Genomic DNA, 121,896 nt, shown 5'->3' with positions numbered 1-121,896 from the left:
TTTTTAATATGACTATTTGTGATATCTCACAAATATTTCCTGTATTTGAAATTCTATTTTCTCACAATTGTACATTTCACGAGTTCGCCCTTGCGTATAATGAACAGAGTCAAGGTTTATGCGTATTTGGCGTGCTGTCCGGGGAGAGGGCTCCGAGCTCTGTAAATTACTCCCGAACCCGGGGCACTGCCCCTGTCCGGGGAGAGGGGTCCGAGCTCAGCATTTAGCCCGGACCCAGAGCGCTCCCCCCGAGCTCCTCCCCACGCTGGGGTAGGAGCGGGCTGATGGTGAGGAGTTGGGGTGGAGGTGGGATGCTAGAAACTGTAGAGAGAATGAAGGTAAGATGGCTTGGTCTATATATAGAAGTTCTCTCTCGGCTGATAGGATAGACTGAGTGATTGCTGATGGTGAATTGGCCGTGTTAATTATCTGCGCGTGCTCCTCCCGAAATTTGTTAATAAAACATCACTTGTATCTTGCAATGTGACTTTACATATCACAATTGTATTTTTGACTTTGTCTCATTCTTAAACTTTATTTTCTCATAATTGTCACTGTATATCTCACAATTGCTGCCTTGTTTCTAGTTTTCTAGACAATATCTGATTATGTGACTTTATGGTATTTTGCAATGCTACTTTATTTTGTATTTTAAACTTGATCTCAGAATTACCTTTTTTATTTTTCACTCAGAGCTGGAAACAAACCTCCATAATAATATGGTTACTTTTGTCAGTTGAAGCATGTAAAGAATGAGTAAAAACTTCTCCATTCTGGTTCATTTATCACAATGTAAATGGAGGGTCAAGTTGGGTGCATTGCATTGTGGGATACAATATCCCCTTCAGTCTCTTATTTTGACAAATGAGCCATGCTGTCCAAGTACTGAAATTTTGCAAACTGCATGAGTAGTATGTTATTCTGAACATTGGTTTGGATCACAGCATCAGTGAAATTACAAATTACTGACAAGATCAGTGATTGATTGAGGCTAACCTAATCATATTCTGTTAAAGTTCAAGGTTTTGCAGGTATAAATGCTCCAATAAGTCATTATTTCATTCATTTTACTTTCTTCTATTTCTTTTTATTAGCTTCTATTCTATCAAAGGTAAAAGAGCCCTAATGTTAACCATGTTTCCCCCATCTGATTGGAGATCTTTCAAAGAATCTGACCCTTGATTTTCAGACTTTCATCAGACGTCCTTTTTCATCTCTTTCATGATGAGGTTTTCTTCCTCAAAGCTTTGAGGAGATATTAGACGTCACACTGCTGACTGTTAACATCCCATGCCAGCTTTCATAAAACATCATAAGCTCAGCATCAGATTTTATGACTAAGCTCAGTACAGTCAGCAGAGGAGTTAGATTAATTCCTCTGACTGATCTTGGCCTCTGTCCCATTTCTTCCAGCTCTCAGACAGGAAGTATGAACCCCCCACCAAGACTGACATGAGAACAGTCACAACATCTGAACAAATACTGACAGGGTCACGAGGGCCTGATCTGGGGTGAACGGACAGCTTGTCAAGAGGTGTGGGTTTCTTTGGTATGTCTCACTCAAAACTTGCAGTTGTGACGCAGAGTCACCCTTAACATTTTGTCTGTGTGTGTCCAAGTGAGTGTGTGTTTTACTCACTCAAAAGCAGGAATGCCCTAGGCTTCCCATGCAAGTGTCTAATGCCACAAACCAACAGACAAAGTTCATGGAGTCAATATATTTTCATTTTGGCCTTTGCATGTTAGTAAGCTAATGTGTTATAGTGTAATGGGTACACAAATATTACTCCGTTAAGTGCTCAAGAGAAATAGTATATTCCAATAGAGTGTGCTATTAGCATGTTGATAAGCTAAAGTGTAATGCATATGATATTCCAACAGTTTTGAGTTACCATGTTGCTAAGTTAATGTCTTAGTGCTAATATGTAAAGTGTATAAATAACGTGCTTTATATTAAGTGCACAGGAGAATCAACAATAGAGTTTGATGTTAGCATATTGCTAAGCTAATGTGTTATTGCAAAAGTACAGTGCAAACACAATAGCACTTTCAATGAGAATGGGAGAATCTATTCCAATAGTGTTTTGTATGTTATCTTATAGCTAAAGTTAATATGTTAATTTTAATATGCAAATATGTAATACTGTATGTACAAATAGTGTTCTTAATGATAAATGCACAGGAGAATCAACAATATATTCTAATAGAGTTTGGTGTGATAGCATGTAGCTAATGTTAATGTGTTAATGTTAATATGTTATTGTGTGATGCATACAAATATCACTCTTCATGGAAAGTCTAAAGTAATATCAACAATACATTGCAATGGTGTTAGCATGTTGCTAAAGTTTAATGCGTACACAAACAGCACACTAGACGATTGTGGAAAGGGAGAATCAACAAAATATTTCAATATAGTTTGGTGTTTGCATGTAGCTAAGTTAATGTGTTAACACATACAAATAGCACTCTTAATAATAAGTGCAGATAGCACTAATATGCTAATGTGTAATGCATGTAAATAATGCTCTTCATGGTAAACCTACTGGAGAATTAACCAAATATTCCCATAGAGTTTGGTGCTGGCATTTTGCTAAATTAAGGTCTTAGCTCTAATATGTGATGCAAATGAAAATTCATTTGGCTTGTTCGTCATCTTAAAAAATTATGCTTTTATGCCAGATGATGCCTTAGAGTCTAATTTGCAACAGAGAAGCCAAAGAGCTACTTCAGAAATGCATGTATCCTCAGGTAATGACATAACTGATTTGTCCCGACTGGTGGAGTTGAACATGACACATGGTCAGTAATGAAGACGAGCACATACCCAGAGGTTTTATAGTTCAGTGAAATGGAAACTATTTAGGAAGCCGTAAACTCAACAGCGGAGCTCATCATGTCAGCACTCAGCACCCAGTTCCATATATGGGAAGATCTGCTACTGCTTCCTTGGAAAGGTTTCACCTGCTGACATCCAGGAATGGAAAAGATGGGTAAATAGTGATGGAATTCTGTCAATGTCACTGCTACGCATACTAACAGACACATGCTAAATTGCCTCAATGTCAATTTCGTAACCAAGCTGTCCAAAGCATCTGACTTCAGACCTGAATGTTCTGCTGTTGAGACTAGATAGATAGTCCTTCTACATACCTTAGTTTAGTAGAGTTTGTCACCAGAACAGCCTGAAAACATTGTACCAGAGAACCTCCTAAATGAGGCTCATCAGTGCAGAGAATTCCTGATCTCCATCTGGCCCTGATGCCGTTGTGGAATCTCTTATCTTGAGGATGCAAAGTAAAGCAAACTGCCAGTAAGTGCTTTGTTGACTCCTTCCCAAAAGTGTCCAAGTGTTCAACACTGGAGTACTGGATTTCTATGCTGATTTCATAGCTAGAAGGTTTGCTGACTGACAAGCAGTATATTTGAATTTTAGTCTTTTTAACTTGTTTTTCCATTCATTTTCAAGTGAAAATAGATCTACTGAACATCTGGAGGAGAATAATTGCTGTCATCTCTTGTCTCGTATGAGTTCACCTTTCTGGTCATATGATGGTGGTCTGTCTAGCATGAGATATGGCTCTGATTTTTTTCCAGACAAACACAAACAAACTTCTTAGGGAGGAACCCTCACTAGCCCGCAACTATTCAACCATTATGGCTGCCACCCGCATCAAACAGACTTGTAAACAAGAAAAAAGAAAGCCCTCAAATGAATCACATTCCACTGCCAAAGCTGCTTGTTTTTCACATTATCATGAATGACGTGAAATGCAGAGGAGTTTGTCTGCTTATTTTCATCTCCATTTTTATGACCAAGGAGTTAGTTTACTGACAGATAATAATTTGGCCAACAACTTAAAATGAGTGGAGGAGACAGAGTGACTGGCTGCTTGGTAATTTGAAGGCTGTTCATGTGAAAACACTGTCTTGCCACATCCCAATGAAGGGCAGAATGAAAACCATGATAATTCCATTGTGGTTATAGGAAGAGAAGGGCATTTTTGGTGTCATGTTTTTTCAAACTAACTTCTCTTGGCAGAACATCCTGATGGCAGTTTCTCCCATAATAGTTAAGGCATACGACACAAAGGCTGTTCCAAAGTAGTCAGGAAAATTATGCTACTCTATACAAGACCTCTTTTTTATCCCTTCACCCCAACCCTGACAGTTATATCCCATTTACTGCTTTCATATGTGAAGCCAAACACTCCAGATGTGTCTGAACCACGTTATCCAACTGAACTGCACTGCACATATCAAATCTCTGCTGATTAAATGCCATTATAATGCAGTGTTGGACAACTATCCAACTAATCACTACTGTTTCACTACAGATTAGTAATAACCTCTACTAATAAATCAATTTGAGATCTCTGAGATGCTTCTGTAACGAACATGGCACCTGAGGACTACTTCACTATTTTTGTTCTCTGTCCTTTTGTTTTATTTGATGTTTGACACATCATACTTTGGGGTTCCCTTATGCATTTATGCATATGCAGACTCTTCAAAAATGGTATTTATTGAGGACAAGCTAAAATATATATTGAATGTATATATATTTAAAATGAATGAAAGATACAGTATATAGTGTACTGCATATTAGCTTGCTTATTGTGCACAAAAGCATGAACTATGTAAGTCCAAATATCATATTAATAATTAACTATGCTTCTAACCATAGCTGCAGTTCCAACTATGTAAGTTTGCAATGCTGATTGCAAATGTTAATTTGAACTATAGTTCTGGGAAACACCAAATCGTTGAACTGTGTTGGTAATGACCGAACTTGTGACCCCAGTTGGCTAACATGCTTTTAGGAAACGCACCCTTGGATGGCATGCCAACTTGAATACCACCTCGCAAACCACAAAACCTACATTTAATTCAAATTCGGCACAATTCTCTATTTTAGATTGCAATGGGGAAATACATAGAATAGCTAGGAGCTTGGATTGTAATAAACGTACTTTCTTCTAGAATTCTGCCTACTGTAGTATATGGACTGCAGACAGCGAGACTCCTCACAGAGTTCAGGAGCAGTTTCAAATCAGTGGCAAATAATAAAAGAATCCGCCCCTATCGTCCTCATCTCTGCCTTGGGCTGTAGTCACGTAGGCCTTACAGTAGACATGCACGGGTGCTCAGGGCGAAAATCTGCCCGAGCCCGCCAGGCATTTCTCCCGTCCCTCCTGAGAGACCAGCTCAGCTCCGATCTCTCTCAAACAGCTTGCGGCAGCGGAATGCTGCACATCTCTTTAATGGGTACCAACAATCCAAACTTGAGACCCCTTATGCCAGGGTTTATTAAGTACACAGCCCATAAAGCGATCTAGTTCGCCTCTCTTCTCATGTCCATCTGTGTGAGTCTTACAGCCTCATGTGGTTTGATATTTTGTTGAAATAAAATGCATTTGTGCATTTATGGATATTAAAGTTTCATCATGAACATTAATGCCAATAAAGAGTACACTTTGTTTACAAAAAAAAAAGAGAGAAATGGATATGAGAAAGACAACACAAAGTAATGCAAGAAACTAGTACTGTTATGTATTGTGGAATTTGGTTACCTGAGACAATGGTCATTATATATACTGTAATATTTCAACCGACCAATCAGAATCAAGTATTTCAGACAGAAAGATGCAACCGGCCAATCAGAATCAATATTTCAGACAGCTCTGAAATTAAAAGTATGCCCTGCACATGACATAGTGGGAAAAATAGACAATGCAGATATTACTTAAGAATTTGTTTCCATGACTTATTCATTTGTGGTCATGTTTCATTAGTTAACTTGTTTTAGTTTGTGGCCACACTGAACTAATTATTTCTCATTTCATTTATTTTAATTGTGGCCGAAGTAATTGGAAAAAAAATATTTGCGGCTGTGATATCTTGATTTTTCTTTAATAATTTTCTCAGTATTAAGGGATATTCCCACAAAAATGAAAATTATCTTCTGTGTTCCATCTCATAAGTTTCGATATGTTATGATAATTATTGTTTGCTAAACTAGCTGTTTATGTCATATACTGTATGTTGTATTCTAATTCAAATAGAGTTGGGGAAACCTTAGTGTAAGCGATACATGAGCTTGTTATTAAATACACATGTGTCTGGTTATTCCTTCAGTGATAACTATCGCAGGGTTTGATTTCACTGGCATGACCGAGTGGAAGCAAGTGTACGCGTGTATGTCATCACCCCCTTGATATGTGTGTGTTGGCCACTCAAGTTGCGGTGGGGCCGAGCTGCACTTCTGCCACTCACCACCCCACCCCCCCCAGCCCCCACCCCACCCCTCTCCATTTTCTGTCCGGAATGAATTTACCCCAGCATGGTACTGGTTAATCCTCTCTATATATACACTGCAGTTTCCCAGAGCTCCTCAGATGGTATCAGAGAGGCAAGAGACTCCTGAGAGACTCAGAAAGTCCAGTTTGTCATTGAGAATGAATTCTCTGGGGAGCTTTGGCTGCTTCCTGCCACAGGGGAGAAACAGAGATAAAGTGAAGGTCATGTGACTGTGTATGGCTTAAGTTTAGTGAGACTTCTGGGAGTTTTGGATACCTTTTATTCATATGAGCTAATTTATTGGTGTAAACAGCTACATTTTAGCATTCTCAGAAGAATATGTGAGTGGTACTTGCTCATGCAAAAATCACCGGCAGAATGTCTGGCTGATGCGAGTTGTTCCAAGAGTCCTATAATGATGTTCTGGGTGGTTACTAGGTGCTTGCTAAGATTTTCTGGGTGCTTTATAGGTCACTGCTAGGTGGTTTCTTGGGTGTACTGAGTAGTTGCTAGACAGCTATTAGCATATTCTTGGTGATTGATACACAGTGTTCCTTATAGTTGTCATTGATTGGTGGTTGCTTAGCTTAGTTAATAGGCGGATACTAGGTTTTATGGGGACCTTTTCAGGTGATTGCTACGGCATTACTAGACAGTTACTAGTGATGTGTCTGAAATCGCATACTGTATTAATAGTTAGTACATTTGAATTTGAGCTTACTTTGCGACCGTTAAAAGTTCTATATAGTATGAATATGGGTAGTATGAATGAAATCTGTACATTAGGGATGTGCATCTCCATAACTGTTACCGATGCAATACATATCTTGATATGTAGCCAATGATACAGTACATTAAAGATACATATTACGCATGAATTCTATAAATACTTTGAATTCGGGCATAGCCCCACTACTCTTTTGCTGTACTGTTTTGCACATATAGTATGGAAGTATTCAATTTTAGTGTAGGTGGTTGATAAAGTGTTCTTGGTAGTTGCCAAGGCATTATTTGCCAACTGTTTAGAGGTCACAAGGGTGTTCTGGGTGGTTGTTAGGTCATTGCTGGGCAGTTCCTTGGTGTGCACTACCTTATTAGCCGCCTTTGTCTCAAGAACTTTTTTCCCCCAGACCTGTTGCTGTCTGCGTTTCCTTCGTGGTCATGGAACCGTGAAGATAGGCAAATAGTCTGTTGACGTAGGACTGTGCGCGACTGCTCCTCCCAGTCCAAGGCCGTTTCTCAATACCAAGTACGCAAATTTCCTAGATAACTTCAGTCAGCTTGCCTTGGCTACTACAATTTTTCTCACTGTATTTACAATAAGACGACATATGATATCAAATACCACCGCCTCTTTTTGTTTTCATTTAAACATATTAATAGCCACAGAAATGTAGTTCAGGGAATGTACATACATTACAATAAAAATAATTATTATATCAAACAGCACTGCCTCTTTTAATTTTCATTTTAACATATTAATAGATTAAAAGAATAACAGAATAAAGACCAAAGATTAGCTGTTAGATTTATCCAAAATGAATTATATCTCATGTTTAACCACTACAGAGACATCAGAGCCAGTGGAAGATGTCAAAAGGACTAGCCGAGTTGAGGCTGCTCTCAGTGGGATACATGGTGATCTCCTGGAGCTCACATCTCTGAAATCGGCAAAGCACATTTTCAAATAGGCTCTGTCTTTATAAATAAACCGCAGATTTGAGTTTTAAACAACTACATTATCACCTTAAATACTTTTAAAACTACATTTCATGATACAATAACTGTAATATAAAAAAAATACAAATAAATGGTGGTTGAATTACAGCGCTGCACGAACTCAACCAATCAGCACGTTCAGCGCCCAAGTCCCACCCCCGAAAGTTCCAGACTTTTGAAAAAGTACTACCTCGCGAGCACCTGGAACTATATTTACTATATTTACACACTGAGTGTGCCCAAAGTCCCTAGTTCCTGCAGTGGAAACAGGCTTTTTGTGAGTGATTACTAGTCCATTATAATTTAGCTTAATCCCTCGTTCCCCCCTTAATACCCACCAGGCATAAGTTACATAGAAAAGTGATATTGCATCTTTATATTTAGCCACATAACACAATATCCATAACACAAATGCTTCAAATCATAAGCCCTGCATATGAGAAATAGTAATAGTCATATTTGCTCATTTGGTCAGTGGCTTAAAATACACCTTAACATTTAATGTTGAGTTCTATAAGTAAGTATGTGCAGAAGGACTCTTGTTCTTGTCAGCTTCTCTGGTTTCCTTTGCCTTTCATTCCATAATCCTCAGTAGACATTGGAAGTGTGACCTCCCCTCAGAAGCTTCCGGACAGTAATGAGTAGAGCCTTAAGGAGGACTAAGATACTGTGGTCTTTGAAGCATGAATTTGATAAATTTAGACATCGTGAATGACAATTGTTAATGCATGAAGGGCACCTATTATACAAAATTCACTTTTACGTGTTGTTTGAACATAAATGTGGGTTGGCGGTGTGTGTATAATGATAAAAATCCACCCGCTCCTTTTTTTTTAATCCCCTTAAACCATACGCAGTGTTTCACGACAAGCCATTCGCAGAATCTGTAAAATGTGATGTCAAATTTTACAGGCCCCGCCCACGACTGTTGACAGACACTGCTGTATTAGCAGAGAGCCCACCCTGAGTGAAACACACACAATCCGCCATGTTTATCTTCACGCTAGTGCATTTAAATGCAACATTCAATAAGAAATGCCTGCTTATTAAAGCTATAGAAGTTATTCAGTCAAGAGCAGTGAGTGATTTTCTGTATTTATTTTATTGTTTGGGTCAAATTAACAGCATGGACAGTAGTAGCTACTGTATATTGCACGGCTGTCACTTAATACACCGATCTAATGTAAACTTGCGATTTCTTGCCCAGCTGTTTAACTTCACAGACATAAATGACTGTGTTTTTGTAACTTGTGTGTGTTTTTAACATAAACTTGTGTGTATTTGACATGAAAGAGAACTTAGTTTAGTACTCACATGCCATGTGACAGCCGCTGTGTGTTTCGGATGTGTGCGCTCAGAAAACTGCATATCAGAAGTTTAAACTGATATGGCTTTAAAAGCATGATTTCGGCGTGATAGAAGATAATTAAAAGCAAGCAGATGTTTTTGGCAGAGTATGCCAGATAGGAGCACAGCCCTGTTCTGGAAAAGGCTGCGGGGAACAGCAGTTAATTTGCATTTAAAGAGACATGCACTAAAACAGGTGTTTCTGCTTCCACTCAAAATAGGCATTTTCAAAATTACATAATAAATGATCTGTGGAGTACTTTGAGCTGAAACTTCCCAGACACATTCTGGGGACACATGAGTCTTATATTACATCTCGTAAAAAGGGGCATATTTGATGTCCTTTATTGCATTTTTTCTATAAAATAAATTTTGTTATAATGCTTTCTATAATGTTCTATTTACAATTCATTTTTAACACAATTATAACACAACTGTCCGTTTTTCTCCATTGTGTATTTTAAAGTACTTGCTTTCTGTTTGGGAAAGGACAGTGTTCCACAGCTGAGGTCACATCCCAAGGGTCCGCAGATTTAGATAAACATGCATCTGATGCCAGTGCAGATCCCTAGCATGGAGGGACCTCATAAAACCAATGGTTTGTTACAGTACAAGATCACCAGAGATGATAAACCGACAGAAACCCAGAGGAGAAAGAATAACAAGACATAAACAATATCCTTTCCACAGCAACCTTAGCTTTCCTTATCATCCCTGGTTCTTGTTAGTCTTTATATGCCGGAACAGATGGGAGAAACAATAAGATAATCATGTCCATCAGTCTTTTCCATTCAAGTGTATTTCTTAAAATATAAAAGGTTTGATTTTTATTAGCTGGACCGGAAAAAGCTGAATATTAAAAGGTCTCAGATAACACTTACTCTCTCATGTCTACCCAGCCTGTCACTATAAATTTGTACTGTGAGGGATTGTGGACTAATCCAAAATGATCCTCATATAAACAGTGTTTAATAAAGAGTTGAACAAAGTTCACACTGTCAGAAACATTTTTTTTCTTGTGGGAAAAGTATGAGGAAACCATTTTAGTCTGTCTCAATGTTTTACTTACCAAACGACTAACCAGATGGTGGGCAATATTTTTAAATAATATGTCTTTAGAGGACTGCATTTCATTTTAAACTTCTCAGATATTGTTTTCCAAAATATAAACTATTGTCTAACACTCATTTTAATGATACCCAGAGAAATTCCCAAATTGGCTTGAATGCTATGACTGTTGCAGGCCTCAGAGGTATTTATGTTATTATGTGTTTAATAAAAATATTTACCCATAGTTCTTTGGGGCTTGTTTATTTCAGCTGCATTGAATCCAACTTTTCACCACAAGCCTTGGAAAAAACTGGACATTTGTTAAAGCTCTTGCATTGCAATAACAAGAAATGGCATGCATAATAGGGCTCTGTCTGTCATAAACATAAGATAACAGTCATCTGTGAATTGCATTCTCATATAATTTGTCATTGTCATTATAACTGTGTGATGAAATGAGAAGAAAAAATTGTATTACAAATGAATTAAGGACTATTATGATTTTTGCATTATTTTAAAGACAATAACCCACGGTTTCACAAACAAGGCTTAAGACTAGTCCCAGACTAAAATGTAAGTCTGAGCTGTTTCAACTGAAAGAAACTTGCATTGAGTAATCTTTAAATATATCAGTGCCTTTGTTGTGTCTCAAGATGCACACCAGTAATGGTTTATAATAAGGCATGTTTATAAAAATTACTTAAATGCCCTAATTGAACTATGGTCTAATCCTAGCTTAGTCTAAGCCCTGTCTGTGAAACCAGGCCTTAAACTCATTACTCATTTCATTACTGTAGTGCAATGCTCGTTACACTGTAAAAAAAAAAAATTTCAAAATTGTAAATAAAGCTTATTGAGTTTTTTTTTTTTAGAAAAATACTATTTCATTCTTTCTGCTTCAAATTTTTTTAATCGGCTACTTGTTTCTTTGTAATTATTATTTTTATTTATTTATTTTCAATATACAATAATGACATTTGGGGGCTGAATGCATGCAAGCAAGAAACCTCAAAAACAACCAAACTGCTTTGAGCTATTTAATACAATTACAAGAGAACTGAAATATTGCAAGACAGCTGGGTATTATATTTAAGACTGGGGTTATTTTAGGGAATTATCACATTATTATTGACCACTTGTCTAAGTGTTTTGAAATTTGTCATTTACAGACTGGGCCAGGTGCTCAGGCATTAAGACAACCCTAAAAATACTCTGAGAAGCTTGTATAAGGAGGAGAAGGGCAGACTGAGGGATAACAAAGTATTCAGTGTGCTCAATATCCCAAAGAAACAAACTGAAGCTCCTCTTGCATCTATCATGGGATGCATAAAGGCACATTGCTGAGGTTGTTGATGACATTATAAGCCCATGCAATGTTTTTGTTCATTCGTATCACGTAGAAGTGTTGAAACAAAGGCACGTTTGAGGTCTGATAAGGCTCAGACCAGACTGATAATGAGTTATAATGAGTCTAAAAGTGTCCAGAAATATAAGAGTTTGAGTTATTCTGTCATCAAGGACTCTTGATTCAGCACTTTTCTGTGAGGTTGATGGATCTTTTATCCCAAATAACTTATTTAGGACAATACCGATGGACAAAATGCCAGGGAAATTAAAAATGTTATTGTAAATTATTTTTTATTACAATAAATTCCAAAATATATTCTTTTTGATTGCAAAAAATACTATAATTAATTATTTATTTTCTAAACATTTTTGAGGAGACATTCAGGCCTAGTTATTTTTTTAATTAATTAATTAATTGATTTTAATGATTTTTTATTTTTTTTTAATAAATGGATGTGTATGTTTTTAATCTATCTATCTATCTATCTATATATATATATTCAAGTTTATTTGTATAGCGCTTTTCAAGATAAAAATCATTGCAAAGCAGCTTTACAGAAAATTAAAGTTTCTACATTATATTTAGTAGTATCTTATCAGTGGTGACTATCTCAAGTTGATGTCCATGTGGCAGAAATGTACGGTAAAAATCAAGCAGTTAATGTAATTTAAACAAACAGATGCTGAACACTGTTAACAGCAATGATTATATGTTACGATCAAACTTATAGCAAAATTTGGTGGTGTTGTATGTTGTCTGAGGGTTGGCATCATCTGAAGTCTTCTGGGGGTTGGCATCATCTCTTCTCAGGTGTTCGATCATCTCTGGTCTTTGTAAAGGCTGGATCCAGGCTGAAGCTTGTGTAATTCGTAGTTACAGAAACAGAGAAGGTAATGGAGAGAAATTAGAGTAGCTGCTGCTCCAACTAAGCAAAAAATGATGTGTTCAACCCAAGCAAAGGAATGAAAATTGGATCAGATGTAACTGAAGCACAAGTTTATGAGATACATTATGTGAATGCTTGGCTAAAGAGATGTGTCATATATATATATATATATATATATAGAGAGAGAGAGAGAGAGAGAGAGAGAGAGAGAGAGAGAGAGAGAGAGACATGGGTAGATTACTCACAAATTGTAGTCCATATTTATTTCAGATTACATGATCAAAATTACATTAAATTACAGATAATGTAATCAGGTAATGCAATCAGACTACTTTCTGATTACTTTTCGATTACTTTTGACCTAACTTGTTTATCACATCAATGTGAAATGATATCACCTCAGGATCCCACAGATAAAAACTTCCCTGGATTAAATCAAAGGAGAATATAATATAATATTTTTTTTTTACTTAAAGAAGAAGCTGATTTTTTATATTTTGTAACATTTTCTTTGAACCCCATAATAAAATGAATTCAGAAGATTGTGTCTTCTTCAATAAGCGTTGCGTTTTGATGACACTGAGTCAAGTCGAAAACTCGTCTCGAGACCCTCGTCTGCGTCCTGCTCCAATCCGTCGCGCTCAGTATGTGTGAAGACGTCTTGAGGAGCTCGCCTTGCCCATCACACCCCTTATATAGGCATATAAACGGTCAAATGTCGAGCAGCAGCGAATCGCCTCTCAGATCCATAAAAAAAGACGCGGGGCATGGAGAAGCAGCCCTATGCGGCTGTTTCCAAAAAAGTATTGAATGTCCAAAGGAATTCAGTCACCCCTCCCGTGAAAGTGCGTATTTGAGAGCGCGCACAGGAGCGGGAGCTCGCACTCCAGCTCTGCGTACAGTCCCAAGCGCTTCTGACCCTCGCTCCTCTCTGGACATTTCTCTATTGCAGCCGAGCAACCCATAAGCAGCCATGGATGCCATTAAGAAGAAGATGCAGATGCTCAAGCTCGACAAGGAGAACGCCTTGGACAGAGCTGAGCAGGCTGAGGGAGACAAAAAGGCAGCGGAGGACAGGAGCAAACAGGTCTGCGGTTTTTATGAGGACTTTTAAAAGTTATCCATAACGCGCACGCGCACGCGCCGTTCCCGCGAGCTACTTGATAAATGGATTATTACTGCGCCTGAGTGGATTTATAGTGACAGAAGAAGGGTAAAAGTAACGAGTACGAGAATTAAACTTTTCAGTGTCGATTAATACCCTTTTTTTTCAATGAACTTTTATTGTCACTCATATAATGCAGAAACATCTAGCCTTTAATTCATTAACCCTTAATGTTCCATTGATACAGGATTAACTTGCCTATACTGTCTTTATTTACTGTCGAATAATGGCCTATTTCTGTAACTTCTACTCGCTTTTATTAGTTTTCAGTGTTTCAACTATATTTTCATCATTAGCAGGCTAATTATATTCAAAATGGTTGAATAAGATAATGACAGTAGGCTGTAGCCTAACTCTTGGATTGGGCTACTTAAACTGAAGCATTCAGTCAACTGTTTTAGTGTGCTGTTTTTTAACACTGTGACTGTAGTAGCCTAATTTCAAAATTAAAACCTAGTGTTTTCCCTTCAAATATTCTTCTGACCAAATTAAAACTCGTTTGGTAGATAGTAGCCTACTATTGATGCTTTAACCCTTTGTGGTATCATGAAGTACGCAAACTTTTAAGGACTAGCTATGATCCATAGCACACTGTAAAAAAATAAAACAAATGCAAATAAAATGCATGTTAAGTATATTTTTGAGCTATTAAAAAGGACTTTGGGTCTCCGAGATCACAAACAGAAGAAAGGGTTAAACAGCATGTTTAGTATTTAAAGTAGACATGTTTAGTGACATTTCTAATAAAAGTTTTCTTCATTTGTTATGAAAACTGTCATTTATGCATGTGTAGTTAGAAGACGAACTAATTCAGTTGGAAAAGAGGTTGCGCGTAACGGAGGACGAGCGTGATAAAGTGCTTGAGGAGTACCAGAGCGTCGAGGAGAAGCTCCTGTCCGCTGACGAGGTCGCCACCAAGGTATTTTGTGTTCCTGTCCGAATCTCCCTAACTTTTCTTTCTTCCCATCTCTTTCTCTGTCGATGTTTTTGCCTGCCACACCACGCGCGCACTCTGCTTCCTGCTCCTCACTGCTGTCAATCAATCACTCAAACACGCGCAGCTTGAGGATGACCTCGTAGCACTGCAGAAGAAACTGAAGGGCACTGAGGATGAGCTCGACAAATATTCCGAGGCTCTTAAAGATGCACAGGAGAAACTGGAGGTGGCTGAGAAGAAAGCTGCAGATGTGAGTAGCCATGGAGCATCACCGCCTTCACGCAGCTTTTTCCTGACACTTTTGGCATGCCACATCTTTATTATTTACAGATAAGAGTCTGTTTTCATATTTGAGGATGGTTGTGAATATTGCTTTCGGACCCAGGTTGCTCTTTTTTTCCTCAGACGTCAAAATAAATGAACTATATGGCCAAAAAGTCACCTATGGCATAGTATTATAAACACAATCCGCATATCTCTGACCAAACATGGTGTATTAGTATAGGTATGCAACCATAAATACACAATTCGCGATTTTAAATTACAAGACGTGCATTCCAAGACAGAAGAGAGTGAGCAGGCAGGCTGTTATATTTAGCCTAGTGCTTTATATGGTCAAGACTCAGACCCACTCCTTGGGCTCTAGCCTTGAGAAAGACTCATCGACTGAAAGTCTTTCTTTCACAACTGCCGTTGATTCTTTTAAGACTAAACTGTATTCTGAGAACTGCATGAGTAGACGATCCAAAGTCTTGACAAGTATTAGTATAGCTTTGCATGATACAAGATATAGTCCTCTGACCATAGCTTCAGCCTCATTTGAATTTAAGTCATTTTTGCGTTTTATTGATTCGTCATGAGTTATTCAATAATTAAGAGATATCTCAAATAAAATAAAAAAGTGAATTAAAAGATCATATGTGAGTAGAAACTGATTCTCACTCACTTTTGTTGTGTTAAAATAATAGATCTTTGTATTATGGTCTTGAAAAGTGTACACTTGGACTCCCCCTCGTGTGCATCAACAGAACTACACTAAATAGGTTGTATTTAAATTTAAAATAAAAATATGTTTTAACATTAATATAATAGTAATATAATATTATTGTTTAATGTTGATAAATTATATAAATATAATAGTAATCAAATATTAATTATTAAATATTATAAATGAATGTTAAATATATTAAACAATTATATTATAATATAAATGCATTTAATTTAATAGCAATAAATTAATATAATCACAATAATTTAATATTATTCTAAGTATAAAATTACTGTTGTCATAATTTTCCATAATATTTTTTGTCATAATGTCTGTGCATTACAATATCAAAATGTTTAGAAATAATATATAAATATATATAATTATATATAAATATAATAGTAATATAATATTTTTAATAATTTAATAGTAATAAATTTATATAATCATAATAATGTAATATATATATATATATATATATATATATTAAAATATAATTGTCCAGAAAAAAAATACAATATCAGAGTCAGCTCTGATCAATACTGTAATAATCCCTATAGAGGGCGCAACAGGACTAATGAACAACGCGCCCCCTCCCACTGAAGTTATTCCATATTTAGCTGCTCAGTTTCAGCACCAGCACTCTATAGTTAATTACCCATCAGGCTATTGATTAACGAATTCAGGTGTGCAGCAGGTGCAGGATGTAAACGTGTATCTTACACATTCTCCAAATGACTTTAAAATAAACTACTATTTAAATGAATTGATCAAATTAGTCTTTCATGCAACATATTAAACATGCATTGCATTCACCTCTTAAATGTTTTGCATGGAAATACTGATCGCTGAAAAGCGGTAGATAAGCCCTAGTTCATGGTAATGACGTCGTTTGGGGCTCGCCTATGAAAACATGGTTACTTCCGGTGTGATCTGAAACGTTGCTTCGCGTCACCACAGATCAGAGGCAGCAGCGTCTCTGAGCTGTGTTCATCTGAAGGAAGCGCGTTCATAGACGACGCTTTTAGTGCTTATTTAGAATAAGAATGGCGGCTACATCGCTGGAAGCAGTCAAACGGAAAATAAAACTGTTGCAAGAGCAAGCGGACGGTGCTGAAGAGAGAGCGGAGAAACTGCAGAGGGAACTGGCGCTCGAGAGGAAAGCCAGAGAAGCAGTAAGAACGCAGAATGATACAAAGTATAAAGTGCATGTAGAAATGCGACGCGCTGCAGTGTAACGTCGCGCGCATTCCATGCGTTCCGATGCGAGTGAGTTCATTTAAACAGTCGCGTTCGGAACGGATACAATAGCGCGCACGGTGATGTGCGGAATTTATCAGACGCCCTCTACGCGCTGTTTACCAGCCCGTTAAACTGCGACATTCGTATCACGCCCGTTTTTTAATAACTTCTCTTTTCTTACTTGCAACAAACAGGAGACACGAATTAAATATTTGCCAGTGTGATTATAACCTGACGCGTGTAGATGTGGTTTAAAGGTGCTGAATAATGATATCCGATTTGTATGCGAACGAGTCGTTCATTCGGGGTCGAATCTTGAAAATGAATCAGTTGAACCGGTTCACCTAATCGGTCTGATTGATTAGTTTACGAATTTGACTGAAACGCTGTGAACGGTCTAAACAATTAATTGACTCTCTTTTAAACCTGTCCGACTCTTAATAAAGCGAATTGACAGGCGGGAATCGTTTCGTTCGAACGAAATCGATTCCCAAAGAGCCAACAACCAACTGATAATGTAAACTGAAATGATAGCCTATCAATCATAAAATCGGTCTGAATGAATGACACTTGTTTTTTTTTTTTTGTTTTTTTTCAGATGGGAGATTAAAAATACATTTTAGACTAAATTTGATTACTTAATGCAAATTCATGCTATAGTTTGAACTGAATTGTTATTTTATGAGCTAAACTGCATACTGAATTAAGAAGACTCATGAAATTATATTTAAAAACACCCATTTAACAATGTAATCTGGATATTAGCGACTATGTGATGACAAATAGCCTGCGTCTGAATGTCAATTAGTGAGTCGTTTTTTAGCCGGTTCTTTGAACTGAATCGTTCGAACGAATCGATTCGCTGAAATGAGTCGGACGTTTTGAAACGGGACGTTTAAACAACAGAGACCATGTTGTTTTCATCCCAAACTTTGAGATTGCTGATTGCTCTCTGTGTAAAACACATCCCTGTGTTTTCAGTCCGTTCTATTGTTGACAGTCGTAATTGGAGATTCTGGTTATAATCCAGTTAGTTAAGTAAGTTGTGGCGCTGTGAATAGGTCCTTGTTTGACAATTTACGTTGGACCAGAGGCTCTGAGCCTCTGAGTGTAATCATTTTAGGCTAATAGCCTACAGCAGTTAAGTAGTGATCCTGGACAGAACTGTTTATGCAGGCTCAGCTGTAGTGGTTTTATTGTAATGAATAGGAGGTGCTGCTGCTTCTGGCTGTATGTTGACATCTCATGAAGCATTTTAGCACTTTCCCTTATATGGCCAGTCTGCATCTTCATATACAATAGGAATCTCCTTAGTCATGCTGAAATAAACAGTGATTGCTCTAGTTTGCTATAGAAGCATGGCATTAATAATTAGTCTCAGTCTTTTCAAAACGAGCATGCTTGGGACTCCGGGCCCTTTAAGGAAATGTAGCAGTTCAATGCTGGCTGTCAAGGTTATCTGTGTTGCTTTCTAGTTTTTCATATCTCAGCTGACAATATAACATGCACTTTGACCCAGGTAGTTCCTTTAGTGGAAGGCCTTTGCTTATCACTGGACTGGCACTTAAGCAGAAGTTATTATGCATGCTATTAAAACATAAATATGCACTTATGTTTAGATGGTGTAACAATATTATATATGTAAAATACTTAGGAATATACAAGTCAATTAATTTAGCTTATGTTAAAAGCCAGTCTTATAGGCCAGATTTTACATTGGATGTAAAGTGGTGACTTAACATTGTCTAAAATGTCAAAAGTTGAACAAAATGAATGTGGCAGATAAGCTTGATTAGGGCTGGCTTTCACTACAGATGCTCAGATTAATTTGAATTCAGTTCAGATTCTGTATGATTCTGACTAATTTAGGTATATTTCAGTTACTGTATTTTTAATCATTGGAGCAACTTTCAATGCAACTAACGGCAAGCATGCAAAAAAATTCACAAGTGCACTTCTGAATTTGTGGCAAACGAGAGTTATGTGAGCCCTAGGTTTATTTGTATAGTGTATTTCCTACACACTACACATTAGTTTTGGCTTGGTGTATACAGTAGATGTTTATTTTTAATTGATTTCCACACAAAAAATTCTACTTTTCATTCCTCTTCTAAATATCATTAAATATAAATGACTTATTGTAGAGTGAAGAACTAAAATACTTTATAATGTTTGTAAACGTTTCGTTTTATTGATTGGTATTTTGCACTGAATGTAATAATAAAATGTGACGCACCGATTTGGGTTTTCGCAACAATGCCATTTTTATTTTCTGAAAAATATGGTATATTGTTCATATTATGTGTATTAAAATAATTATCACTCATTTAATGCTGTAAATTATACTTTTTGAAAAACATATTTTTGTAAATTTAAAAAGTAACACGTTACTTTACTAGTTATTTGAAAAAAGTAATTTGATTACCTAACTCGCATTACTTGTATTGTATTATATTGTGTTGTCAGTTGCATTGTATTAATTGCATTTAGCATTGTGAGAATGGAACTGTGATTCAATTCTGCTTCACAGTCCACCAGGAACCCACAGCTACTGCTGTATGAGGCTTTACTACAGCAAAAGTTTGCTACATCAAAGCACAAGCTTCATAAAGCAGCATTGAGTTTCCCTGCAGTCAGCAAAAGTATGTTTGAAATGATCCAGCTTGTGTGTTTGTCAGGTATCAGGAGCACCCTGTAGATCTCCACTGGTCATGTGTGTTTGCCCTTTGACAGTGTAATACCTGTAGGTCCGCTGGGACTCCCTCCCAACGCCTGTTAACGTTGTCCCAGAGGCTCGGTAATGATCCAATGGCCTAGTCCTGTCTCATCCATTAGTGTTTCTGTCATTATGTGCTATATGATGTGTGCAACCACAGCAGAAGAAATCGCTCGGTCTCATTAGATCTTAATTGAAGCTAAGCTAGTTAGTACTGCCGTTTAGGACCAAATTACACCGTCGCCAAAACTTGGTTACAAATGCAAGCCTGACAAGTTCCGTCAGCATTTTTGGGGTTTAGGTGACACTGTGTGTGAATTGTGTGTGAACATCTGATCTTGCGCTTTTATACCAGTCCCTCTGTGCTCTTCAAGGCTGAGGGTGATGTAGCTTCCCTGAACAGACGTATCCAGCTGGTTGAGGAGGAGCTGGATCGCGCACAGGAGCGTTTGGCCACTGCCCTGCAGAAGCTGGAGGAGGCCGAGAAGGCTGCCGATGAGAGCGAGAGGTTAGTACAGTACACTGACACTCACTTTACAATCTATACCATTGTGTAGTGAAATGAAATGCGGTAGAAAGTCTACTGACAACCTGCTTTACAATTGTGAGGATATCAGCAAGGTTTTTACTGTGCAGGACTATTAGTGGAATTTTGTGAGCGAATCATTCATGTTCGCTTTTGGCATTTTCACTTTCGTGAATCAAATGAACGTGTTCTCAACAGAACAACCCCCCCCCCCCCCCCACCCACACATACACGCACGCACACACACACAATCTGCCGCATCCCAATACAGTGTTTGGAAAGAAAATTGTGTACTACGGAACCCCTAAAGGGAATAAATACGAGAAAATGCGCATTTCAATACTTCCTCTCACAGTTATATCATTGGGTAATTATACTGTATTGTATATAATCGCAGACATCAGGGAGCCGCTATTATGCCTGGCACTGAAACTGTTTTTGAACGCACGATCGTGTTTTAGTTTCACTTTCGAGATTCGCGATCGCACGAGTTACTGTTTATACTATGGAGCGGCAGTACTTGCCACACATTTTACAAGATTAGATGTTTGTCAGTGGTGCTCAGGATCTGCAAACCATTAACCATGGTCCTCAGTCATCTCTCCTTACTCTGTTTATGTGGTAAGTGAAAGTTTATGTACTGTAATGTAACAGGCAACCGTTAGCTATCGTTATGCGTTTCCTGTGTCTTTCTGAATATGGATTCACGCTTCCGGCACACCCCCTAACTCCCCCCTCCCTCCCGCCCCTCAATGTCATCGTCCATCGTGATGTTTCACTGTAGACATCGTCCGATGCCAATTTTGTAGACATCGCCCAACCCTAATACGTAGTGAAATAATCATAACTCAAAACATCTTGCTTGTGAGCGAACTGAATAAACACAGTATTTTGTTTGAGAACCAACCAAATGAATGCAGTATCTCGTTTGTGAATGAACCAAATGAAAATAATGCTGAATCTTCTTTATCAGCGGACTGACTAAAATCATTTTGTCTCGTTTGTGAATGATCCGAATCGAATGAACTTGCTAACTTTGTTTGTGAGTGACCCGAATAAAGACAGTATCGTGCTTATGAACAAATTGAATTAACACTGTATTTATGAACAAACCAAATCTTGAGAATCTTGTTTGTGAATGAACCAAATGGTATTTCTCTTGTGCGAACTGATTAAACGCAGTATCTTGCTTGTAAATTAATTGAATGAACAGTATTTTGTTTGAAGAAACCAAATGAATGCAATAGACACTGCATTTCGCTTATGAGTGAACTGAATAAATGTGAATATCTTGTTTGTAAATGAACTTAAACAAATGAGTGAATGATTCATTGACTCATTCATTGAATAAACCTTTTTTGAACTTTAATTCACCTCAAGACACTTTTTTTTTTTTTTTTTTTTTTTTTTTTTTAATTAAAGATTTATTTTTGGTGTTTTTGCCTTTTAAGATAGGAAGGACCTTTCAGTATTTAATTCTCTGGAATGTCCAAATGCATTCATTATCTCATGCTTATTTAAAAAAAAAAAATTAAATCGATCGATAAAATAAATGACCAAACATTTTATAACTGCATTTCTTGTATGAGTTTGTTCATGCTGCCAAGCCCTAGTATATACAGTATATGTACAGTGCTATAGCATACCGTGGTATTGTGAAGTACAATGCCGTCAACTGTGGCATTCTGTAGGACCATCATCCTGATTCACTGAAGCAGAACGAGTCAGTTGAGCAGTCCACACCCCGTTCCTCCCCCTCTCGCAGTGACTGTGGTTACTGTGTGTGGCTCCACCGATGTGTTGCTATTGAAATGACAACATGCTGCCACATCCTAGCCTGCACCACACATCTGGTGCCCTGCATAAAGACTGTTTGTGTGCGCTGAGGGAAGTCCATGTAATTTTCTAATCACCAGCACAGCGACCCTACATGAGTAGTTTGTAATCGTAGTTGTGTTTAGGCAAGCATCGCTATTATTATTATTATTATTGCTTTTCAATTGTGTTTTTGTTTATTTTATTTTTATTTTAACAAGTTTTATTTTTTTAACAATAAAATAAGTTATTGAACAATTTATAATGCTATAAAAATGAAAGTGTTATTTTAATACAAAGACTTGTAGTATAAAACATTCAATATGTGTAGTGTCTTTTCTTTTTAATTGCACCAACAATACATTTTTTGTAAAGTTTTAACAAGCCCTTGAAATGCCTCTGCACATAGCAGAAAAATCAAGGACATTGCAGTTGGTTGTATTTGTGATGCTGTTTTTGGCCTAAACAACTGACGTGAGCTGTTTGCGTAGAGCCATTGGGTTCCTGAATAAACGACAATTTGTAGAGGCACTAGGCTGCGTTTCCCTTCCTTTGTTTGCACACACAGAGTCCCTCTGTCTCCAGCCCAGCATGCCTGTATAGAACCACTCTGTACCGAGACCTGGTGTAGCTCTTAAGTGCTTTTTTCCTCCCATTCATCTATTCTGACTGACAATACAAGAAAACATGGGTTTAGAAGTTAAAACTGTCTTTGATCCCAGAGCTTAACTGCAGGCAAGTTGGCGGCTTTGAATGTAATTTGTAGCGAGTTATTGATCCAAATTGAGTCCTAGTGATGCTATAGAGATTTGTTCTCTCTTTCACTCCATTTCTTGCTTCCTCCTTCCAGAGGCATGAAGGTCATTGAGAACAGAGCTCTGAAGGATGAGGAGAAGATGGAGATCCAGGAGATCCAGCTCAAGGAGGCTAAACACATTGCTGAGGAGGCCGACCGCAAATATGAGGAGGCAGGTTTTCTCAGCCACCAAAGCATACATGCGCGCACAGAAAAAAAAAAAAAGAAACCAATTACTTCCTGCCTATTCACATGACCTTTCACAATTAAAATGTGAGCAAGCAGATGCTTGCAGTTCAGCATAAGCTTAAAAAGTTTTGTAATCTGATCAAATATAGCTTTGTGGTTTTTGGTTTTGATTGTCTTGCCTTAGTTTTTTTTTTTTTTTTTTTTTTTTTTTTTTCTAGTTTTGCCTTTTTGTTCCTTTTTTTTCTGGTGATTTATTACTTTAGTTTTTGTCTTGTATGTTTATTTTTTTTGTCATGTTTTGTCTTTTTTCCCTTCATGTTTTCATTTTGTCTCATTTAATGTATAGAAAGTGTCCCCTCTTTATATTAGCTATAAGTACAAGTATGTAACTGTCCCATGATCTGGCCTGTGTGTGCGCAGGTGGCCCGTAAGCTGGTGATCGTTGAGGCTGAGCTGGAGCGCACAGAGGAGCGTGCTGAGCTGAATGAGAGGTATGAGACTTTCCTGTTGCCTCTGCATGTCTGCACAAACCTACACACATACACATTCATATTAATGCATGTGCCTGACTCTCTTCACACACTCACACGCCCTTACAGATTCTGTCAGGAGACATACACACAGAATACATGAGACGCTAACTACCCCCTTACTTTCTGAGGCCAATAAATGCAAAATGTATTAATGACTACAGCTTCACAGTAACTGATTATTACTTTTTATGACATTGGTTTCTGTCATACAGTCCAACCAGTATAAGAACCTCTTCTGACATATAAATGTTACTTTAGTCAGCACTCTGTGTGCTCTGCTTGTCCTGCCTCCAGCTTTTCCTGATTGGTCCATTGTTTTAAAATTGACGTGTCATACGTAACACTATTTTTAACTTGAAATGAATTTTCTCTAAAAGGGCATCCTCAGATGTTGTGATCTATGCCTGTGTACAAATATGCTCACGTCCCTACTATCTAGTATCTGTAAAAAAACAGTAGGTCAATAAGTTGTATGTCTGCGTACAAATTATTCATTAAACGATAGAAGAAAATACTTCAGTGACCTTCTACTTCCGATCCTGACTCTTAAGTTTGCATACCATACCAACATACCAACAGTAGCTTAGATGTAACACAACAATGCATCCCGTGTGTACATCACCTAAGAATTTTACTACCATATTGCTAATGGCTAATACTTGCGTCATATTCCTGTTTCTTGTTTTCGTTGTCTTGTTTGATTTTTGCATGCACTGTTAACTTGCATGTGGCCCGTGTTTGGAATGGCCTTCCCTCTGCACACACTAACAGATGCCTTCGAAGATCACAGGATGAGCTTCGAGTGTTGGACCAAACCTATAAGTCATTAAAGGCATCAGAAGAACAGGTACTGCATGCCAGTCATTAGGTCACATACATCTAACCGTGTGTACTCTGTAAGACGCACAGTTTCCCTTGCTTGCTACCCGTGCAGCTTTATTTGGTCCATCGCTTTGTTTTTGTTTCACGCCCTTCTAACTTGGCAGGAATGCTGCAATTTGATTTCTTCTCATACGGTGTCACTCCTAACAACTTGCATGCAGCAGCTATGTAGACTTCAATTCGTCATCATGGCACATTCCTGCTGTGTTAAGGGGACGTTGGGTTCCCCTTGTCCTCCATCCCTGTTTTGATTGATTTTGGGTTTTTGTTTCTTTTCTTCCTCTTTCCTTTCTTCCGGTTCCCTGATGTCCCTCTGTTCCAACCTGCTTCTGGTTCTCCTCCTTTCAATGTACCTTTCCTCCTCTCCTCTGTGTTCTGTGTAAAACACCAGCAAATGCGCTGAGCTTGAGGAAGAGTTGAAAACTGTGACCAACAACCTGAAGTCCCTGGAAGCCCAGGCTGAGAAGGTAGGTGTGCTCCTGCTGCTCTCCCAGACGCACCGTCCACCCTTCCTCCTCAACAAACCGGGATAACCAGTGTTTCTATGTTTTACAAACCATCTTTGTCTGTATGTCAATGAGGGGTTAAATTGTGTGCTTTCTTGCTTTTTTAACAATTTTTCTGATTTGTGCTGTTGCGGTGCTGGTCTAACTGGTGCATCAGATTCAGCGTAGCGTTGTTGTTGTTTTTTTACTTGGTCATTCTGGTGAAGCTTTCTGTATAACCATTAAAATCTTGTTAAAGTGAAATCTGGTTAAGAGTCAAGGTCCTTGCACATGGAGTCTGAAGTTTTCGCAAATAAATATGACCTCACGTTGACGGCCTCCGAAACTTTCGCCCGTCAAAAAAAAAAAAATATCTAACCAGGTTTGATTTTCTGCGTTTTCGCATCCATAGCAAGCATTTTGATAGGCAAGGATGACGAATGCGAAAAATATGAAAAACGCGTACAAAAATTTCGGACTCTGTGTGCAAGGACCTTCAGAGCAAGCTAACTTTGTTTCTGCACCTGTAGTTATACGCATGTATGAATATCTGCATCTGCCGTAGACTTTAGCAGATGAAGTCTATTCTTAATATATATACGTGTGTGTGTGTGTGAATATAAATGTACACAGTATATACTCAAATTACATTTTGGGTGCTTTTTTTTTTTTTTTTTTTTTTTTATTTAATCAATTTGACAGCCCTAGTACATATTAAAGACACGAATTAACACACATTCGTCTGTGAAAATAGTCCCATATCTTTGGTAATTTACCTGTCGGCAGTTTTTAACTATGGGTTGCACAGTGTGTGTGTGTACTTATATTATGTTATGTATTTGTTATGGTTTAACATCATTTTGTGTGTATGTATAAATATTTATTTATATTTCTACAGTGAGAGCTACTCTTAAACTTATTGATGCTTAAGCCACTGTTATGTATCCAACCTAGATATTATTGAATATTGACTACACTGTCCATGATGTCGTCATTTTGTAAATGGAAGTGGTCAGTCCTAGATATGAGAATTGGAGGGGGAAAAAAATCTGGTATATGTGCATTTACAAAGCTTACGTGTGTTATTGAGCGGAGTGCTAATGTAGTGTTAAATGCTCATGTGCTGGTTTGTGTTTTGACGTCTGTCCCTCTTATGATGTCTGCAGTACTCACAGAAAGAAGACAAATACGAGGAGGAGATCAAGGTCCTCACTGACAAACTAAAGGAGGTATGAACATCTTTCATGATATTTAGTCATCCTTCTGTCCAGGGGAGCCTAGCATATCAAGTCTTATATCACTATATGAATAGTTTCAGCTCACTGTTACTATGTATATGTCACACACAGTAATAACTTATCTGATTTGGGTTTTTTCTTACCAGTTCTGGGCATTTAAATGGTTTATTAGCTACAAATGACTGTCCCAGCAGTCTCAATAATTTATTTCTGCTGCAGGCCGAGACCCGTGCCGAGTTCTCTGAGAGGTCAGTCGCCAAGCTTGAGAAGACCATTGATGACCTTGAAGGTACGACTTTTACTCATTCGAGTCATTTCAGCCCCTGTCAAATTTTCATTCTTATGTGTGATTGTGAAGTATTCAGAGCGACTACTCCTTTCGCTTCAGGTCATAAAGCTTTCAGACTTTTATTTCTCTATCATCATTCTGTTCCTAAAACCTTCTGCCCTACTGGCCGCCTTTCAGCTTCCGTTATCGGTTCAGTCGCACAATTAAGCATTACCTCTTTCGGAGAGACCAGTCATCGTGCTGATCCACACACACAGACTTCACATTGTTTTGTAAGATGACACTCGTGTTACTGAGGTCCAATTACACGCAGCATTTAAACTTGATTAGGCTTTTATGAGCTGCTGTTAAATAGTCTTCTCCTGTTCTTCTCGTATTTGGATTTACACAAGCCCAAGTTCATTTTCATAACTGTACCGCCGTGTTTGCACTTTGTTAATGTATCTGTGATAATTCAACATCCCAGTCAGAGAGGCATCAGTAAGAACCTTAACAGGGATAGTTCATCCAAAAATGAGAACTGTTTATTCGCATTCACGTCGAACCTGTTTGATTTCATTTATTTCTGTGGAACATGAACAAAGAGTTCACATATGAATTCCCAGAGTGCTCCTTTCCCATACTGAGAACTGAAAATGAGTCCCAAAATGACAATAAAAGCACAGTGAAGGAATATTTAACTGTAATATAACTGTTCTGGGTTTTTTTCACGTAAGAAATAGTTTTATTCAGAGAGGACGCATTAAATTGATCAGAAGTTACAGTACAGACATTTGTTCCAAAAGATTTCTGTTTTACATAAATGCTGTTTCGATTCATTAAAGAATCCAAAAAAAAAAAACGCATTACGAGTTCCAGAAAAATAAGCTGCATAACTGTTTCTAAGTTGACTGTTTTATTTTGCACAGCAAATCAGAATAGGGTGATTTCTATAGCATCATGTGACACTGAAGACTGGAGAAATGATGCTGCAAGTTTGGCTTTGCATTACAGGAATAAATTACATTTTTAAAATGTATTAAACTAGAAAACAGTTGTTTTAAATAGTGATTTCTGTATTTTTGATCAAATAAATGCAGCTTTGGTGAACATAAGAGACTTCTTTCAAAAATATTTTAAATTTAAAATGCATTTATTTCATATTATTGGCATGTTAAAACACAACCTTACAGAAAGAACTGTAAAAGTAGTCAATAGCTTTGTTTCCAAAGTTACGAATTAAACTTGTGCGCAAAATTGGAATATTGTAGAAAACATTTGCGAATAAAGCACCATTTCCAATTAGTTGAAGAGAACAAAATAGTCACTTCCTGATTAACTTGCACTAAATATCACGAAGAAAAATTTTATTTGAGGCAGTAGAAGGCATTGTATAATTATTTATACAATAAATTACGACTTAATGACTTATCCACTGAACAATTAAAGTCCTACAGGTTTTGAACGACTTGAGTGAATAAATAATGACAATTAATTTAACATCTTGTTCAGTAAGTGATCTGTGAGCGACCCTGTTTGGTGTTTTACGGTGACTCTGATGGATCTGTCATGGTCTTTGCCTTGTTTCAGTTTCTTTCCATTCCTCCTTAACTTTATTTTCTGTTTTCCCTCCACTCTCTCTCTCTCTCTGTGTCTTCACGTCACTCTCTCGCTGTCTGTCACTCGGTTCACCGGGGCTCGTCTTGCCGCTGGATTGGATGCTTCACTCCTGCACCTGTTTTTATCCCTTCCCTCCACCTCTTCCTCTCCACCCTCCTCTGTCTCCCCTCCATCAAATACACCGTCCCGAATCCCAATAGATGAGTTATATTCCCAGAAACTCAAGTACAAAGCCATCAGCGAGGAGCTGGACCACGCTCTCAACGACATGACTTCAATGTAATTCATCTACGGTCTCTGCCTGTGCCTGTGCCCCTCCCCCATTACCCATAATCCCCCTCTCACCCGATCTAAAAAAGGTCTTATATCTTCAGTTCACACACTATGCCTCTTTCCTCTGTTTAAAAACTCTATCTCTGTAACTCTACAAGGCTTATGGTTCCTGTACTGTTATTTGAGGTATTTGAAGTATTTGCTTATTGCAAATTTGTCCATGGGTCTTAATGTTAAGGCCATGACTTGTAGAGTCAGTGTATAGGTGTTTTGTGATTTGAATTCATAACTATTGTATTACTTCATTTGAAATAATATTGTGAGAGAACAACTCCTAACTCAAAGTTTGGTAAAAACATTTCTGGTTAGTACTAGGGCTGGGTGAGATTGCTTTAAAAGTTAGTTTATTTATATTTTGTTATGTATGTGTGGTGTGTGTATGTATATTATATTATGCGTATGTGTATATATATATATTAGTGTATATGTGTGTGTATATGATATGAGCATATACACATTTATACATATGTGTGTATATATATATATATATAAAAAATTTTTTTTTTTTTTTTTTTTGAATGGATGTGCACACATCCATTCAAAAGTTATAACGTAAATTAATAAACATAAAATGAATGCATTAAATTATTAAACATTACTAATATTTTTCGTCAGCAAGGATGCATTTAATTGTTTAGAATTGACTAACTTTATAAATTACAAAATATTACTGTTCTGTTTAAAGCTATATATATTATGATTTATTTTACAAAAATAAGAAAAATTAATTAAACTCAGCAACATAAGAAATGTTTCTTAATCAGCATATTAGAATGGTTTCTGAAGGATCATGTGACTCTGAAGACCGGCGTAATGATGCTGAAAATTCAGCTTTACATCACAGTAATAAATTTCATTTTAAAATAATTAATTCAAATAAAGTTATTTTAAATTAACTTATTTAATTTCATGATTTTTCTCTATTTTTGATCAAATAAATGCAGCGTCAGTGAACATGGGAATTTCAAAAACACAAATCTTACCAACCCCAAACTTAAAAGGTGTATATTAACAAACAGGGATTTAGTCAGTTAACTATATTTAGGAATGCTAATAATATTCAGGATATTGGTTCATTTTAAAGCACACAATAATATAGAAAGATGGACTTTCACCCAGCCCTACTGGCAGTTCTGTGGAGTCTTAACCCCAAAGCATGTGAAATGCAGTTTTACAGTGGGAAGCGTTTCATTCTCAGTGACTTCCTGTGTGTGGTGTTTCCTCTCCTCTGGTGTAAATTCATCTACTAACAAGGTCGTCTTCTGTTCAGAAGACGGGCCCAAAGCCTGCCATGTAGAGATGCTCTCTGATCGTAGGATGTTGTCTCCTATGTAGTAGTTGTTTAGGAGCGTGAGCTGCTTGGTAAGTCAGCCGTAGGGTTGTTTGGCTCCCCTCTATGACCATTCAGCATTAGCGTTAGCCGGAGACGTTTCTGAAATCAGATCAATGGAGACTCTTTCTAACGAATAAGCAGCATCGTGGCTCCTCTGTGTGGTGGTTTCTTCCCTCTTCTTGTGTTTGATGGCTTTCTCTGTCCCTTCCATCACCTTTTTTCTTACTTTTTTTCCCCCCACGCAGATAAATTGTTCATCAAAGACGCGTCCCGCCGGCTGAACGACGTCACTCTGCTCTTTCCAGCCTTTCTTTTCCTCTCATCCCTCTACATTTGTGTTTTGTTATCCATCTCTTCTTGTACAGAACCTTTAATTCTTTCGGCTTTATGTAAAACTATGTAAACGTCTCACTTTTGTTCTTTATTTCCTTTTCATTTCTATGTGCTTTTATTGCTGTGGCTCTAATAAAGTCAGAAGCACTGGTAGAAGTCACGGGTTTCTTCTATGGTTATTGTATGAGATGTTATATCAAGCAAGCTCTTGTTTGTTAAGGGTTTAATAAAGGCCATCTCTTCATGTGGGGAACGTTCCTAAAGCGCTGCATGTCGGTTTCCCCATATTTACATGTTAGGCAAATTCATTCTCTCCTACTATTCAAATTTCTGTGGCTGTTTAATCAGGTTTTCTCAGGGTAAAAGATGACGGTCAATTGTTTTAACGTCACTTCATTAAACCGCATGATTACCTGTCATTTATAAGCTGTGGTAATAGTAAATGTGGTGTTAAACCTATTCTCTCGGTTTGAGAATAGCTAGCATCACTAATAGTTAGGGTTGTGGTTTTAAACAAACCACTAAAATATGAAATAAGTATTTAACTCTGAAAATGAATCATGTATCACACTGTACTGTGTGTTGAGGAAAGATCTCAGACTTGTGAGAATATAATAGACGGAGCACCCTAGCAACCATTTCTTCAGAAAATGTAAAGGTTACATTTTTATATTATGTACTCTGTAAACAAATTCCCCACTTTTTACTGTAGGAGAACAGTGTTGCAATAGATATCTAAAAATAGTTCAACATTTTTTTTTTTTTTTTAAAGCCGTAAAATGTGTATATAAATTTGATATTAAAGCTTTTTTATTTTAAGTGCTTTGAGTATTTAAACTTCAAATGCATGTGTTGTCACTAGTGAGAACAGATGACTATTTTTGTTTTCTCAGTCAGCTCTAGCTCCTAATCTTCTGTTTACATATTCTACGAAGGCTTGAGAATTCAAATCCAAGTTCGGTGAATGTCATTCCAATGCTAGTAAGGGATATACAATGAGGGTTTTTTCTTCTGCTTGCTTTGTGGCATAAAAAATAGCTTTCCATTGATATATGGTTTATGATAAGGACAATATTTGGCCGAGATACAAATATTTGAAAATCTGGAATCTGAGGGTGCAAAAAACATCTAAATATTGAGAAAATTGCCTTTTTAAAGTTGTCTTTACAAATCAAAAATCAAGTTTTGATATATTTACAGTAGGAAATTTACAAAATATCTTCATGGAACATTCTTTACTTAATGTCCTAATGATTTTTGGCATAAAAGAAAAATCTATAAATTTTGATCCATACAATGTATTAAATATTGCTACAAATGTCCGTGCTACTTATGACTGGTTTTGTCGGCCAGGGTTATAGTAATTTACATTATAAATTATACAAATTATAATGTGTATATTATAAAGCAATTTACTTTAATTTACATAAATTCATTTTTAATTTACATAAATTAAGCTCTCTTTTCTAATAGCTGAAGTTCTGTAATATAGGTATAATGATTGCATACAGTGATTTGCATACTTCCTTAGACTAATGATTTGTTCAACATTTCCAAGATTTAAGTAATTTTCACAATTTTGCGACAACTTCGTCTATGCTGTCCATCAACCGCACACACCTCACTGTATGACTGTTACACTGGGCCGCTCTTATTGTCGAGCTCTGCTAGTGAGTAAATGAGCTCGGTGTCCTTCTGTCTGATCCGTCTGAATCATCAGCTCCTCCAGGTCGGTTTGAGTCTGAGTGGAATGCTACTAACCTGCAGCTGTTCTCATTTCTTCTTCACTCTGTTCTTTCTGTGTTTCTCTCTTTCTCTCGTCTTAATCTGCTGCCGCTCCTGTAGACCATCTCTACCAGCAACTCGAGAAAAACCGCCTTCTCTCTAACGAGCTAAGAATGGCCTTGAATGAGGACTAAAACCAGTGTGGACTGAATTTTTTGGTTCTTATCAAAAAGTGGTGTCTAAAATGAATGCTGTTGTGAATGAAAGTTCAAGGAACATGTTTTTGTAAGTTACACTCTTGCTGCCTTCAAGTCATGTTGGAAAGATAATTACAACGCTGTTAAACAAAACAAAAGTTGAGCAAACAAACGTTTAAGGCAATCAGCTTCAGCAGATTGAGTTTTCTCAACTTTTTGTTGTATAAACTTAAAACAAGAAGTTGAGAACTCAAATCTGCTGAAGCTGGTTGCCTTTTTTTTTTTTTTTGGGGGGGGTTCCACAAAATAACATTGGTGTTGCATTTTGTGTACTATTGAATTTCATTATTTAATTTAAACTATTTAGTTTAAATACTTTGTCTACTAAATAGTTTTTCTAATTGCTGTTCAAAAAAAAATTGCCAACCTTTTATTTTAAATATTTATATAGTATTTAAATATTCTATAGTATTGTGTAACTTAATATACTGCTATTTAAATATTTAATCTATATATTACAAATTTAATATAAATTTAAATGTATATGAAATTATAGGTAAAAAATATTTTGTGCGCATATATAAATAAAAAAAAATACACCTTTTTATTTTTTTTCCCATAAATCACTTTTCCTGAGCTTAATTCTCAAGGAAAGAAACGTCCTGACTTTTGTTTACACTTTTTATATTTAATAGTATTTAATTTTAAATTCTAGTTTATCATTTGCGCTGAATTATGTCGGGAAAAGACAAGAGAAAAAACACCCTGTTCAGTGAAAAATAAATTGACCAATGCATCCATTTTATTGCAACCCAAAATCAATAAATTGCAGTTTCCGAACTCGTCCCAGATCTTGAAGGCAGCATGTGGCTAATGGATGGCTAGCACTTTAATCAGGATGTCATCTAATGCCTTTTGCTTTATGCAAGAGTCAGCACTCTTTAACTGTGTCCGTCTTTCATTTATATATTAACACATGTATATCACTGTGTGTATATAGTGTATCCCAGTTATGGATACTTGTATGAAAGCATGAACTGAGCGTGTGAACTATGTATGTTCAATGCTCAAGGCATCCACTGCATGTTATTCCCTACATGCTTTGCACTGAAATTATTAACGTGTCTTTCACTTGATGTTCTAACAGAGAAACTCTCACATGCTAAAGAAGAGAACCTCGATATGAACCAGATGTTGGAACAGACTCTATTGGAGCTGAATAACATGTGAATCCTGCTCACGTAATCATGACGATGTCTGCATTTTGTACTACTTTTCTTTTTTTTTCTTTGTCCTGACAGTTATCAGATTGAATATGTGCCATTTGTTACAAAGGCTTTAGTTCCTTGTATTTTATTTTATTTTTATGTAATATTATGGTACATGTTTGTTTTTATTCTGGTTGTGCACAAAGTTAGCAACAATTGCACTTAATTCAATATGCACATAACTGTTCTAGTGGACATGTCGAGTCTGAAGCCAAGTTTAAATGAAATTGAGCGCTTTTTTTCTTTTATCGTGTACGTGGGATTAGGTTGTCCTATGTATACTGGTGCTACTGTGAAGGCGGATGTCTAGCAGTGTGTAGCTTATAGAGTTTATGATTGAACATATACACTTTTTCCAATTTGGATATCATTCTCTGTGCCAATATTTAGCCCTAAAGGGACTTATTTACACACCAACTTTTATTTATTTTTGATTTCCCTCCCGTTTTGCTGCAAGATGTCAGGCAACGTTTATTTGCTGAGTTCGCTTCTGCCGAAACCCATATTTGAAGAATATGATGAAATCATATTTGGTTGTGCCTCGTTCATTTTAGTCATTTTAAATGTACTGTAGGTGTATTAAATGTCATATAAAAATGTACAAAGCTAAAATAAATATAAATAAAACCACTCTGTTTGACATTTCCTTAAGTCTGGGGTTTGTTTTTGAGGTGTTTTTAGCATTTCAAGTGCACTGAATTGTTCACTATATTCACTACAGAGCTTTTCATCTCCTCCCACTCATTGCTGAGAGGATGTTGCCTAACAACGCATGCTAATCAGACTATCTGCTTCCGGTTACATTTCATATTTGCTTATTCTGTTGCATAAATGTCTCGCTGGAGGAGCTTAGATGTAGTGTCTGAGCAGTTGGAAGGTGTAGCGTGTGACAATGCAGGACATGGACTAACCGAATGTGTTAAAACCACTTGATTTCAAAAGCAGACCATTTCAGCCAAAGTCTTTCTTGAGGCTGTGCTGTTAAAACTGATGCAACATTTGTGTTGACAGTAGCGCTGCTGCATGATCATGTCAAGGTGATGTTTTGATGGGTGCTCTGATGGTGATTTCGAAATGTAAACAAACTATTGTAGAGCTTTAAATTGGACAAATTCAGGGGCGTTGTTGACCGTTTCAGCATGTCTTGATAAAAGGAATGTTGAAAGAATCCACTCAGTGTGAATAAAAGAGCTAATATTATGTATAAATGTTATATAATTTCCCTTTGTGATGCAAGCTTCTTTTTTTTTTTTTTTTTTTTTTTGAGGGGGGGGGGGTCTTCTGATCTACACATTATTAATAATAACATTATTATTAATAATAAAGACATTATTAATAATAACAGTATATTATTATTTCATAATAGCATTTTATTTATATATATATTGTATTTATCTTTTTAGATCCTTTTTTTCTGATCTAAACAATGTATATATTTTCACATCTTCTGATCTAAACATTTCTATAATATATTTGAAATTTTTTCTTCATCTAAAATAGAAAAACCTTTTTCCTTCTGATCTAAATGTTATCCTACAATATATTTAATTATTTTTGTCTTTTGTTCAAAGCATTTATATGATTTTATATATATTTTTTTTTTTCTGTTGCTTCTGATAATATATCATTTTTATCTTTGTTTTTAGATAATTTTTCTTCTGATCTAAACATTTATATAATATTTTAAATATCCTTATCTTTTCATCTAAACTAAAATCTTTTCTGGTCTAAAAATGATCCTGTAATAATTCTGATCAAAGCATTTATATCATATAAAAATATAATTTTATTTTTTTAGACTTTTTTTCTTCTGATCTAAACATTACAATTGTGTATATATAAGCATTTATATTATTGCTGTCAAACGATTAATCATGATAAATCGCATCCAAAAAAAGTTTGCATAATATATGTGTGCGGCCTATTTATTATGTATACATAAATACACACAGAATATATTTAGAAAATATTTACATGTTTATAGTTATATTCATATCATTTATATTATAAATATTTAATATATAAACATTTTTCTGAAATATATACATGCAAGTGTGTGTATTTCTATATACATAATAAATATACTCAGTACACACATTATGTAAACAAAAACTTATTTTGGATGCGATTAATTGTTTGACAGCGCTATGTATATTTTCTTCTGATCTAAACATTATAAAATAATTACAATGTTTTCTTGTGATCTAAGCATTTATAATGTTTATATATTTTTCTTTTCAATTTTTTAAATATAAATATTTTTCTTATCTAAGCATTTATATCATATATTACAAATATAATATTTTATATTTTTCTAGATAGTGATAGACACTTTTTTTCTTCTGATCTAAACATTAGGCCTATTATAATTATTATAATAACTACATTTTAATAACAGTTTCTTCTGGTCTAAGCATGTCTGTATTTTTTTTATTATTATTATTTTATGATATATTAAATAAAATACTGTGACTTTTCCACGTACTGTATTCTACCGTGAACACTGTCTTGCAGATGCACATGCAGAATGAAGAGCCTCTGGCAAGGTGAGGTTTAAACGCAGTTATCGAGAAAGGTCAGGTAAGTAATGATTGATCTGAGTGAACCGAAACCACGAGCATGTGGGCCTTAATAATACAAAGCGATATGTTAAGTGATCGTTCCTGTTTAATAAACACAATGAACTATACATCACTAGGCTGCCTGCTGGCTGTGTTATATGACATGTATGTTAATGTTTGGCCTGAAACTGTCCAAATAGCAGCTGCTATCGCCTAAATAGTACATTAAGAGAAGTTTGTCGTTGACAGCAGAGTGTTGATGAGCGTGAAGGCGGGGGGCGGGGCTTGCTGGCCAGAACAGAATACGCACGTCTGATTGGCTGACGTTATAGTCACAGCTGACATACGAGCCAATCAGCCGTTGGGTTTTTTTAAAGTGTCTACAGTTTTCAAATTAAAAGACCTTTTACGTCCCATCAAAGAAGATATACAGTTATATACATTATACATTAGTTTGGTGGTTGTCTCCAGTTTCTTTCACTATCCGGTAAAAAAAATAAAAAAAATATGAAGAAATTCTCTAGCAGGCAGTCATGTTAAATTTCTATTTGGCCAAGGGGAAAAAATTCAAACGGTTAAACAATTGTTTAGATTGTTGCTTTTGTAAATATGAAAAATATTATAATATTTAAATAAACATTGTACATAACATTAAAAACCTACAAAGATGATATTTTAATTGTTCAACGTTGAGGACTTTTATTCTGTAAAATCGCCCGGTTGTTGTCAGCTGGCTGCTTCTGTGGAGTTCAAACAACGAGGACTCTTTGCTGTACTCTTCCCAACAACTATTTTATCCTTTTTTCCCCCCATATATTATTATTGTTAGTGGTAAAACAGTCATGTCTCGGTTACTGTGTTTATCACGGGGTCTCATATGCACACAATGTAAATACAGTGTTCAGAAATCCGAGCCCTTTGTGTCTTTGTTGACATCCAGAGGGAAGTTGAGAGATCAGCTGAAGAGACTGATTTCTACAGGCAGAAGACCTTTCATCACACCCTACAACAGCAGACACCCGCTCTTGTGGCTGTTCGGTATCGGGACGGGTTTTGTTCTGGCTCTGGGGCTGAAATATCGTGATTCTGCGTCTGAACGCTGTGAATGTAACGTGCAGAAGATACAGGTCTCCAAATACACCGTCGCTATAGAAACCAGCAGAGACCTGCTGCAGCGGATAAAGGTACAGGTATCAGGACGACTCTTCATTTGCTACTTATACCTTATTATTCAGCAGCCATTTCACCCTGCAGCCCCACTGAAGCTAAGCAGGGTTGAGCCTGGTCAGTACCCGGGTGGGAGACCTCCTGGGAACACTAGGTTGCTGTTGGAAGAGGTGTTAGTGAGGCCAGCAGGGGGTGCTCACCAGTGGCCCCAGTTTAGTGATGGGGGACACTATACTGTAAAAAGCACCGTCCTTTGGATGAGACGTTAAACCGAGGTCCTGATTTTTAATGTGGTCATTAAAAATCCCAAAAAGTCCTTCGAAAAAGAGTAGGGGTGTAACCCCGGCAAATTTCCCCTTTGGCCTCCTAATTATCCCCATACACTGATTGTCTCCTCTCCACCAATAAGCTGGAGTGTGGTGGGCGTTCTGGTGCAATATGGCTGCTGCACATTGGTGGTTGTTGAGGAGATTCCCCCCTTCTATGTAAAGCGCTTTGAGTACCCAGAAAAGCTATATAAATGTAACGAATTATTATTAAATTATTGCTTTTTTGTCATTTTATTTATTTTTTTAGCATCGTTTGTTGAGCTTACCAAATAACATAAAAGAAAGGTGAGAGTACGCACATCCAAAAATGTCTTAGCCCGGTGCAAGATCAAAAGACATCATCAAAAAAGAGGTCTGCACAATGTTAATTCCCTTTATTCAAAAATTTAAAAGAACAACGTTTCGGTCCAAAGACCTTCGTCAGGCAAACACATACAAGCAAAAGCAACAGCTCAATAAGTACTACGATTCAAGCAGAGTTCCAATCGATTGCACCTGTTGGTAATCAAGGTCAATCATGTGAGCAACTATATCACAATTAAAACAAGACAACCACACTGAGGCAAAAAATTCTTTGAATACACAACACAACATCAGGAAATACCCAAAACATCACAAAACAACACAATCCCCCATCCTTTTTGTAATTTGCAATTGCTTGTCCTAAAAATAGAAAATACATAGCCATACAACACACATATATTAGGGTACAAATGAAGCTGTATCAACATCAATAAAAAAGATATCAATTAGAAACATGAGTTAAAATCAAGTTCTAAATTCAAACCCTTAGGAGAAAGAGTATTCAGTGTGTAAATATAATGAGCTTCTCTTTTTAGTAAAATCTTGTTGACATCACCACCTCTCCTGGGTACTTTAATATGTTCAACTCCAGTATACCTCAGTGTGGAAAGATTGTGTCTTTTTAAATTACCAAATAACATCTCATTGTCGACATGTTCTGCTCTCGGTGTATATATTTGGCAAACAAGTCTATTAATATTTATTTAATTTCTACATTTAATATTAATAATTAAATATTCGTATTTAATAATATATAAAACAAAGTATAAAATAATTTAATATTTTAATTATTAAAAATGTGAAAAATAAGATTATATTTTTATTAATGTTTAAATCTTATTAAATGTTTTCTAAGAAAATTGTATATATATATATAAAAGTATGATTATATATTACATTTATTGCATTTATATATGTGACACATTCGTTCGTTAATTATTTTTGTTTATTTTTTTTATCAAAACTGTCATAACTTATGGAAGTCTGTTTCCACCACAGGAAAATAAAAAAGGCATGACTTTTTATTTGACAATTGACTTTTTGCCTTGCAATTCTGAGTTCATAACTCATATTTCAGACTTTTATCTTACAATTCTGAGAATTGAGAAGGAAAGGGAAGTGTGGCGACCCATACTCGGAATTTGTGCTCTGTATTAAACCCATCCAAGTGTACACAGAGTCGTGAACGTGTCGTGGTATTGAGGGTGGAGAGAGTGTTGGTTATTCACTCCCCCACTTACAATCCCTGCTGGACCCGAGACTCAAACCCACGACCTTCGGGCTACAAGTCCAACTATCTATCCATTAGGCCGCGACTGTCCCTGACTGCCCCTGATTGCCCCTAATTGAGGGTTATAAAGCCAAAATTGTGAGATATAGTGCTGTCCTATGATTAATCGCGTTGGGTTTAACGTTTTGTCTTCTGTGTATATATATTATGTATATATAAATACACACACATGCATGTATGTATTACGGAAATTTTTTTATATATTAAATATATTTATAAATTATATACATGTAAATACAAGTAAATATTTTCAAAATATGTACTGTATGTGCATGTATTTATATATACATATTGATGCTGAAAATTCAGCGCTGCATCACAGAAATAAATTATATTTTAAAGTATATAAAAATAGGAAACCAATATTAGAAATTGCAATAAGATTTCACAATATTATTTTTGATCGAATAAATAAATACAGCCTTGATGAGCAGAAGAGACTCTCTTAAAAAACATTAAAAATCTTACTGATCCCAAACTTTTGAGTGGCAGTGCATGTATGTATGTATGAATGTGTGTGTGTGTTATTTCATTTTAAATAGAGTGCAGAATGGCCTACAGATAAGTCACATTATTTTGCAGGATGAAGTTGGAGCTCCTGGGATGGTTATCGGAGTCTCAGTGGATGGCAGTCATGTTTGGTGTGAAGGTAGGAAGTCTCCCACCGCACACTGATGCTTGGTCCCATAAAAGCTCTTGGGTAGTCTGCACTACTGTGGGATTTACAAAATCCGTCCGTGCTTAAAATGACACATTTATGTTAAGGCCACAAGTCCACATCCAAGGGGACCAGTTCTTTACTTACTTCGAGGCCTGTGTTCGTACAGTAGCTCAGAAAGCGACCACTGGCTGTATTTGGTGTCTCTCAGGGGTTGGCTATGCAGATCTGGAGAACAGAGTGCCTTGTGGACCGGACACAGTGATGAGAATCGCCAGCATCAGTAAACCTCTGACTGCAGCCGCTGTCGCCAGACTCTGGGAGTACGGCAAGATGGATCTAGATGCTCCAGTCCAAAAATACGTGCCAGAGTTCCCACAGAAGCAATTTGAAGGAGAGGATGTGAGTACATCCATTTAAAAAGATGTTTTTAATTTAATCAAATTATAACTCATCTGATTAATGTCAATTATGCTTAACTTAACAATTTATTAACTAGATGAGTAAAGTTTGAAGCCTTGTCTGAAAGTTCTGAACTTTGAAAAAATTGAAGCTTGAAGATTTTACTCTGCATTATTTAGCATTTTGCCAGCATGTTTTAACATGTTTTGCTAACATGATTTAACACATTGCTAACATGTTGTAGCACGTTGCCAGCGTGATTTAACACATTTTTTAGCATGCTGCCAGCATATTCTCCATGTTGCTAGCATGATTTAACACGTTGGTAGCATTTAACATGCTGTTGCATGATTTAGCACATTGCTAACATAATGTAACATGTTGCTAGCATGATTTAGCACATTGATAGCATGATTTAACAAATTTCTATCATGTTTAACATGCTGTTTGCTTGATTTAGCAAGTTGTTAGCATGCTGATAGCATGATTTAAGATATTGCTAGCATTTAATATGTTGCTAGCATGATTTACCATGTTTTAGCATGATTTAGCACATTGATAACATGTTGCTAGCATGAATTAACCTAGTGGGCAGTGCGTCCCGAGTTTGAATCCCCGCTCAATGACCTTTGCTGATCTCTCCCATGTTGTTAGCATATCATTATTTAACACATTGCTAACATGATTTAACACGTTGCTAGCATGTTTTAGCACATTGATAGCATGATTTAAGACATGGCTAGCATTTAACGTTGTTAGAATGTTTTCGCTTGTTGCGTGATTTAGCACATTGCTGACATAATTGAACATGCTGCTAGCACGATTTAACATGTGTTAGCATGTTGCTTACCTGAATTAACACATTGGTAGCATGTTTAACATGCTGTTTGCATGATTTAGCATGTTAGTAGCATATTGTTAACATTAACACATTGCAAGCATGTTTTAAAATGCTGCTAGAATGTTTTTCCATGTTCTTAGCATGTTGCTACCATGAACTAGCATGTTGATAGAATGTTTCTAGCACGATTCAGCACATTGATGACATTTTGCTACCATGATTAGCGTATTGCTTGTTGTCCTAGCATAACTGTTAAGCTTTGCTATCGATAAACAGCTTAAATACTCTTTATGTGTTATTGTACAAAAGTTTTGGCACCCTCAATGAAAGTCTATGGGAATTTTCAAATTATTTCCAACCCAACATAATTCATTAAGTTTGGCTTTTAGCATTCTTCCCTCTGTCCTTAAACCAGGTCACAATAACGCCCCGGATGCTCCTGTCCCACTTGAGTGGCATCCGTCACTATGAGAAAGATGCCAAGAAAGTGCGAGAGGACAAAGAGAAGGCCAAGGGCCTTCTGAAGCCCCCGGAGAAGAAAGAGGAGAAGAGATTAGACGGAAACAAAGAGAAGCCGAAAGCGGAGGAGAGCAGCGCTAAAAGCAAAGAGGCTAAAGGAGGCCAAAGGAGGAAAAAAGAGTTCGAGCAGGAGGAGTATTACCTCAAAGACAACTTTGAGAACGTCATCCAGGCTCTGGACTTATTCAAAGACGATCCTCTGATTTTTAAACCCGGTATGCTTTCTCTGCGCACAACAAAGTGCTGTTATAATGTGTTTTGAGGTTGGGTTTATTTTTCGAGCATGTTGTCTTGATATCTTGATCTTTAGCTTACCATCGTTTACTTACTCGCACATCGGTCCAATCCTGACTTGTCGTGGAACTCAAAGTGAGGAGTTTAGCAGAATGTCTCTATTGTACAGTGATGTTTCTCTGCAGTAATTTGTCCTTAACTCTGCGTTATACGACCGCCGTAGGTTCTACGTTCCTGTATTCGACGCATGCGTACACCCTGCTGAGCGCCGTGGTGGAGAGAGCAGCAGGTCAGCGCTTCCTCGACCACATGATGAAGATGTTTCGAGAGCTGGGCATGTTAAACACTGTACCAGACGAAAACGACCCCATCATATACAACCGCTCAAGGTAAAGGAGACATTAATCATGCAACTGGAACATTCCCCTCTTCTGTTTGCGCCGATAGGCAGCAGTGCTCCTACATATAATGCAATTGCAATATGGGTGTCCCGAGTTCGAATCCCGGCTCGAGGACCTTTCCCGATCCTGTCCCCCTTTCTCTCCCCCACTTCACTTCCTGTCTGCTCGACACAGTCCTGTTGTAATAAAGGCAAAATCTCAAATATAAATCTTTTAAAAAAAAAAGGAAACATACACCTTCTGTATTGAACACGTTTAAAATTCTGAATTCTGATTTTAGCGGTTCAAAAGTTGAAAATGTCTATACTTCTGCTGATTGTGTTAAAAATTTTTATAAAATATGATATAAAAAATGCAATCAATTAAGTCATGAGGACCATTGCTGTTATTGTTAACTACAACTATTTAAAAAAAATGTTTTTGGTTTTTAAAATAAAACTGAAATAAAATATACATATTAGATGAATAATGTAGGTTAAAAATTGAATTATAAAATTAGAAATGTTGCTGCATTAAAATAAGTTGAAGCTGATGAATTAAATTACTAAAACGAAAACTGAAATAAAGCTAGAAATATTAGAAATATTTTTTAAAAATGTGTAAAAAATTACAAAAACAATTTTTTTTACTAAAATAAAAACTGAAAATAAAAACATAATTAAAAATATTAATAGATAATATATAAATAATTTGAAAATGTGGTCTGATGCGGAGCAACCAACAGGCAAGAAAAGAAAAACATAAAACAGGAAATGATATCAAAGATAATCCCTAAAGACTGTGTGTCAAGGTCGGTAAGACAATTATAATATCAGATATTTTGACCTTTTATAGCAAGACATCATTTGTTCAGGCTGTAAAATGTCATCTGGTGTGACGTCCCAAAAATGTAACGATTTTTTTTTTCTTTTACTTTTTTGAAAAATAATGACTAAGATTCACATATTTAAGGTGTAAAGAAAATATGGTATTACTTTTTATTTGGTTACACCACATGACATTTTTACAGTTATTATTTGAATCTTTTATTTTCTTTTTTTGTTGTTTTTTATTTTTTTTTTCAAAATCATATTAAAGCCAACATTTTGGTTTCATATGATTACACCATGCAATTGAAACTTTTTTTTTTTCTTAAACACTCTTATTTATCATTGACCTGTTTAACAACATCTCTGTTTCCTGCAGGTTCTACCACTTCAATAAAAAGGCTCGTGTAGTGAACTGCCCCTATGTGGACAATTCGTACAAATGGGCTGGAGGTGGATTTCTGTCCACTGTGGGTGACCTTCTGCTGTTTGGTAACGCTCTGCTCTACAGCTATCAGATGGCCGAACTGAAGAACACAGACGGGCTGCTTCCTGGCTTCCTCAAACCCCACACGGCCAAAGCCATATGGGCACCGGTGGACAAAACGGAGGCGTCGTGGGACAAAGACGGACTGTACGCCCAGGGCTGGCTGGTGGTGGAGAAACAGCAAAAATACGGCCAGTGCCGCAGCCGCAGACATTATGTCTCGCACACAGGGGGCGCTGTGGGGGCCAGTAGTGTCCTGCTGGTTTTACCCAGTGAGAGTGCACACACTCCTCCACAGGGGGTGGTGGTGACCATCATCACAAACATGCAGTCAGTGGGGCTCAATACCACCGCACTGAAGATCGCACAGGAATTCGACAAGGCCAGGGATGAAGAATGTGCATCCTCTTGATTCATAAACACACTGCTGTGATCCTTTTGTAGCCATTTTAAGAGATTTGTGGTAAACATCAAGACGTTTCTTTGTTTATAGTGCTGAGGTGTGTTCATGACCACACTTTTAATTCAACATTTGTGCCAAGTGGTCGATTTGATAGCTTTATACATAATAAGGAACTCTCTAATATGTTGAATAAATAAAAATGTATTATGGAAACCTCTGTGAAGGCCTCTTAATCTGATCTTTTTTAATTTTTCTCCTACATTCGCCATATCATGCTCACAATAAGTTGAACTCAGTCTGGTGATATATCACATTTATTAAAGTGTAGTTGAGAAGCAGTGACAGCAGATCCCTAAATCTATTTTAAACAATATACTTTAATTCTTTCATAACCTCATATATGTGTTTTACACCACTGGAATACTTAAGTGAATTGAATAAAGTCAAAACATGATTACAAATGGTGAAAACATACTGTAACAAATAATAATACACATTAATTCAAATTTGAACAAATAAAAATGGTATTTGTCATCCTAAAGGAATTATAAAATAGAAATTATTTCACACGCACACACACATACAGCACACAACTGTCATGCATAGTAATCACCACACGATGGCAGTCATAATACTTTATTTAATAACTTTATTAGTACATAGAAAAAAGCAGAGCATTTCAATTAAATTCATTCAGTATCAGATTTTTTATTACCTGTATTACCAATTTATCAGTAGTCAAATTTATACTCAAAATTATTTTCATGAGATAAACAGATAAAATAAGCAATGGATTATTTGTTTTAAATATGACTTTTATTAAATTAAAATTGACTTCTAATTTTTATTTTATCATTTCACATATTTTATATTATAATATAAATATATTTTTTATATTTCATCATTATGAGTTAGGCCTAGTAGGCTTATCTTGGATTATATAGTTTACTGTATGTATAATTTATCATATAAAAGCGTATGATCAACTGATATAGCAGATACATAATTTAAAGTAATTTAAAGCTTTTGCTGTTGTTATTACTGCTGCTATTTTGTTGTTGTGTTTTTGTTGTTATTTTTGTTTTTTATATAAATACTTCTATTTTTGATGTAAAATAAAATAATAAAATTATTTTTGTTGCTATTATTATTTTTATTTCTGTAGAATTTCTATTTTTGTTGTTATATTTTTATTATTTTTTAATTTTTTATTGCATTTTTTGTATTTTTTCTTAGTTATTTTGTTTTTTGTTAATTTTCTTGTTATTTTTGCTATTGTTTTTTTTGTATTTTTGTTGTTGTTATTTTTGTAGTTCTTATTTTTGTTATTATCATGTTCGATGTTACTATTTTTGATGTTATTGTTGGTATTATTTCATATTATTGCTCCCTATTTTTGCAATGATTGTTTTTTATTATTATTTTATCATTGTTATTATTTTTGTAGTTGTTGTTTTTATGGTTATTATCATGTTTGTTATTTTTGGTATCATTTCATTGCTCCCTATTTTTTGTTATTCTATTTTTGTTATTAATATGTTATTAATATTTTTGTAGTTAGTTTTTGTAGTTTTGTAGTTATTTTTTGTTATTCTATTTTTGTTATTAATATGTTATTAATATTTTTGTAGTTAGTTTTTGTAGTTTTGTAGTTATTTTTTGTTATTCTATTTTTGTTATTATTATCATGTTTGGTGTTGTTATTTTTGTTTGTTATTTCATATGATTGCTCCATTTTTTAATGAAGCATAAGAGATAGAAACTCAATAAAACATTCCACTTAATTCCTTTTTTTTTAAGTTTATTTAAATATTTAAAACTTTTGACAGTCAGAATTAATAGTGAGAAGAAACACTGGTAAAAATGTAGTTAATATTTATACATCTGCTTCATTCATCTCACTGGAATCACATTGCATTGTGGGATACATTATGCAGGAAGTGTGCTCTCTTGTATAATGCACATATAGACACATACAGTAGCTCATCTAGGTATTAGACATACAGAAAACATGCATTACAGTATACACATACTGCAGAAACAGTAACACGCTTACATGACATGAACATGTTTGGTTTTGAAAAGTTTCGAAATATTTTCTTTGAATATGGTCCCATTATATATCCAGTCCGGTGGTGTGTATTAATGATTGAGCATGTTGTTGTTACTTACATTTAATGGTAAAACATGTCAACCATGTGAAGCGATTCCAGTATAATCCAGTAGAAATAAAAAGGAATAAGAGTATAATCAAAGTTTCAGCCAAAACAAAAACAGCACTCTGTAAAAATGTATGTACATGGCACATGTGACCAATATATTATTAACTCTTCTATATCTAATTAAAATTAAAATCTATGCCAAGGATGCTCATTTTGAAATGTATTGCTTTCCATTGAACATCTGATATGGTAACAGTTTGCTTGTAAAGAATCTGCATCCTTTTTAATATTTAAATTAAGGTGTTTTAACTCACAGAACTGTTTACAAAATCTTTGAACATAAAGAAAGATATTTTGAGAGTAGCAGGCACTTTGAGCGACTGTGCAATTGACACATTTTCACCTCGAGTCCAAGACCTCCAGAAGGGGGTGATGTTACAAGGTAAAGTTGTCATCAATCATAATGGAGTTGTCCACAACATCAAAAAGCCTCTTTCAAACACCAATGTGGAGTTCACATGCACCTGTTTCAGAAGTCGAGTCACACCGGCTGACTGCTTGATTTGACCCTCCAGTACTCCTCAGGCTTTGGTTGACTCCGGCCGTTTCTCTTTATTCTGGGAATAAATAGTAAAAATAGAAAAGAGAATTTTGAATCCACCAGAACTGTTACTTTCTTGCAGGTTTTGGGGGTTCAAAAGATAACATAAAAGATCATGTTAATGGACAATTTGATATTAAAAACAATCTTTAAAAGAATATTATGGGTTCAAGTTAAGGACATTCGACGACATTTAAAAAAGTCAATTGGACCAATCTTAAAATTACAAATGTTACCACTAATATAATTTTATAAAACCACTTATATTTTCTGAATTATAATCTGTGTGTATAAACTGTTTCAATAATTTTTTACTCATTTTAGGATCATAGCAATGGAGCTGTAAACTTTGATAAAACTTTACAAAACGTGTATCTGTTTTTCCCACACACTTGCATGCATGTTATTTACTTCCTGTGGCTATACATGTGAAACATTAATTATTTTTAACTTCCCAGATGTCCATATTGTAAGTGTCACTCTGAATCATTCACTCAACCGATTCGTTCAAAAAATGATTCATTCTGCTGTTGCTTTATTTGGAACTCGCTGAAATTCGTTAGCGGAGGAAAAACAGATCAAGCTATAAGTTATGAACTGTTTACAGAAATGTTGTATTCAGCTAACTTTGCTTCTCTTTTTTTATCTAACCTTGTGAGACTTCTGTTTCATTAGTCGCTCTAAGGTAAACAGAAGAATTACAAAGTGTAGTAATAGTAAAACTGTTCGCGCTACAAAAGCAGTAACGTTACATTTAAAATAATGATTATATATTCACATTATATAATAACAAATACAAGTTTGCAACATAAAGCAGCATTATGCACTGTTTTTGTACAGCTAAAATAGTCTTGCACATTCAAGTTACAAAGGGCCGCGTTTTTACGTTAAAATAAGGTGGGAAAAGAGCGAGTATTTATAGTTATTTTTCAAAATATCAGCACAGCTGTGATTACCTCACAGCCTCATGCCTGCTTTGCGGGAACTAGTAATCTTGCTGACCCGAGTTTGAATCCCGATTTGTGGTCCTTTGCTAATCCCGCTCCCCTCTCAGCTTTCCTATCTACTCTACACTGTCCTGTCCAATTAAGACATAAAAAGCCCATAAATAAATAATTTTAAAAAAAACTAGTAATCTTGCGCTTGTGATAATACTTAATTATATCGACTTCCGCTGTAAAGTAGACAGTTCTTTTTCATTATCTGAGAGACTAGTTCAATTGTTTTCTGTGGTAATCCACCGCATGTCTCTTTGTAATGTCAAAAAAACTTGTATTGAATGCGAATCTTCAGCGTCAAAAGCCTACGTGACTCACTTGCAGATGTAGTAGATGACCGCAGCGAGCACCACTATAATGAGGAGGGCGATGATGACCACAGCAGCGATCATGCCCTTCTCCTCACTGTCCCGAGAGAAACTGAACAGCTGGAACTGCTCACATCTGCTGCCCTCATAGTTTGCACTGCAGCTACAGGACAGGACAGGACAGGGATTTCAAGCAAAGCATGTCATAGGTATGTTAGAATGTAAATGACAAAACAATAGATATTCTGTTCGTGAAGATACTTACACACATGTGGGAGTAGTAGACACCGAGGGTATTTTAAAGCATGTTCCTCCATTCATGCAAAAGTTGGCTTCTGACCCAGTGCAAGGGTCACCATGTTCTATAATCAGAGGAAACCCAAACAAATTTGCATTTCAAGAATTTCACATCAAGGAAACAACAGCAAGTGTGATTTGCACATGATACAGTATTTGATATCAAATTCATTTTCTTGTTACATTTTATTATCTTTAATGTTTTTCCCTGTTTTTTTTTTTTTTTTGTAGATGTTTGTATTACCTGCCATCATGGGAAATACTAAATAGATCTTCTCGTAATGAAAATTTCAACTGACAGCAGACACTTGATGATCACCTGAGAATAAAGTAAATGTGGTCAGGTTAGCTTACATTTGTCCAGAAAAATTACAATATTACAATTGATCAGTTGATTATTGGTTGCTTTCAACATTCATACAGAATAAGATTTCAACATTCATACAGAATAAATATACAATATGTAAAAATCATTAACAAAATCATTATTAATGTCAACACACACACACACACATATATATATATTATGTGTGTGTACATGCATACAAGTGTTTTTAGATTAACTGTTACATTGTACTGTTATATATTCAAATATACTGTAATTATATTATCACATTAAAAATAATATGATCTATATTTCAAACACTGAGTTGCTATATAAAGACATTTTATTTAAAAATGTGAGAATTATTTAATATCTCAGTTGTGACGTGACAGCAATGATCTTAAATGGAAAGCAATTTTAGGCTTTTGATTAAGTGTTCTGCTTCCCAGATTTTTTTTTTTCTTGAGAAAAAGATCCTATTCTCACATGACTCTTTAGAATTTCATACAAGATCTCAACAGGATCTCAAGCTGTGCTCAGATTTGCCAAGACACCAAAATCTAGAGTCAAATCTTAAAGGTTTTCAATATGAAATCAAATATTTTATATCAAAATCCACATAGGTTTTTTCAACTGCATGTCTCACTTGTGTCTATTTGGATCTCTGCTAAGAAATTTTAGGAGAAACATCTGAGACAAAGTTGATATTTAAATGAAAAATTACTAAGAATTTGATTCAGTCTTTTCTCTTTTTTCTTCCAAAAATCATAATTCAGAAATTGTCTGTCTCAGGACTCACCTGTTTACTGTTTTTGCGCTTGACTTCATGCACTTGTAGGAAATTCTAATGGCACGCTGTGTTTCAGGGAAATGACAGTGAAGACTTACCGTCCAGGTAAAATCCAGTGCAGGTGAGTCACCTCGTCTTCCTCAAATAACTTCTGAGCTAAACATCACCGTGCAGTTCAGAGTCACATAAGCGCGGTGGGCGGATCCCTTTGAGCTCAGAAATGTTGTGATTGCTGTTTGTCCACATTTGTGAATGGAACGATTCTCATCATGCGTCGACAGAACATCATTTGTAGGGAATTACCTGCCGTTGCATCACAAACTTCCAACAAAAAATAGACATTGTAACATTCTGTGACGTAGAATGCTGCTCAAAAATGTGAATTACCATATTTTTGGATTTTCTTGTTTAATTTGAGCAGATTCAAACATGTAAGGTTGGGTCATGAAGTGTTTTTGCATTGTAAATTTTAGGTTTCCTCAGATTTGTATTAATAGAAACTGTGAGGGGTGGTAGTATTGTTTTAAGTGCATTAAGAGCAGGTGTGGTTCTCAGTGAGACTGCTTTGCTCTCTCTTGTGTGTAGGCCGGCTGGGTTTGGTGTCAGACTCAGGTATGTCAGATATGCTAATGGAGAAGTTCTGTGCGCGTAGCAGGTATGCATGGAATCGTGGGAACTTTGCAGACTTTAATCACTTGTTTACATTCCTTGTTTAAAGGGCACATGAAGGACAAAAGACAACATCATGTTGAGTCACCGAAAACCGTTAGAATGGGATAGTTTTGAGGTTTGGACACAAGACCAAATAACCACAACTTTAAATAATGGAAAACATCAGAAATGTGTTTACATTGAAAAAGACACATTTTATGATCTTTTTATTTGTCATAATTCCACAAATTCCTTAAAAAAAACTGGCTTTCAAAATTTTAGAATCAGTAAGAATATTTTTATTTAGTCAAGACACATTAAATTGATTATACTGTAAATGATAATAAAGACATTTACAGTAAGATTTCTATTTCAAATAAATTCTGTTCTTTTTCTATTCATCAAAGAATCCTGAAAATAAAATGTATCATGGTTTCCTCAAAAATGATAAGTAGCACAACTGTTTTCAACTTTGATAATAAGAAATAGCATATGTAGAATGATTTCTGAAGGATCATGTGACAAATTATATTTTAAGATATATGAAAATAAAAAACTTTTAAATTGAAATTATATTTCACAATAATAATATTTAATCAATTGAGCATAAGGCTTTTTAAAAAAATAAAAAAATAAACATGTTACCACTCCAAACTTTTGAACAGTATGTTCATGTAATAAATCGGTCAATTTAATATGTAAAGCAAATTATTAAGTAAAAAAGGTACCCCCCACACACACACACAATTTTTTTTCCAGATTTACATAATCTAAAAATTTATCAAAATATTTATCAGAATTATATAATTTAAAAATATATATATATATATAATGTGAAGTAACAGTTTACTGCTATGATGACACTAGAGCTGTACATATCAATGTCATACTATATCTTGTGATACTGTAATGATATAATATATCACTGCAGTTTATCAAAATAACAATACAATGCAATAGTATGACAGCACTATGACATTTGTAGTATGTACAATGGTATGATATTAGTATGATGATTCACACCTGAAAAATGATAACCTAAATATTGTAATACCTAAGTAAACTCAGTCAACCTAAATTCATTCATTTATAACAACAAACCCACATTTTATGGGTTAATTCAAGTAGCTCTTTACAGGAACGATTGCAAGTCACCACTTTAATGATGGAAACTTTACAGTGTTTGTAAGGTAAGTATTATAGTTGACTATGATTGCATTATGCACAGTACTGTGATAGTATTTAATTGTTTGATGATATTACTATTGTAAGATAGTATTATAATGGGATGTACAGTCGTAATATGACTGTAAAGCAGTTTTGTTTCTCTCGTCCTCATCTCTGTCCCTGTCTCACACACACCTCCCCGATCAATAGTCATGTTTGAAACGCATTCCTCACATCTCAATGTCACCTCTGCCATCTTCATATGCTCAGTCATGACTCATGACAGCTCCTGATGTTGTGTACATGACTGATGCGTGTTTGCAGCACGCAGTAGTAATTGTGAGGGAATGAGACGCGCGTTACGCGTGAGAATATTCGCACCTCAGCGGGTAGTAAGGTGCTTTGATGGATGCGAGGTTATCCCGAAGAACATTTGCCATCTCTCGGACATAAAACCAATAGAAAAGCGTTTTCTCTACGTAATGAATCCCCTCCTCCTCCTCCTCCTCCTCCGACATAACGGAGCGATGCTGGCGTTCATGCTTCAATCGAAACGCGTCTGATCGTTACGCGGCTTCGGCACGATGGAGAAGGAGTCCCTGGCGTGATTTGAAGGGGGAAGCCCTCAGCACAAGACGATAGATACACAATGCACTCCTCCTGTCGCGAATACGACGCCTTTCTCTGGACGTTTGGACTCCTAATATCATCTCGCTGAGCGATGATGCTCGCTCTACGGCTCGCATTTGCTCATCGTCCGCTTTATTCGCGAAAGAAGCAGCAGAACGGATGCTTGACCACTGCGAAACTGCCTTCACGCTTCAAGCCTCTTCTGATTATCGGCAAGGGACACATTATCATAACCACGAGGGCCAGGGAGACACGATTAAAGTTTCAACGATGTAAATCGAGGTAGGTTAGCCCTTGGAGACGTGCATCACTGCTTCTTCTCGCTTTCATTCCACCAATTATAGGCTTAATAGGTGTTTGCTGATATTTTGGTAATGCATCACTAAATCACGAGCTGCCTTGGTGATGCTTTAATCAGAAGACACCACTTCATCCAATAGCTCTTCTAGGCCTGGGAAATACAAGACATGTCTTCCATTTTCATATGTAGTAGCCTATATTACAGTGCGCATCTGATGTTGTGTTGATGGGGAATTTTTGGTAATTCCTGACGAGTGGTTGTAAGTGGGTTGGAGCTTGGAGAAGAGCGTCAAAAATGAAATCTTGCATGCATTTTGGCTTTCGTGTTGCATGAATGTGTTCCGTTTGATTAAGTTCCCCGCTGAACTTCTGATGGTGGCATCGATGCGCTTTGATTCTGTAGGTCTTTGGGCACGTGGTCAACACAACAAATCCAAATGAGCGTTGATGTGAGACGTGCCTGATTCAAATCAGCTCAAAGAACCAATAATTGTTCATTAGATTTATCGTTTTCAATCTGGAAGACGTGGACACCACGCACTGCAGGTTAGCCTACATGACCTGAATTCCCCTTCAGCTAGCAAGAGTAACCTATTACTACATGATGATATGAAGACAGTAGAAGAGGAGCTGAGATGAGCTTGGGAGTAAAATATGTTGTTTTGCATATAGGCATAGATAGTATGATTCAATTGTGTTTTCAAAAACGTAACACAAAGTTGGATCAGTCAGAGTGCGCTAAATGTTTAAAAAGCATTTCACTGTGAACTTAAGCAGTGTTAACAAAAAGTCTTCACATTTTTGCTTTTTGTTAACATTGCTTAAGTACATTAGTTAACATGAACTAAACATAATGAAATCTGAAGCATTAAATTAATGATAATTTTAACATTTAGCTATTATATTGCTAAATGTTAATGTATATTTTAATATTAGGTAATATTATATTATGCTGACTGTATTTTTTAAGGCTACCTAAAATATGCATTATGTCATAACATGTGTGACCCTGGACCACAAAACCAGTCATGAGGGTCAAACTTTTCAAATTGAGATTTATACATAATCTAAAAACTGAATACATAAGCTTTCCATTGATGTATGGTTTGTTAGGATTGGACAAAACAACTATTATACAACTATTTGAAAATCTGGAATCTGAGGGTGCAAAAAAAAAATCTAAATTGTCTTTAAAGTTGTCAAAATTAAGTCCTTACCAATGCATATTAGGCTACGAATCAAAGCTGAAGGTTTGATATATTTACAGTAGGAAATTTACTAAATATCTTCATGGAACATGACCTTTACTTAATATCCTATAATGATTTTTTGCATAAAAGAAAAATCGATCATTTTGACCCATACAATGTATTTGTCACAGTGCACACAGAAAGGATGATACAGGAACACGGACACGAGGATGTAAACTCCAATAACAGTCTTTAATGACTCCAAACAAGACAGGGCAAGACAAGGCAAGGTAGACACAGACAAGAACATCGAGGAGTAACGAGTAGACCAGACCACACAAAACTGAACAGGCAGGAACTTAAATACACAGGTTAATAACTACAACACAGCTGGACAGAATAAACTAATGATCACACTAAACAAGGACAGGAAACAAACCAAATATGGACACAAGAGGCGGGAACACATGACACACGACAGAGGACTGACAGTGTTGTTGACTATTGCTACAAATATACCTGTGCTATTATGACTGGTTTTGTGGTCCAGGGTCACATATACATACAATTTTATTTAGGTCAAAAGTATTATTTAATATGACTCTACGTGATTAGAGTACATTAGGATAAATAAACCAACTTAATTTTTAGATGACAGATCAGGTAGTAGCGTAACTCCTTCAAATAAGAAATGCAAGTTTTTAATTTCTTAATTCACATTTCAGTTATATTCATTTCACATTTATTTGTATAGGGCTTTTCACAATAAGTATTGTTTCAAAGCAGCTTTGCAGAAAGTACGTTTTAAAATCAAGAGTAGAAAAATGTTATCAGATGTGACTGTCAAGGTAATGTCTATACGACAGACTGTACAGTTATCTTCCATTTAATACAATCATGCAGTCAGTGAATATATTATCATGTATATATTATAGCACTTTTTAGAGTGTAAAGATTTCCAGTGAGTTTTGCTTATTATTTTTAGATTAATGTCTATTAATAAATATTATATAATGTTTAACAGATCTGTAGCTCAAGTCTTGGCTATAAAAATTATTTACACTCATGTAATTAAAAAATTTAATTACATGAGTGGCAAACAGCACCTTTCACCTAAACAATTTTTTTTTAAACGAACCCTCACGTCTTCCTTTTTCCTCTACCTTGTCCCACTTCCATCTATTCAGACTTCTTGTCTCACTGACCTGTGCACGCTGTGCCTTATTTGGCTTAATATGATTTGTCTTGTGTACTAGATTCACCTCGTCCCCCAGCCTGAGGTAATTCCTCTTGTAAAACCGCTAGAGTTTGAGACACCAGCGTTTGTCAGGCGGTCTCAGTGAATGAAGTTTTCATCACAGCGCTTCAGTGATTGAAGCCGGTGGTAAACAAGCGCTACGGCCCATTCTATTTATTGATGCCTGTCCATACCGAGGTTGACAGCTTCATCACACCTTGACACAAAAAAGGGCAACCGTAGGCAGTCTGAGCTTTGTGTAATGCTTACCCTGCTGAAAATCAAGCTGTTTGTACAATAATAACCTTTTTTTTTTTTTTTACTTGAGTCGAGGTTGTTATTAAATGTGAATGAAGCACTATGCACTCAGCTCACACATGCATACCATATGTAGGACAGTATGCATTCTGGGAATTCAAAGGGCCTTCGCAACAAGAATATGTCTTGTCCTGTTTGAGGGACCCCTTTTAAAGGGGTCAAAGAAAGTATCAACGAATCGTCTTTAGCTCTCTGTAGCCTCTTTTGTTTGTATGATCCCATACAAAATATACAAAAAAATGCCAAAAAATATTTTCTATCAATATATTGGTTGTTTGTGTGTATTTTAAAAATATATTTAAAAAATATAAATATATATATTTAAAATAATTAAAATATATATTTTGCCCTTTTGAAGAGAATCCTCATTTGTTCTCTATAACGAGAACATATAACACATCTGAAAAAAAATCAGCAAAAAGTGACTTTATAATGTTCCCAAAAAAATACAATATATGAAAAAATAATATTATTAAATCATTATAAATCTAGTTTTGATCTCTAATAAGTTATTTTGTCCTCATTTGTATTTAGCCTAAACATGGAAATATATTTTCTTGCCTTACATTTTGAAATATGTTTTGGTATATGAAGGTTGAAAATAATATTTTCTTTCAAAAATATTTTTCATTGAGCTTCACTGTTTACAACATATATTTAGCATGCATTTAAAATATTTTTAGATTTTTTTTCCCACCATATATGATTATCAATTTAAAGGCATAGTTTAATTTGTGAAATGGTTCATTAAAACTGGTCCGACTGGTTCATTAAAAAGAATCGACTAAAAAGAATGAATTGTTCAGTGATTTGTTTGACTCAGTGATCCATGAACTGAATTAGTGAACAAATTATTTGAGTATGTAGCTTTGCTGAATTGTAGCTTTAACAGTTTCTTCGCTTGATGCAAGTCACAGGTCACTAGTAAAACTGTGAAGTTAAGTGAGTATTTGATTTCCTAACAGATCCAATATCTCCCTTCATTGATTTTATTGCATAAGCGACAATTTCATCGCTCCACAAGGATAACTGTGTCACGACTGAACTAGATGTTCATGCGTTCATAAACACATGGTGGTGAATTTCAGTTTTAACACACTCACACAGTAGTTGCTAGTAAGTCTTTATATTATTTAGTACTTTATATTAAAATGTGTATAACAAGAGCATTTTTATCTGGTTTTCTTCTCAGGTTTGGTGTGAGTGAAGTCGCCTCCGTCTAGCACAAACTAGAGCTCACGTTTGAGAGAGTCGAAAGAGGACGTCCGTTCAGTGTTTGCTGCGCACCACACCATGAGCCAGCCACAGTGAGTGTGCAAGCTACATCCTACCTGCTTTATACTGATGTGGAGTGTAGTGTGAGAACACTGCTGTGTGTATCGTGCACAGGAGAGTGTGTTAAATTGTCTTTGTGTGTGTGTGTTTATTCTACACTAAGTATGCGTTAAGCAATGTATTGTTTAGACATTTCTGTCCACCTTTATTTCTTTCGAATACTTTTTGGAGTGAAGGTTTGTTTGTGTTACATGTGTCGGAGAGGTTGATTTGTCATCAAGCCTGGTCCTACTAAAAATAGGGCACAAATTCAGTATTAATAAATCGGTACTATATATTGTGGTTACTGCTGTATATAATCACAAATCATCATAATATGGCAATTTAATATGTATCGTAATCATAAATATACTAATCAAAAATAGATACACTGCTGTTCAGAAGTTTGTGGTCATTGAGATTTTTTAAATGTTTTTTTTTTAATTCTCTTATGCTTCCCAAGGCATTTATTTGATTAAAAAGACAGTAAAACATGTTAAATAGTATTCCAATTTAAATGAACTGTTTTCTATTATAATTTATTTTAAAGTGGAATTTATTCCTGTGATGCAAAGCTGAATTTTCAGCATCATTGCTCCAGTTTTCAGTGTTACATGATCCTTCAGAAATCACTTTAATATGCTGATAGGCTGCTCGAGAAGCATTACTAACAGTGTTGAAAACAGTTGTGCCGCTTAATATTTTTGTGGAAGCTATGATTTTTTCAGGATTCTTTGATGAATCGAAAAAAGCAGCAAAATAATTATTAAAGAAGAATTGCTGAAGTATTAATTTCTTTAAAAAAAAAAAGTATTGACGACCACAAACATTTTAATGTTTAATTTTAATAAAATAAAGGTACAATGATTGCTGGACAATTTTCAAGCCACTAATAGTATGGTTTCCCAAACAGACTCCTATCTGCCATTGGTCAGATAAACTGATAGACCCGCCCCCCAGATTAACACAAATGATTAGTTACCATTGCAGGGTGTTGGGCTGGTCAGGATGCAAGATGTGACTAAATTAGGACTGGGAAGTATTTAACAATAATTTTTAAAAAATGACATCACCTACAGACAGACATTAAGACATACTCAAGGTCAGTCGAGCATATGAATGTTCTTAATTGACTCGTCATCTTCAGCAGCAGGAGCCACAGCACATCTCACTCGAGATCCATGTGTTTGCTCTGCAGCAGGAGCAGTGTGATATCGTAATTTATAGCCACACACTGTTCTGCAGTCAGGCGCTCAGCGTGTCCTCAGACTTGTGTGGCAAATGCAAGATCCTATCTGCCCTTTCCACATCCTTCCAGCCCACAACTGTTCCTGGATCAGCAGCACAGATGCTGACTTGGCCTTCTTAGGTGAAGTCTTCATGATGCAACTTTTGCATTACATACTCTCTAGCTCAGCATCAGGCCACCTTACCCAATTTAATTTGATGCAAACAAAAATAAGTCTGTTAGGTATATATCAATTCTGTATATCTATTGCATTGTCATATGGCTGGTGTTGATCACTAAGTCTCTGAAATGCTAAGTTCATTGTGGACTTCAAACATGGACTTGTGAAAATTATGCAGTACAATATAGTGAACAAGGGAAATGTCATTCATATGGTATTTGTACGTAAAATGCATTCATGCATTTTTGTATATTCGAATAGGCAATGTACATTAGTATCATATCAATGTCTAAAATGTAAACTCTTTTACTTTACAATCATGTAATAGTTGTACAACAGTATCATTTCGACACGTCTAAAACGTAAACCCTTTTATGTACAGCTTTTCAAACAAACAAATGTTTGCAAATCCATTGACGAGGATGTTTCTGATAAAGCATTGTGTCAACAGTGATTAAAACAGAAAACCTTTTATTTACAACTTTACAAAAATAATTTACAAATCCTTTTATGTTTATTGTGTGTTATGTTTGACAGTTTTGCTAAAAGCATTTACATGCATAAATTTAAATGTTTAAAAATCCTTTATACAATGGCATTGCATTGACAGCACGTAAGCTTAAACTCTTTTATGTCTGTACAACTTTACAGAAAGACACGTGTTTACAAATCTTTCGATGTTGATATAGTTGATTAGCATATCAACAGTGTCTAAAATGTAAACACTTTTGTATAACTTTAAAAATCTACAAATATTTACAAATATTTCATGTTGATGTTGTTGACAAACAGCATCGTATTTACAGAGCCTAAAACTCAAGCATGTACAATTTTAAAAATGCACAAATGTTTACAAATAATGTGATGTTGTTGATAATCGTACATTAGTATCATATATCAACATTTAAAACAGAATCTCTTTTATGTACATACAACTTTACCGTCATACAAATGTTTACAAATCGTTTGTTGTAGATGGACATGAAACGGCATTGCATTGACAGCGCCTTAACGTAAACCCTTTTATGTCTGTAAAACATGTTTACAAATACTTTGATGTTGACATAGTTGATCAATGTTCACAGCGCCTAAAATGTAAACACATTTGTGCATGTATAACTTCAGAGATGTACAAATGTTTACAAATCATTTGATGTTGTTGACAAACATATTTATAGAGCCTAAAATGTAAACCCTTTGAGTTGTAAAACCAACTTTAAAGATACACAAATATTTACAAATAATTTAATGCTGATAAATCTAACACATCTAAAACATAAACCCTTTTGTTTATTTACAACTTTACAAACATACAAATGTTTACAAATCCTTTGATGTGGATGTTGTTGATAAAGATGCAATAGCATTGTGTCAGCAGTGCTTAAAACAGAAACCCTTTTCATGTACAACGTTACAAAAATAATTTACAAATCCTTTTATGTTTATTGTGTATTATGTTCATGATATTGTTACCAAACGAACTGTATCAACCTGTTGACAAGCCTTTGCATATGCACAAATTTAAATGTTTAAAAAAATACATTCATGTGCAAAAGCATTGTATCAACAATATTGCATAAAATGTAAACCCTTTCATGTACAACTTTACAGAAACATTTGCAAAGGTTTATGTTGATCTTCTTCAAGCAACAACTGAAAACTCATCTCTTTCGGCAGTACTTGACTTCATCCTAAGCTCAAAAAAAAAAAAAGAAAAAACTTTCCCTCTATCTTTCTCTCCACTTACTAGCTTGTACTTATTTGAACAATGACTGAGACTTGGTGTTACGAGCACTTCCTCTGTCTGATTGCCTCTTCAAGATTAATTGCTTTTTGTATTCCCCAATTGTAAGTCGCTTTGGATAAAAGCGTCTGCCAAATGACTAAATGTAAATGTAAATATACAATAGCATTGTATCACAGCATTTAAAACATAAGCCCGCTGTACAAATGCTTCCAAATCCTTTAATGTTCATGAATCTGTGCAAATTATTCAAAATGTATGTGTGCTTGAAACACACTTTACATACAAATACGTTTGAATACCGATGAGATAACGTTGATTGAATGGACTGTACTTCTATTCTTCACAGCCTTGTTTCTGTTCGTGTCAAATTAAATACGGTGAAGGAATATTAAACAAGAATCAGCTCTGAAGTACAACCAATACTAGCACCGGTGTCAGTTTGTATATTGTATTATGAAGAAGTGCTCGGTGTGTGGCCCTCACAGGAAGCTCCTGTATTCTGATGGCAGTGGTTTGGGTGTCCAGGGAGAGAAGGAGAGGGAGGTTTGGGAGGTTGGTAGTGAATGCAGAGTGGATTACTTCAGCTGCTGTCTTTGTTCATCAGAGCTGCACTTGTGTACTGTGCATTCAGAGTGAGTCTGAGACACGGGAGTAAGCAGCAGAGAACAACATGATACATTTGATTAAATTACAGACCACAGGATAGATTGCAAGTATACCGCAACACTCCTTATATTCAATCAAACTAAAACCGCCATGTGGATATTATTTACACATGCAGCATGTATTGCTGATCTTGTGTTGTGAGAAATAAATATACAAGTGCTTAAAGCAAGGAAAGTCAACAACACCAGGATTTAAGGATGGTTATTTCACAGCTGATTGTTCAGGAGCATCAATACAGAAAAACTTTTTAGAATCTGAATAACGAAAGTCTTTTTCTTCACAGTTTTGACATATTTTCTAAGATAAAGCTTGGATAAGAGAATATTCAAAGCAGTTTTTGTTATAGCAGTAACCTTTATTTTGTTTCACAGCCTGGAAAAGTCTATATTTGCTACTTGCTACTGCTAGTCAGTAGGATGTGGTGTTAGTGGGATGATATTCTTATTTTATATAGTATTTGATTGGTCAAATATATATTGTTGTTGTTTTTTGGGGGTACACTGAGCCCTAAAAACTACCCAGTATGGACTAAAATCTGCAAAATTACAAAAGACTGGCACTTACAAATTTTGATAAAATAACTGTACAAACATTCTACAAAAGTCCTTATTTTATTCTGATAGATTAAAGAAAATAATATTTGGTTGATATACACTACCAGTCAAAAGTTTTTGAACAGTAAGGTTTTTAATGTTTTTGTTCTTCTGCTCACCAAGGCCACATTTATTTTATCCAAAGTACAGCAAAACTGTACAATTTTTAAATATATTTACTCTTTAAAATGACTGTTTTCTATTTTAATATATTTCAAATGTAATATAGTCCTGTGATTTCAAAGCTGAATTTTGAGCATCATTACTCCAGTCACACGATCCTTCAGAAATCATTCTAATCTTCTGATTTGCTGCTCAAAAAACATTTATTAATATTATTATGTTGAAAACAGCTGAGTAGAATTTTTTCAGGTTTCTTTGATGAATAGAAAGTTCAGAAGAGCAGCATTTATCTGAAATGGAAATCTTTTGTAAAATGATAAATGTCTTTATCATAACTTTTGATCAATTTAAAGCATCCTTGCTAAATAAAAATATAAATTTCTATAATTTCTTTCCCCAAAAAATGACACTGACTCCAGGCTTGAATGGTACATGTATAATGTTACAAAATCTTTTCATTTCAGATAAATGCTGATCTTTTGATCTTTTTATTCATCAAGGAATCCTGAAAAATGTACTCAGCTGTTTTAAATATTGATGATAATAATAATAATAATAAATGTTTCTTGAACAGTAAATCAGAATATTAGAATGATTTCTGAAGGATCATGTGATGCTGAAGACTGGAGTAATGATGCTGAAAATACAGCTTTGATCACAGAAATAAATTACATTCGAAAATAAATTCAAATAGAAAGCAGTTATTTTAAATAGTAAAATTATTTAATAATATTACTGTTTTGCTGTATTTTGGATCAAATAAATGCAGGCTTTGTGAGCAGAAGAGAATTATTTAAAAAACATTAAAAATCTTACTGTTCAAAAACATTTTTAGACTGGTAGTGTATATGTATTTTTAATAATTTTGGTAACAGTGTTGAACAAAATTTGAGTCCGAATGTAAAAAATGGAATTGTATTATTTGTCTTTGTGTCGTAAAGGATTCAGATCATGTTAATGCTTAGATGTTTTCAATTTGTTACATTTTTGTAATTAGTGATGGTTACATGGTAACGTGTAGGACACAGTTTAACATATTTTTAATTCGAAATGTTTTTGTTAATAAAAAAATACATAATTGAAGATGGATGTTTAAAAATACACATCTGATGATTTTTACTAAAATTAATAATATTAGTTCTTTTGTGTTACTTTTTTTTGTAATGAGAGAAATCGTGCAATTACAGGGTCACACATAAACTGGGGGACACAGTTTTACAATACATTTGAAGTGTTTGGGTAATTAAAATTAATAAGTTAATAATCTTATACAACACTGAAAAGCCTTTATGTCTACATTACAGTACATTTGTCTTACTGGTAAGACGTGAATGACTGATGCATGACTAAGAAATAACATATATTTTAAAACTTGGCCACCCTTCCAGGTGTTGTTTTGTTGAATTTATTTTTATAATTTATTTATTTATTTAGTCAGTCAGATATATTACCGTTGCTACTTCATAACACTTGCTTTTTGAATCCTCATCAGTAGATGATATTATAAAAGTAGCATAACCATATTCAGCCTATAAATGTATCATATCATAGCTGCAGTAAAGTAACTGATGTTGTTCCATAGTGTCATTCTACAGTCGTGACACAGATTTTCTTCAGTATTTTCTGAGTGTTTTGATCATCATCTGGTCATATTGTTTTTGTTTGTACGTGTCCTTCACACAAGGTGTGTGTGTGTGTGTGTGTGTGTGTGAGTGATTGTGCACACGTGCATGCATACTTATTTGCTCATGTTTTCACACACGCATGCTTACATGCACTCTGACACACCCTGAGGACGCCTTTGTGCTTGAAACAGGTCAGCTAACATTTAGCCTCCACTGTTCTGTCTAACGAGGTCTGTCTTGTTGTTTTGTGCAAAAGCTGATAATTTTCTCATCGTGCCATTCAACATTTACAACACAGTCCTCTCTGCTTTTTCTCTTTGAAGACTATAGTACCATCCAGTTTAACTAACAGTCACTGTTTATGATTTCTGCTTTTTGTCATATTCATATAACTCATGATCTTCAGATGCAGTAATATGCCTCTTTCCATAACCAGGGTACAAAATAGGACCTGATACTAAAAAAAAAAAAAAAAAAATGTAAATGAGGTTTGCCCTTTTTTTTTCAACCCTGTTACCAAAATTTGGGGAATATCTGAATATATTTTAACACTGCTTTGTTTTCATTTTAATTTTTTTCTACAAAATATAATCAATCAATCAATCAGTCAGTTAATTAATTAATTAAATATAGAAAATACACATGAATGTGTAACAGGGTTAAAAATGTATCCTTAATTAAGCTGTTACTCAAAAGGCTCCACACTGTAAAAAAAAAAAAAAAAAAAAGTTGAGCCAATTTAAAATTTTAAGGCAACCAGCTTCAGCAGATTTGTGAGTTTCCTCAACTTGTTGTTTTAAGTTTATACAACAAAAAGTTGAGAATCTCCTACAAAAAAAAGTTGAGCCAACTTAAAATTTTAAGGCAACCTGCATCAGCAGGTTTTTAAGTTGGCTCAACTTTTTTTTTTTTTACAGTGTAGTTATTTGGGACAAAATGCTGATTTAGATACGAATGAAAAACAAATTTGGAAAAACATATTTGGTTGATTTTTTTTCTTAGAAATAATGTTGACAACAGTAAAATGTTGAAAATGTAAAAAAAAATAAAAAATAGAATGATATTATTTGTCTCTGTGTGAGAAACCGTTTAGATCATGTTACATTTTTGTAATTGGGGGAAATCATGTTGTAACAGGGTTGTACATAGGAAACAATTTTACATATATATTTACTTATTTGTTTGTTAATAAAAATTTGTAATTGAGAATAGATATATGTTTAAAAAATAGATATTATTTCCACAGTAAATTGTTGCACACAAACTGTGGGACAGTTTTACATATATTTCAAACTCGAAATGTTTGTTAAGTAAAATTAGTTGATTTTAAGTATTAAAATATATATTTTACTGCAGTGAATTGATTATCAATTAAACAGAAGTGTGTAAAAATTATAACATTGTTAATAACCTTGATGGATACAGTTGAGGAGTTTTTCACCAATTGGTGTTTAAAACAAGCTACTTTTCATTCTATATAGTTTTATATTACATAATAGTTTATGAAACACATCTAATTGTTCATAACACAACAAAATACATGGGATTTGTGCCACTAATCCTTTAAAAACAAGTAATGGGACACCAAATCTGCCGTGTTTATGCACTGCACCATATGTTTTAATTTCTCATAGCTTTGATGTATAGCCTTTAATGGCTCTGCAGAAAAAGGGGTCATGCAAACACCGTGACTTACAACACCAGACATCTGTTCTGATCAAAATATTCTTCAAAATAACTTGCTTTGCATCTTGGGTTTGGTCCAAGTGAATCTTTTCTGGGCCCACAATATGCTGACACGCTTTTTTTTACCATCATCTGGTTCATAATACACCAAAGCTGCGTTCTTATTTAACCTCGAAATACCGTTCAATGTCACACAAGTCTCCACGATAAGACCGTGGCAGAAGAATGAAGTAAATCTTTCAGACATTATTATATCAAGGTCGACGTATGCAAACGCTGGGTTTTGACATGGGAATCTCACAGCTGGTGACAAAATGTCCTGCTGACTAGCATAAACTGATGGCTCGCTGGATGAAGGCTGGTTGCAGCATCTGGCTCTGAAGGTCTAACAGATGTTAACGGGATATCACTTGACACCCCTTTTGTACCCCATATGCAGTTTTACTACCTTGTTTCAAGGCCTATGTGCAGACTTTGTAGTAAATAACTTCTCACCTGTATCACCGATAGTTTGCCAGGCCACAGTCGTAATACAATCGGTTTTCTACCGTATTGTTATTGTCCTCTGCAAACCGCTAGTGAGTTCAGAGCCATAGAGATTATATCTCCTCTGTGATTTGCAGTGTGTTTAGTGTGTGTGGAAGCCCATCAAGGGATGTGTTATGATGACTTTAGTGCATCCCATGCTGAAACAGCATTTTATTGTCTTATAAGGTCACAGAATCTCATAACTCAAATCTGTATTAAAGGAACTTGATATAAAAGAGAAACTTTAGATGGATGTTCTGGAGATATCTATACTGTTTTACTTGATTTCAATTTAAAAGTACAAAATAACACCTCTGTATGAATAGTAAAATGTTCAGCTCATGTCATTTTCAACAGAAGTAATGAAAAATCATAATTTTTGTCATATTTTATACCTTGTGTTTGCACATTGGACTTGTTGTGATCCAGCATGGTAAAATAAAATACAACAAAACAAAACAAAACAAAACAATAAAATAAAATAAAATAATAAAATAAAAAAGAAACTATTATATATTATATTATTTATATTAATTAAAACAATTAAATATATTGAATAAATATTGGTCTCCGCATTCAATAATTTACAAAACATAACATAGTCTGGCTTAGTAGACATTTTTTTTGTAGTTTTTTGTTATTCATTTATATGTTTTCCTTTTGTATTTTTTTAGTGCTGTTATTATTAAAGGAATAGTTCACCCATAATTGAAATTTTCATGGTTTACTCACGCTCAAGTTATTCCAAACCTGAGTTTCTTCTGTTGAGCACAAAAGAAGATATTTTGAATAATGTTGCTAACCAAACAGTTACTGGTAGCCATTGACTTCCATAGTATGGGAAAAAAAATACTATGGAAGTCAATGGGGACTAGAAACATTCTTCAAAATATCTTCTTTTGTATTCATACAGGTTTGGAATAACATGAGGGTGAGTAAATGCTGACAAAATGTACATTTTTGGTCGAGTATCCCTTTAATTAACCTAACCCGTGATTGACAGTGGATTTTTCCGCATGCCTGCATAGTCTCCTCTTGCGGATTCACTGAGGTTCATGTTCAGTCGAGCTCCGCACTTTTCAAGGGAAGGTGCTTTCATTTTGCCGTCTGTGCATTTCTATGGTTGAGCGCAGCGTGAGGTGCAAGCTATTTAGATACTGCTGAAGATTACCGCATCTCTGTGAAGCGCCTGTCTAGAGACCAGCAGCTCCACTTAAAACATCGACAATATGTTCCATGCGTTCAGAACAGAAACCTTCTCCTTTTTTAAGTTTCTTAACATAAACAAAACATTTTTATTATTTTAATACCTGAGGGTTTCTGGAATACCCAACACAATGTCTTTGAAAGTCTGAAAAAAGGGAAAAAATGCTATGGATTGAATTGTGCAAATGGTTTATTTGTAATTTATATGTATTTTTATTATAATCAATGATTAAATGGAAATACTAAAATTTACATAATATGCAAATATAGAAAATACAAAAACAAAAAATGTCTCCTCAAGCTGAGCAGTTCTTTCATTTGACAGACACTATTGTGGTATTTTTGTAAATACACATTTTTGGTAACCAGCCTTTATTTATGATGTATCGAAGCTATAAAGCTGGAAAACGTAGCAACCCATTAAATTGGTAGGTGGGGGTTAATGTTCGTCCCTGTGGGCGACTTTCTTATTTATTTCTATTGATTCTCTCCAGCTGATTTATGACTGTGCGCTCTAAACTCACTGGGGGCAAAGTGAGATGCCAGCTAGTTTACGTCGTTCAGTCAGTGGAAATAAAAATAATTATAGAGGATATAGCACAACACCTTCTGAATTAAAAATGTGTATTTATGTGTGTGTGTGCATTCCATGCATATTGCTAGCATATATTAGTACTTACAAAGCACATGTTAATGCCTTATTCTGCATATTTTAATATACCCCATACCTAAACTTGACAACTATCTTAACCATTAATAAGCAGCAAAGTTGGCATTTATTGAGGCAAAAAGTCATAGTTAATAGTGAGAATTGGACCTTAAAATAAAGTGTAATCTAGATTACACATTACACATTTTAAGTAACCTAATCAGACTACTTTTTGATTTCCTTTACATTAAATCATTTATCACATAGTTTTGAATATGTTTATTTTGCACCAAACTGATAGAAAAAAATATATGTTCCATACTTTATTATAAACAACGTGAAGTAAATTAAACATTACATGATGTCAGGTTTCATGGATTGATGAAAAACTAATACTTAATTTAGATATAAAAATGTAAAATAATAAATACATAAAAATAACAAAAACTTACTAAAATGTAATGTATTTTATGTTTACCTGCATACAAATGTAAAAGGAATTAAATTAGAAGAAAGAATTAGTTCAAATCAATACATTTTGAATAATTTACTATGAATGGTATGTAATCATGTATGTAATCTGATTATGAGCATTTTATACCTCATATAATCTAATTATCAGTACTTTATTTATGGAGTGTGATTATGTAATCCAGATGAATAAAAATACAGTAGAAACAGTAATAATAGAATTACAAGTTTAAAAAAATTATTTAAAAGTGTCATTTATTCCTTTATATTATAATCGAAAACTGTTATTTTAAATAGTAACGATATTTCACAGTATTACTGTTTTTACTGTAATTTTAATCAAATAAATGCAGCCCTGGTTCAAAAACATAAACAAATCTTAATTATTCCTAATTATTATGTTTGTTTTGTGTATGTGTAATAGATTGCATTACATTTTAAATGTTCATAACCAGATTACAGTTACTTTTTTATTGATTACATGATTATATACTTTTCACACAGTAACTTGTTGATTTTAACTTATTCTTTTTTCTTCTATTTTCTACTTCATGTCGCATAAATATATATAGAGAGAGAGGGAGACTGACTATATAATGTCATTTTTGGTATAACTTGAAATACTCTGTGTTATATTTGCATTTCATATGTGACCCTGGACCACAAAACCAGTCTTAAGTGTCAATTTTTCGAAATTGAGATTTCTACATCACCTGAAAACTGAATAAATAATCTTTCTGTTGATGGTTTGCTAGGATAGGACAGTATTTGGCCGAAATACAACTATTTGAAAATCTGTAATCTGAGGGTGCAAAAAGATAAAAAAAATACTGAGAAAATCGCCTTTAAAGTTGTCCAAATGAAGTTCTTAGCAATGCATATTACTGATCAAAAATGAAGTTTTGATATATTTACGGTAGGAAATTTACTAAATATCTTAATGGAACATGATCTTTACTTAATGTCCTAATGATTTTTGGCATAAAAGAAAAATGGATAATTTTGACCAATACAATGTTTTTTTGAGACTTAAGACTGGTTTTGTGGTCCAGGGTCACATATTTGACAACACTGGATAAGCACATCACATAATGAATAAATACAATGTATGTCATAAAGCAATTTTGTTTCATTTCTAATCAGGCACTCCGAGCTGTGCTTGGTTGTGATTTTACAGATAACCGGAGAACAAGCGCCTCTCGGGCTCCTGTAACCCCCTCTAATCACATCAAAACTTGGTCTCATGTCCGTGTCCTCTAGTGCTTGTCCTGCGGTGTGACGAACAGAAACTCATGTGGGCATTGTGCCACTAGCAAACACTCATCAGCACCTGACAGTGCTATAGCTTTACATGTGGTTATTTAGAAATGTGATTTTGATGCCCTGAACAGTTTGTGCGTGTCAGGACTGATTAGAGTCCTGTTAGCAGTCGGTGGGAAGTACTGCCAAATGTGCAGATAGCATCAGGGAGGACGGGACGCCACATGCTGAGGCCGTCCTTTACCAGCCAGACGGCATGAAGGGTGTGAAAAGAGATTTTGGGGAGAAGTGCAACCGAAGCGCTGCTGTCATGAAGCATTTTGGTGTCTGTAAAGCTATGATTGATGTACAGTATACACTACTAAAAAAACTTCAGAGTTTTTACAAAATAATTCTGTCAGCTGTGGTTGCCAGAATAATTTTGTAAAAAAAACAGAAAAACTGTGAACACATTTACAGAACAAAACTGTACAATTTACAGTATAAAACTGTAATTTACAAACAGGGTAATTTGAATGTAAACCACTAAATTCAACAACACACACTGCTATTAAAATTAGTTTTGTACCTTTAACATACTGACAACCACCATAATAATGCAGGTGGTAAAAGAGAAAGCCACATGAAGAAACAAAGCTCATCACAAGTAGCTTCACCAGCAGCAGAAGTATATACTAATATATAGAAGGTGCACAGAGTCATTCATGCAAACACAAAACACCATCATTATATTTAAATAATACAATAAACTTTCATTAAACAACAGAAGATGTAACATAAAGCCCAAATGCACATAACTGATAACAAAAACTATTAAAACACATGCCCCCAGTTTCACAGACAAGGTTTAAGCCTAGTCCTAGACTAAAATGTAAGTCTGAGCTGTTTCAACTGAAATAAACTTGCACTGACTGATCTTAAAATATATCAGTGCCTTTGTTTTGTCTCAAAATGTACACCAGTAATGTTTTTTTCTAAGGCATGTTTATAAAAATGACTTAAATGTCCTAATTGAACTATGCCCTAATCCTGGCTTAGTCTAAACCCTGTCTGTGAAACCGGGCCATGATTATTTAAACAAAATACTTTCAAATGTGGAGTGTCATGCAGGGAATTCTGGGAATATCAGTTTACAGTTTTAGACTGTAAATTATACATTGATTTGTTATTTTTACTTCTAAAAACTCTACAATTATCAGCATTTTACTGTAAAATTACATGAAATGTCTGGTTAGATCTTTTACAGTTTTTTCCTGTATATAGTACGGGATCTTACTGTTAATATATAAACAGTTTTTTTCAGTAGATTTTTTACAAAATTTTACAGTTAAAATTACACTTATTTTTTACAGTGTACACTACTGTCATTTATTGCAAACTTCAGTTAAAAATAATAAATAAAATATAAAGAAAGTTTAGTTTAGTTTTTGTTTTTTGCATTGTGACATTAAATTTAAGGCAGTTGACCACATTTCCTCCCATTATTCAGATGTTTTAATTGTAAGTTTCATTCATTCATTCATTCACTGTTGTGCAGTGTTACTTACTGTTATTTTTATACTATGTAGTATGTAACTATAACTGTAAAAAATTATGTTTCAAAGTTATTGGAGTATGTTTTAAAAGAAAATAAGTAGTTATTTAGTAATTATTGTGAAACATACCTGCAATTTCAAAGTGAAAAATATTTCAAAGTATCCTATGCCTATTTTTCAGTGTATTATAGGGCAGTAGTATTTATGAATGTTTAGCTTTAACTTTTGTTTTTGTATTTTCTATTTAAATTGTAATTTTATTTTAAAATGTAGTTCATTTAAAATGTACTTAATTGTATGTGCTTTATGTCATTTTTGTTATTTTTTTTAACTATTTAGGTTTACATTTTAATTTGTTTTTAAGCACAACAAAATGCCAATTTTTTTCTTCCAGTATTTATGTTTTATTTTATTTAAAATAAAACCGTTTTTAACAGTAATAACCCTGCAATGGGCATTTCCACTACTGAATTACAGTAAAAAAAATAAGTAAAGCAATAAATACAATACTTCTAAACTACTAATAATTACTGCCTAATACAAAATATTAATACTATTTTGTAAATACTAAATTTAACAAATAAAATTACAAAAATTCCAATTTCCATTTTTTTTTTATAGTATAGTATATACTTTAATTCAATATTAATATTATTATTATTATTATTATTATTATATTATTTTGTCAGTAGTAATTTGTCATGAAAATGTTACAAAATTGAAAATGCAAAATTGTCATGAAAATGGAAATTGTTATGGCCCCCAAAAATAAATGTTCTTTATATATTCTTTATATATTTAAAAAATATATATTATATCTTTCTTTTAATTTTGTGTTAAAATATAACATGTCTTACTTAGATTTATTCAGATTCACCCAATTATTCATCATTCATTCATGTTTGATGCATTGTTTGCTCAAAACACAATGCACACAGATAAAAAGACGCTTTTCTGAAGAAATTGTTGGGTCCACAGACAACAACAGTTCAAAGATCCCGATGGGCCAATATCCAACAGAAACACTTCCCAGCATAAAATCACTATGTCACAATGTCAATCCACACATACATACAGTACAGTATAGTCTCTACTGACCCTGTATTCGCAGTGGCAATGCTTCGTTTTTCTTCTCTGTCTCTGTACTATTACAAGCTTCCTTTTTTGTTCCCCTGCTCTTTTTTTCTGTGCACTGGCATAATTTATCTCCTCTCATCCGGCACGCCTGGGACAGAAGCCAAAACTCAGGTTTCTGCCCCTCTCTGTCTCCGTTCCGTCCTTTCTTCTGCCCTTGATTAAGCCGTTTTCAGGGTCGCGAGTATTGATTTCAGTTATGAGCGTACATTGTGATTACAATTATCACATTGCCGCTTGTTTTGGGACTACGACTGCTTGTCTGACGGCCCAGATGGCTAGTTGTCATGCCCTCCATGTTATTCACTGCAATTAAAGGAGTAGTTCTACCAAAAATTGTCATTATTTACTCTATTTGGGTGAGCTATTTCAGTAAGTTGCCACAAAATGAAGAGCAAATGGTGAATAGCATGCATTGCCGAAGTATATATTCATTGCCTGGTTTGCGCTGAGATTGAGAACAGCAATCCCAGACTGCAAACGTGAGAAGAATCAGCGCACTGTATCCAATAAATCAAAGACAAAACCGGGCAGAACCGGCCATGACATCCAACTGTGGAACTTTGTTGTCTTGCCACAATTTGTGCTTTGAAATTCTCCGATGCCTCATTATTGTGGGACGAGATGCATGATGGTGTGACCGTGATGAATATTCTGGGTTTAGGAATCAATCTCGACACGTGGGACGCCGGCCTCAACTTAGTCTTCTTTCATGCATTTCTTATGTAGCCATTGAGGTTTCGGACGCATTTCCATATTCCACGTCTGCGCCCCTTTTTGAGATTCCTCAATCTGCTTCCCATCTGTCTCGCAGTCACATCAGTCGGTAATCGGTGGGAATGCGTCTCAATAATGGGATTCTGGGTCTCTGTGGCGTCTGTGATTCAGTTCGCTCTCCTGTTGCTAGTCGTTCATTGTGTTCGTGTCTCATGCATTGTTCGAATAAAACACGCTCCTCATCCCTGACCTCTCCTGCGTTCTTAACCGTGGCTTGATTTTTTATTTTTTTTCCATCTTCTTTTTACCATATATACAGTTCCCCTTGTGTATTGCTTTTGTATTCTTAGTCTTTCCTTAGTATTTCCAAATGATGAAATCAGTGTTGGTGAAAGTTACTAATTGCGTTTGCATTACTAATTGAAATTAATAAGCCTCAGGCTAAAGGAAGTACCTCTGCCTCTGCACTTACTCCCAATTTCTCCCAACAGGGGTACAGGAACAATGTCAGCGAATAAATGGGAAAACAAAGTAACTCGCGTTACATATTTGAAAAGGTAACTCAAATATTTAATTGAAAATTAAGAAGTAACGTGTTGCCTTACTAGTTACTTAAAAAAAGTAATCTGATTACGTACTTGTAATGCGTTACCCCCATCACTGGATAAAATAATAATAATAATAATTTTAAAAAGAATAGTAGATTTTTTAAATATGTATTATTTGCCACAAAAACATTTGGTAACAGCATTAAAACACTTACTTGTAGTTACAAACAAGTAAATAGTTCATTACAACTAATCATGGGCAATGTCTTGCATGGACTTTTATGCAGGGCCCTAAATGAATCAGTGACTCATTTTAGAATTGGTTTTGTTCAGATCGGGCAGTTCACAAAAGTAAAATGCTTAATTTACATGAACTGTGTACCGAACAGTTTGATTGATTGATTAAAATCTACCTTCCCAATGCAAGCAACTGCACTTACCTAAATATTTTGCTTCCTAAACTGCTAAAACTTCTACACGAGTCCTCAAGTGAATCAGTGACTCATTTTAGTGAATCAGTTCTATTAGGTGGTCCATGTTAATGAAGTAGTTCTCTAAAGTAAATTGCTTGATTTACATGAACCATGTTCCGAAGAAACTTCACTAAATGGAGTCTAACTTCCCAATGCAAACAACTGTGTTGAACTAAATATTTTGCTACCAAAATTTCAAAACATGGCATCAAATAAATCAGTGACTCCTTTTGGTGAATCGGTTCTTTCATAAAGTCCATGAGAATGAAGCAGTTCGCTAAAGTAAAATGCTTGATTTACATAACAAATCTGAATGGACCGATTCACTAAAATTAGTCCAAATTCCCAGTGAAAACTACTGGGCTTAACTAATTTTTTCGCTATCAAAAATTCCTCACATAACTTCTACTCAGTGCCTCAAATGAATCAGTGAGTCATTTTAATGAGTGAATTTTTTTTATTTCGGGCGCTAAGTAGTTTGACTAGTAAACTGTTTGCTTTACATGTTCAGAATAAACTTCAAGTCTCTTCACTGATTCAAATCCAAAACAAACAAACGTGCTTAAAAAAAAAAAACTATGTTATGTCCCAACACAAACTATGTGCCTCAAATGAATCAGTGACTCATTTTAGTGAATCTGTTCTTTTGGATGGTACATGTGAATGAAGCGGTCCAGAAAAGTAAAATGCTTGATTCACATGAACCATCCTAATGAATTGTTTTATTGAAACTTTCCAGTGCAAACAATTGCACTTAATTTTTAGGGAATCAGTTCACACAGACTGTTAGTATGAATGTCAGCTGCTTGCATTACATGAACAATCCAAATGAATCAACTTCCCAGTGCACTGATTGGAAATTGTTTAGTTGAATCAAGGTGGTTCCTGAAGGTGATGAAAAGCATTTTGGTGAAAGATTATTATTATGTGTTAAAGTTCAGAGTGTCAGATTTAATTTCATGTTGGCTTCCCATCTATAATAACAGGTAGATGGTTTCATTTACTCTGTGGTTCAGTATGTAAAGTCTTTGTGGTAATCCAGGTCATTTTTAAGGTAATCTTATTTAAGACAGTTCATGTAAGAAGACAATAGAGTAGTGTGTCCCGTGTGTCCCCAGGCCCCCTCAGCAGGCGGCAGCGCCGGATCTGGAGGTGATCTCCCAGCAGGTGGAGGATGAAGGCCAGTGCATGGCTCCAGTGCAGCTGGTCAGCTTCGCCTACAGGGACCTTCCTCTAGCTGCCCTGGACCTCTCTCTGGCCGGATCACAGCTACTTTCCAATCTGGACGAAGAGGACAACCAAGAGGGGTAAGAAGCTGCTAGTACACCGGTGATACCGCACAGAAACACGTACACACACGTTTACGCAGTTGCGTAATTGGGGACTTCCCATTGATTTCAGTGCTATGAAACTAACCCAGATCCAAAAATAGAACTTCTTGGAAGTGAATATAGACATTTAGTCTCTTTGTGAATAGTTTTTCATTTTGAACACATACACAAAATATTAAAATGTAAAAAAAAAGATTTTTGGATTTTATACTTCAAAATTTCAAGTTGTGTTTAATTGCTGTTTATTTGTATTTTTTTCAGCTACTTACTAGTTTCTTACTAATTTTCTTGCTAATGTTTTTTCAGTGCCCCCTTAAAGAAAATAAATAAATAAATATATAAAATGGCATATAAATATAAAAACATTAATTTAATTTAATTTAATTATGTCCCCAAATTGAGTTTTATGCTCTTCTGAAAATTGTCTCTCGCGCGTTTTTTTTCAGTGCACCCATAAAGAATAAAGTAATAAAACATAATAAAAAATATATTTAACACACACACACACATCAAGGCTGTATTTATTCAATAAAAAATACAGAAAAAAACGGTAATATTGTGAAATCTTATTGCAATTTCTAATATTGGTTTCATATTTTAATATACTTTAAAATATAATTTATTCCTGTGATCAAAGCTGAATTTTCTTCATTACTCCAGTCTTCAGTGTCACATGATCGTTCTAATATGCTGATTTATTTGCTGAGTGTTGAAACTGTTGTGCTGCTTCATATTGTTTTTTGGAAAAGTCAGCTTTGATCACAGAAATAAATTATATTTTAAAGTATATTAAAATAGAAAACTGTTATTTTAAATTGCAATAATATTTCACAAAATAACTGTTTTTTTATGTATTTTTGATCAAATAGATACAGCCTTGATGAGCAGAAGAAACTTCTTTAAAAAACATTAAAAATCTTACTGATCCCAGACTTTTGAGAAATATTTATTTGAATTTTTTTAATGGAATGTCCCCAAATGTAGTTTTTTTTATTTAAATTATTAGAACTATTATAAATTTTAACGTGTCACTATTAACTATTTTTAATGAATTCATAACTATTTTTGCTAAGTATTTACACACACAAGAACTAATCATTTGAAAAACATGATAATATTAAATGTAGATGCATAATTTGACATTTTAGTCTAAAATGAATCATTTCTGATTAGCAAGCCTTTCTTAGTTCTGCGCTACTCTATCGTAACTTTTTGCCAGTGTCTCTTTGTTAACGCTCTTTTCACATTGCCACTTGCAGTTATCATCAGATAAAGGATTCCATCGAAACGTACGCCAGGCTGGGAAAGAACTATTCAGATATCCAAAAAATCAGGAAGAACAGCATGCTCTCACTTAGATCAACGATACTGACTTTTAACTGGAATTTCTGGAATTCATTTAATGCTTGGCAGGGGTGAGGTAAAAAATAAGCCCCAGCATGTCTTATAAACAATACTAGCAGTATCTAAAATAGCCAAGATCGCAATCGTCTGACATAAAGTAGTACTTAAAGGAATTTGTTTATAATATTTTGTCTTGCTGAAATGACTCATAATGCACAAATATATAGTTCAGGTTTGTTTGCGTATTGTGTTGCAGTTAAAAATAAACCAAAAAAACACTGAGAAATATTTTTGGCTTGATACTTTATATTTATTTTTAAGATTTCAAATGGAAACTCAAACCGAAATTATATCTTGAGAGACAAAAAAATATAATCTTTGAGTGTTACTGCACAATTACAGACAGAAAGCCATAAATAGTTTTGACTGAATACGTTTTAGCTTTCAAAACCGTTACGCTTTTCAATAAATGGATGCATTTCTGTCATTCGTAGCATTTTTTTTATTTTTTGACTAGCATGCCTTTGTGATCCATATCGTCCCGTTGCATAATTTTTTTGATTTTTAGATCAACATTTTTTTCTGCTTGTGTAACTCCAGTCTCACAGAGTCAGACTTTTGATTATCGGCACAAAGTCTGGACTGCTTTGCCGCTTGAACAACATTTAAAGTGACCAGTCACAGTTCATAGAGCCCTGCATTTCGACCCGGGCCCGACGAGCCCCGACTTTTTTACGCCTCTAGGGCCAGGCTTCGGGCCAATTTCCACGTCATAGTTCAGACGGGGGCCGGGCATCGGGCCTGTTTTGGGTTTCTGCTTATTTTATATTGTAGACATCTATCGATTAGCGATGAAAAAAATTGCCACGCTGGTGGAAACAACACGAGACCGTGCCGCGATTGAGAGCGGCTCGATGGTGTTTAGTGTCCCGCAGCAGCAGCAGCGTGCGCAAATGACTTCAGCGCAGCGGAATAGTTCTGCGTTAAAATGGTCCGAATTATGTATTATACCTTTATCAAAAAAATTTTTTTTAAAAAGACGGCGTAGGCTATTTTAATTTGTTTCCACTGAAAACAATCCAAGTGTTTGTTCTGGTGCCTCCATGTCCTGTAGAACGCGCTTTAGCTTCCACTCTCCGCACAAACTTATATATAGGCTAGAGCACATTATTATTATAGCGCAGGTTTAACGTTTAAACATTGTTATATACTTGAACTGTTTTAGTATATCTATAGATTTTATTTTAGGCAAGTCGTGATGATATGAGAAGGCTAAATTGATCAAACATAGGCTATGATCAGCTCATGCCGCTGGCCGTTTAGTCGTTACTTTAAAAAAAACAAAAACTTATAGGCTATTTAACGAACAAAAATGCTCCAAACGTTTTTCTAAATTAACTTAATAAAAAAACAAAACTAAATATGATAATTTTGCCATTACACACAAAACTATTTTATTAGCCGAAACAGTAGTATAAACTCTTTTAGGAGAAGGGGGAAAAAAAGACGGGCTCGGGTCGGACTCGGCCCGGTAATTATGATAAACTGTCGGACGTGGGCCGGGCTAGGGCCTGAGCATCTCGGGCCAGGGCCGGGCTAGGGCCTAAATTTGAGGCCCGTGCAGGGCTCTAACAGTTCAGCCATTTTTTTGGACGCAATAAGTGCAAAGACCAGTGTTATAATGTGTTAGTTTAATTTTCAAAGCTTTCCTACTGCATCTCCCATTTGTTTTCAAATGCCGGATGTTTACCGCAGGAGGTTGGATTCTCGACTACTTCTCACCATATTTTTAAATGCCAGCTTACAGTGGGTGTATTTGTGTTCCTCGGTGGGTAGTGTGCAAAATGTGGCTTTAAAAATCATCTGGCAGCCGCACTGCATACTGGGAGTGTGGAGCACCCAGACCTCTATGGTGCTGACTGGGTTTTTGGCAGTCGACGCTGCCGTCCCGTCTGGGTAGCGTGACTCACCGTGGACGGCCACTGTGCGATGCTCTGCTACATGCAGAGAAAGTTGACAAACACCATAAGCTTAATTATGGCAGCCGTCACACTGTCCACAAGCCACGCCTGTGTGTGTGTGTGTGTGTGAGTGTGAGTGTGTGAGTGTGAGACAGATGGTCTGCACAAGCTCTTGAGTGTGTGATTGCGTGAGTGTGTTTCTGAGATGTCAGCACAGAGCGTTCTGTCTCTCATGATCTGCTATGTCAGGTGACACTCAGGTGTGACACATAACTCTCCTTTGCTGTGATAACAGCCCAGCTCAGTGACACTTTTTTGTTTTTTTACTCTGTTTTCATATACATTTCATTGCATATGAAATTAAAACATATTTCCGATTGTGTCTGAGTCTGATGTGACTATAAATCTATAAATGGCATCCTGTCTCAATGATTGTTTGTGTATCATATTTCACAGCAGTTTCACACTTTTACGTTTAAGCATGGTAATAATTTTTCCCAATGCAAATGAAGGCTGCCCCCGATGAACGATTTTATATTATATATAATTTAATTTAATGAATTAAATATATACTGGGGGGTGGGGAACTAAAATCATAGTGAGCCTTTAATATATAACCTGTATAATATATAGCCTATGCACCAGCAAAAGTAATGACTAAGTGTTGGGAAAAATAATGTCATTTGTACTATTTTATGTGTATTAGTATTGTTTTATCCCCTGGTTTCACAGACCAGGCTTAAGCCTAGTCCTAGTCTAAAATATAAGTCTGAGCTGTTTCAACTGAAATAAACTTGCACTGACTGATCTTAAAATATATCAGTGCTTTTGTTTTGTATCAAGATTCATCCCAGTAATATTTTTTCTAAGCATGTTTATAAAAATTACTTAAATGTAATTGAACTATGGCCTAATCCTGGTTTAGGCTAAGCCCTGTCTGTGAAACCAGGCCTATATGTAGTACTTTACATTTAAATTTGGTATCTATAACATTTTTAAGCGATGAAACATATTACTCACAAGTACAATTTTCTTTCGGTTTGTCGCTCTATCGCATTGTTCTAAAAGTAAATGTTATGATTGTCTGTGAATCACATCGCACAAGTAGTTTTGCATTTTCAAGTTTAAGCATAATATACATTTTTCACAATCCAAATATGTAAACTACTCAGCATGTTTTGTATACATTTTTGTTTTATTTTACTACATACATTTTATTTTTATGTGGCATCTAAAGCAATTTTAGGTAATAAAAGCTATATCTTACTAGTAAAATTTTCTTTTAGTTTATGTTGTCCCATTACTGTAATCCACAATGATTGTCTGTGATTAAATCACATTGCACAACATTTTTACGTTTTCTCAAAGTTTATTTTCGACATTTTTTTTTTTTTTCATATTTGGAAGTTTTTTCAATCCAAACATTTAAACTACATTCTACGTTTTGTCATTTTATTTGTTATATTTTAAGTGTGCTATCTAGAACAATTTTAAGCGATAAAAACTTTTCTTACAAGTACAATTTTATTTTGGTTTATTTTGGCCTATCGCAATTTGTCCAATAGTATACATTTTTCACAATCCAAATATTTAAAAATCATTTGTTTATGTGATATGTAGAACAATTTTAGTTTTCGCAGTTTTCGCAACCAAATATATAAACTTCATTCTAAGTTTTGTTGATGTAATTTATTCTATTTTAAGTATGCTATCTACAACAATTTCTTCTTAGAAGTAGAATTTTCTCTCGCTTTATTTTGGCCAATCGTTTTGGTCCAAAATGAATGATGTTATGATGGTCTGTGATTGAATCACATGGCACAGCAGTTTTACGTTTTCAAGTTTATGCATGGTATTGATTTTTTTTGCATGTAAACATGTAAATTACATTCTAAGTTTTGTTAACGTCATTTGTGTTATGTAACGTGTGGTATATAGAATATTTTTTAAGTGATAAAAAGTTATCACTTACACGGACCATTTTCTTTCGGTTTATGTTGTCCCGTCGCATTAGTCCAAAATGAAATATGTTCTGATTGTCTGTGATTGTATCAAATCACACAGCAGTTTTGTTTTCTAAAAGTTTGTGGTTTTTTATGAGCTTTCGTAATTCACGCTAAACTTCACGCCAACTTTTATTTATTTATTTTATGTTAGGTGTGGTATCTAGAACACTTTTAAGTGATAAAAGCCATTACAAGTACAATTTTCTTTCAGTTTAAGTCGGCTTATTGCAGTATTCCACAATATATTTTGATTGGCAGTGATTGAATCAGATTGTACAGCAGTTTCACGTTTTATCAAAGTTTACATCAAATTTTCGAAATTCAAATATGTAACCTACAGACAAATTTTTGTCATTTGTTTTATCTTTGGTTTCTTGACATTTTTTAAAGCAATGTATTGTGACTTAACCTAACAGCAGCCAAAATACATTGTTGTGAAAATGTCGTAAAAAAACTTTGCACTTTCTGGGATTTCTGTCAGGTATATTTTCTGTTAGGACATGCTTTCTGTCAAGGATACTTTTCATCAGATTTGCTGAGTTATATTATCTACAAAACCATTTCTGACATACAGATTTCCATAGAAAGTTCAATCAAGTTTAAGGACACTCTGTTAGTATCCTCGATTTCCAGGTTACGGTTATTCCAGGACACTCTGTTTGTGAGAGTTTCACCCCACCAGCATGTCAACAGCTTTGTTTCCGTCTCCCGTAACTGTCAGTAGAGAAAGCGAGAGCACAGTCATGTCACAGGTCGTGTTTCTGGTGTGACTCACGTCTGAAGCATGTACTTAATGATAGACAAGATATATGTGCATGGTTTGATGTCAGTTTAAGCCTTATTTGACTGAGCTAATAATAGAAACATGCCACAATGACAGCTCATTTATTATCCCGAAACTTTAGTGAATGCAAAACAATATTAGTATTTAAATAACGCATGGCTTACATTACTGCTTTTGCAGTTTCAAAGAAATTATCATTATTTCTTTATTTCTAGTTTTCTATTTAGAGAAAGAAACATTTGTAATGATTTTGCTTGTTGTTATTAAATTTAGTGTAGGCATGGTCCTTGAGATGTAATATTTTATTGAATTATTATTGTATTTGAAGGTAAGATAAGACATTTAATGCAGATATGTGCATCTCTTCATAGTTAAAGCACCAACTTTTTTAGTCTTATTGGCTTATTGAAAAAGGTATAAAATGGCTTGAATTTATGGGAAGGCTTTAAAAAGATAACACCACAAACTTGGCTGTTTATTCTCTTATGCTCACCAAGACTGCATTTATTTGAGCACAAATAGAGTAAAAACTAAATATTATTACAATTAACAATAACTGTTTTCTGTTTGAATATGTTAAAATGTGATTTATTCCACACGATCCTTCAGAAATCATTGCTGATTTGCTGCTCAACAGTTGTGCTGTTTTATTTTTGTTTGTTTTGTTTTTCATTTGATGATGAGAAAGTTCAAAAGAACAACATTTATTTGAAATTTGACATTAGAAATGTCTTTACTGACACTTTTGATCAATTTAATGCATCCCTGCCAAATAAGAGTATTGATTTTATAATAAAAATAAAACTGATCCTAGAACGTCTCACACCTTGTCTTGATCAACATGATTCTTTTAATCAAGACAGACTCTTTGATCATAACAAACACAACAGCAGATGTGAAAGCGCTCATGTAGTCTAGCACACTCACTGGTGGGCTCCTCGTGGGCGGATGGTTGTAGTTGTGAACTTCAGGGGGCATTTGCCGAGCTGGCAGTCTCAGTGCAGGGGCATGACATCCAATGTGTGGGCTATTATTAGCATGTGCTGGCACTAGGGCTTCCTGACCGGAACAGAGGGGTGGTGTGCATGTGGACTGCCCAAAATATTCATGCTTTCTTCTATGTTTTTAATAACAAAAGATACTTGACTGAGGAAAAAATGGATAATTTAAAAAAAACGTTTGGCATATAATTATGATTTCTTATTTTAATGCACTTGGTCTTTGGTTTTTATCACAAAGACTGGGAAATTATATGCTATTAAGTGCTAAATAGTTTATAATAATAATAATAATAAGATTTTATAATGTGTTGGTAGGCTGCCCATATTTTTTATTTTAATTTATTAACTAGATTTGTACATTTTGATTTTCCCAAAAATGTACAAATCTAGTTCATAAACTAAAAATATTGGCAGCCTACCAACACATTACAAAATTAGATTTTGTTTATAAACTGTTTAGCCATTTTTATTAATAAATGAATGAATGAATGAATTTATTGCTCCCTGAAGTATTGAGGGGTTTATTTTTGCTACAGTAATGCAAAAAACGCATGATTTGCTAACGTTTTGTTTATGACATTTGTTGTATTCTTTACTTTTTTGTTTTACAACACGAATTCCGGAAATGTTGGGACGTTTTTTAAATGTGAATAAAATGAAAACTAAGACTTTCAAATCACACGAGCCAATATTTTATTCACAACAGAACATAGAGAACATAACAAATGTTTAAATGGAGATATTTTACACTTTTATCCACTAAATGAGCTCATTTCAAACTTGATACAGGTCTCAAAAAAGTTGGCACGGAGACAACAAAGGGCTGAAAAAGCAAGACATTTTTAAAAGATTCAGCTGGGAGAACATCTTGCAACTAATTAAGTTAATTGACATCAGGTCTGTAACATGATTAGCTTTAAAAAGGATGTCTTACAGAGGCAGAGTCTCTCAGAAGTAAAGATGGGCAGAGGCTCTCCAATCTGTGAAAGATTGCGTAAAAATATTGTGGAATACTTTAAAAAGAATGTTCCTCAACATCAAATTGCAAAGGCTTTGCAAATCTCATCATCTACAGTGCATAACATCATCAAAAGATTCAGAGAAACTGGAGAAATCTCTTTGAGTAAGAGACAAGGCCGAAGACCTTTGCAGGATGCCCGTGGTCTTCGGGCCCTCAGACGACACTGCATCACTCATTGGCATGATTCTGTGATTGACATTACTAAATGGGCCCAGGAATACTTCCAGAAACCACTGTCGGTAAACACAATCCGCCGTGCCATCTGCAGATGCCAACTAAAGCTCTATCATGCAAAAAGGAAGCCATATGTGAACATGGTCCAGAAGCACCGTCATGTCCTGTGGGCCAAGGCTCAGTTAAAATAAACTGTTTCAAAGTGAAAAAGTGTTCTTTGGTAAGACGAGTGCAAATTTTACATTCTTGTTGGAAATCATGGGCTAAAGTCCTCCGGCTAAAGAGGAGGGAGACCTTCCAGCGTGTCATCAGCATTCAGTTCAAAAGCCAGCATCTCTGATGGTATGGGGGTGTATAAGTGCATACAGTATGGGCAGCTTGCATGTTTTGGAATGCACTATGAATCCTGAAAGGTATATAAAGGTTTTAGAGCAACATATGCTCCCCTCCAGAAAACGTGTATTTCAGCAGAACAATGCAAAACCACATACTGCAGCTATTACAACAGCATGGCTTTGTAGTAGAAGAGTCCAGGTGCTAAATTGGCCTGCCTGCAGTCCAGATCTTTCACCTATAGAGAACATTTGGTGAAGAATAAACGAAGAATCATTAAACGAAGAATACGTCAAAGACGACCACAAATTCTTCAGCAGCTGGAAACCTATATCAGGCAAGAATGGGACAAAATTCCAACACCAAAACGCCAGAAACTCATAACCTTGATGCCCAGAAATCTTCAAACTGTTTTGAAAAGAAGAGGAGATGAGACACCATGCCCCTGTCGCAACTATTTTGAGACCTGTAGCAGGCATTCAATTTAAAACAAGCTCATTTTGTGCACAAAATTGAAAAATTTCTCAGTTTAAACACTTGTTATGACATCTATGTTCTATTGAGAATTAAAATATTGGCTCATGTGATTTGAAAGTATTTTAGTTTTCATTTTATTCAAATTTAAAAAAACGTCCCAACATTTCCGTTATTCGGGTTACTTTGTTGATCCACAAATGAAATCTAGTCAATTAACCAAAAACCTTTGCCCCTTGACATTTTTAATTAATTAATTAAATATTTTCTTTGTAATAATGTAATATTATTTAATGAATGTTTATTCTTTTAGATTTTGCCCCTTGACTTTTTATTTTAAAATTATATATATATTTTATCTGTAAAATGCCATATATTATTATTATTTTTATTTAATATAATAAAATTTTAAAGATGTTAGGTTACAATTTAAAGACTGAAATTATATTCAGATAAATTTGTGCTCGAATTTAGCACTGAAGTGTGACATCCTCATAACTTTTATGAGATTAATGGTGTGCTGTTCAAATAAAGAGTCTCTCAGAGATTCAGCATATATTTTATGCTTAGCTTTGTTGTTGTTTTTGTATTTTATCTACTCTATCCCTTTTCTGAAGTGCTGAGGTTTGTCTGCTGGCTGTGACAATTGTTTTTAGCTTTTGCTTGCTTGCTCTTTGTCTGATATTGTCAGTGGAGCATGCTCTTTCCTGCTGATCTGAGACCAGCCGCTCTCTTTACTATTACATTTAAAAGCAGCGAATGTAAGAGATGCGTGTCTTAGATCAGCATGCAACTTTTTACATTCGCAGTGGTCACTGGAAATCAGTCTGTCCTATTTGCTTTTGACCCAGAACCTGCAAATAAAAGCAGACAATTCTCAAAAGACGGCTCACAAAGAATTATTATGAATTATTATTCATTTGAGGCTTGTTTATTGGGAATTTTATCATTATTTGGGGTAGTTTGCCAACCTTGTAGACTCAGGGACCTTGGAGTTTGGAGCTGTACTAGAAGTTGAGGATTTATTTGCTATTGCTCATACTTTGGGACAGGAATTAGAACACCCCTAACCATAAATATTAAACTTCCAATGTCTAACTTGTCCCTTGACATTTCTATTATGGGTATGAATTATACATATGCATAATTTATACCTTATACCAAAACACTCTAAAACACATTAACAATCACAAAGTAATCGTGGTGTATTTTTCATTCACTCACTTTTCTTATGTAAAAATATGTTTGTATATTACTATATATTTATTCATTAAATACTTTATGTGGCATATGATGGCAAAAAAGAGGTTATGATGAGTTATCTCAGGCTATTACCTTCCAGCTCTTGGCTTATCTCAATTGGGAGATATTGGCACACTTTTGAGAAATAAAGTTGCATTATGAGATATAGTCGCAATTGTGAGATATTAAGTTTCATTTAAAAATACCTGAAAATGCCGAAGCCGAGTGCCTCTAATAAAGTTAAAAGCTAATAGCTCACCTGACAAGGCAGAGAAAATTCCAGACGCTGCTCTTGTTATGTGTCGGGAGATATGTAGGGAGATGTCTGAGTCAATTTTACAAGGAGTGAATGCCCGCTTTGACGCTTTTGAACTCAACTTTCAGAAGCTTGTGACTTCTCAGGCTGAGCTACAAGCCCGTTTGGCCAATCAAGGGTTGGCGACCAGTGACTTCGAGACGAGAATACAGAACTTGGAAACTAAGTATTCAGAACTGTCTAAACAAAAGAGTCAGCTCCGTGCTAAAGTCCTGGATCTAGAAGCTCGGTCTAGAAGGCACAATATTAAGATCGTGGGGATACAAGAAGGAGAAGAGGAAGGTAAACCCACTGAATTTGTTTCAAGGCTGATTCCCCAATTGCTTGGGGAAGAGCATTTCCCTCATCCGGTTAAAGTGGATTGAGCGCATCGTTCTCTTCAGCCAAAACCTGCCACAGGCGAAAGGCCGCGCACAATCCTAGCGCGTATCCATCATTTTCAAGAGAAGGAGCTGATTCTGCGTCTTGGGAGATTGCATCCGTTGGAATACAAAGGGAAAAGGGTCCTGATCTTTCCGGACTATACTAACGAGGTGATGTCTCAGCGGAACACCTTTCGGGATGTAATGCAAAGCCTGCACGAAAAAGGAATCAGGTTTACTCTGCGATATCCAGCTAGGCTGCAAACTCAACATCAGACGGTGGGGGCGCCTACAGTTTTTCGAGTTTTCCTTTTTTCAAGATGGCGCCGCTGTGTTCGGACGCCGTCCAGGTCGCTCCGCTAAGATTGTGTTTTTATTTACTTTTTTACTTAGTTTTACTTTCTCTTTTTACACATCTCGCGTCGGCACTGATCACCTATAACAAAGAAACACTTTTGGACATTGGAAACCGCTACACCAACCTGTTCCAGGACACTTTAGCCACGAATCCAGCATGGCCTCTGGAGATTCTTCGGAACGCAGAGATAAACAATAACCCCCTGAGGCGAAGGATCAAGAAACACCGCGGGAAACACGCTGGGATTCGAGATGGACTCAGGAAAAGGGCTCACAGTCCTCCTCTTCCGAGCATTCTGCTCGCAAATGACCAATCCTTGGAGAATAAGATGGACAATCTTAGAGCCAGGATTAGTTTCCAACGGGACATTAGGGACTGTAACATCCTTTGTTTGTCAGAAACATGGCTCACGCGCTCGGTCCCGGACACTGCTGTAATGCAGAGTGATAACTTCTCTGTTTTTCGGACGGACAGAACAGCAGAGGCTGGTAAATCCAGGGGTGGAGGAGTATGTTTCATGATTAACAAGAAATGGTGTGACCCCAGGAATATCTCCAGTCTGTCGCGTTCCTGCTCGCCTCATCTGGATCATCTTTCCATTATTTGCCACCCATTTTATCTGCCCCGGGAGTTTTCATCGATCATTGTCACTGCTGTGTACATTCCACCACAGGTGGACACTGGCTTGGCTTTGTCTAAACTTTACGATGAATTCAGCGGCTACATTAATAAACATCCTGATGCTGCCTTTATCATTGCGGGAGACTTTAACAAAGCCAACCTCAGGCAGGTCATGCCGAACATTCATCAACATGTATCCTGTCCAACTAGAGGACCAAATACACTGGATCATTGCTACACTCAGTTCAAGAATGCCTACAAAGCCCGCCCCTTTGGCAAATCGGACCATGCCGCCATTTTCCTCACACCGGAATATAAACAAGGCTCGTTCAGGATCCTCCGGTGCAGAGAGTAGTGACGCGCTGGTCCTCCCACTCAGAAGCTATGCTTTTTTATATTTTATTTTATTCTTTTATTTTTTTCTACTTTTCTTTTTGTTAACATTTGTATTCTGTACAATTGCACTGTCCTTGGAGTGGACCTGACCTACATTTCACTGCTGGTTATACTCTGTATAATTGTATATGTGACGAATAAAAAATCTTTAATCTTGAATCTTGAATCTCTTGAAAGGATCCGATGGAGGCAGCACGGTTCGTGGAAGGATGCGGTGAGAATTCAGGGGACTAGATCCATGCTTGAATTATATCTTCCTGTGCCACTGTAGTGTCTGTGTATCTGGGAGCTAGTAAACCTAGCTAGCCTTCAACTCTGATGTGCAGGAGTTATCAATGTACACCGCAATGAGACCTAATTAAAACGACACAACAGCTTGAAAATTTAATTCTTTATTTATTTATTTTTTCTTTCTTTCTTCGCGGTATCATGACTTTTGTGTTCACATATTTGAGACCTCTGGGAGGGTTCTTCCCTCTTGAGTAGTTTTTTTTTTGTGAACTGCCCGGCAGCTCCTTTTTGGATGGAATTGGGAATTTTGTGTCTGGTTCGGGAAGACACGATGGAGGGTGGGCTAAGTTGCGGGTTGCTGTTCTTGTCGTGTCAGACTTGTTTGCTATTTTTATTATGTAACTTTATTTTGTTTACTTGTACTTTCAAGGTGCAGCTGGATATCACAAGTATCAATCCCCGTTCACTTCTTATGCTCGAGGTGTGGCCATCCTCTTTCTGAAAAATATTCCATTTCAATTTTCCTCTATCGTCAAATATATTATAGTTTCTGGTTCCGTAAACTCTTTGCCTTTGACCTTCCTGAATGTTTAAGGTCCAAGTACTGATAATCCTTACTTTTATAAAAAGGTTTTTGATTTACTCCCTGATGGGAGTAATTCTAATATAGTAATTGGGGGTGACTTGAATTGTTACTTAGACCCTTATTTAGACAGATTATCCACACGTCCCCCACCTGGAATTGCATCAGTAAAGGTTTTAAACAATTTGTTCAAGTGAAGAAATCTGGTGGATATTTGGAGAATTCAACACCCAACTGATAAAGATTATTCCTACTATTCACATGTTCACAAATCTTACAGTAGAATAGATTACTTTTTAGTTGATTTTCAGTTAATTTCCCATGTTACTGAAACCAAATATCACAGTATATTAATCTCAGATCACTGTCCCCTTACCATGTCTATTGATATTTCTCTTGCAAGCAGTCTTATTCCTGGCGGTTTAATCCATCTCTGCTTGCTGACAGTAAATTTGTAGACTATATTACCACCAAGTTAAAATAATTTTTAGAGTTAAAAATTGGGAGGGGAGAGGAGGTGTCAGATTCGATAATGGGGAGGTGTCCGATTCTATACTTTGGGAGACTGTAAAGGTGGTCATGCGTGGGCACATTATCTCCTACAAATCTAATGCCAAGAAGGAAAGAGAGAAACGACTGTCAGAGATACAAAGTGCTCTTCCTATTCTTGAATTGGTATACCAGGTATCAAAATGATCTGAAGATTACAACAAGATAGTGAAACTTAAATATGAGTATAACTGTATCCTTGGTGGTCAAATAAACAATCTATTTCTGAGAATGAGACAGAGATGTTTTGAAATGGGGGATAAGCCAGATGAACTAAGCACGAAAACTTAAGGGGGCTCAAGCCTCTAGGTCAATCCACAGCATTAAGTCCAAGGATGGCACCGTGTTAACCAACCCCAAAGATATTAATGTTTTGCTTTAAAGAATTTTATAGTGAACTGTACACTTCCAGCAGTGAGGCCACTCATTCTGATCTAATGGTTTTTTTTGGACTCTCTTGAAACACCCAAGCTTAATGACGCAGCCAGGGCTGAGCTGGACTCGGACTTCACTTTGGAGGAGATAGTCTCCGCTATCAAGTCATGGATAGCGGAGAAAGTCAACTGGAAAGGCGGCGGGGCCAGATGGATTCAGCTCAGAATCTTTTGCTAAGTTCTGTGACATTCTTGCCCCGCTTCTTCTTAGAAAGATAATGTTCTGCCCAATACATTGTATGAAGCCAATATTTCTCTCATCTTAAAAAAAAAACAAAGAAGAAACTGACCCGGCTAGTTATAGGCCAATTGTGCTTCAAAATTTTGATAGGAAAGTTGTCACTGAAACTTTGGCTATTCGGCTTAACAAACATCGATCCTCCATCATCCACCCTGACCAGACTGGATTCATCCCTGGCAGATTCTCTTTTTTTAATGTACGTCGACTCCTCAATACAATATACGCTAATCACACGAAAGCTAACGAGGTGGCGATTCTGTCCATGGATGCACAGAAGGCTTTTGATCAGGTTGAGTGGCCTTACATGTTTGAATCGTTACAGAAGTTTGGGTTTGGTGAGACATTTATATCATGGTTTAAATTAATATATGCTAGGCCAGTGTGTTCAATTTTAACGAACACAGACAGGTCGTCTAAGTTCCCTTTGCACCGCTCGGTACAACACGGCTGTCCCCTTTCACCTGCCCTTTTTGCTATTGCAATAGAGCCCCTTGCCATATGTATAAGACGTCATAATGATATCATGGGTCTTGAAGTTGGGGTGAGTGAAGCCCTTATGAGTCTATATGCTGACGATGTAATATTGTATTTGAAGAACTCTGGAAGTTCTGTTCCTGTTCTTTTAGAGTTAATTACTTCTTTTGGGAAAATATCTGGGTATACAATCAACCTGTCAAAAAGTAGCTTTATGCCACTCTCTGATGCTTACAGACCCGGCTTTTTAGAAAATATTCCATTGAATTTTGCAGAGTTTCTTTCAAAACTCAAATGTAACACAGAGAATTGGAAAATCTTACCTTTATCTATGATTGGACACATGAATTCAATAAAAATTGTCTCTCTTCCTAGATTCTTATATATTTGTCAAAATCTTCCAATTTGTCTTACTTTTGCCTTTTTTAAGGAACTGGATTCTATAATTTAGTTTTATGTTTGGAACTATAAGACACATCGGATATCTAAAATTAATTTACAAAAGCCCAGGTCAGTGGACGGTCTGGGTCTGCCAGTATTTAAACACTGAGCTGCCAATATTAGGGCTTTAATGTATTGGGAGAAGGGAGCACTGGGTAACCTGACCCCTGAGGTTCCCTTATGGGTGCAAATGGAGACAGGGCATTTTGTTTGGAAGGAGAAGGGTTTATGTTCTATTAAGGACCTTTATGTCGAGGGAAGGTTTGCATCTTTTAACCAGCTAAGAGAGAAGTTTGATCTGCCCCATTCACACTTTTTTCGTTATTTACAAATTAGGCATTATGTGAAGTCTAAAATTTGTCATTTTGAATTCCTCCCTGAGAACCATGTTTTTTTTTTTATGTTTTCCTAAATCCTCCTCACTCTACGCATCTTATCTCTAAATTTGCTGGCTTATTTGAAAGTTGTATCACAGCCCCTAATGAGAGATTTAAAGTGGCCTGGGAGGATGAACTGGGAGCTGAGCTCTCCAACGAAACGTGGGATAGGTGTTTGAATGCAGTACGGTCCTGTTCAGTCAACAGTAGGCATCAGTTGATACAATTCAAGGTCATTCACCATTTGCATTATACCATTTGCATTATATCTCTTCTGTTTCACCATTCTGTGATAAGTGCAAGGTCACAGAGGATACAACTGCTCATACTATTTAGACAAACAAGCAGCCAAACCGATATCTAATGTTTCCTATGAAGGTTGAGTTGTACATTACCTTTGGGCATTTCTAATGGTTGACTGTTTTGCAGCTCTTATTATGGAACCTTTAGTTACTGAACCTGTATTTATTATTGTACTTTTTTTTTTCTCCATTTCTTCCCCCTCCCCTTTTTTTTTTTTTGTAAGTGCGTGTGAAGTCTGAGACAATGTTGTTTGTTTGTTCTGTGTTTACTCTGAAAAATCCTGAAAAAAAAAATAGGTTGTGAGATTTTAATTGTTGCATATAGTCACTTTCTGAGATATAAAAGCACATTTCTAAGAAATTAAGTCACAATTGTGAGACTGTGTAAGTCAGAATCATGAGATACAGTTATATATTAAGATATAAAGCCACAATTACAAGAAATATAGTCGTAAAAAAAGTCGGAATCTTGGGATATAGTCATATTCTGAGATATAAAACTACAAATGATAAAAAATAAAGCCACAATTGTGAGATTTAAAGTCATATTCTGATGTATAAAGTCACAGTTACAAGAAATGAAGCCGCAATTGTTTGATTTAAAGTCATTATTGTTAGATTCAAAGTCACATTCTTACATAAAAAGCTACAAATAAAAGGAATTATGAGATTTTTGTGAGATTTATTTTTCACATTCTGAGATAAAAAGCCACTAATACAAAAAATTACGCCACAATCGTGAGATTTAGTCAGAATCATAAAATATCAAAGGGATAGTTCACCCAAAAATAAAAAATGACCCCATGATTTACTCACCCTCAAGCCATTTTAGGTATATATGACTTTCAGACTAATACAATATGAGATATATTTAAAAATGTCCTGGCTCTTCCAAGCTTTATAATGGCAGTGAATGGGAAAAATGAGTAAATCATGGGGTAATTGTCATCTTTGGGTAAATTATCCCTATAAGTCATTTTTTTGAGATATAAAGCTACAACTATAAGAAATGAAGGCACCATTGTAAGATTTAAAGTCTTGTTCTAAAATATAAAGACAAAGTTACAAGAAATTAAGTCTACTTTGTAAGCTAGTCACAGTTGTAAGATCCAAAGTCACATTCTTGAAATAAAAACCACAAATACAAGAAACTAAGTCACAATTTTGAGATTTAAAGTCACATTCTGAGATAAAATGACAGTTATGAGAAATTGCAGTTGTGAGATTGAAAGTCAGAATCATGAGAAATAGACATATTCTGAGATAATATAACATCAGAAGTACAAGAAAGGGCTGAATTGTGAGAACAGTTCATAAGAAATAACTCCCAGTTCTTAGATATAGTTACAATTATGAAAAAAAGAAATCCCCTCTAATGCTGAAACAGGCTTCCATGCCAAAAAAAAATCATTTTCTTTCCATTTCTGCAGCATTGAATGTGAATCAGCTGTGCTTTATGATGAAACCATATAACCATTATCAGAATCCAAAGAGAGGGTTAAAAAGCCTTGGCTGCACTTAATAGATTGTGATTATTGCTCTTGGAAATATCTTATGTATGCTGTGTGATTATTATGTTATTTCATATATTTATTTTTTGTCAAGGCTGTGAGTTTCCTTTTTAAAAATGATGCCTATTAAGGAACATAATAGCTTAGATCAAGCCATTGCAGGCAGACTCAGACCTATTTTTCACCGGCTCATGCCAATAATGATTTCTAGAATCAACAATAATGGCTTTCCCGCTACTATGGGTTGAATTACTAATGAGATGGGGTTTTGAGAGTGACATGCAATTGAGATATCTGTTAAAACACTGATCGGTTCTGGTGAAGATTTGCGGCTTCGTTCTTTGTTTTTGTTTGCCCTTTATTTGTTCTCTAAAAGCCAAGACGCTTGCTGAAGTTTACTGAGGCCGGTAACGCGATGCCGTTAATGCTACCGCAAGTGAGGGTGATTTATGTGGAGGCTTGAGGGCGCTTGTGGTACAGCTTTGTGCTCTTTGATTGCTTTTTCTAAAAGTGATATCCTCAGAGACCAACTTGATGCCTTCTCACCCTCTTGGTGCCGGAGACTCGCTGGCCGAGTTCAGCTTCTAGTGAAGCCATGGCGTATGTGTCCATGTGAACATATGCTTCGCCGCTCCATCTGCTGCCTTTCTTGTGTTTTTAGTCAGTGCTTTGTAAGTCATGGGTCATTATACTGTATGAGTTTATATATGGATTTCAAGCTAAATCAGATTTATTTTTGCCGAGCATTTATTTCATGAAGAAGAGGTACTGCTAATGTGTAAATATTATAATTTAAAGCAAATATAAAACATAATATAAAATGCGTGTGACATTTAAAGTATTGATTTTAAAAAATCCTCTTAAAATGAACAATAAAACATGTTGCCTTTTATGCCATTTAAAAAGTTGTGCAATCATAAGGTATATTACGTCAGTCAATTTATACACATAAAATGTTATACATAATTTTGCTATATTTTAAGGCTGCATTACATGTATCCTTCACAAAGGCAGTTCCAGAATGCATTGCAATAGTTTCTGTGAAAATGTTCACATGAAATAGTGAAAGAAATTGACGGAGATAATAATTATGAATATAATATATATTGGATGGCATGCACCAATATCAGCAGGCCAATAATTATTTTTTACATTTATATTTTTAAAATGTTAACTAATGAATATATTAAAATATTGTTAAATTATTCGTAAATGATTCTGTAGTGTTTTAGTTGTATAGCTGATGACTAATAAATATATTAAAATATTTTTAAAATATTATAATTTTGTAATATATATTTTTTTATTTATAGTCATTTTTTTATTTGATTTTAATTTAGTCTTTTTTAAATTGATTTAAAAATTTGATATTAAACTTTATATTTTATTTTGAAAATATTTATTTTAAGATGGATATTCCAAAAAAAAGGATATTTATTTTGAGATTTGCTAAAGATTACATTTAACAGTGTTATTAAATTAAATCTGTTATACTAATTGGGAAAATGAGCATAAAAGTAAATGTTCATTATTGACAGACAATTAAAAATATATGTTGGTGGCTTTTTATGCCTTTTTTTATTAGACAGGACAGTTGAGAGCAGACAGGGAAATTATTGGGTGGAGAAACTTGACCTTGAGACGGGAATCAAACTCAGGTCGCCATGAGCACAGTTGTGCTATATGTCAGCACACTAACCATTAGGCTATCGGCACCAACAATATTTTGCATTTCTTTTTGTACTTTTTAGAATATCATGTAATGTTACATGTGCTTATGGCCAGGGTTGCCAGGTTTTCACAACAAAATCTGCCCAAGTGCAACGCAAAACTAGCCCAATGGTGTTTTGAGGGGTGTCCCCTTGGGAATCGCATTCCGGGGGTAAAATACAAATTTTTTGGCGAGGTTCCCCACGTAAAATGTGCATTGCAGGGTCTAAATATCACGTTACTGGGGTTGTTTCAACCTGCGGACATGAAAAACAACCCACGACAACAGTGTTAAAGTAGCCCAATTCCACGGGAAAACTGCTCCTCTTGCATGTGACATGAGAAGCATGACTGTGTGGCGTACACAAAAGAACATTTCCAATCAGTCGTTTTTAAATGTTTGGGTTAGAACAGCAACGCCAGTGTGTAGACAGCAAGGCACTTCTAGAGTTTAGCTTTTTTCCCTGTTCATTTTTCTCCTGGAGCAAAAGCGGGAGTGAGAGAATCAGTTTTTGACTGAGAGGCTTGCATGACAGCACATTTCTCCAGTTCACGATCGATCAGTTTCATGGTGTAATTCAGCCTTCTCCGGTCGGCTGTTTGCTGCGGTTCAATCTGTCTCTCCTGCGACTCGCGTAGTGCTGATACTGATGTCTCTATAAACCTGTCCACTCCAGCACACGCATTTCCTCCCTGCTTCTTCCACTGTACGGTGTATGCGCGGGGTTAGCTAAAGTGCAAATTAGCATTTCACATTTGGGAATGTATGTGTCTACATTATCGTGTGGTACTGAATATTTGAAAGTCATTTGTGTTCTTTAAATCTCCTGTAAGGCATGTCGAGATGATAGTCAAAGACGAATGTCAGAAAATGAAAGTATTTTGGCACAAATATCAGACTTGATCTTGACAGATTTGAGCAAAACTGCTTCACTCTTCATTAACATTTGAGAATGGTCCTCCACCACCCAGCAAATCAAAGTCATGTTATGCAACCAAAATGCAGATAAAAATAAAACAGGAAATTTTTTTTATCAAAGGTATCAAGGTCAAGTCTCTTAAAGGGATAGTTCACAGAAAAATACAAAATTCTGTCATCGTTTACTCACTCTCAGGTTGTTCCAAACCTGTATGAGTTTCTTTTTTCTGTTAAACACAAAAGAAGATATTTTGAAGAATGTGGGTAACCAGACAGTTGATGGTTCCCATTGACTTCCATAGTATGGGAAAAATTGTTATCTTTTTTTAATATATTTTATATATATTTTTTAATATCTATATATTTGTGTTTAACAGAAGAAACAAACTTATACAGCATTGAAACAAATTGAGGGTGAGTGAATGATGACAGGATTTTCATTGTTGGGTCAACTATCCCTTTTATGTATCAGATGATAAGCAAGGCCTTGATAATGGCCAAAACTTCATTTTAACCAATAAAGTTTTGATCTCTTCAAGAGTGAGTGCTGCACCTTTTCTAACTGACATGGCTTTTTGATTTTTGGTTGCACCTCCTCTTTCGTTGGTAGAGTACCTCTTTTCAGTAATCTATGTATCAGATAAGTTGTCATTTTTTTATGACAAGACTAGTTCAAGTTTTAAAATGCAGTCATATGGACTCATATGTTATTACATTTTACTTTATGGTTATGCCATATTACATATTTATTCATTAAATTGAAATGGCATGTCATGTGGTGCAACTCCCTCAAAACATATATTGGAATTAATTCATGATATTTGTTCAAATAAATCAATACCTTTGAAAATGTATTTAATTTTTGAAAATGTTCAATATGTGTGGCTTTACACATGTTCAAGGTGTAAGGAAAATATGTTAGTACTTGAGTTCACCACATGACATTTGTAGAGTCATTCAATTTAAATATTTTTTGAAAATCATGTGAAATGTCAAAGTAAATTTCATTCAATTTCATCTCAGTAAATTTCTAGCAGCTTTGCATATATTTTAAACTAGATTTTTAAATCTTTTAATTTTTTTAGTGAAATTGAATTTGGAAGTTAAAGATGTCAATTGAAGAAAAAAAGAAATAAAGCCCAAGATGAAGCCTGTGTATCACTTTCAGGTAACTTACGTTCATAATCCTGTGAAGCTTTTTTGGCTGTTGACGTGTTTTAATGTCAGTAATAATTTCACCAACAACGCATCTGCCTTAATATTGTAGTTTCCATGACTTAAAATGCATTATATAAAAACAATGAGGCAATAATGACTGGTTAATTAAAAATAATCACGTTTTCATTCAACAACACTGCTAAAATGCATAATGTAATACAAAATAAACAATTTATGTACTCTACATATTATTACAAATGGCTTCAAAGGGCACCAAAGGCCTGGTAATTGCTGTTGTTACACTTACAGGAGGATCAAATTCTTGTTTAAAGGGGTCATCGGATGCAAAATTCACTTTTAAAAGTTGTTTGAACTGAAATGTGTCTTGGCAGTGTGCATACACAACCACCCTACAATGATAAAAATCCACCCAGTGCTTTTTTTAAATAGTTATTAAATCCAAACTCCTTTCTCTTATCAAGCCGATCTCAGAGTCTTAGAAGAATGATGAAGTTCTGCACAGGCCCCTCCCACGATTGTTGATTGACAGTGGTATCAGTCTTTGGTTTTATTACAGCTTCGCCCTGAGTGAGCTGTCATCAGTCCACCATTGTTTCGACGTCGGAGCGGCTTGGCTTCTGAATGCTTGACACAATAAAATCAATTAATTAATAAAATCATAGCCATAGGTAGACTAAATGTCTATAGCTTTGTAGTATAAATAATACAATTTAATTACAATTTATTTATTTACTTTTATATTTTATTAAAGTTCTATTTTGACCCCTATAGTAGTTTTTTTTTTTTTTACTATCATAATATTTGATGGAGGGGGCAATTCTGCATAGGGCACCCATTTGGTATTTCAACCCACCTCTTGATATTTCAGCCCAAACCAGGACTGGGAAAGGATTACATGTCAGGACTCAACCTTGGGTCTCCCAGAGTCCCAAAAAAATTACGTTTTGCTTTAGCATCATTTTTGGTCACAATGAAGTGCATCCACACTGCAGATATGTATTACTAGTTGTTGTGTACATGTTACCTGTGTGCATGAAATAGAGACTGACAGCATCAAAAACTATTTCGGCCAAAACTGAAAATATTTTTTTGCTGTTATATTTCCAGTTGCCAAAATTTCAGTGCATCAGTAGTCTTTTTCTTTATGTTATGTCAGAGACTTGCCTACACGTGCCCGAATGTTTAGCCCTCACCTCTAGTTTGACAGACTGCTGTCTGAGCCAGCAAGGGTATGTCCCGTTCTCATATGACCCAGGATCCACTGTGACCTCGGCAGGATTCGGTGGAGGGAAGGTTAAAGAGATCCAATCACCCTCTATAGCTCCACTCTGGAACTGGAGACAGCCAGTGTCCTTCTTACACAGCGGCTTTTTGTGCTGAAGTTTGGGTTGACCTTTCCTACCTCAGACTCGTTCATCCATTACTGTAATACAGGTCACGGGTTGGGGTTTGAGTTTGACTAGCTGCTGCTCGCTCAGCATAAAATAACAACCTCCAGCCATCGGTATGTTTCACCACGGCTCCTGGTCTCGGCGGTCTCGCACTTTGTTTATAGTCCCCTTCCAGACTAATGCAGCTATATCCAGAACTGCAAAACCATGCTTTATTTCACTGCACAGTGATACAAATGTTCAGCTATTCAGATGGAAAGCATAAGGAGACTGACCACTTTTAGAAATAGAAGGTCAATTTGAGCATTTTGGGATACGGCCCCTGCATCTAAATATGCCTACTTCCCTACAATATAGTATGTGGAAAACAGTGCATGAAAAGAGTAGTATGTTTGAATTCATAGTATTCATAATAAAACAGTAGACGAAAAGTATCTGGATGACCCGCTGAGATTCTGAAGTACTATACGGAAAATACTTTTTTAACAGTTACGAGGTTCATAACTCGTCAAATGTACTAACTACTCAGTGTGTGATTTCAAATGCTCCTAATATTCCATCCATACTATACTACTCCCCCCTACTTATAGTATGAGTAGTATGGTAAGCACCCCCATTTTAAAGTGTCACCTCCTAAATATGTGGAAAGACAAGATAGCCTTTTGGTGCCTACTCTGCTCTACAGCGTATTTTCTTTCACAGAGACACCTTATGAGTGTTGGTGTTAGCATTAGCGTTAACCTCCCTGCACTCCTCGATAAATCAGTCAGTGTGCTGTTTTACTGCTCAATTCTGGAAGCAGAAAGACCCTCATATGTACATTCTTCTAGTCCTCATTATTTATTACCCATAAATCCCAAATAATCACTGTCCTTCTGTCACTAGGCTTGTTGGATTGTTGAATTAGATTATGGAGAGACATCCATCTAAGCTCCAGAAAGATATAGACTTACACTGAAGGAGGGACCCAGGCCATTCTTCGTTCAACCCCTAGTTTCTAGAAATGCTCCAGACAATTGGTCGCTGATCAAGAACAGCTGAAATTAATGTCTTTGTTTCAATATGTGGTCTCTAAACATTCACATTTTTACAATGCAGTAGATGCGAGCATGCTCACAACAAATGTGAGAAGTGTGGCAAATCAGCCTCAGTCTCCACCGGGCTACAGTACTAGAGGGCTCAAGTTTTCTTATATGTAAGGAGGGGAGCTTCAAGGACAAAAAGTTAAGAATCACTGACCTTGAACACTCTAGCAGCTACATAGCAATGCCTTTGCAGCCATCCAGATTCATAGCAGAGCACTAGCAACCAACTATTTGCTTGTGATATACCCTAAAAATGCCTACTAAATGTCTACATATAAATGTAAACAATCTAGCAAACAGCTAGTCATGTCCTAAAAACCACAATATCTAGCAAACACCCTAGCAAATATCAACCCCAGTGACCACCAAGAGCACCTTAGAAATTGCCTAGCAATACCCTGGCAACCACGCAAAGCACCTTAGCATCACATAGTAACGCCTTGCTAACTATCCAGAACTCCATAACAGCCACTTAGCAATACTTTGGCAACCATCCAGTAATGCCATCCAGAACTCCTGAGCAGCCACCTAGCAACACCTTGCCAACTATCCCGACCTCCCGAGCAGCCACCTAGCAACACCTTGCCAACTATCCCGACCTCCCGAGCAGCCACCTAGCAACACCTTGGCAACCATCCAGAACACCTTAGCAGCCACTTAGCAACACCTTGGCAACCATTCAGCAATGCCATCCAGAACTCCCGAGCAGCAACCTAACACCTTTGCCTCTGTAAAATGACTAAATATAAATATAAACAACCAAACAACCATTTAGTTATGCCCAGAATACCATAGTAACACCCACACACCTTAAAAGTGTCAAGTCAAGCCCTGGAAACCAACCAGAACACCCTAGCCACAACCCAGAACAACATAGCAGCCACCTAGCAACACCATAACAACCATACAATGAACATCCTAACAAGCCCAAGCAACCAACAAATTGCTTTTGACATTCCTCATTTGTAAGTTGCTTAGGATAAAAACTGTTACATGATAAAATATAAATTTAAACAACCTAGCAAGCATCTAGCTATGCCCTGGTAACCACTCAGAATACCTTAGCCACACCCAAACACATACCAACTCAGAACACCTTAAAAATTGCCTGTACCTCCCTGAACACTCTAGAAACAACCCAGAACAAACTAGCATCCCCTTAGCAACGCCTTGGCAACCATCCAGAGCACTCTAGCAACCAGTCATTTTCTTGTGAGGTTCCTCTTTTGTAAATCTCATCCACTAGAAAACCTTAGAAACTGCCTACAATTTAGCAACTGCATAGAAACTTCTGAAGAGGTTGGCAACAAGTGGTGATGAGTTTGACTAACTTTATATGAGAAAATGTACAAATCTTTAATCAACAATATTGTTATTGTACTTAAGTACAGTATACTTGCATGTAGTATGTGTAAAATAGTTAATGTAATGTATGTTTGTGTAAAGGGTCAACCTGCACAATATGTAATGTCAGCATGAAATGAGATTCAAATCAAATTATAATGAAATGCATCATGTGCTGACCAGAGCTCAGTGATGTCGAGCCATCAGGGGACTTTGAGTTTGCGATTTTAGGAGGGCGTAAAGTTACGGATTTCTAAAGCGGTATTATTAGACACCAGTGCTCAGCCAAGCACACAGATTCCATGTCTGATCTGCCCTTCCTGCTTGAACCGCACAAGGGCGAAGCCCAAATCGTGCATATATAGTCCATCTGATCAAATGAAGGCGCGGCCATGCTGTTAAACAATCATCTTTTTGGCTGCGTCTGATAAGTGGAGTCTGTACTCTCCAGATGGTGTGTGTGTATGCGTGTTTGTATGTGTGTTTGTGTGTCTATGGATGCAGCTCAGAGAGCCACAGGATGAGGTCAGTCTGGCCACACTGATCAGTCTTTCCCATGCTGCCAAGATCAGAATCCGCTCCCAAGAGAAGGAGCCCGGGATGCACAGCACGGGCTTGGAGCTCAGTCTGGAAAATAGTGCGCAAATGCTCGCGTTCCAACACTTCAGCAAAAAAAAAGAGATAAAAGAGAGCATACTTGGTGCCAGCATGGTGCCAGAATAGTGTGGAATTGTAATGGATTCCTGGATTCCGGTTTTGGCTCTGTAACAGTGAAAACCTGGGCAAAGTTTTGAACGGAATACTAACATACTTTTACTGTATACTGCATACTGTTTATTTATTTCTTGTTTATTTTTAATTTTTTTGCCTTTATTTTGATAGGACAGTAAGTTGACAGAAAGAGGGGGGGGTCGGGTCCATGAGCCAGGACTTGGGTGACCACCCGTCCCGCTTTGTGTTTGTGTACTGCACAGCATTTTCACCCCTTGTCCCGCACGTCGCATATTGAGAACATGTCCCGCATTTTCATCAGTCTTGGTTTTTAATTGTCGTATTAAGAAAAAGCGCATGCTTTCTTTTGCCTTTTTAAGAAAGCTTTTTATTTATTCCTATTTTCGGCGTGGTTTCCGCAATATTCTCCACTCATTTTAAACAATGAAAAAATCGATGCAGCTTTCAGACACAACTTTTTTCTTCTTTTAATAGTTTTCTATGGCGTTATTTTAATGACATATGTCCAGAGCGCATTATTGTAATGCGAGGGCTCATCAAAATGCGCGAGCATAAATCTCTTCTCTCGCAGTTGGATTCTCTTCACTCTCACACAAAAGACATGCTTTCTCTCGCTTACATGTGCACATTCAGAAACATAAATCGGCGCATATTACAATGGATGTAAATCAGTATTTACATAACATAACAGTAGCAAATGTATCTGTCTCGTGTCCCACATTGTCCCGCAAAATCACATCTACTGTCCCGCAACAGATCTATTGCCAGGTGGTCACCCTAGCCAGGACTCGAACTTGGGACGTCCGAAGTGCAACTGTGCAACATGTCGGTGTGCTACCATGAGACCATCGCCACCAATGCCTACTATTTTTTTTTTAAATACTATGTGAAATAGTATGCAACAAAAAATGCTCTACCTGCTGGTAGATGCCATTGGTTCCAAAAATGTGTCCTTTGATGGCCATGTTTTTGTAGGCTACACATAAATTGCAAGTACTTTATTACAGTACAGCAGAACAACTCCCTTTAAACTGAATGGGATGGTATTCATGCTTTGTTTTATATTGAACTTCAGGAAAATGTAGAAACCTGCATACCATGCCCAGTATCCATAATGCATACTGCATCCCTAGTTGGAGTAGCATGGTGTTATGCTATTCCAAACATTCCTAGTTTCTTATAGAATGGATAGAACACATTGATGTTGTTTTTAATGATAAATTGATGAGTCCAAGTCCGACGTCATGCCCCCAGATGTGAGATAGGCCCGTGGCAGTGGAATAGCAGTAGCTGATATTAGAGTCAGGAAGGGAGATTTAGAGGAGCACAGAAAAAGCAGGAGGGAATAAGACCCCTCAACTGGGCAATTCAATTAATCTGCTTTTAGAGAAGTGAGGAAAAGAGAGAGGGAGACAGCGACAGTGAGAAAATGTGATTAATCAAAGTGAGTCACACTCACAAGAGCGTCCACTGAAAGGTTTACTGCCTAACAAAATTTGAAAAACACAATTAAACTGAAGCCTATAAGCAATTGCAACTAATCAAGTGAATTTTTGACCATGAAGGTGTCATTAAAGTAGTCCATATGAAGTCATATAGTGAGCTACACTGAACAAAATTATAAACGCACATTTTAGAGTGGCCTTTTATTGTGGCCAGCCTAAGACACACCTGTGCAATAATCATGCTGTCTAATCAGCATCTTGATATGCCAACACCTGTGAGGTGGATGGATTATCTCGACAAAAGGAGAAGTGCTCACTAACACAGATTTAGACAGATTTGTGAACAATATTTGAGAGAAATAGGCCTTTTGTGTACATAGAAAAAGTCTTAGATCTTTGAGTTCAGCTCATGAAAAATGGGGGCAAAACCAAAAGTGTTGCGTTTATAATTTTGTTCAGTGTATATGTAAAGAACAAACTGACAGCTTAAAAACCAATGAATTTCTCATGATAATACTAAATAAATCTCTCATTTCATAGGTTTAGGGTTATTGTAGTTATTATTAGCATAATTTAAGAACAGTAGATGTTATATTTGTATGTAGATGTAAACTTGTATGTAGAAGTTAACTTGATTGTGGGTGCAGACATAGACTTGGACATACAAGTAAAAATAGAAGTAAACTTGTATGTAAAAATTAACTTGTATGAATGTGTAGAAGTAAACTTTTATGACATAATAGAATCAAACTTGTATGTAAAACTAAAAGTACACTTGTATGTACAAGCATAAATAGAAGTGAATTTGTGTGTAAATGTAAACTTGTATGAATGTGTACAAGTAAACTTTTACAAACAAACAGAAGCAAACTTGTATGTAAAACAATGTACACTTGTATCTATGAGTAAACTTGTACTTACAAGTAGAAATAGATGTAAACTTGTAAGTAAAAGTAAAACTGACAAGTAAACTTTTATGTACAAACAGAAGCAAACTTGTATGTACAAAAGTTTACCTTTATATACAAGATTGCCTTTGTTCATACATAAGTTTGTCTTTACTTTTACAAGTAAAAGTAAACTTGTATGTAAAGGAAAAAGTATGCTTGTATGTGAAAATAAAATTGTATGTACAAGCATAAATAGAAGTGAACTTGTGTGTAAATGTAAACTTGTATGAATGTTTACAAGTAAACTTTTACAAACTAATAGAAGCAAACTTGTATGTAAAACAAAGTACACTTGTATCTATAAGTAAACTTGTACTTACAAGTAGAAATAGATGTATACTTGTATGTAAAAGTAAACTTGACAAGTAAATTTTCATGTACAAACAGAAGCAAATTTTATGTACATTAATGTTTTCTTTTATAAACAAGTTTGCTTCTATTTGTTTATAAAAGTTTACTTTTACAAGTAAACTTATACTTACAAGTAGAAATAGAAGTAAACTTGAATGAATGAATGAATGAATGATGCATTTATATAGCGCTTTATTGTTTATTGCTGTACACCCAAAGCGCTTTACAATCATGTGGGGGGGTCTCTCCTCAACCACCACCAGTGTGCAGCATCCACTTGGATGATGCGACGGCAGCCACACTACAACGGCGCCAGTGCGCTCACCACACATCAGCTACAGGTGGAGAGGAGAGAGAGTCATAGAGCCAATCAAGTGTATGGGGATTATTAGGAGGCCATGATAGACAAGGGCCAGTAGAGGGAATTTGGCCAGGACACCGGGGTTACACCCCTACTCTTTACGAGAAGTGCCATGGGATTTTTAATGACCAGAGAGAGTCAGGACCTCGGTTTAACATCTCATCCGAAAGAAGGTGCTTTTTGACAGTATAGTGTCCCCGTCACTATACCGGGGTGTTAGGACCCACACAGACCACAGAGTGAGCACCCCCTGCTGGCTTCACTAACACCTCTTCCAACAGCAACCTAGTTTTTCACCGGAGGTCTCCCATCCAGGTACTGACCAGGCTCAACCTTGCTTAGCTTCAGTGGGCAACCGGTCTTGGGCTGCAGGGTGATATGGCGGTGGAATCTAAAAGTTACTTGATCAAACGTTTGTTTACAAATAAAAGCAAACTTGTATGTGCATGTTTACCTTTATATACAAGTTTACCCTTGTACATAAGTTTATTTTTACTTTTACTAATAAAAGTAAACTTGTATGTAAAAGCAAAAGTATACTTGTATGTACAAGTAGAAATAGAAGTGAAGTAAACATCTATTTCTTCTGTGTTGTTGGACATATGTGTGAAAGTACATTTCAGTTTTCTTGTGTTTGTGGTTTTGTAATTAAGAAATGTTTCATTTCTCTTTCTCTCTCTTTCCATTTCTGTCTCTGTATTTGATCTGCAGGTCTAACTGGCTGAAGCCGTGCTGCGGGAGGAGAGCAGCGTTGTGGCAGGTGTGTTTGCTGAGTGCCGGCTTCAACTGTTTCCTGGTGGCCTGTGTCGTCTTGGTGGTGCTCTTACTGACTGTGGAACTGCTCATTGATACTAAGCTCCTACAATGTGAGTATTAAAAGGGGTTCAGATCCCTTTAGAAGCCAATCTGGGTTTAGAATGAGCATTTACTATCTAGTTGTTAGTACACATGCTCTGACATATCAGACAGTTCCACTTACTGCATAAAAGATTCAGATTTGGACTACACTGTGTGTTTTTGATTGACTATGAAGAAATAGCGTAGAAGAGTCAATCATACAGAAATCAGACTACACTGGTTGAGCTGCATGTCATTTGTTAGGGATTTGGATTACTGTATGTTGATTATTCCATAAAAAAGAACCAGCTCATAGGAGTCATTCTGATTTTTGATTCACTGGAATTAAATGGCCCATAGAAGACAACTGCTTTGAACTCAGACTACATTGTCACATTGTATGTTTCTGATTCCCTAAAGAAAAACGTCTCTTAAGAGTCATTTGTTTGGGATTCAGACTACTTTTTTTATTCACTAGGAAGAAATAGTTCATAAGAGTTATTAGTTCAGGAATCTAACATATAGCTTATTAGAGTCATTCTTTCCAGAATCAGACTACCTTGGTCAAGCTGTATGTTTCTGATTCACGATGCAGAAACAGCTAATTTCTTTCCAGAGTCATTCATTTGGGTTTTTGACGGCATTGGTTGAGTCATATGTCATTTGTTTGGGACTTGGACTACCATAGTAGCTTGGTTTTGATTTGTTAAAAAGAACCTGCTCATTTGTCTTTTGTTCTGGAATCAGACTGGAATGAGAAAATCATTCCGTTTCAGAATATTTTCAAAACAAATATATTTAAAACCAAATGATTAAAATAATTATTTAAATATATTAAATAAAATTTCCCAACCTAAGAAATTCAGACTGGTTATGCTGTATGTTTTTGATTCTTTAAAACTAAAAGATTCAAAAGAGTCAATTGTTTGGGATTTAGTCTACACTGATTACACTGAATCTTCTGATTCGCTAGAAAGAAGTAGCTAAAAGTAATTTGTTCAGGAATCAGGCTACACTGGTTGAGCTGTATGTCATTTGTTTCCGATTCAACCCATAGTAGTAGGTTTTTGATTCACTGAAAAGAAGCAACTCACAAGAGATTCGTTCTGGAATCAGAAAATCTTTTGATTTCGGATTTCATTAAAAAACAAAACAAAGAAACATTTATTTATTCAGTCAATTCTGAATAAGAATTGGTTTTTATTTCCTAAACTAAGACAATGGACTACCTTGGTTACACTGTATGTTTTTGATTCCCTAAAACTAAAAGATTCAAAAGAGTCATTTGTTTGGGATTTAGTCTACACTGATTACACTGAATGTTTTGATTCAATAGAAAGAAGTAGCTCATTAAAGTAATTTGTTCAGGAATCAGACTACACTGGTTGAGCTGTATGTCATTTGTTTCCCATTAAAACCATAGTAGTATGTTGTTGATTTACTGAAAAGAAGCAACTCACAAGAGATTCGTTCTGAAATTAGAAAGTCTTCTGATTTCAGACTTCATTTAAAAAGCATTTATTCATTCAGCCAGTTCTGAATAAGAACTGGGTTCTCATTTCCCAACCTAATGAATCACATGCGTTTTTTATTTGCATAACTATACATTATCTTGACAATTTCAAAATTCCATGAATACAGTATACAAACACTATCTCTCATAGCTATACGTCTGCAATTGTTGATCTAATCTCTGTGGAGATTATTCTCAATAAGCACAGTGTGAGTGACATTTGCTTAGAAGCTATTTGCCTGGACATTTTCATTTCTCATAAGAGCCTATTGTAAATCTGACTGGCGATCCCCATTCATACTACGCTGGAAAAATCACGGCTCAGTGTGCAGATGAGTGCGCACTAAAGAGAGAAATGTGAGAGATGACAGGAGCATAAGTCAGCCTATATCTCTCTGTCTTCTCTGGCCTTTCCAAGTCGTGATAGACAGATGGAGGGGGGAGAGATGGATGGCAGCAGTGGAGGAGTGCAGGACAGCAACCGGCCGGCGAGATTAATGGAAGGAGGGATTGATGGAGATGAATGGACTGATGGACAGATCAGTGAACTGAGCAAACAAAGACATATGGGCCGGGAGATTGGCGGCGTGTGGAGAGAGCGAGCGAGAGAGGGGGTGATAACTGAATGCAGTAGATCTCTTGCACCGTAATAGAGCGGATAAATAGACAGATGCAGGACGCGGATGGGTGGAATATCATATCATAAATGCCTAATGCTTTCAGTTCAGGCGACTGCCATAATGAGATTGAGCAGCCACTGTCCTTGGCTTGCAACAGATGTGGCACACGTAGGAAATTTGGCTTCCCTCTTGAAAAGTATGGGAATAGTTCTGAGGAAGAAATGGTTAGAGAGAAATTGTTAGAAATGGTTAGATGGGGGGGGGTCGTGGCCTAATGGTTAGAGAGTCAGACTCGTAATCCAAAGGTTGCGGGTTTGCGTCTCGGGCCGGCAGGAATTGTAGGTGGGGGGAGTGAATGTCCAGCGCTCTCTCCACCCTCAATACCACGACTGAGGTGCCCTTGAGCAAGGCACCGAACTCCCAACTGCTCCCCGGGCGCCGCAGCATAAATGGCTGCCCGCTGCTCCGGGTGTGTGTTCACGGTGTGTGTGTGTTCACTGCTGTGTGTGTGCACGTTGGATGGGTTAAATGCAGAGCACGAATTCCGAGTATGGGTCACCATACTTGGCCGTATGTCACTTCACTTCACTTTGTATGTCACTTCACTTCAAATGCCCCATTTTTGATATTTCAAGGATTTTCATGTAATGCTTAATCAAATAGCTTACTATTATGTAAGGTTTTTAATGTGTTATCTACAGTAAATATACATCAATAATTTGTGAAATGTTCTGTTTTGGTGAATGTTTCTATGTGTTTTAGTATATCTGATTTGTAAACAGTTTAAAAGAGTTTAATGATTTATTTTAGCTGATTTGCAAAGTGCTTGGAAATTGTAGTAAAATCAAAAACGTAGTAACAGCCAATATGAAATTAAAGTTTAGCCTTTTCACTTCTTCAATATGTTCCTGGTCTTATTGTGGATGATTTTGCCAGTTATTCTAATTTTAAAAATGCTATATATGGTATATGTGATGTTTCTGCCCAAAAAATTTAACTTTGAACACTGTTTTATGTTGAACTTTTTATACTAAAGATCACAAAAATCAATGGGAAAATGGCGCACAGAGACTTCTGAAACAGTAGTGAAATGAAGTGAATTGTTTTAATATAAATTCACTAAAATGAATTAAACTTCTCAACACTAAATACAGTATGATTCAAAAGTTTGGATACAAGTATCTTATGCTCAACAAGGCTGCATTTATTTGATAAAAAATAATAATAATAATAATAATAATAGTGAAATATTAGTAGAATTTAAAATATTTTTTTTTTATATTTCAGTATATTTTAAAATAGAATTTATTCCTGTGACGCAAAGCTGAATTTTCAGCATCATTACTCCAGTCTTCAGTGTCACATGATCCTTCAGAAATCATTTTAATATGCTGCATTTATTTGGAATAAAAAAGTTTGTCTTTACTGTCTCAACTTTTCATCAATTTAAAGGGTTAGTTCACCCAAAAATGAAAATTGTCCCATGATTTAATCACCCTCAAGCCATCCTCCTAGGTGTATATGACTTTCTTCTTTCAGACGAATCCATTCGAAGTTATATTTAAAAATGGCCTGGCTCTTCCAAGCTCGATAATGGTAGGGAGTGGATGTTATTTTTCAACAGTCCAAAAGAAATCCAAAAAAGCGCATCCATCCATAATAAAAAGTGCCTCATGTGGCTCCAGGGGGTGAATAAATATCCATATTTAAAACGTTATAATCCGTAATCTCTAGCTTCCGCTAACTGTCGACTGGTTTTCTTTGCTAAAGTAAGGAAACTTTGCTTCCTTTGCTCCTGTAAACAAACGTTGGTTCTCCTGAGACTAGCATATTCTCACTACATCCTGCGTCACGCACTCGTGAACGCGTGTACGACAGTTAGCGGAAGTTAGAGATTACAGTTTATAAAGTTTTTAATATGGATGTTTTTCTTGCATAAACGCATCGATTTGCTACAGGATCCCTTTAATGCATCATTGCTAAACAAAAGTATTGATTTCTTTCACATCTCTTTGTTGTGTGTATTTTGAGAATCTATAGCCTGTTACATTTGACTGTATTATAATCAGATTTTTTACATGAAGTAAAAGCAAAATCTCTTTGAATTGTGTCCACAGTTAATAATGCATTCCAGTTCGCCTGTATCATCCATTGGATCAGCCTGGTCATCCTGTCCGTGTTCTTCACTGAGGTGAGTGTAAAGTATCCTGCTTTACTTTTTTTCTTTCTATTTTTGATCAAATGTGACCCTGGATCACAAAACCAGTCATAAGGGTCAATTTTTTCAAAATTGAGATTTATACATCATCTGAGAGTTGAATAAATAAGATTTCCATTGTTGTATGGTTTGTTAGGATAGGACAATATTTGGCCAAGATACAACTATTTGAAAATCTGGAATTTGAGGGTGCAAAAATATAAAAAAACAGAGAAAATCGCCTTTAAAGTTGTCCAAATGAAGTTCTTAGCAATGCATATTACTAATCAAAAATTCAGTTTTGATACATTTACAGTAGGAAATTTACTAAATATCTTCATGGAACATAATCTTTACTTGATGTCCTAATGATTTTTGGCATAAAATATTGACCCATACAATGTATTTTTGGCTATTGCTACAAATATACCCCAGCGACTTAAGACTGGTTTGTGGTCCAGGGTCACAAATACATTTCTCATTAAACATTTCTCACCATTCTTCCAAAACAAAGTTATCTGAGATGTGCTTTTTGGAGAAACATCTATTGTTAATATTCAAAAGAAAGATAGCAAAGCTATAAAAGAGCAACGTGTCAGCATTAAAAGTGTGTGTTTAAAGGTTACAGGTCACTAAAACAACTAAGATGCTGAGTCTGAGACAATCATGATTTACACAGAGCCACCAGGCTTACTAGAAATAGCCTCTTTTACAACTATCGATATAGTAGGTTTCAAATTAATGGTGCCACAACGGGACGTTTGGAAGTATTTGATTTAAGGTCTTGTCTGAATGTTTATGCTGTAGGGGCGTCTTAATTGAACCCAAGAAAAAGCCGTTTTACATAGTGCTGTTACTGTACTTTCAAAGTGTGTGTCCTGACACATGCTGACTTCTATTGATTCCCATTTCTTCAGATCCAGTTGCATTTGTCTCTGGCTCTTTTAAAGCAGACTTGCATTTATTTCCTTCAACTTGTGTTTTGCTCGTCGATAAAGGCTCAAGAGACGGGAAGGTTTCAGCGTCACATGTTTTAGAGAGCGAAGTAGTGATAGAAAGCGATAAAAACACTAGCGTGTGCCACCGGAGTCAGCAGTCACTATAACAGCGTCTCCTTCGAGTGTTTCGATGAGATCTCGGCCGCTTGCGAGTTTATGAATACATATTGCAGGTCACTGATAAATTATGAGCTGCGTTCTGAGACGAGATGAAAGAAAAAAATGATTCAGCTTGGAAATGGGTTTTGCGGAGGTTATGGAGGTGAATTCTGTTGCCGCCACATCTCGATATCACTTAGATTTTGAATTACCTTACGTACACATTTTCCCCGCAAGCTCATTATTTACGTTTGCTGTTCGTGGGTCGCTGGAAAAGTAATGTTTGCCTTTTTTTGCCCAAGGCTTCTCTCTTGCCTTTCACTAAACGCGCTCTTTTGTTGTCTTGTGGATGATTTCCCAGAATGCAATGTGCTGAAGATGCAGAAATCTGATCAGTGATTTTCAATAATCTGCTTCTTTTCTCTTTCTTTCTGTTGGTCTTTCCACTTATATGCTCTCTCTTCCTCTCCCAGACTGTCTTTAGGATTGTGGTGCTCGGGATTTGGGATTATATAGAGAACAAAGTTGAGGTAAGCTCCCCGGGGTCCCATTAGTACGGGGGGAAACAGAGTGAAGAGACGAGCCCTTGAAACTTAATGAAGGATGAGTCTCGCTGGCGCAGTGACACACTCTCAATGTCACATTGTTGCCTGAGCGGGCCCATTGCTGACTGCACTGTGATTGGCTGTTTAGTTTTATCGACCACGCCCACTCATTAAATAATAAATATTGCATTTTTGTCATGCCTGCCTGATATGAATGTATTTAAAGAGCATTTACTGATTATTTTAAGGTGCACATATGGAAAAACTGATGTTTTGTAAAACATATAAATATATACATACATACACTGCCATTCAAAAGCTTGGGATCAGTAAGATTTTTTATGTTTTTTTAAAGAAGTTTCTTATGCTCATCAAGGCTGCATTTATTTGATCAAAAATATTGACAAAAAATGTAATTTTGTTAAAAATTATTGTAATTTAAAATAATAGTTTTAATATACTTTAAAATATAATTTATTTCTGTGAAGCAAAGCTGAATTTTCAGCATCATTACTCCAGTCTTCAGTGTCTCATCATGATCCTTTAGGAATTATTCTAATATGCTGATTTATAATCAATGTTGGAAACAGTTGTGCTGCTTAATATTTTTTTGGGACGTGATACTTTGTTCAGGATACTTTGATGAATAAAAAGTAAAAAAAAACTGTGTTTATTAAAAATATAAATTTTGTGTTAGAATATACACTACCATTCAAAAGTTTGGGGTCAGTACATTTTTTCTTTGTTTTGTTTTTTTAAAGAAATTAATACTTTTATTCAGTGAGGATTTTTTTAAATGGGTAAAAAGTGATAGTAAAGACTTATTGTTAGATTAAAATAATAAGATTATTAGAAAAGATTTCTATTTTAAATAAATGGTGTTCTTTTTAACTTTTTATTCATCAAAGAAAAAAGTATCCAAAAATAATAAGCAGCAACACTCAAATCAGTATATTAGAATGATTTCTGAAGGATCATGTGACACTGAAGACTGGAGTAATGAAGACAATTCAGCGCTGAATCACAGAAATAATTTATGTATTAAAGTATATTAAAATAGGAAACCAATTTTTGCAATAATATTGCACAATATTAACGTTTCTTTCTGTATTTTTGATCAAATAAAAACAGCCTTGATGAGCAGAAGAGACTCCTTTAAAAACAAAAAAATATTCTGTGTGTGTCTGTATATATATATATATATATATATGACTCTCAAACATATATAAATTTTGTATAATAGAAATAATGGATAAAATATTAAAATAATAAATATATTTATAATTTATAACAAATAGTGTATGTACAATATAGTAAATATTTATTCATGTCCACCAAATAAATACATAAAAGGTAATGGGTAATGCAGTTTTTTATTTCACAATTTGGACTGTGGGGGGTTTTTCTGAATTCTAGGTCACAGAATAAAAAAATAAAGGTAATTGTGACTTTTTATCTAACAATTCTGACTTTTCTCAAAGTTGCAAGTTTATAACTTCCAATTGCAATCTCGCAATTCTGACGTTTTTCCTTGCAATTCTGAGTTTATATCTTGCAGTTCATAATTGCTCATAAACTCATAATTGCAACAGAAAAGTCAGAATTGTGAGATAATTCAGAATTGTGAAATATAAACTCAGTTGCAAGAAAAAAGTCAGAAATATGAGGAAAAAGTTGCAATTACTTTTGCAGGGATTACTTTTTTTCATGGTGTAAACTGGCCTTCATCATTTTTTTTTTTAATAATAACGTACATTTTAAATTTATTTCAAATTTTATAAATAAATGATAGTTAGTATGGTATATTATCAAGTTGAGTTTCTACATTAGAGCATTCCCAGGTATGTAACAGCCCATAGTATTAAATGTTACAAGCTGAAAGGCATATGATCGTGTGTTGTTTTTAATTAGGTATTTGACGGTGCTGTGATTGTACTCTCTCTGGCCCCAATGGTGGCCTCCACGGTGGCTAACGGCCCCAGCAGCCCCTGGGACGCCATCAGCCTCATCATCACCCTCCGCATCTGGAGAGTCAAGAGAATCATTGACGGTAACACACCATTCACACGCTCTCCCGCACAAACTTTTCTGACACTATGAAGTTTTATATATATATATATTTCTTTTTTTTTTTGCTAAATGTAAATATATTTGACCTTTAAAACACTTAAAGACAGTGTTAATGTAAAAGCATTAGCTAATTCGGCTGATTAATTTTACGAGCTGTTGTCCTGTCCGGCCCAATGAGTGTGAGTTATGATAGACGTCTCACACGCGCTGCTGCTGCCAGCGTTGGTCTTATTAAAATTCAGATTGATTCAGAGTCTTTTGTCTGCGCTGAGAGGAGCATAATGCCCATAATGTCTCAGCACAGGTTCTGTTTATGCAAATGTATTTGTGGTCGATGGCTGGGGCAGGTCACCCTCGTTCTCACTAAACATCATTGAGCTGTTGAGCACAGTGCCGTCAGACACACTTACATGAACACTGCCGATGACAACAAACAACTGTACCAGTGCTGAGATCCAATACTGCATCACAGAAACAGCTCTGAGTTTGATATAAAAGTCATAATAAATACAATACATCAATGCAAGCAGTGTTGTTAGTGATAAATAAAACTATTAAAATAGTTTTTGGCCATTAAAATAAAGGTGAAATAAAATACAATACAATGAAAATTAGAAATGTTGCTTCGGAAACTAACTGATAGATAGATAGATAGATAGATAGATAGATAGATAGATAGATAGATAGATAGATAGATAGATAGACAGACAGACAGACAGACAGACAGACAGACAGACAGACAGACAGACAGACAGACAGACAGACAGATAGATAGATAGATAGATAGATAGATAGATAGATAGATAGATAGATAGATAGATATTTATCTACTATAAGTTAAAGCTTGAACTATTTAGTGAAATTTTAATTGCAATTAATAGTTTTATGTTCTTTTTTATCATTTAGAAAATACTTTAAAATTATAATAATTGAAATATAAATTTTAAATCTATTTTGTCTATGCTTAATATGAATCTAAAGTGCTTGCTTGCCATCTTCTGTGCCTTTTCTATTAAAATCTACATTTATATTGCTTTGTGTTTTTGTCTATTCTGCATGTCTGTTTGCATATATATCTTATCTTTCCCCTCTCCTTTGTGGTTTATTATGTGCAAGCTGTGACAATTGCGTATTGTGTGTGTCATGTGTGTTCATACGCCTCAAGATTTGAATTTGAGAGACAGGGAGTGCACAGTTGACAAAAAAAGCAAAAAACAGCTGAATACGGTCATTACACTTTACATGTGGCTCTCTTCTGCTGCCATCTTTCTCTTTCTCTCTCTCTTTCCTTTTCTCATGTTTATTTTGTTTTAGAAAATTCACATATATTTTGTATTTTAGTAGTGATTTCTCTGTTTGTGTGTGAATTTGTTTTCTGGAACTTATAATTATTATTTTGATTTTTTCTCTCTTTTCTCTCCATATGATATGTATATTTGTGATGCTCTGTCTCTGTTTTTAGGGTGACCTTTTAACATTCTGTCAAGGGTCTACAGATGAAAAATAGCCTTTTGGGCTAATTCTGGCACGTTTACATTTATGTTTATTAATGTGCATTGCCCCTGTAAATAAATAAACTAAAAAACACAGTGTTTGATGCAATAGTAGAATGCTGAATAATCTGAACCCTGAGAAATGAAGGTGAAAGGAAAGCTGATATTTGACACAGACACACTGACCAATTAACATTCATGAGCTCAAGTCTGATCCAGTTCTACGCCACCCTGTGGTTGTACCATGGTGTACACACAGCAGGATGGAAAAGCACCATGCCTTGCTTGAACTGTTGAAAAGACACCAGGGCATGGTTTGGTTTACTGAGGGTTAGTTGCTGAGATATGCTTTATTTTATTTTATTTTATTTTATTGCTAATTGTTAATTATTCAATTCTTTAATGAATTATTGTTCATTTATTTTTAATTGTATATATAATTTTATAGCAGTTAGCAATTTTGTTCTATTATTATTTTTTCAATTCCTAAGGAATTTTAGGAATTCAATTAAGTTGATAGTTCACCCAAAAATGAACATTCTGTCATTAATTACTCACTCTCATGTCGTTCCAAACCCGTTCATCTTCAGAACACAAATTAAGATATTTTCGAGAGCTCTCAGACCCTCCATGGACAGCAATGATATTACCACAATCAATGCACAAAAACGTAGTAAGGACATCGTTAAAATAGTCCATGACATCAGGGGTTCACCCGTAACTTTACGAAGCTACAAGAATATTTTTTGTGCGCAAAGAAAACAATAATAACATAATTTATTCAGCCGTTTTCTCCCTGAGTTACCGTCATTTTGGAGAGTACCCCAGAACGCTGATTGGACTAATATGTCACGGACTATTTTAACGATGTCCTTGCTACGTTTCTGTGCATTGATTGTGGTAATATCATTGCTGTCCATGGAGGGTCTGAGAGCTCTCAGATTTCATCAAAAATATCTTAATTTGTGTTCCGAAGATGAACGAAGGTCTTACAGGTTTGGAACGAGATGAGGGTGAGCAATTACCGAATTTTCATTTTTGGGTGAACTATCCCTTTAAGTCTCCTGAGCTATAAAATAACAGACTTCTGAGCATTAAAATGTACCTGTTTTAGAGAGATTGTGCATATTAAATCCCACTCATTTTTATTTAAATAAATTTAAATATATCTAAAAATATTTATTTAAAATAGTATATCATAATCCTAAAACTGAGAGAATGTTGTGGTACTGAGGAACACATTGCAATGCAGTAAAGCATGCTGGGAGTTCTGTCGGCAGATGGTACCAGTGTGAGAAGAGTCTAATTGATATGGAGAGCGAGTGGATGATAAGAGGGGTCATGTGGCTATGGCTTTATTAAGAGCCAACAGCAGAGAGCAGAGCAGCTGATAGAAAGCCTCTGGCCCTCTCAACACAATCCCAGCCCAGTCTGAGAAATCAACCTCACACGACGCTCATATCCGTTCATGGAATATGAGGCAAAAATTGGCTCTCCGCTTAGGCGTGGATGGAGGTCATGTTAGCATTTGGCGGCATTGAATGTTTGCAGAAAACAATTAGCAGTTTATCAAAGTTGTCCATTGTGTGTTAGAAGTATTGTTAAACTGAAAATTAATTTCCCATTGTATTTGTATTACCATTGAATTACCATACTTCCCAGAATACAAGGCACAGTGATACTTTTTGATATTTGTAATATCTGTGGTATTCACTGATTAAAAGCTAGCCTATTCATTTATTTTGAAAGAAAAAAAAACTAACACTTTTATTTAGCAATGACTCTTTAAATTGCCAAATTAAAGACTGATAAAAGAAAAAATAAGACTGAAAAAAATCCTATTTCCAAAGAAAAAGAAAAATATCCTGAGGAGAAAAATGTCACGGTTTCTACAAAAATATGAAGCAGCACAACTGTTTTCAACACTAATAATAATAATAATAATAATAAATTTCTTAAACAGCAAATTAGAATGATTTCTGTAGGATCATGTGACACTGAAGATTGGTGTAATGATGCTGAAAGTTCTGATCAAAGATATAAATTACATTTTAAAATATATTCAAATAGAAAACAGTTATTTTAAGTTCTATTAATATTTCACTGTAATATTACTGTTTTTACTTCATATAAAATAAATGCTGCTTTGGTGAGCATGAGAGATCTCTTTCAAAAACAAAAACTTGCCAACCCCAAACTTTGCTCAAAAAGGATGCGAGTATCTGAGAGGATCAACCAAACAAAAGGTACTTTACTCTGCTGTTTTGTTTCTCTTCTGTAGCGTACGTGCTGCAGGTGAAGGTGGAGATGGAGCTGGAGATCCAGCAGTACGAGAAGACCAAAGCTGTGAGGGAGGAACAGCTGGAGAGACTCACACAGATCTGCCAGGAACAGGCCGTGAGTGATGAACTATCCCTTCACTCCTTTCTGACATTTACATCACCAAAATAAAACAATCTTGTGCCAGTGACACTCACCTTGACAGTAGCTTTGTAATAACCCACGAGAGTGAAGTTGTGCTTTAAAGGAACAGTTTGCCCCAAAATAAAAATGTATTCACCCTCAGGTCATCCAAGATGTAGATGAGTTCATTTCTTTATCTGAACAGATTTGGAGAAATGTAACATTGCATCAGCTGCTCACCAATGGATCCTCTGCAGTGAATGGGTGCCGTCAGAATGAGAGTCAAACAGCTGATAAAAACATCACAATAATCCACACCACTCCAGTCCATCAATTAACATCTTGTGAAAAGGTGTGTGTTTGTCACAAACAAATCCATCATTAGGACATTTTTAATTACAAACAAGTCCTCTATCCTCAATATTGTTTCTCCAGTGAAAAAGTGAATCTTGTCTGAATCAGGAGAGAAATATGTACAGATCAAGCATCATTTACAAGCAAAAACAGGTCAAAACTGTTCTAAACAAATACGTGACCCTGGACCACAAAACCAGTCTTAAGTCGCTGGGGTATATTTGTAGCAATAGCCAAAAATGGGTCAAAATTATTGATTTTTCTTTTATGTCAAAAATCATTAGGATATTAAGTAAAGATCATGTTCCATGAAGATATTTTGTACATTTCCTACCGTAAATATATCAAAACATCATTTTTGATCAGTAATGGGCATTGCCAAGAACTTCATTTGGACAAATTTAAAAGTGATTTTCTCAATATTTGGATTTTTTTGCACCCTCACATTACAGTTTTTCAAATAGTTGTCTCTCGGCCAAATATTGCCCTATCATAGCAAACCATACATCAATGGAAAGCTTATTTATTCAGTACAATTTTAAAAAATTGACCCTTATGACTGGTTTTGTGGTGCATGGTCACAAAACAATAAGAGACGGACATTTTCACTGGAGGATGTAATGTTGATTATGGATTCATATTTTGACTGGTTTGCTGTGGTTCGGATTAGAACTGTTTCAATGAAAACAGTGTGTAATTTGCTTCTTACAAACATCTAACAACTTGGAGTGGTGTGGATTACTTGTGGATTATTGTGATGTTTTATCAGCTGTTTGGACTCATTCTGACGGCACCCATTCACTGCAGAGGATCCATTGGTGAGCAAGTGATGTAATTTCTCTAAATCTGTTCAAATGAAGTACATCTTGGATCACCTGAAGATAAATGTTCAGCCAATTTTCATTTTTGGGTGAACTATTCCGTTAACATCTTTATTTATCATTTTGTCCCTCTCCAAACATTTTTCCATAATTCCATAATCATGTTGCACTGTGTATTTCTCCAGCAGAGGGCAGCAACACACAATGACACGCAATCAAATTTCACTTCATCTGCTCAGTAAAACAGCGCCTATAAATGTTTATTTATTTATTATTGATCAGATTGTATCAGTTATTAACATTTTATTACAATTTTACCACTTGAGTCACCTGAAAAAGTTATTTTTTTTTTGTGTCTGTTCTGAATTGTATGCCACTCATATCCTCAGATACTGCTGTATGTAAATTGTGTCTCAACAGCACAATTCATCCTGAATATCCCCCGTATTTTTAACCGCATCAAGCTCATGCTTCATTTCTGATCGGGTCTCGGCGGATGATGCAAGCTCGCATTTCAAGCTGCAATCCAGCCCAGAGTATTACATAAAACTGTCACGTGACCCGTCCAGACTGTCCTGGGCCCACCAGACAGATAACACATACAGGGATCAATGCACACCACTGAAATACACAATTCACCCTAGATGTGTTTCTGCTGTTCTTCTCCTTGGGGAAGAAGACAGATAAGACTTTGATAGAAATGTCTTGAAATGCCTGTTGGGAACTGATCTGAGGCCTGTCGAGATCAGTAGAGTATTGATCATGTCGAGTGTGGGGACATCGAATCAACAAATAAAACATATTGGTTACAGAGGTACAATGTTGCAAGGAGATCCATTTCAGGGTGTTTATGATATAAATTATAGATCATGATTTGTAATACTGCCAGTAATAAATGTGTTTGATAAATTCAATTGCTATAACTTTAATCAAAATTATACTTAGAATAATAGCTATAATTATAATTTAAGCGCTATAATCTTCTTAGAACGTGTGTTTTTCCAAAATGGTTACTCTTAAGGCAAAAATTAATTAAATTAATCTGGAGTTTTTAATCTAATTTAAACAAACAAAAACAACTAAATAAAAGATTCTACACTATTTGTAGATGACTAATCAAATAAGTTTATTTCTGCCTTTGAATAAAAGGATAGATCTTGTTTATGTTGAAATAAAGCTGATTTTAGTCATATTATTATTTTTTAATATGAATAAAATCTGTTAAGACTTTCAATTTAGTGGACAAAACATATTTTACTTTTACATTATATGTACCAGCTTATATTAATTTATATCAATTAATTCTTTAAAATCTGAAAATATTTAGAAATGTACTGTTTATTTATTCAGATATTTTATATATATAGAGAGAGAGATGCATTGGCAAAGTTGTTGACAAATTTTAAAGCTGACAAAAGGGGGAGCTCCCACTTTAACAGCATTGGACTGCTGCAGATGAATCAGTGCAGTCAGTATATCAGTCTCTGTCTGTTTTCTTGTCTTTGGCAGTTTGAGATCCGGCAGTTAAGGGCTCACCTGGCGCAGCAGGATTTGGATCTGGCCGCCGAGCGCGAGGCCGCCATGCAGATCCACCATGTGTGGGGCAAACCGAGCAGCAGCTTCCAGGAAGTAGACGGCCTGGGACCCGCGGGATCTGACAATACCAGAGAGCCCAGACCTCCTCCAGGTACCCAGACCTGTCCTATCTCTGCCTTTTTAATGAGAGTTAAATCCAGCCCAGAGTCACACAGGAAATGATGTAGCACATGATGTCCACACACCTCAAAATGTGATGTTAAAATGATACTGAATATGAAAGTGGTGATAAAGGCAATATGTGAAGATATAGATAATATCTATCTGTCTAATACATACATATATATATATATATACACACACACACAATATTCAATTCATTGGCTACAGTTCAGTGATTCATAGGTACCTGCTTGTCCTCCGAGCCTTAAATCAGCCCAGACTCTTAACACAGACAACATCCCTTCAGTATTTACTGTGACAGTACAAGCAGGACAGATCGTATGATATCCCATTATAACAGACCGCTATACTGTTCCCCACATCATGTCAAGCCACAATGGGATCTGTCTGGCAGGAGTACAGCTGTTACACACACACACACAGGCTGCTCTGTGCATTGGGTCTTGTTCCTCCTGAAAGAGTATTGAGCTATGGCACAAACATCTGTTCCTTTAACCTGAAAAACCCCACAATGGTCCTCATGCAAGCCACACTTCATCCCCCAGAGGATTGTGGGAAATGTGGGCACCGGGAGCCAGCCCGTGGCTTTTTCCTCTAAACGACACATGGACAGAAATGCTGTCAAAGCATGGAGAAAGAAAAGCGGAGGAGAGGAGACAGAGTGACGGTTGCCCGAGGGCTCGTATCTTAGCGGCCATATTTTATATTTGGCGCCTCAAAGACACATATAACATGGGAATTAGATGTGTTTAAGCACCGAAGACAAAGACGCAGAAAATATAAGAGCTGCTGAGTGATCCCATTTTTTATAGAGCTGCTTTTTGAAGTTGAGGCCATTACTTGTCAGAGTTCAGCGAGAGCGAGGTCTCTTTTATCTCCGCTGTGGTTCGTTTGAGAATTTACTGCGCCGAGTGACCACAAAGAGATACTGCGTGACACGATCATGTTGAATCATCGCTCTCAAAGTCTGCTTAGTTTCAGAAACCGGATTCCTGAAAGACTGGATGGAAACGCCAAAAGCAAATAGTTCATAAAATGATTAAGTTTTGACAGTGTAAAATTCAAAGCCAGCAGAACAGAGTTGAACGCTGTTTCGTTTCAAAAATAAATGTAACTTTTTATGACATTTTAGAACAAGAAAAAATGCCAATGAGGTTAGAAAAATAAACCCGACTGAAGATATTTTCTATGAAAACATTTTGCATCCCACTTAAATTTATCTTGTTTTAAGCATGTTTGGCTTTTTACCAGAAAACAAGGCAAAACATTTTTTTTTTTTTCTCAGAGCAAAACATTAGGGACTTCAGAGCTCACATATGTATTCTAGCTATCTTTGTGTGGCATATTACATGTCAAAACTTCACCCTAAACTATACCAGCTATGGTATTTTACCAAAAGAAATGCTTACGATTGCAAATATTTTTTGAAAAATGTAGTTTCTTATTCACTCTTTTCTCTCTTTCCCTGGGAGGAGTAAAAATGTGTGTGTGCTCGTCTTCATCCTCATGTGTTATTTATATTCGGCTGTGATTGTCTTCCTGGTGTTTTAGTCGGCTGCCCGACCCCTCCCAAGCCTCCGTTTGATGAATATTTCAAACAGTAAAAATTAATTTAAAAAGGCGCTGTGAGTTGGGTCTTGTCTCCAGAGATGTACGGATGGCACTTAGAGTGCAGTCGACTCCTCGCGCTGCCAGGCAGATCATAAGACCTTCTACCCAGCCAGTGACCTCCGCTGCATCTACAGCCACAGCCACGTCAGACAGCCTCTTTTGGGGTCAGGAGGTCAAGCAGCAGATAAGGGTGGCCAAAATCAGAACGTTAATGCATTGCTTACACTGTAGCACGCTTCACTACATAGTGATTCATAAACGTTTTCCTATTATAAAGCAGTGAAATTAGAAAAATGATCAGAAAACCTTTTACATTTCAAATGTATTTATTTTTAAAGGTGAAAAAATAGTTTTTTTTGGTTTTGGGTCGTTAAATCACAATGTTGTGATTGACCTTCATTTCTTTTGTTTTTTTCAGAGAGTGTCGTTCAGGATGATATGAATAACTACATCAGTCAGTATTACAGTGAGCCAAGTAGCGGTAAGTACTTTTTTTTTTTTGGGCTTATTTACAAGTCAAATGTTAATTATTTTACCAAAATAAGAGGGATCATACAAAATGCATGTAATTGTTTATTTAGTGCTGACCTGAATAAGATATTTGACATAAAAGATGTTTACATATAGTCCACAAGAGAAAATAATAGTTGAATTTATAAAAATTACTCTGTTCAAAAGTTTACATCCCCTTGATTCTTAATACTGCGTTACCTGAATGATCCACAGCTATTTAGTGATAGTTGTTCATGAGTCCCTTGTTTGTCCTGAACAGTTAAACTGCCTGCTGTTCTTCAGAAAAATCCTTCAGCTCCCACAAATTCTTTGGTTTTCCGGCATTTTTGTGTATTTGAACCCTTTCCAACAATGACTGTATGTTTTTGAGATCCATCTTTCCACACTGAGGACAACTGAGGGACTCATATGCAACTATTACAGAAAGTTCAAACACTTCAGGACAAACAAGGGACTCGTGAACAACAATCACTAAACAAAACAAAACACAGCTTTGGATCATTCAGGTAACAACACGGTATTAAGAATCAAGGGGATGTAAACTTTTGAACGGGGGTTATTTTTATAAATTCAACTATTATTTTCTCTTGTGGACTATATGTAAACATCTTTTATGTGAAATATCTTATTCAGGTCAGCACTAAATAAACAACATGCATTTTGTATGATCCCTCTTATTTTTGTAAAATAATTAACATTTTGCAGATTCTGAAAGGTGTATGTAAAGTTTTGACTTCAACTGTATTTATTTAGATTGATCTATGCTTATAATATTTGCATATTTATTACCAAATGTATCCTTTAGATACACTGCAAACAATTGCTTACATGTATCGGATACATACATCCAAAATATTAGTTGACTGATACAAGTTTTTCATCAGCTGATGCCAATATTTAGATAGCAAGGTGGGTCATAAAATGTTTATATAGTATATGTAATATATTATAGTGAAGTATGCAAGTATAAAAAAAAAATAGGCAAATGAGATGTAAAATAATTAGTGCTGTCAAACGATTAATCGCGATTAATCACATCCAAAATAAAAGTGTTTGTTTACATAATATACAATAGCCTCCATAAGCATTGGAACAGTAAAGACAAAATTGCTGTTGGCTGTGGAGTCGAGACATTTACAAATATGATTAAAAGATGAATATGAGACTAAAAGTGCTGATCTTCTTATCTGGTAAAACATCTGTGTGTTGAATCACCCAATAATAAAATATGACATTCTGTAGTTTTGTCTCATATTCATCTTTTAATCATATTTGTAAATGTCTTGACTCCACAGCCAACAGAGCAATGTTGTCTTTACTTTTCCAGTACTTATGGAGGACACTGTATGTGTGTGTACTGTGTATATTTATTGTTTGTATAAATACACGCACATACAGTATATATTTTGAAAATGTTTACATCTATTTACATGTCTATATTTATATTCATATAATTTATACTATATATAA

At 35.6% G+C, this 121,896-nt stretch overlaps 3 protein-coding genes across 14 annotated transcripts; 2 read left to right on the top strand and 1 right to left on the bottom strand.

The window, feature by feature from the left end:
* The first annotated feature begins 13,279 nt into the window (after positions 1-13,279).
* LOC306868084 (tropomyosin alpha-1 chain-like) lies at positions 13,280-33,885 on the top strand. Of its 10 annotated transcripts, XM_079414090.1 has the most exons (10): positions 13,478-13,737; positions 14,609-14,647; positions 14,916-15,002; positions 20,073-20,206; positions 22,890-23,007; positions 23,445-23,515; positions 24,831-24,906; positions 26,091-26,153; positions 26,382-26,451; positions 33,119-33,869. In XM_079414090.1, the coding sequence occupies exons 1-10, from the start codon at positions 13,624-13,626 to the stop codon at positions 33,199-33,201; spliced, it is 855 nt and encodes a 284-aa protein (XP_079270216.1). In that variant the 5' UTR covers positions 13,478-13,623; the 3' UTR covers positions 33,202-33,869. The 10 variants fall into 10 exon arrangements, with proteins under 10 accessions (XP_079270209.1, XP_079270211.1, XP_079270212.1 ...); XM_079414083.1 differs by lacking the exon at positions 14,916-15,002 and having other exon boundaries at positions 13,280-13,737; positions 14,609-14,734; positions 33,119-33,885; XM_079414085.1 differs by lacking the exon at positions 14,609-14,647 and having other exon boundaries at positions 13,375-13,737; positions 14,877-15,002; positions 33,119-33,885.
* A 2,639-nt stretch (positions 33,886-36,524) lies between these two features.
* On the top strand, positions 36,525-43,859 carry LOC306868083 (serine beta-lactamase-like protein LACTB, mitochondrial). Of its 2 annotated transcripts, none has more exons than XM_079414082.1 (6): positions 36,525-36,984; positions 39,473-39,539; positions 39,760-39,950; positions 41,207-41,525; positions 41,768-41,933; positions 43,131-43,859. In XM_079414082.1, exons 1-6 carry the CDS (start codon positions 36,643-36,645, stop codon positions 43,648-43,650), a joined length of 1,605 nt encoding a protein of 534 aa, XP_079270208.1. In that variant the 5' UTR covers positions 36,525-36,642; the 3' UTR covers positions 43,651-43,859. The 2 variants fall into 2 exon arrangements, with proteins under 2 accessions (XP_079270208.1, XP_079270207.1); XM_079414081.1 differs by having other exon boundaries at positions 36,531-36,990.
* Positions 43,860-45,360: 1,501 nt separating this feature from the next.
* On the bottom strand, positions 45,361-49,280 carry LOC306868189 (pro-neuregulin-4, membrane-bound isoform-like). Of its 2 annotated transcripts, none has more exons than XM_079414258.1 (5): positions 49,132-49,280; positions 48,252-48,326; positions 47,976-48,072; positions 47,721-47,873; positions 45,361-46,420 (listed from the first exon to the last, which is right to left on the bottom strand). In XM_079414258.1, the coding sequence occupies exons 2-5, from the start codon at positions 48,259-48,261 to the stop codon at positions 46,345-46,347; spliced, it is 336 nt and encodes a 111-aa protein (XP_079270384.1). In that variant the 5' UTR covers positions 48,262-48,326; positions 49,132-49,280; the 3' UTR covers positions 45,361-46,344. The 2 variants fall into 2 exon arrangements, with proteins under 2 accessions (XP_079270384.1, XP_079270385.1); XM_079414259.1 differs by having other exon boundaries at positions 49,221-49,280.
* Positions 49,281-121,896: the final 72,616 nt, after the last annotated feature.

The sequence above is a fragment of the Barbus barbus genome, assembly GCF_936440315.1.
Source record: "Barbus barbus genome assembly, chromosome: 50".
In the NCBI taxonomy this organism is placed as follows: Eukaryota; Metazoa; Chordata; class Actinopteri; order Cypriniformes; family Cyprinidae; genus Barbus; species Barbus barbus.
This window is presented reverse-complemented; position numbering and strand designations above follow the sequence as displayed.

Bases quoted from the DNA above. Each gene is read 5' to 3' on its own strand.
- LOC306868083 (XM_079414081.1), top strand. From the start codon at position 36,643: ATGTCTCGGTTACTGTGTTTATCACGGGGTCTCATATGCACACAATGT. The intron at 36,991-39,472 runs GTATCAGGACGA...ATTATTTTGCAG, and splicing joins TGCAGCGGATAAAGGTACAG to GATGAAGTTGGAGCTCCTGG. The intron at 39,951-41,206 runs GTGAGTACATCC...TCCTTAAACCAG, and splicing joins AGCAATTTGAAGGAGAGGAT to GTCACAATAACGCCCCGGAT.
- LOC306868189 (XM_079414258.1), bottom strand. The intron at 47,874-47,975 runs GTAAGTATCTTC...CCTGTCCTGTAG, and splicing joins TCTACTACTCCCACATGTGT to CTGCAGTGCAAACTATGAGG. The intron at 46,421-47,720 runs GTGAGTCACGTA...ATTTATTCCCAG, and splicing joins GTCATCTACTACATCTGCAA to AATAAAGAGAAACGGCCGGA.
- LOC306868084 (XM_079414083.1), top strand. From the start codon at position 13,624: ATGGATGCCATTAAGAAGAAGATGCAGATGCTCAAGCTCGACAAGGAG. The intron at 13,738-14,608 runs GTCTGCGGTTTT...ATGCATGTGTAG, and splicing joins CGGAGGACAGGAGCAAACAG to TTAGAAGACGAACTAATTCA. The intron at 23,516-24,830 runs GTATGAGACTTT...GTAAAACACCAG, and splicing joins CGTGCTGAGCTGAATGAGAG to CAAATGCGCTGAGCTTGAGG.